At 40.8% G+C, this 144,179-nt stretch overlaps 1 protein-coding gene across 3 annotated transcripts; it reads right to left on the bottom strand.

The window, feature by feature from the left end:
* Positions 1–57,093: 57,093 nt before the first annotated feature.
* LOC125453038 (fibroblast growth factor 9) lies at positions 57,094–126,128 on the bottom strand. 3 transcript variants are annotated; one of them, XM_048532083.2, is made up of 4 exons: positions 126,069–126,128; positions 124,993–125,287; positions 79,317–79,420; positions 57,094–60,418 (listed from the first exon to the last, which is right to left on the bottom strand). In XM_048532083.2, exons 1-4 carry the CDS (start codon positions 126,075–126,077, stop codon positions 60,173–60,175), a joined length of 654 nt encoding a protein of 217 aa, XP_048388040.1. In that variant the 5' UTR covers positions 126,078–126,128; the 3' UTR covers positions 57,094–60,172. The 3 variants fall into 3 exon arrangements, with proteins under 3 accessions (XP_048388040.1, XP_048388041.1, XP_048388043.1); XM_048532084.2 differs by lacking the exon at positions 126,069–126,128 and adding an exon at positions 125,489–126,009; XM_048532086.2 differs by lacking the exon at positions 126,069–126,128 and adding an exon at positions 125,823–126,009.
* Positions 126,129–144,179: the final 18,051 nt, after the last annotated feature.

Below are 144,179 nucleotides of genomic sequence, written 5' to 3'. Positions count from 1 at the left end.
CTGTAAGTGCTCTAGCAGTGCTAACCCACTCTTAGTGTTCACAAAAGTGCTACCCCTCAGCCACAGAAAAGGTCCATCTCTTTTATTGCCTAGGCATTAGTGGTAACCAGAACGCTTCCACCAGGAATATGCCAATGATTCTATTTCCACCACTGAGGAAGCAGTCACTGAGGAGGAAGGCAGTGAGAACATGGCTGAGGGCCTTTATTTATAGGCCACACTAGCTCAGAGATTTTCATTTTGGTCGGTACACTATTCAGGTTGGATTCAAATGCTCAGTCTAGTGAGCACATGACTGGCATTACTCTGCAGCTGGTCGACACTGCAATCTCTGACACTCAGAAGACTGCTAGTGGCCAGGAACCTGCTCAGCTCCAGGCAGAAGATAACCCCATGCTCTCAGCAAGTAATGACTTTATCAAAATGCACAAGCAGGTAGTTTGTGCACTTCGTGTCTTCCCAATGTGTGCATAGACCTGCACTACATCAGCTCAGCACTGATATCAAGGCAAAATGGAGAAAGAGGGACTCACCTTCACTCCTTCCTTTTAGGGACACAGGGCAGTGCCAGTAAGCACCAATAAGGAGAAGGACCGCACACTGGATCCCTATATCTCTCTTCTCAGGTTACTCCAGAGATACACAGCCCCTCCACCTTCTCCCATCTTTGACCCCAAAGCTTACATAAGTTCATGCAGAAGGGGCGAGCCTGAATCCAGACAAGACTTTCTCAACAGGTCTGTGCTCTCTAGGCTCAAACACCCCGTCAGGGTGACCAGTTTCTCAGGCCAACACGGTCAACTACAAAGAGAGCTCCCTGCTCCCTTTTTGCAGGATTCAGAACTGCACATAGGCATAATGAACAGCAGAGGAAGATAACAACTTACTGATGAGGCACAGGTGATATACCATTGTACACAACCCTTCACTTATGTAAATGCATGTTCACTTGCACTCTTAAAATGTTTGTTGTCATTTTTGCTATTGGACCTGATTAAGTCACATCCATAGAACATAGAACATAGAAAAGTACAGCACAGTACAGGCCCTTCGGCCCACAATGTTGTGCCATGGAATATTCTTAATCCAAAAATAAAATAACCTAACCTACATTCCCCTCAAATCACCGCTGTCCATGTGCATGTCCAGCAGTCGCTTAAATGTCACTAATGACTCCGCTTCCACAACTGCCACTGGCAAAGTATTCCATGCACTCACAACTCTCTGGGTGAAGAACCTCCCTCTGACGTCTAAATCCATGTGAAAGATGTGTAGATATCTCAAGAATAAAAGAAGTTGCAATTGCCAAACATTGCTCATCTCTCACAAGCAACTGACTCCTTAACTACAGAGAGCCTCAGAGATCAGTGATCCTTGAATTATTATGTTCCACACATCGGCCATTGGCAATTTCCAGGTGACCTGTGTAAGCAATATCAGAAAGATAACACAAGTTCATTGAAGAATCTCCTGAGCTCTCACATCTATCACTGTGATGCATTTTGATATGCCCTCATAAAGTGTTGGGAATGAAGTTATTGCCATGCCTCCATGAGGAAGTTTGAGGTACATGGCATTATTAAAATGTTCCTAGTACGGCCAAAATTTTAATGCTTCACTGGGGCTAGTAATCTGCCAGTAAAACAACAATCAACCTTCACCACCACCATCAACACTAAAAAGTTACTTTCTACATCAAAGACCATGTCCTCAGACACTTATCATTCAGTGTAAGATTCTGAGAGCTATGAAGCATTGTGTTCCAGTGCTGGCCATGTGGTATGTCTGACAATAGCAACTTCAGGGTCTGCTTTGAAGTGCCTTTTCTAACAATTATCACTTCGCTGAGATGACAAGGAGGCCATTAGCACACACAATATGATTGTTTAAGGACAAGTTCAGAATGTACATCCTTGGACAATGAATGTCCTTCCAATTGGGTTCAAATTGAAGCAAGGCATTTGAATGATTGAACAAAGGGAGGCATTTATTGCAGTAGTGCCCAATAACAAGGCCAACGTTTCCAAGAGTTTTACTCCCCATCCCGCCAAAGAAACAAACAGTAATTTGCTCCAGCCACTCTACTCGAGGTATCTGCCATTTAGAGCAGTTCTTATGTGTTCTTTCAACCTGGCAAAGTTCCAATTTCATGTTCTGGAGGGTGAGTTCCTGGGAAACAAGATGTTCCCTGCACCTTTCATGTTCGCCTTTGTGTTGCTGTCCCTGTGGGCCCTATGATCCCACAAACCAAACACCTCAGCACCCTCCAACAATCCTGTGGGGCACATCTGTCTGATTATTTAACGTGCCTGTGTAAACTCCAGAGTTACTGGGCAGGGCCACTCCTGCCCCGCAGCACTAGGCCAGGCACATGGCCAGGCTTTAAAAATGGTGGCACCACCAGCAATCCCAGCACATCCACCATTTCTGAGCAGAAGATAGCACCAACAATGGTCCATAGAGGGGTCGTGCATAGAAAGTCTACAGGAAACTCACCAAAATTGACTCTAAGCCAACTTTGAGTGAAATTCAGCCTGTAAATTTTGTTCCTGAATGATTATTGACCATGTACATTGTGTAATTGGGGTCATTTACAACTGCAAATGAGAGTGTTTATAATTATTATGTGAAAAGAAGGCTGTCTGAAAAAGTGATTTTGCACGTTATATCATCTACCTTGCCATTGCCACGTGACCTTTGCTGTAACTTGTTTTATCAACCAGTTTGCTGTAATCTTATTTTGCAAAATCTGTTTTTGAAAATTTGCCATGAAGCATTTTTTTGTACATAAATGCCCAGTCACCCTTTATTGGTAGCACCTGTTTACGTAGTCCGTTGTCAGTAAAGATTAAGGTTTAACATGTTTTTCATTTCAAACAGCATTACTGTAACTGAACTCTGGTAACATTTTCATCTTTTGCACAACATCTGCTTCACAGTACTTTTCCACTGATTTGTTTATGAGATCCTATAAATGCAGACTATCAGCTGCACAATCCTCTTTAAATTGTTATGCAGCAGCAGATTGCGCCCAAAAAGCCCAAAATCTTTTGAAATCTGAAATCTATATTCATAACTCCATTATTTGTTGAATTGGGGTCAGATTTAATCACTCAGGCAGCAGAAGTCCACTCTAGTTAGTTCCTGCATTCCCTTAAACTCCCTCAAACACAGAGGCTTAACTGACCTACTTTTACTTATGCAGCCACACACAGCCACAGAGGATTGCAGGAAAATAGTCTCAGTTCTCATCTTTGACCCTATTGTGTATCCCGCCATCAACTGCTCTGTTGCATTATAGCTGCCATCCTTTTAGAAATGTTTCATGTCATGCCTGGAATGTCAAAGCTGAGGGTTAAATAGCAATGGTTTAGAAGCCTGGAGTTTCTTATCCAATTACTCAGATGGTTAGAAAGGTGGAACGCTTTTTTTTTCTTGTTGGTAGGTCAACTTACATCTGTCCACCTTTTTCAGGAACTAGGGGATGAATTTTCCCAAAAATCAGCTAACTGTCTCCACACTCTGTACAGGCCATGCCTTTAAGGTGCTGCTGTTTCATTGTGTCGTGCTCTCCAGTAGCAGCAGTACTTTCCACAGTCAGGAACTTCCTGGAATTCCACCGCCAACACCATATTTGAAGCCCAGTTGCACACAGGTCAATTGCCACTAACCAGGAATATCCCTTCATAGTACATGTAGGGGGAGGGGAACAAAAGAGAACAGCTTCTGACTAAACACAGGTGACTCTTCATCAGAAATAAAATCTCATATTCATCAATATATAGCCACTTTACATCGTCACCTATCCTATCAACTATCATTGTAACCGTAGCTACAAGAATCAAGCACGCAGTTTGCTTGTTCTAAACACTATACCATGCTGGGACTCTATCTGAAGAAGTGTTATTCTTTCCCTAATGTGCACGGACAATAACATCTTGCCATTGTCCAATGTGGGAGCATCAGATAACCTGCATTTCTTCTGGGAATAAACAGGGAGTGCTTGCCTTTGAGCAACAGCAAATTTAGTTAAAGCTGAGGAGGGCCCAGCAGAGGTTATTAGAGTTTCCAGAACAAGAATTAGGATAGAGGATATGGAAAGGTTCAAGAATGTAACATTAGGCACAGCAGATAAGGGGACAACTGTGAGAAGGAAGGTGGCCAACACAGGACTGCGGGTGTTATACTGAAATGCACAGACAGTATGAAACATAGTGAATGAGCTTGTAGCACAAATTGAAATTGACGGGTATGATGTGGTGGACGTTGCAGTGAGGGAATCAGGGCTGGAAGCTAAATATCCAAGGATATGTGTCATATTGAAAAGACAAGCAGATGGGCAGTTTGCTTTGTTAGTAAGCAATAAATCCAAATTGATAGCAAGAAATGATATATAGTGAGATATAGTAAGAACTGCCGATGCTGAAGTCTGAGATAACAAGGTGTGGAGCTGGCTGAGCACAATAGGCCAGGCAGCATCAGGGGAGCAGGGAAGCTGACGTTTTGGGTCTGGACCCTTCTTCAGAATTGATATAGACTGGGCAGGTGTAGAAACTGTGTTGTCAGAGTTGAGGAGCTACAAAATAAAAGACCCTGAAGAGAGTTATGCATCAGCTCCTAAGGCAGTAGTCAGGATGTAGGGAAGAAAATTAATCAGGATTTAGAAAAGGAAATTAAAAAAGCACTATTATAACAATTATTGGGGGGGGTGTGCTCAATGAAGAAGCAATGGCCTGGTGGTATTATCAATGGATTGTTAATCAAGATACCCAAGTGATTATCTGTATTCAAATCCTGCTGGGGGCAGATGGTGGAATTTCAAGTCTCTAAAATATCTGGGATTAAGATTCTCATGAGGGCTATGAATCCATTGCTGATTATCAGAAATACCCACTTGGTTCATCAATGTCCTTCAGGGAAAGAAACTGTGATCCTCACTTGTCTGGCCTATGTGTGACTCCAGACCCACAGCAATGTGGTCAACTCCATCACAACTTGTTCTACCATTCAATTTGTAACTTCCCTTACCGGTAATTACTGTATCTGTTGCGAGATCATAGGTCAAATTCCATCTTAGCTTTGGTTGGTTTTCTCCATTGTGAGGGGTGACTGTTCAATGGCCAGTCACAATTCATGCTAATTCGTGCTATCTCTAAGACTGATTCCACAGCCTTAAACAGAACCTTTCTGATAATTTTTTAAAAATTAACAATAGAAGTTATACAAGGAACAGTTGGAAAGAATGGATAAGGTAGTAACATCGTTATTATGAGCAATAAGCATTCACAGCACACATGACAACTTCTTAGCCTAGTCCTCGATACAATGGGAGGACTCTGTACATGTACCTGTGACATAAGGAACCTCCTTCCAATGTCAGCAGCATGAGCCATGTCACATAAATACGTTAGATTATAACTGGCGTAGGATTAATGAAACCTTGCTGCATAATGAAATCATATCCCCCCCATTGCCAAAGGTAGGCAGGTTAAATATTACAATCAAAGGTGCCAATGAGCTTCACAATGCAATATTGAAATGAAGATCTGTATTCTAAGTGAGGTGGAGATAGGTTTTGATGATGTGCTGAGATTGGTATGTGTCCAACGCCTAACTTCACAGAGGAGTGTTGCAGATGGTTAATGCCCTTGCAGTGTGCCAGGAGCTTTTGGGAATGGCTGGCCAATGGAGATCTACAGCAGCAAGCAGTTAGTTGGAGTATGACGGCACCCACTCTGATTTTTGTGTCGAGCTTTGTCACTGCCTGGTCTCTCTCTGCCATATGGGAGAATATCTATCTGTATATAAACAAGGCAAGAATCTAATTGTTAAAACCTGGGGTGGAAAATCAGACGTTATTTCTCAATGTTGGGAATCTAATTTCTTACCAACTAACTCATCATTGTCCACGTGGCTGAGGGGCTAAGAAAATTCAATTCTAAGAATGTAATTTTCTCACTCCTGAAAGTGCCAAGGCAGTTGTGAAGAGGATAAATAATTGGGCAAGTTGGTCTTAAAGGTATGTTTGTACCCTCTTCTGCCCCAAAGTGATATAACAATGGTAGACGATGATCTTCATGTATCAATATTTGATACCTACATTCACTCCCACAACATACAAATAAGACATGGGTCACACAGTGCTGAAGAATCTAATGAACATTTATTACAGTTCTGAAATTTACATTTAGACACTATGATAACAGACATGCCTGGGCTCAAGCTAAACAATTCAGATATATGTTTCACTTAGCATGTCATGCTGTGGGAGAGCTCAGTAAGATGGAGACTGAGAATTTTATACCTCGAGGTCATATACTATGATATAGTGATGACATCAGGAGCATATCCCTTAAAGGAATATCACATGTCAGCTGTAAGATATAACACAACAGCCCAGTCAACAATTAAGTACTGGACAAGAAGGTCATTTAGGGGCAATATTGACTTGCCAACAATTAAGAATGTTAATTTATCAATTCAGGTCACTTAGTGGCCTCAACAGCATCAGCCCAATAACCTCCTTCCTGGCAGGCGACAAAAACAGTTGGTTTCCTAGCTGAGAAACCAGAGCAAAATGCCTCTCAAAACCGTGTATCTCAATTTACCCCAATTTTGGGGTTAATGATAGCAATCACCCTGTCTTTGCCTCTGACTCCCTTCCCCTTCGACTTTTCTTTTCCCATGACACCCACCCTATAGGACTCAAAATAAAAGAGCTACCTTCTTACTATTGTATCCTATGCAAACCTGGCCTCTCATGGTGATCCATAGAAACCAGAAGCTGCATGTGAGGCTGGACTTCAGAGTCAAGGCCTGTGATTCACTGAGAGGTTTGCCAGTCAGCTCTTTACCATTTGATTCGAGCCTCATTTGATGGTTTTCTCATTGTTGAGGCCCATAAGTCAATTCCCAATGAACACACCACCCCAACAACTAGGCACTGGAGAATTAAATCTCAACCTAAAACACAGGCCAAGCCCATGATAGTGTTAATTGCATGTGATCCTTTAGAATAAAAAGTCTTGGTGTTCCAAACAGAACTTCATTCTACCTGTGATAGTAAGAAGTGCTGATGCTGGAGACAGAGTGGAGCTAGAGGAACACAATAAGTTAGGCAGCACCAGAGGAGCGGGAAAGTTGCCGCTTTGTATCGGGATCCTTCTTCAGACCCAAAGTATCAACTTTCCTGCTCTTCTGATGCTGCCTGGCCTGCTATGTTCCTGCAGCTCCACACTGTTATCTCTTCATTCTACCTGTATATGATTGATTTTGAATTCACCCTACTTGCTGTTCTCCATGGATTAATATTTATTAACAATAAGCTTCTTGTCATTAAAGTGTACTTGCCACCAGCCTTTTCATTCTATTAAACTATCTGCTCCGTTCCTTTAATACCTGGTCCCAGATTGATGAAAATGTTGCAACCACTCCAATTCAGCATAGAAATTCACCAGTATAAAACTGGCTTACCAGTCAGAAAACCAGTTCATTTTCTGGCCCACCAGGAAGATGAGTATGTGGGCTGGTAGGTGAGTTGAGTTGAGTTAATTAATTATTCACACTTCATTTTGCTATGTGACAAAAGCTCAACATTTCTGACACCAATATCATATTCCATTAATTCCACATTTTAAATTGGGTAGAAAAGTTGCACATGGAACTGATATGAGCAGGAACAGTTTCTTCCCATCCACTCTATCTAGCCCACTCCTGATCTTGAAAACTTTTATCAAATGTCCTCCTCAGCCTTCTGCTCACCAATAACAACAGTCTAAACTTCTTCAATCTATCTTCATAACTGAGGTTTCTCATTCCTGGTACCAGTCTTATAAATCTCATCTGCACTGTCTCCAATGCATCCACATTTTTACTGTAATGTAGTGCCCACAACTGTACACAATACTCCAGTTGAGGCCTAACAAGTGTCTTTTACAAGTTCAACATCACCGCCCTGCTCTTGCATGTTAATAAAGCCAAGGACATTGTATGTCACTGCTCTCTCCACCTGTCCTGTCAGTTTTCTATGTGCATATACACCCAGGTCCCTCTGTTCCTGCAGCCCCTTTAGAATTACACACCCTATTTTTCAATGTTCTTCCAACCAAAATGAATCAAATCACAATTCCCTGCATTGAACCTCATCTGCCAGTGCAGAGTAAATGTACCGACTGTACTATTTGTCACACTATTATTATGAAATGTGTAGTCACCATGGAGATGATTGGGGATGGTGTTACAATAGCACAAAAAAATCGAAATTATCTTTGTTATCACAAAAAGCTGTAAAATGTAAGTGCCAGCAAGCAGCCATTGTGGGTGTGATGCATCATGAAATTAAAGCCCATGTCAGGATGTGACTGAAGAAACACTTACAAGTAAAGTTAGGGAATACCAAAAGTAGTGATTAACATCTTGGGAAATGCTGATGTATAATTCATTCACTTTAGCACAGGATGGACTGGATGTTTCGATACTTGGTTTGAAGTATGGGTAAGGTACATTCTCCCATGGTGTAGCTTAACTGACCATGCCAGGCATGGCCGGTTCATTTTATTTACATGGTACCAGGTTGGATTCCATTTGTATTCACTTCCCAGCCATTTCCTAGAACTGGTGCTACATTAGCATGACTCTGACTCCAACAGCTCATCTTTTCTCTACCTAATGTTGTGTAGAATTCGGTTCGCTGGTCCAAAGACTCTTGTGCATTTCCAAAGAACACAGTCATTAATTAATCACTGTGTTGACTACTGCTTTAAGCCACCAAAGGCTTTAGAGTGCAACAGTGGCCCACAAACTCCTATCCCTAAATGATAAGTTCCAACTCACTGAAGGCTATTGAGATTATAAAATTAGGCTGATTCCAGGAATTCTTGATGCAATCAAATCACTTCACTTCACCTTGGACAGGTGAAAATGTTTAGTAACTTCCCTAAGAGCAGAATGACAATAAATAAACTCAAATGTTTGGTGTTTTATCAAAGAATAATTCCTAATTTTTGGTAAAGATTGTGCAGTTTAAAGTAAGGGATTACAACCTTGATGAGCTATTTCTCTGCACATTATCATCCAATGAATCATCAGATTCCCTCACCCAAAGATATACCTCAGCCCTGAAATGTAGAACTGTATTTTAGTGTAGATCAATTTTTATACAATTTGCAATAACTTCACACCAGGCATTCTGTGATTTCTCAGATAGAGGTTGCAAAATGTGCCAAACTCTCAACAGTGATGTGCTCTAGGAGATGGCCACGGGAAATTGGGATGAGAGGGTCAAATGTTGATGCATCGAGAATTTTTGCAGCTAAGAGAAGAGAATTTCATTCTATTGGCCTAGAAGTATTTTAAACCCAAGTCTGAAAGGTACATTAATATCCCCAAGAGTGCGTATTCTGCCTCTTTAAACTTGAGCATGGAATCAAAGTATTATGCAACACGAAAGAGATCATTCAAGCCATCATCTATGAAAGAGTTATTCAGTAAAGCCCATTCATTTGTTTCTCCTCCTTAAGAATGCAATTGATTTTTCAAGTAGAGTATCCAATTTTTTTTAAAGGGGAGATCTGAGCCTGTTTTCATCTGCCTTCCAGTCAGAGCATTTGATTTATCAACTCTGTGCAAAATAATTGTCCTCACTTTCCTTCTGCCAATTACTGTATCCTAAATTCTGGTCATTCACATTCCTACCCACCTGCAAGTAGAAATGATGTGTTCTATCAGAGCAGTATACTATTTTGTATATATGAATTAATTACCCCTTCATCTTTTGTGCTCTGTGGGGAATAATTCCAGTGTTCTCTCCTGTCTCCACACAACAGTAGTCCTCATACCTAATACCAATCTAGTAAATCTCCTCTGCACATCTCCCAGGCATTGATGTCCTTTTGGATATGTGATGCCCAGAACTGAATGTATCACTCCAACTGAGGCCTAACCAGTGATTTATACAGTGTAAATAGATATATTTCCAACCATAATTCAAGTAATAACAAAAATATTTCCTTCTTTAGACCTGTAATTCTATGGATCTAATATTGGATTCATATGCTGAGTCAATTGATTGCATTGGAGGTAATAGTGACAGCATTGCAATATACTTCCATGTTTTCAGACCAATTCTCCTGCTTCTGATCCTACGCTGGCAGTGCCCCGAGCACTCCATTACCTCTGCCCAGAACCACAGGTATGTCTGTGGTTGTGAAATTCAAGTGAAGCTGTTCACTTTCTACTGAAATTGGAGGAGAGATGGGAAACTATTTCCTTAACTTTGACAGCTATTACTGCAGCTTTATGGAGACTGACAGTCTGTAAACATCTGTCTATTTGATGTCAACAACATGTCTGTCAAGAATGGGTTCTGTAAAGTCAGTGAGGATTAGGCATCCTTTTTGGTTCTCTATGCTGATCCCAAACTGTCAATGAAGTATCTAACCAATCATTCTTTTAAATCACTGATGGCTCTGGATCAGCAGGGCTGAAAAGAAGCCGACTTCCTTTTATTTCATGCAGCTGTTCCTTGACAAGATTCCTATGACTTAGTAACATTAGAACAGCCCATTGAAATTGTTCTACTTCAATTTGATTATGGCCAATCACAAACTTAACTGCTTCTAATATCATTGGTTTCATGACACATAATATAATTGCCAAACTATTGATTTCTACATTGAAACTTCCCATAGACCTAACTCTTTTGTAATATGGTAATTGTTCTGAAAGAGTTAATGTCAATGTTTCATTTTGCTTCACTCTATGTGATGAAATTACACAGCTTTTGGATAAATAGGCAGTCTCACATGAGGCTCTAAAGAAGACAGACTTGTCATTTCTGGTTTCTTCTATTCTTGAGTAATTTTCCCGAATTAATCGATGTGATTTCTATCTGTAACTATCATGCCACTAGCTATCTTTTGCTTTTTAAGACAAGTTCCTCTTCTTGTTAGGACTGACTAATTGTCTATTCTGTACCACTAACTATTAGGAAGGTCCTTATACTCAGCATAGGAAGGAGGATTAATGGCAGCACAATGCCTCAACCTCAATCTACCAGTGGCTGGTAACCCAAAGCCCAAAATAACATGATGATCAGCAGTGGACACTATTTCTGAATTACTTCAAGATAACAAGAGTGGAAACAATCCATTTAACTCTCAAGAAAAAATGTTCTGAAGACAAATTAGTTTACTAATTTAAAATTGCACAACCTGTCAGCAATTGAATTCAAGAGATAACAAACTGTGGGGCGAGATGAACACAGCAGGCCAAGCAGCTTCTTAGGAGCAGGAAAGCTGACATTTTGGGCCTAGTCCCCTCATCAGAAAAGGGGGATGGGGAGAGGATTCTGAAATAAATAGGGACAGAGGGGGGAGGCAGACCAAAGATGGAGAGAGGAGAAGATAGGTGGAGAGGAGAGAATTTGGGTGGGGAGGTGGGGAGGGGATAGGTCAGTCCAGGGAGGACGGACAGGTCAAGGGAGCGGGATGAGTTTAGCAGGTAGGAAATGGAGGTACGGCTTGAGGTGGGGGGGGGATAGGTGAGAGGAAGAACAGGTTAGGCAGGCGAGGACGAGCTGGGCTGGTTTTGGGATGCAGTGGGGAGAGGGGAAATTTGAAGCTGGTGAAATCCACATTGATACCATTGGGCTGCAGGGTTCCCAAGCGGAATATGAGTTGCTGTTCCTGCAACCTACAGGTGGCATCATTGTGGCACTGCAGGAGGCCCAGGATGGCCATGTCGTCAAAGGAATGGAGGGGGAGTTGAAAAGGTTCGTGACTGGGAGGTGCAGTTGTTTACTATGAACCGAGCATGGGTGTTCTGCAAAGCGGTCCCCAAGCCTCCGCTTGGTTTCCCCAATGTAGAGGAAGCCACACCATGTACAGCGGATGCAGTATATCACATTGGCGGATGTGCAGGTGAACATCTGCTCCCAGCTCGTCCCCACCAGACTAACCTGTTCTTCCTTTCACCTATCCTCTCCTCCCACCTCAAGCTGCACCTCCATTTCCTACCTACTAACCTCATCCCGTCCCCTTGACTAGTCCATCCTCCCCGGACTGACCTATCCGCTTCCTACCTCCCCACCCTTTCTCTCCTCTGCACCTATCTTCTCCTCTATCTATCTTCAGTCGTCCTCCCCTCTCTCCCTGTTTATTTCAGAATCCTCTCCCCATCCCCCTTTTCTGATGAAGGGTCTAGGCCTGAAACATCAGGATCAGAACAGCCCTATCTCTGGACAGCAATAGAATCTATTCACTTCATAAGGGAGTAAAGCTCCAAAGAGCCAGGGAGAACTCAATATAGAGATGGGGTACTAATCAACAGATACCAAGAAAGCACCGAGGGGAAAGAGCCTCACAGATACAAACCACAATTAGCTACAAAAATAAAGTATGTCACATCTATAAAACTGAGAGTAGGTTCCAGAAAATGTGCAGAAGTGCAACACAGTGTCATTATAGCAAGATCTCAAATGCTTCAGCATGCAAAGATGTTAATGCAGGAGAACCTTCTACTTTACAAAAGATAAGTGCATTAGATTTCATGAGATATAACTTCATAAGAAAATGCACTCAAGCCATTCCTAATGAAAATTGGCATTCCAAATGATTAATTTCACAGAATTGGTTTATCACCAGATATCCTATTAAGTTTATACTTGATACAGGTATAAGTATCACTGTCCTGTTAGACCAGATACCATGGCCTAAGAAATAAAAGTCAAAACTTATACAGATGAGACAACATGCCACAGGTGAAATAATTCTCAAAAAGATAGATATGCTATATGTAACATTGCAACAGAAGGAACATAACAGAGTTGAAAATGTTTACATAATTCGCAGTCAGCACTTCTCGCTTTTTAACTTGTATATATATCCTGGTCTGAACATCCTTAAACTAGCACAAGGAGTTTGATTTCTTCTCCCAGACTAGACAAGAAACAAACCATCGTCAACCAACCAATCAAAGGGCAACCTACAGAAGATCATATTGTGCTTCCAAGGTTAACAGTAGAGCCCAAACAGAAGGGAGAATCTATTAAGGTTACCTATGCTTGTGTAAGAGAGATATTTAATACTCTCTACAGGGTGGACATCCCAGATATTATCTCCAGAAAGGACATCCAGAAGATATAAGACCCTTCTGTAGAGAAATAGTTCATAGTCCAATCAATGTCAGTACCAGAATCAAGGTTAATAATCATCAAGCATTCCATGTCAGAAGGGAATTCTTTCTGGAAGAATTGTACAAGTTTCAGCATGCCTGTATTTGTTAAATCGAAGACTTGGGAGCAGATCAGACAGTGGTAAGTGTGAGGCTCTTGAGATGTGGTTGTAGCATCCCTACCTCTGAGACAGCAGGCCCAGGTCAAAGTCCCGCTTCTTCCAGAGAGGTATAACATATCAGAATAGGTTGATAAGAACCTATCTAAAAGTAAGTATATACCTGAATGCACTAACTTTACCTGGGGTAAAGAAAAACTTTGTTGCAAAAGCTAACGGTTCTAAATGAGCTAAAGGCAATTTTACTTTCATTTCCACCCAATCTGACGACATTGCAGAGTCTTTGGGTGGAGAAGTGGACCAAATGGCACAAGACTGAGAGAGATATGTCATCTCCACGTTAAGTTATTGGTGTCTGCATTGGCAAGGTCAGGAACGATTCATAGCGGCGAGGGCATCACTGGAGGCAAGATGGTGCCAAAGAGTGGCAACTTTTGATGTGGTGTTGGCATCATGGCCCATTGCCCACAACAGAGCACTTAACAAAATGGAATGTAAAGATGGACATTTTCTTTATTACTTCATTTTTCTGCCTTTATATTCTGTGTTTTTGTTTATCTTTCTGTGTTTTAAGATGGTGTCAGAGAGTGACAACACTATACAACACTTTTCACTCTGTCTTGTATCAAGGTACATGTGACAATAAAAAAATCAAATCAAATAATTAAACCAACTAGCCAATGTTACTTGTACACATTGTTATTATACAATAAACTGCCTTTTGTTTTATAAACTGTCTGTTGTAAAGACTCACCAATCGTCTATCCTCTACCACTAGTTATTAAATCCTTAGACTCACCATGAGAGACAGTAAGAACTGCAAATACACGAGTTGGGCAGTGTCAGAGGAGCGGGCAAGTTGACGTTTCGGGTCAGGAGCTTTCTTCAGAAAAAGGCTCTGAAGAAGGGTACCGACTCAAAACATCAACTTTCCTGCTCCTCTGATGCCATCTGGCCTGGTATGCTCCTCCAGCTTCACAGTGTGTTATTTTAGACTCACTTTACAAGGGAGGATTTGGGCTTATGTGGCAATGTACCTACCTCAGAGCCAGAAGTCCTGGGTTCAAGTATGTCATAACTTCTCTGAGCAGGAGGTTTGGTGGTAGGGCTCTACAACAAGCTCAGCAGCTTTTGGTCGGGGGGAGGGGTGACAGTCAAGATTCCAACTATCCTGTGGGTGAAGGATTGTTTCTTGATGTTACACCTGAATGAACTTGTAATACTTTGAACGTTATGTCTCTTTGTTCTAGGCTCTTCTACCACAGGAAATAATTTGTTGTTATCCAGCTGATCTAAGTCAGATCACCCTAAATCATCTATACTTAAGGGAGCACAAGCCTAGCCTTTGAATGGATTTTAAATGACTTTGGTTTGCTAATGAAAAACAGGATATGAGCTTATAAACTGGGCAGGTAAGCCCAGAAGTTAGAGTCTCCCAAAATAACGATAACATAAATGTAAGTTTTGCTTCATGTTTGGCCTGTATCCAAATCGATTCATGAAACAGAGATCATCACATCAACATTTAAATAATGTTATGCATTCAAATTATGAATTGTTGACTTTTGTTAAATATTATCATAAATTACATCAAGGTGAGGTTTTTTTCCAAATTATGTTTATTTTCTTTAATGTTAAAGTCATTCATTTAATAATAGATTGTTTAACTGGAAGGATTCAGGGATTCTTGCTGATTTTATTTTTGATTATCGATGAAGGACAGGGTTCAATGTTGATAACACGTCTTACAGAAGGCAACAAAAAAGCTATTCTGAGAGCACTAGATTGATTAATAACTTCCTAATGCAATAGCAAATTGTTTGGAGGTTCATTACTTGAGAAAAAGATTGGCTTTGTGTACCAAGTTTATTCAAAAATAATCAGAGTTTTAAAGCTTGTGAGAAAATCTGAACAATGTAACTATCATAAAATGCTGGGTTTGTGGGCTGCAAATGAATAATTATTTAAATGCACATATAAAAAATAATAAGAGCTGAAAATAACTAACAAGAAGTGAAAGAAAAGACACAGACTTAAACTATACCCTAAACTATAACCCAGATTGGAACACACAAAAATGCGCATACATGCATTCATTTATAGAATCGCAGAAACATAATGATTTAGGCAGGGGCCTTTAATCCTATTTTACTCCAGCTGACCCTTTCAAATGAGCTGTTGTACATTGTCCACACCTTCACTTTTTACCCTTAATCTGTACGTTCCTCATTCTCAAGTACGCAATCTGCCTCTTTTTGAAATTATTTATAGAATACATTTCCACCGTTTTGCAGGCAGAACATTCCAGATAACAATGAAAGGAAGGGACAAAAGCTCCTTAAATACCCTCAAGATCTTCACCAATGATTTTAAATCTGTGGCTGATTAGGTCAGTAGGTGAGGGGTTGAAGGCAAGCCCAGACTTTGAAAATGTAACGTCAGGAATTAAATGTGGCATCGACGCAGGGGAGGGTCAATTGGCCATTGTGGAGCAATGAGTCTTTGCTGATGTTACAAGCACTGACTGGTAAGTGACACCTTCTCCTTTTGCGCAGCAACGCATGAGCTAACAGGACTGTGGGCCCTGAGGCTTGGGTGAGGGTTAGCATCAACAATATGCTCATGTATTAGTATAATCTGGTTTCTAATCCTTTCAGCTATCCCTGCATTGGACAACAGCTCAGCCAGGAGATAGTAGGAACTGCAGATGCTGGAGAATCTGAGATAACAAGGTATAGAGCTGGATGAACGCATCAGGCCAAGCAGCATCAGAGGAGCAGCAAGGCTGACGTTTCAGGCCTAGACCTTCTTCAGAAAGGGTCTGGGCCTGGAATGTCAGCCTTCCTGCTCCTCTGATGCTGCTTGGCCTGATGTGTTCATCCAGCTCCAGACCTTCTTAGCTCAGCTGGGAGAGTGTGGCAGTCAGTATGCAATGACCTCACCTGGAATAACTCTTCAGAAGCCAACATTCCATCACCAATTATCCTTTGTTTGCATATGCAGAGCCTTTGACAATGGCACTGCCCCCCACTGAGTGGGCATTCAGGGCACAATATCTCTGACATTCATCCTTTTGTATCAGCCAGGGCTCCCTGATTGGACCAGATTATCAGCCCCAGTTAGGGAGCTCATATTGTATGATGTCTAGCTGGCTGACCTCACTACACCAACCACATTCAGAATCCCATTTACTGGTATCATCTAAACCCCTCAAAAAGAAGTTTAGGCCTTGGAATATCAGGAACTTTGCAGAAGACCTCAGCAACTTATTACCATCAGTGATTCCTAAATGGATAAACATCTCATGACCCTTCAGCTCACCCTGGCCCAAAAACAGTGCACTACAGTTATCGGTGCTCGGGTTCCAACCCTAGAACCAGTGAATGTGAGCAGTGAGAAATTCTGTTCAAATCTCAATCAGTCACTGTCCCATATCTTAAAGGGACACTTAAAGCTGATTCTCCTTAGTGGTTTCCATTCTAGAGATGGGAGGCTCACAAACCTCTGGAAAGGCATGATTGGCTAGCTTTCTTCCTGTAAAACTGACTACACCATGGCTTCATCACAAACCCCATCCCATTTTATCAGAAAGAGCAAAAGAACAAAACCTCATGGCAACACCCATCCTTTTGACATTGGTATTGCTAAACTATGTCTTCATCTGAGTGATGAACCTCTGGAAGTTTGCATCACCACATCAGGACCACCGTTGGACTGGCCATCGGCTAACCCAGCCTTCTATTATTAAATGGCAGCACAAATACTGCTACAGGGAATTCAGCGTTGATGGACCTGAAGACCCATGCAAAGAAAGACCTACTCAATCAGTACTTCACAGACACTGAACAAACAGGAACTGTAGGATGTCCACAATGCTTGTTCTGCCCTTGAATCCATGACAAACAACATTCATTGAGTCACATGGTACGGAAACAGATCATTCAGTTCAACTCATCCTCATTGACCACGGTTCCCAATCTGACCTAGCCCTATTTGCCAGTATTTAGCCCACATCCTCGAAAACCAAATATTCATGTACCTATCCAAATGCCTTTTAAATGTTGTAATTGTACCCACTCCACCACTTAATTTGGCAGCTTATGCTACACATATTCCACTTTTTAGTGAATAAGTTACCCCTCAGCACCTCAGTAAATCTTTTCCCTCTCACCTTGAACCTTTGCCCTCTAGTTTTGGACGCCTCTACCCTCAGGAAAAGACCTTGGCTATTCACTCTACCTATGCTCCTCATGATTTTATAAACCTTTATAAGGCTATCCCTCAGCATCTGATGCTCCAGGGAAAATATCCTCAGCCTAGTCAGCCTATCCCTATAATCCAAACTCTGTAGTCCCAGCAACATCACTGCAAATTTTTCTGCACCCTCTAAGTTTAACAACATCATTCCAATAGAAGAGTTACCAGATCTGTACGCAGTTGCGAGGAGACTCGTGGGATCTCTACCAGGAAACGTTAAAGCCAGTTTGGTGAGAATGACCTGCAGATCCAAAAACATTTTAACTTCTTTATTAACCTGTCCAGAATCTTCACTGGTTTGCTCCAATGAACAGCAAGTCCTCTGTGGTCATTCACAATGTTTGAAAATTGAACAATTTAAAGAACACTGGTCAGAATTTTATTCCCCCGTGCTGTCTGGTGGAATGAAGTGGGCTGTGCAATGCCAGGGAATTATTATTTAAATTCTGGTGGAATGCCTGGGTGCACTATACCTGCCAACGACTGGCACAGTTGACTTTTACCAGTAACAGGGATGGGCCACTTTACATGACAAAGGCACCAGGCCTGCCTGCAGCCTCAGTTGGAGATTGTTTCCATCTGTTAGAATAGATAAGAAACCTAGAATCCCTATAGATGGAAGCAGGCTATTCAGCCCATTGAGTCACACCAACCTGCGAAGTGCATCCCACTCCAAGCAATTCCACCTAACCTATCCCAGTGAACCTGCAAGTTGGATGGTCAATCCACCTAACCTGCACAGCACTGAACTGAGAGAAGAAGCCAGAGCACCTGGAGGAAACCCATACAGACACAAAGAGAATGTATAAACCCCACATAGACAGTCGGCCAAGGGTGGAATTGAACCCGGGTCCCTGTTGCTATGAGACAACAGTGCCAACCACTGAGCCACCATGTCACCCCTGTTTAGGCACCCTGTCCGTCACGGAGGACATGGACAACAGCAAAGGATGCCCATATTTGAAGAAACAGCCTTTGGTATCTTAACTGGCCCTGTATGACTGCTCCTGGCAAGCCTGACCCACTTACTCTCTGCAGCACCACTCCTAGTCTGGAAACTAATACAGCCTCAGCAATAGCCATGAGTCTAACTGACACTACTGAGGCTAAAGATCGGAAGGGTTGAGCAGCCAGCAATTCTTGGAGACAGGACACTCTGATGCAGAAGAGGCACAAGACATGCCCTCAAGCAACGAATGGCCTAAACAACCAAACTTCTCAGCCACCGCTTTCACATTAATTCCTGGCTGATGTCTTTTCATTTTACTCCCCTCTCTTCTCTGCACTGAATAACATCTGCCAGGCTTCTGCCCATTTCACCACCATTTCTGAAATATCTCCATAGAGGCTGCTATGCTATCAGCAAGTCAGCCTTTATTTAGATGTAGAGAGTCCACAACACTGATCCAGCTTCCACAGAGCCACCTCTCAGATTTAACAGGATGTCTGTCACTCCTCTTAATATGTCAGCCTGGGCTCCCTAATCGAACCAGATTATCAGCCCCAATCAGGGAAAACATATTCTATGAGGTCCACTTGGCTGATCTCAATACTATCACTATAACTTCTATATACTGAGGTGTGTAACTATTCTCATTTTCACTTGTTCCTTTGCCAACTTTCACATCGTCAGCTAATTTTATAAAACTGCTCCTCGGGGAACACCACTATAAATACCAACCCCTAGTCTCAAAACATCACAATCCTGTTATTGAGCAAGTGTCACTTTCCCATTAATTTCACAAGCTTCCATTATTAACAAGTAAAGCACAATATACAGACAAAGAATTACGTTCATGCAAGAAATGTATATGTACTGTTATGATTGCCACAGACGCTTACAATGATTTAAAAAAAAATTCCCAGTAATCAATAGCAAGAATCATGTGACAAGATTTCACATTCCAAGGCATTTAGTGTAATAAAAAAATTCAATCAACATTGACTAAACATTACTTGTTAGATTAATAAATACAATAACCTAAAGAAATATTATTCCCCATTAAGTTGTTAACTCATTGACAAAAGAGTTTCTCAGAGCAATGCACCTTAGTTTTTAATTCGCTTCACACCACAATTCTGCAGAGAACCTATCTTCATCAGTCCTCTGTTCAATTGTACAACCAGAGAGAGTCCTTTACTCGTGTGGCCCAGCTGAGTCTTTAGAGGGCTTTCTATATCGATCTCTCTGTCTGACTGACTGTGACAAACTGTACACAACATGACCAGCTGCTTCCTCCTTTGTGTTCAGGTGTTTAAATTTGAATCTTACTTTCAGCAAGTTTTAAGGTTGTGTGTCAACAATGAACATAGCCCATCTCCAGGCAGATTTGAGAGGTCACAATCTCTCTCCAAACTATGTCATTTCTCCTTCAATTAAAGATAATGGCTTTAAATAAACCATCTTATAAAGTCAGGTGTTTGTAACAATTTGCACATATGTATACTGCACACATCAAGTCAGGGTAGAGAGTCTCTTTAATGATTATGTAACTAAAAGCTCCAAACATTTATTACAGAAGACTGTCTGTGAACACAAAAACGTAATAAAAACTTTCTCATTCACTCATAAAACAGGAAATAGGTGAATTTTAGCATAACTATCGGTTGATCAAATCCACCACATTTGCAAACATAAAACTTGGTTTTTCCAACTGATTGTCTATATTCCAGTTATTAATCCTGGTTAAGCATAGCTTGATATGGAGAAAATTCATCACTTTGAACATGAACAACTCAACAATTAATTTTAAGCTGATATATTTTATCAGTACGCTTAGTGGTTTGGGCAGAAAAAATCGATTCTAGTTTGAGAAAAACAAAGCCTATATCTGATCTGGTCTTTTTGGATTTCATTAAAATGCCCATTCATCCATTGCGATTATCAGCAAGCATTTTAATGACCTACCCTACCAACTGCCAACAATGTACTCTAAGTCAACCTGTGGTTAAAATCAAGTGCTGGTTCAAAATGTGGAACTACATTATGTAAAAGTGAAAAAAGCAACTATTCTGATAACTTTATTGTTGGTGTTATTTAAAAACTGCAAATCCTATCCACCCACCCCATGCTATTCCCCCTTCTCCCCACCAGTCCCCAGTTTCTGAAGTGATGAAAAGAAGTCTGATTTTGTGAACAGAAACCCATGCTGACAATGCACCTGAATGAGTGCTTGAACTCAATGAATAATGAGGTGTTACTTTGGCCCATTTAAGTGAACAATTAAAATGAAACTCCAGACTCCAAACAATATACTTAATGCACAAACCATTCCTCCAACACAGTGTTCTTGGCACAACTTCATTTCTTCAGAAATTCATCTGCACAGTGAAAACAAGTTTCAAATTTATGATTCCTTCGAGTTGAGAGAAACCATTTGCTACTTTGGGATGAAATAGTTGCAAGTCTTTTGCCACCAGATGAGGGTTTTTTTTCTGCTTGGTGTTAGAGCTTAAATGCATTGAGAAAGTAGATTGTAATGTGAGAACTTTAAAAATAAACTGTTTATATAAAACAGGTAAAAATTGTGCTCGGTTAGTTCATCTCAGGCATGGTTGCCAAACGTGCCGAACCAGTGGCCTCAGGAACTCCAACTCAGTAACAAAGGAGACAAACAATAAACCATGGGTAAAAACAAAATACTATGGATGCTGGAAATCTTTAAGAAACACAGGGCGTACTGGAGAAACTTAGTAAGTCTGGCAGTATTCTGTGGAGAGAGAAACAGATTTAATGTTTCAAATCTAGTATGACTCTTCTTCAGGACTCGTCTGAAAAACAGTCATACTGAACTCAAAATTTGAACTGTTTCTACTGACACAGAGGCTATCAGACCTGTTGGGTTTCTCCAGCACCTCCTATATTTGTTAATAAACCAGGGATATTCACTCCTGCTTCATTTTCCCCTGTGGAATTCATGCACGTTCAGAATCATTTGAGAAGAACAATGAGGCCAATCTCAACGTCAGGGGCAACCTAATAAACCTAATAACTATGTTCCAGGTATTGAGGTGAGATTCTTGCTTATTAACAGGGATTATTGCTTGTTAACAACTTTATTAACTGCAAATTTGACCACTTTAATATTTAGCTTTCTATCATAACATCCATCGCAGGCAAATTAGACACCACGGATTCTCAACTTCAGAAGTCAGAGAGGGCACCTGGTTGCTGGCTACAAAGGGCTTCCATGTTGGAGATAGCTCAGAGCAAGCAGTGAGCTGAATCTGCCTGCCATGCACTCAGTTTCCTTGTCAAGTTTCTCCAATGTCTAACTTGTTTGGCCAGTTTGCTAAAATGGGAGGCTGAATAACAATGAAACGAGTTGTGGCATTAAGAAGGCATTTAGCAAGTGGTAATCAGTGGTACTCAGAGAGTAGTAAGGGAATGGAACGCTTTGCCTGCAACGGTAATAGATTCGCCAACTTTAGGTACATTTAAGTTATCATTGGACAAGCATATGGACGTACATGGAATACTATAGGTTAGATGGGCTTCAGATTGGTATGGCAGGTCGGCACAACTTCGAGGGCCAAAGGTCCTGTACTGTGCTGTAATGTTCTATGTAATTCCTATCAATTAGCATCTCGCCTGGTGAGAATCTTATCATGCCCCTTGCAAAAATTGTAAAAGATACAGCGAAATGATTTTGGTGTCAAAATGGGCATCAATTGACTTCCCAACCAATTCTGCCACACAGCTCGCCAAAACTCATGTCACTCAGACTCCTATAACTTCCTGCCTGCTAACTCTGCTACTGTCTGTTTACGGGTATTTTCGGACTTACTGAGTATTTCCAGCATTTTCTGTATCCCTGGGACTGGTCTCTAGCAATTAGCAGAATGCATGTTCAATCCCGTTCGAAATTAGCGATCAAGGGATTGCTGCACATTTAAAGACAGAGGAAGATTGCTGCCAGATTGACGAGGACAGGGAGTTCCTTCAAGATTGGAGAGTTCTCATGGGATTGATGCTTGTGGGTGCGCTGCTGTTTCAAGGTTGAGGAGCAAGCATTAGTATTGTGAAAATTCCCTAGAACTTGTGGATCCAGGCTGCCCCATACAGATTGGATACTGAGGAGAGTTCCATTGAGGTTGCGATGCAGCAGAATCTGTACGAGGTTAGGAATAAGCGTAGATGCCTCAAGATTGGGGATGTGGTAAATTTTGTTTTGATCAGAGACCAGTGAGGAGTTTCCTCAAATGTGCAGATTTCCCTCAAGCTCAGAAATTAAGGGACACTTACAAGGCTATGGGCCAAGTATTGGAAAAGGGGATTACAGTAGTTAGTTGTTTTTGACTGGTGCAGTTTCTATGGGCTGAAGGGCCTTTTATGAAGGAAATAGGTTTTCCTCTGTTTCAGAGATATGAGGATGAGAGATTAGGAGACTGGGCAGACTAGAATAGTCCTTCACCAGAGTCAACTTGGAGCTTCTCTTATACTCCTACTGATACAAAATGGGCACAAACTGAAGTAAATTCCTTCAATCTTGATGTCCTGTGGCCACTTAGTTCATCCCTCTATGGCTCCATGCTGCAGATAACTGAAAGCTGATACTGTCTTGAGGTTAGCAAAACATCGGAACAATGCCATAACCTCTGCATCTTAAGTGCTTCCCTGCCTTAGCAAGAGCAGAGTCAATAGCCTGAATCAACACAATCAATGTTAGAAAGGCAGGAAACAAGGCAGGTTAGAGGCACAAGCACAATTTCACAAGATTTTAATTCATATCCAACCATTTCCTCCCCTTCAGGGAGGGTGGTGCGATTAGAAGCAAGACCTTTAAGCTTTTCCCCAATGGAATAATATGTACAACATGAGGAATGCAATCATTGATCTACACATTACTAGTGCAAGTATGGGCCACGGTTGGCATAAAAGAGAGTTATTTTTTTCTAACAGCTGAATCAGAAACTATTTCCACAGTATTAATTAATTTTTTTTTGCTTTTTAGAAACTAGGCACTAGAACAAGTCACACATCAATAAAGTGGACTTCAACCCAAGAGCCCAACCTGCTCAAGTTAGAAAGTGTTAGCTCTCCTTCCCAAAGTCTATCCTTTTACAATGTACTGCACAATATGATGAATCACCTTCTGCTGACAGTTGCACACATTTGCATTTGCTGTCCATCATTTTTCTTTAATTATTTGTCTGTCATGTTCAGCAATAATGGGATTTGTATGATTTACCTCTTACAAAATAGAAACAGCATCAATCAGAGCACATTTGGCATGGATCCAATCAGATCATGAGCTTACAGAAAGGTCGGCTAAACTGTATAAAAGAAAACTTTTAAGATACACCTACATGGGTGGCCAACTCAAACAGACACAGAGGTTATGATAGCTGCAAATATCATTATGATGCAATATTTATTTCTTATACTGTGTGAAACCTCTGTAATAGCTGTTACTTTTACAGTAATTAGAATAATATTAGTCTACAGAAATTTAAATCAGTTTGACATTTTCAATATTATTACAAAGAAGAGCTAAACGGTGAATATTGTGATAAAATGAGGAGAAATGCATACACACATTTGCAAACAAGCAGCCACAGACCTTATTTAGAAAAGTGTCATCATATGTTTTGGTGGAAATTATGGAATGTTTCCAGATGTCTCCTGTAATGATGTCAACCTTGCGGAAATAAGTAACTTGTAGCCTATAATTACCCCAAGCACAAATTGTGCTGGAAGGAATAATTTAGGCTCCCTACCCTAGGCCCCATTTTTCAAAAAAGAGGTTATTAAAGATATGTTTTCAGTGGTACAATACCCATCTGTGTGATTAAACCCTTATTGTTGTATACCTATTTTCCAGATGATATGTAATTTACATTTTGCACAACAAATAATAGTTCTAGAACAAAAATCCACCTACTACAACCTATCAGAAACAAATGATTATAACTGCAGTGCAATTCAAGTTGGTACTATAGTACTATACAAGCCATGAGAAAAATGTAACTTGAAGGGACTATTTGTATAGTCACCTCTGGGACATGAGTTCGATTCCAGAACAGACAGATGGAATAGAAGCCTCTTCAGACTTCAGATGGTTTTTCTAAGATTGCACATGAAAGGGATTATACTGTCTCAACCAGTTCCAAATGGACATGACTCCACAGAAAGTTCACAGTTCACTCAAAATGGTTGCATTCCCAGCTATTAGTGAATTTTATGCTGGCTCACTGCCATTTGAAAGAAATAAAGACCTTGCATTTATTAAAGTAAGTTTTATGTTACCTGAATGCTGTAAAGCAAGCAATGTGTTACATTAAAAAAAAGCTGTGGTAACGTATAAAGATACAAGAGCCACTTTGCTCACAGCACCATCCCGTAATGGTAATAAAATAAATTACCAAATAATCTGTTGTGATTGAGCATTAAATGATAGTCAGGCCACAGGGAGAACTTCCCTGTTCTTCCTTAAATAGAGATATGGGATTTTTTGTGCAATATGAGAATCAAGCAGGACTAATGCTTACCATAACAACTTAGGAACAAGATCTCACCAAAAAAAGGCACCTCTAACAGTGCAGCATTCTCTCAGTGTTTTACCAGATCATTAGAATAGATTTTGTACTAAAATCTCTGGAGTGGATTTTTGAACACGCGATCATTTGTCAAGAAGGGTCAAGCTCCCATGAAAGCTGAAACAAATTTGGGAAAACAGAAACCTAAGCTTGGAAGTATATCTTTTTCAGAATTAATTCAAGTGACCAAATGTTATACTCTGGTAAGCCTTATGCTTCAGTGGACTAAGTACATTAATTTAGCAAACTGCAGATCCAACTACCTTCAGTAACATTTTAAATTAATGAATAGTAAATGAGAAAAGTCCTAAAATGAATGGGTGACACCCTCTGCCATTTTTATAGCCCAAACTATGAAGGTAAAAATGAATACCGAATCATCTGATTTAAGGCAATATGACAGAAGAATTTTATTTTAGTTGCAACAGGAATTGTTAACTGCCAATCTTAACAGATTAAAGTTACACCAGGCAAATAGACTCTGATTGGAAAAAGCACTGCCATAAGGAATGCAGTAGGGCCTGGCAGTCTCCATATCCCTTTCCTCAATGAGAAAGGTGCAGTGTGTTCATAAGTTCATTTTTTGACTCTGAAAGTTCTGTAGTCTATCTCAGATCACCATAGAAGGGAAATTTCTCTTGTGAGTGACAGAGAAGCTAGCTATCGAATGCTTCTATTTTACAGTAAACACATAATGCTGACTGAATGCTGTTGTCAAGCTAAAAGACAGTATGCCTCCCACACAATTAAGCATGTAGTATATGGGTTTCACCTCCAGTTTCACGTCAGTATGTAGGCTGGACATTCCGATGACTGACGGATTGAATCAAACAGCTTGGGTACCTACATGAGACATGGTTATACCTGTCTCTTTGAAGGGTACATGGAACATTCCTTGGTCCAGTCCTACGCAGGACCCCATGCACAACTCTTTCTTCAGGACATCAATGAAATCATCAGTGCTGCTTCCGTTTCTCGTTCGGAACTGGAAAAGTTTATCAATTTTGCTTCTAATTTCTATCCTGCTCTCACTCTCATCTGGTCCGTCTCTGACTCCTCCCTTCCTTTCCTCGACAGCTCTGTTTCCATTTCTGGGGATAGATTGGCCACAAATATCCACTACAAACCCACAGTTACCTTGTCAATACATCGTCTCACGCTGATTCCTGTGAAAGACTCTATTCCATTCTCCCAGTTCATCTACTTCCCATCACATCTGTTCTGATGATGCCAGCATTGACAAGGAAACCTCCGAAATGTCCACCTTTTTCCTCAACTGAGGATTCCCCAGCAACGCAGTGGACAGGACCCTCAGCTGGGTGTAACATGTCTCCCGAACCTCAGCCCTCATCCCCTTTCTGCCCTCTCACAACTGCATTAGGAGTCCCCTTGTCTTCACCTACCATCCCACCAGCATCCACACCCAGAGGATCATTAGCTGGTATTTCTGCACCTCCAATGGGATGCCACCACCTGACACATCCTCCACCTCATCCTTGTCAGCTTTCCTCGGGACTGTTCCCTCTGGGAGAGCCTGGTCCAATTCTCTCACTACCAACAAGTTCCTCATAGCCCAATAGCACGTTGCCCTGCAATCGTAGAAAGTGCAACACTTGCCAGTTTAAGTCCTCCCTCCTCACTATCCAAGACCCCAGACACACCTTCCAAGCGAAGCAGTAATTTACCTGTACTTCACTCAATCTAGTCTCCTATATTTGCTATTCACAATGTGGTGTCTTCTACAATAGGGAGACAAAACACAGACTGGAAGACCACTTTGTCAGATACCTGCATTCTGAGCCCAAACACGACCCAGAGCTTCCAATAATTTTAGGGCCTGAGCACCTTCTCCCATGTCCTTACCCCAACTCCGCACACCGGGTCTTGTCACCACATAGTGTCCTACCACAAACAACCAATTGTCAGGCACAAATGATGCCCAAGAGCATTCATTCTCCCAGCCTCCTTTACTCATTACTTTCTATGCCCAACTGTTTTGCTCTCTCTCTGGGTTTTATTTCCTCCTATTGTTACTCTTACCTTCATCCCCAACCTCAGCATATATACCAATCTCTTCCAAGCTAAAATCAGTTCTGAAGTGGGTCATTGGACCTGAAACATTAATTCTACTCTCTCTCCATAGCTGCTGCAAGATCTGCTGAGTTTTTCTGGCAATTTCTGTTTTTGAATCAAACAGCATGCCACTTGTACAGCCTTGGTTCAAAATTGAACAAAAGAGCTGAACTCTGGGGGTGAGGGGAGAGTGATAGTCCGTAATGTCAAGGTCATATCTGGCCAACTGTGGCATGAAGGAGCCCTAGCAAAACTACAGTCAATGGAAATCAGGAGAAACCTCTCTACTGATTGGAGTCATAATTGGCAACAGAAAGATAGTCGAGGTTGTTGGATGTAAGTCATCTCAGCTCCATGCCATCATTGGAGGAATTCCCCAGACCAGTAACCTGGATGCAACCATCTTCAGATGCTTTATCAGTGACCTATCATAGGGCTGCATTGTGGCTCAGTGGCTGGTCTCAACTCCACTTTCCAACATATTCCTTGCAAAATTTTGATGCCCTTGTTGACCAAAAATCTGTCTAACTCACCTCGAATATATTTAATAAGCCAACCTGTATTGTTTAAATGGATGATCCTGGTTTGGAAATTGACCTCTCTTGTTTTAGCTGTTTCCACTAGGAAAAACATCTTTCTATATCTAACCTGTCAAGACTTCTCACAACCATATATGTTCCAGGGAGGTGATGGCCTAGTGGTATTATTGTGGGACTTTTAATTTGGTAGACCCAGGTAATGTCCTGTGGATCTGGGTTCAAATCCTGCCATGGCACTTAGTGGAATTTTAATTCAACAAAACAAATGTGGACCTAAGAGTCTGATGATGACCATTAAACCACTGTCAATTGTTGGAAAAACCTATCTGGTTCACTAATGCCCTTTAGGGAAGGAAGCCGCCGTCCTTACCTGGTCTGACCTGCATGTGACTCCAGGCCCACAGCAATGTGGTTAACTCACAACTGCCCTCTAGGCAATAAGGGATGGGCAATGTACGCTGACCTAGCCAGCAACACCCACGTCCTATTAACAAACAAAAAAGTAAGATCACCTCCTCTTCTTCTAAATTCTGATGGATATAAGACCAACGTGATCAAATTGCCCTCATAAGTAAGACTCTTCATCCCAGAGTGAACTCAGCAACGTTTCTTTGAACTGATTTTAACACAAACACGTCCCAGTTCTTTCCCTGAAGAAGTCAAATCAGACACAAAATGTTTACATTGTCCTTCTCTCCCCACAGATGTCAGCAGGCCTACTGAATTTTCCAACATTTCATGTTTTTATTTCGGATTTCTAACACATGCAGGATTTTATCTCCACCTCTGACCTTATAGAATCTAGAATTCCTATGGTGCGGAAAGAGGCTGTTATCCCATCAAGGCGGTACCAATGCACTGAAAAGCATCCCACTCAAACCCAGCACCCCCCAATTCCGATAAACCTACATTTACCATGGCTAATCCACCTGACCTGCACATCTTTGACTGTGGGAAGAAACCAGAGTATCCAATGGAAGCCTATGCAGGAATGGTAATAATGTGCAAATTCTACACAGCCAGTCACCCAAGACTGAAATTGAACCTGGTCCCTGGTACTGTGATGCAGCCATTTTTACAACCCCACCTAAGCTCCAAGCACTGAAGCCCTGTCCCCAGCCGGAGCATAACACCCCCACTTTAACTGGAGGACAGGTATCCTGTCCCCTGACCGAAGCAACTATGCTCCCCCGAACCAACTCCCCAATCCTCCCATTACCATTCCCATCCCCCAAACTGAGAAGATCTGCTCCAACGCCCAACAAAAGCATAGTGGCTCCTTCCTCCCAACCTGAGGAGGAGCCACCTTATGATCCCATGTCCCAATTACTGGTCCTGTATGTACCTCTGTCCTATTCCAAACTCTGGCTGAGGTTACAACAGATCAGCCATGGCCTTCTCGACTGGTGGAGTGCTGAACAGCCTACTCCTGCTCCTAATTCTTACATTCTAATCAAATCACAATTAGAATGCCTTTTTCTCAAATTATAGTTGGTGCTCTTGCAAAGTGACAATACTAAATTATTCAAAACAGCTTTGCAACAACTAGAGTCTGTCAGCAAATACTTTAGTTGGTGATCACAATCAAATTATTTTCATTTCCCACTTTATTTCTGGGCATCTGTTTATTCATACTTTCTGACTCACTATGCTTCACTGTGCACCTAACAATATTAAAATCTTTCAAATATTCCTCACTAAAACTCCAAGAGTCGAAGTTAATCTGAAAGCTGCCTAACCCACTTAAATATTAGATCATATTATACAATTATTCTGAATGTCATGAGCAGAAAAAAAATGTTTGCAGCACTGATTATGTCCATCAGAACCTTCAGCACTGACCTGAATAAACAATTCAATATCAGCGGCAATTCTCTAATTTGGCTCAAATAGACAAATGCCTATATTAGTCAACACTCATCTAATTTAGCAAAGAAACTGAAATGTATGGCATGGGCATCACTCAAAGGGTTGATGTTTAGGTATCTCTTTATTTTGGATACAAGCAGTAGCTATCCATGTACTGACAAAGGAGATGCTTTAAACATTGCACAAAACAGTTTAGAGGCCCAAAATCTTTGAGGGTGCATATCACAAAGATAATCTGAACCAAAAGAGAGTTTCTACATGTCTTGTAGAGTCAGCCAATGTGTTTGAGCCCATTGGGCCTGGATGTTGAAACTCCAATGTTTAGATATTGATAGCAATTAAATGAGTAATCAGATAATTGAAAACCATAAGGACATCTCAGGAACTTTAAAACCATATTGATATCCAGAGATGTTCTCTGGAATTGTGCCATTCTGATGACCTCCTGCCAAAGTTATTGTCAAATCTCTCAGAATATCATGCATCTTCAGGCCCAATATGCATATCAATGGTGATTGATTCTGAAACAACTTCCCAGAGACTGGGTCCCACCACCGAGTCACCTTTTATATACTGGGACGCAGTACATTGAGTCTGACCAGCCCACTCAATACTGGTCAGCCAAAGCTTTCCTGATGGGCCCAGGTTAATAACACCAGTCAAGAACTTTGTAGTCAATGAGGCCCACCTGGTCCCAATCACTACAGATTATTTTTAAAAATAATTCACATATTACCCTACGTGCTGTGTAAAAGCTAAGTGAATATAGCCAATGAGTACATTAGTGATTAGCTTGGTTCATTTGTTCTACTGTCTGTATGCAGTTCAAATTCATAATGTAATGAATGTGAACCATTAAGGACTTGGCCTGATGTAGCAGATATTAGCAACATTATCACCATTGGCAGCATAATTTGTGAAAGTCAAAACAAGTTTCACATGGACACCTAAGTGTTGATCAGACTTGTTGCATATTTTGGGTTTTAAATACAGAAATATATTTCCTTAATGGACTCTTATCTCAATATAAAGAGATATGAAAAAGGTATATAATTCTCTGTTCACATTTTGAACAGTGCTCTTGACTATTCTGCCACACCCTTAACCTTGTACTCACATCTATTTTGGATCCTAGTTCACCACCACTTCAGATTTAAAATTCTCATTTCTGTGTTCATATCCCTTCATGCCTTGCACCTCACTATCTCTGTAGCATCTTCAGGACCTGTCATCCTATAAAACCTCTGCATTCCTCCAATCCTGACAAATATGAATCTCAGATTTTATCTGGCCCACTGTTGGTTGCCATGTATTCAGATGGGAAAGTTTTTTAACTTCTGAGTTCCTTCCGTTCACCTTTTCACCTCTCCACCTCTTTCATCCTCTAAGACACTCCTTAGATACTCCTCTTTGACCAATCTTTTAGTCATCTGCCCTCATATTTCCTATGTGGCTTGGTGCTAATTTTTGTAGGATTATACTCTTGTAAAACACCTTGTGATATGTTACAATATCAAAAGTGTTGCATAAAACACTTTGTTTTGTTATTTATATAGTGAATCACTCATAGTAGAAGAAATAGCAGCATTGCAGAGAACAATTGGGGAACTATCTCCAGTTAATGACTTCTAATTGAATGAACAATTCCAAATTCATGTAGCTTTTATCTTCATTTATTTTGCTGAAAAAGTTTCTGAAGTAAAATGCAACTGTTCCATGTGGAAAAATTCATCTTTAATCTGTTCAGTATAGCAAGGTTCTTAAATTAATGACAGCAGCTCAATTGTCTTCTCCTCCCTCTGTAAAATATTTACTTAAGTTTACAATCAATCTCCAGTGCTCTTACTTAGCCAGTTCTATTGTGTGGAACTGGAGAAAATACTTGCAAAATAAAAAGGTAAGAAGTGTAATTTGGAGGTTCACTGCTGTGTTGATCAGTCTTAACTCAGAGCTTACTGTGTGAAAGTATGTTAACAAGAAGAGTTCATACGCCATCTCAAACCATTTTGATTACACAGGTTGCACCAATCATTGGCATTTCCAAATCATTTTCATACATTATTTCAATTTCTTAAGTAGAAGCTATTATAATGGTACAGGTATTCAAATCTAACTAAACTTTGTACATATAGGGGCTTAAATTTTATCATAAGGAGGATAACAATTGGGACGCATTTTTTGGTAGCAAAGGAAATAGCTTTCTTGAGTAGTTATTATAATGAATACAGCAAAAGTGGAAAATCACATGAGAATGCAAATTGCCATTTTTCATCAAATAACTGCCCTTATTCATCTTTTAGACATAACTAAAATACAGGAAAAGGATAGTCCCTTGTGCATCATGCAAGCACTATCTTGAAATGCTAGAATCAGCACAATTCTTAATGACCCAGCGATGAGAGTTGTAACGTAGTTTTGTGATTGATTGCAATAACACTGGTTGTGCGCATTGTCTCATCATTACTCAGCACAAAGCAATGTGAAGCCTGAGTAGATGAAGGATTAGTGAGAATTTGATTATCTTCAGAACTTAAACTTTTGATCCTACTTTTCATATTGATCTTCAAAATCCAAAGACAAACCCAAAATTTATGCCAATGTTATTATGATTTCAGCAACAGATGGCAGTTCGCCACTGACATCCCCAGGGCAAAGAAACCTAAAATGTCTTCTGCAAGTCTGGAGCACGTAGGGTTCAGGAATATCCTCTGTCTTTGCAGGTGTCTCATTTTTTTCTGTTTTAAAGGACAGGGTTCACTAGATATGTAATGGTCTGAATGAACCACTTTTCAGATAAGTATGAAGGAATCTAAAATATTCCATTAAGAGCATTTCAGATTTTCAGTTCATTTTGGGGAAAAAAAGATTATTTAAAATAAATGTAAAATTTTCATAAATGTTTGTAGTCAATAATAGATATAACAAAAGACATGGATCTGAGTAAGATATAAATAATTCTTGATAGCTTATGGCTATTTTTCCAATGAAAGTCATACCATTGTATTAATGTGAAGATTAGCTTTACATTACTGAGAAAACAATCCTACTCCACCACAGCTGAAAAAACTATTAGGTCAAAATGTTTTGCATGGTTTCTTATATGAACACTCTGTGTACTTAGAGTGTATGAGGTTTTCTGCCTCTGACTCATTCATGAATGAAACGGTGGATTCTTAAACTATAGGTTATTTCATCTCCATTATGTCATGGCTTATAAATGTCTGCTGCAAGGGTGTTCTTTGAAGTAAAACTTAATCTGATGAATGAGTTAAACATATTGAAGGATTTCAAAATAGCAAGAAAAAATGGAGACTTTCACGGCACTAGAAAACTGTCCTGACTTCCTGTACTGAGAGAAGCATGACATAAATGTCTTCCTTCGTTAGATCAGAGTAGACCACCATGGTGCAAATGGCACAATTCCAATTTTCAGAGCTTTTCAGGTTAATATGTGTGCACAATGGATAACTCAAACAGTCACTGATGCAATCAACGTAGTGTAGGAGAGGGCCGTTCAGCCCATCACCTCTACACTGATTCTCAATGTACTTAATCCACACTTAATCCAATCTCCTGCCTTTTCATCTTAACCCTGAATATCAATTCTCTATAAACAGCTGTCTAATGCACTCTTGATTGCTTCAATTGAACCTGCCTCCTTCCAAGCAGTGCATTCCATATCCTAGCTATTTGCTCTGTGAAAAAAAGGTTTTTCTTAACTTGCATTTGCCTCTTTTGCAAAATGCTCTAAAACTGCTTCCTGGTTCTCAATCTGTTTATGAGTGAGGAACTTTCTCCCCATTCACACTGTGCAGATCCCTCATGGTTCTGAAAACTTCTATTAAATGTCCTCTTCACGTTTTTATCCCCCAGGAAACCAGTCCCGACTTCTTAAATTGTTTCTCAGAATTGAAGTGTCTCATCCCGGCACCATTTTCATAAAGCTCTTCTGCACTCTCTCCAATGCAATCATATATTTTCTAAAGTGTAGCACCCAGAACTGTACACATGCTCCAGCGGAGGCCGAATCAGCGTCTAATATAACTTCATCGCATCTTCATTGCTTTTGTACTCTATATCCCTATTTATAAAGCCTAGAATATTGTATGCTTTATCAACAGCTCTTGTTACTTATCCTACCATCTTCAATGGCTAATGTAGCTATTCAACCAGATCTGTCTGCTTTTGCACACCCTTTAAAAAGTATCTTTATTTTATACTGACTCTGGAATTTTTGTGCCAAAGTGCATCATCTCATGCACGTTAAACTTAATCTATCTTCCCACTCCAACAATGTGTCAAAATCCTTTCAACGTTCTGCACTGTTCTCCTCACAGTTTACAGTTCTGTGTCATCTGCAAACTTCAAAACTGTCCTCTGCACACGAAGTTGGGAAAAGTAGGTTTCCCAATATGGAGGCATGGGGAACTCCACTATGAACCTTCCTCCAGTCCAAAAAGTACCCACTAATCATCACTCATTGTCACCTATACTTCACCCAGTTTTGTACCTGCATTGCTATTGCCTCTTTTATTCCATGATCTTAACCTTTCTCACAAGTCTATTGTATGACACTGTATTAAATGCCTTTTGGAAGTTCATATACCACCATATCAATTGCCATGCTCTCATCAACCTTCTCAGTTACCCCTTCAAAAATCTCCGCCAAGTTAGTTAGATATGATTTTCATTCAATACCTACATGTTAACTCTTCTGAAACAATCCACATTTTATAAATTCTAACCCATGACCAAAGTTAAACTTGGTCAGAGACAAACCTGAAGAAGGCTAATACCTGAAACGTTGAGTGCTCCTTTCCTCCAGATGCTGCCTGGCTTGCTGTGTTCATACCACCTCCTGTTTGTCTATCAAAGTTAAACTGACTGGTCAGTAATTGCTGACTGATATTTACAAACATTTTTAAATCAGAGGTACAGAGTACAGCAGCACGGATGTCTTTCTGCAATTGTATAGGACGTCGGTGAGCCCACACCTGGAATATTGTACATAGTTTTGGTCTCCTTATCTGCAGAAGGTTATTCTGGCTTCGGAGGAAGTGCAACACAGGTTTATTAGATTGATTTCTGGGATGGCAGGACTGACAGATCAAGAGAGATTTGGATCATTTAGTACTAATCATTCGAGATAAGAATGAGAGGGGATCTCATAGAACTCTACACAATTCTAACAGAACTAGACAGGATACTTGCAGTAAGGATGCACTCAAGGCTGAGCAGTCCTGAGCCAGGGGTCATGGTCAAAGGATACAGGGTTGCATTTGGACCAAAAAGACAGCCGATTATGTTTATTGGAACAAAGCTTCCCACTACATTGTAAGAGTGCCGACCTGCAAAGTAGCCTGGGAATTATCATGCAGGTCTTGTTTATTCAGAAACTACACATAAAAGGGATCATACATAGTAAAACCTAGGCATATAAGGAAGCAAAATTTTAAAGGCAACATTGATTGGAAGTCAATCTTGAATCTGCCATTAATTTTCAGGATAGATTTGCGACATGGAAGTGCACAAAAGATTGTGGAGAGGCACCAGACTAATTGCATTTCAATAGATGCATAATCAAACATCTTATCTAAATCAAGGATAATAGATCTATTCATTAAACCTAAGTATAGTAATGATAATGAAAACACCAACTGTTTTGATTTTCATCATTCCTTTCTATATTTCCAAACAATACTCTCAGAAATGGTAAAGTTAAGGAATGTGGTAAGTTACTATTCCAGTAAACAAATGTACCCCATGCCAGTTCTAGCAAATAAAGTTTTCATTATGAATGCCATTTGGTCTTGTAGCTATGGTACTGGAAATGACGTCAGGCCCTTTCTTGAAGTGAACTTTTCTCTTTTTCCAGATTTTTATTTAATGGGTGCTATTATAATTAATACCGACTGCAACTAAAAATAGGATTGTTTACAAATCTTAAAATGACAAATATTAATGGATTGAATAGTCACCATGGGTGCTGTAACAGAAGCAATAAACAAAAACAGAATCTTATAGACTGGAAACTTATCAAATAGAAATATCAGTTACCAGGGTGACGATGTACCCCAGTCCCTGCGATGCCCATGAGTCTCAAAGGCCTCTATTGTACCAGTCTTCACTGCATGCTCTCTCTCAATGGAAACCCAGGTACAGAAATGACTGTAAAAAAGAGCCAATCAAGCACAAAGAGCCTCTCAATGGCTCCTGCCTGGGCCTGTTAATGACCAAGCCCAGGAATAAACCCATGAGGTGGACCTCTGAAATGCCCACCCTCCCTGCATAAGAGGCCTAGAGATTAGGAGCTGGGGCTGAAAGAGTGGTTTAAGAGCAGCTCCTTCAAAAAACTGAAAATGGGCCTACAAATAAAAAACAGTCATCATAACTGAGTAAAATAATTTCCTCAGAGCACAAAACTACCTGTGGCCAGGCACCTAGTCAACTTTCTGAATGTAATATTATATGGGACTGCAATGTGCAGCACTCTCCACACTAGATCCCAATGGAAAGATTAATATTTTTAATCAACCTGATCAGATATGTCATAAAACACTTCAGGAACTGGTGGAACTAAAATCCAGGTCTCCTGGCACTGAGGTTGAACACTAGGGCTGCATCATAAGAGCACCCTGGAGTGTTTACATATGTACTTTGACAGCCCTTTTCGCCTGTTTATTAATATTTTAGATTAAAACATTTCATAGTTTAACTCAGCCATGCTTCTCGTCAGGGTAGGAGTTTTTGATTGAAATTCAGATTTAGGATGGAGTTTACACATGAGGTATAGGATGACCCTTGCCTCAACAAACATCCAAGGCCATTCATCCAGAAGATCAATGCTGTGAGATGGCCAGGGAGTAGACAGGCTGTATGCTGTTTACCGAATATTACACAGGCCTATGATCCAGGTTCTTTTCAAAGCCTCATGTTTAGTGATTGCTGCTGCCACCTTCCTCATGGGTTGAGAAACTTACCCTGGTCACTCCGAATACATTGGTCACTCCCATTTTGTTCCAATACACACTTTTGATTTCCAATGTAATAGATGCAACTGTGACCATTCCTCTGCCAAGGCCTTCCAGCACCATTCTAAACACCGGGTGAGCCCAAAACATCTGCATCTCCTTCCTAAAACCCATCCCATAAACTCCAAACTCCACAGGCTTCACACTTCTTCAAGACCCCACCTAATCAGTGTACATGCACTTACATCTTTCCTGTTCAGCCTACTCTACTACTGCAACAGAGCCACCATATTACTCATGACCTACTTCCTGAATTACAGTGACACAGAACACCTGATGGAGTGCATTCTGAATGCACACCTGACCATAGGCTTTGCGTGATATGGGGGGCTCCCCTTGACTTACTGTACCAGGTCCCCCTGACTGATAGACTTCAGCAAGAGCTACTCCAATAAGGCTTTGAGATTTGTCTGCTTATTTGATGCATATGCAGTGTGTTAGCCACATGTGCAGTAAAGTGTGCTGTCTCTAGACTGAGGATTGTTTAACAGCAAGACAAGCTGCTTGTTTTGAGTGCTGATGAAGGGTCCCGACCTGAAACGTTGATTCACCTGCTCCTCTGATGCTGCCTGAACTGCTGTGTTCCTCCAGCTCCACACTGTATTGACTCTGACTCCAGCATCTGTCTATTTCTGTGACTGCCCTAATTGACAGCCCAGGACAAAGCAGGAAAGCTATAAGCATGCAGATAGACACTAAGTAAGTGAGCACCAAGGCAGCAAATGATCAGCCCTGAGATGTAGAGTGTGGAGCTGGATGAACACAGCAGGCCAAGCAGCATCTCAGGAGCACTACTCTGTTATCTTGGATTCTCCAGCATCTGCACTTCCCATTTTATCTGTGCTCCTAAGATGCTGCTTGGCCGACTGTGTTCATCCAGCTCCACACTTTGTTATCTCAGATTCTCCAGCATCTGCAGTTCTCATTAGCCCGGAGATGTAGTCTGGTTCAGCTTGTGAGCTGGTTCCCTGTCCCTGAGCACAAAGTCCTTCTGATGCAGCCTTTGAACACACATTGCTGGTGTACACTGCAATGTTCATTGGTGCACCAAGACTACACTGCAATGCTATGGTGGGTTGGCAGACAACAGATGCCAATGTCCATGGAGAAGTGATGTGTACAGCTAGTGCCTGTTGAATATGCCCTGGACTACAATTTGGTTATAAGCAACACTGAGGACCATTCAGATCAAGCTGAGAACTGATTTCTTTGTCAGGTCTTCCCTATCAAGCTTGGTAAGACAGCAGGCTGAATAATAATGAGCTAAGCTGTGATGTTAATAAAGAGTTCAGAGATAGAAGGAAGCAGGTTACCTTTGCTTGGAAAAAGCAGTTAAAGCAAGGTTAAGTTTAGCTTGTGTTTAGGTCTCCAGTCTCTTTTTCTGTCTTTTTCTCACAAGTAGCTTGTTTAATATAAAATCGATACTTATCCATATTAGAAGAAAAAGAATACAATTAAGGGTTCAGCTTGAGGATCCTTCAACTGTCAAGAGCATGAGTATTAAAGTGACATAACATAAATAAACATGATAGAGATGACAGATCTGGTGTTGTGTTGTGACTGCAATTTATAGGAGCCGCTGGATGCCAAGGTGATGCAGAGCAAACACATTTGTAATGAATGGTTGCAGTTTGAGCAACTTTGGATCCAAGGTGAGGAGCTGGAGTCTGGGCTGTAGACGTTGCATCGCATCAGGCATGGAGTACGTTCCTTGCACACTTTGCTCCAGGAGGCGGACACACCCCTTAGCTGACGCAATTCAAACTTAGTCTGTGATTAAGAATAGGAAGGTGTGACTGGATGTGAGGCAGATATAGCAACTCAAGGGACAGCCCTTGAGGAGCCTCAGTTCCTGCAGTTGCCAGGTTCTTGCAAGGTTTCTGCACAAGACTGAAGAACTGACCATGGTGACTATTTACCTGGACCCAGCAATAGTACAAGTGAAGTCGGTTGAAATGGAATAGTTCCCTTCTACCCAGTACTGGGGCCAGGGCTGATGAACTGAAACCCCAATCTCACAGAACTAGAGGGGTGCTGGCATCAAGAGGCTGCTATCGCATGCCCACTTGTAACTAATTCTCATATGGCACATTTTATTGGAGATTACATTCTTTCAGCCTCCTGCCTGGTCCCTCCATGGCTGGGAGCTGTTGCTTGCTGCTCATGTGAGGGCCACGTCATTTGAAACATTTTGTTCTGCTCCCATCCTGGCAGCTTGAAGCAGGTTGTAGCAACCACAGGAACCAGGCACCTCTGGTTCCCATGGCTGCTAGCCTTTGCCACCATCTCCAAATAGGCTTGCTTGGTGAATGGTTTGGTCCTCCTTTTTTCCTGATGGGAACCACAAGGAACAGCATCTCCCACTCTATCAGTGGGAAATCTGGAGGGGAACCTGCATGAATGGCAGAAACATGGGACCACTCTTCGTCCATTCTGAACCTTCCATCTGTCAGTCATCCCCTCCTTCACAGCATTAGCAGGATGAAGAGAAGCACAAATGGGGTTGGAGATCTGAATATGGCTGAGAACTGGAGGACTCATGCGAAAAGAGGCTGTGGGTCTGGTCACGATCATGATTCTTTAAACCCTCTGAGATAACAATCTACCACTGGCTTCCAGGCACTGTAGAAAGTTCCTAAGTGCCAATTGAAAATAGTGTTTGGATCTCTGCTTCATCAACTGATGCCTACCTTCCTGCTTTTGCTCCAGATTTGGCTGGGCCCAGTGACTGACTAATGCCTGCAGTTTTCAGGTACATTGCTAGAGTCTAAGCCAGGATGATTGAATTCCACCCATTTACTCTGTTGCCTCTCCATAAATACCAAAGTGTGTCCTGAATTCCCTGTTTAACGTAAGGGGTCCATGATTTAAGATGATGAGAAAGAATAATTTTGTTCTCTAAGAGGTTCATGAGTCTTTGGAGCAGTCTTCCTCGAAAGGTGGTGGAAACGGAGTCTTTGTATATTTTTAAGGCTGAGGTAGATAGATTCGGTAAGAAAGCTGGTGGAAGAATATTATAGATGGGTGAGAATATGAAATAGTCATATCAGCCAGGATCTTATTGAATTAGGAGCATGACAAGGGACCAAGTGTCCTACTCCATACAGATTAGTATGTTTATATGCTAACATTGACCGTTCTAGTTCACACTGCCTTTGTAATGTCTGGAGGGTACCTCGTTTCATACAGGGAAGAGGATGTCCATCCTCCTAGTCACCTCCTGCAACAAGGCCCCCTGTGCTGCATTAGAAAGCCTTGGGGTATGCTCTCTCACTTGCTGCACCAATTACTCTCCTCCTGACTGCTCATAAATTCTTCCACAATGATCTCAACCATCTGCTGCAGCCAAAACTCAACTCACATTTAAAAGGTGCAGTCTAGTCTTGAGTACTGCAGACTAAATTTAAATGATACTACCCAAGCATGAACTTCAGGGATGGGGGGTGGGGGGCTATATTTAACCCTGGGCTCCAGGTTGTCATCATTTCAAGGACACGCAGCACAATACAAGCAGGCTATCCGTAATACTTTCAACAGGCCCAGGTTAACTCCTTGTCACAATGCATATGTCTGATTTGGTGGTTATTAAATTTTCAGCCCACTCTACCAACATTACTGCTTGTCAGAATGAGGAGAGAATAAAACAGTATGGGACGGGGTGAGGTAGAGAGCAGAGATGATGTTGTAGTAATGATGTCACTAGACAAGTAATCTCAACAGTCCAAGCAAATGCTCAGAGGACAAGGGTTCAAATTCCATCACAGCATTTGATGGAATTTAAATTCAGTTACTAAGACTTGGAATTGAAAGCTAGTCCCATGGTGACCATGACAACTATCATCAATTGCTGTAAGAATCCATCTGGTTTTCTAGTGCCCTGTAAGGAAGGAAATCCATCCTCATCTGGTCTGGACCGGATGATATTCCAAATCCACAACAAAACAGTTGACTTCACTGCACCTGTGAAATGGCCTAGTAAGCCACACTGTGCAAAGGCAACTCTGGGTGATGACTAAAGCCGGTCCTTGCCAGCAGTGAATAAAAAATACAGGAACGATATATGGAATAGGCACTACTGCTCCTATAGAAGCTAAACTATAACATAGCCTAGATAGGCCATGTATCCTACTTTCAGTTTGTAATTTCTCTGCAATTCAATGTAAAAACAATTTAGACATTGCACAATTAAATGTTATTTGCAGAACTGATATGTATGTTATCTTAAATTCCCTCACAATGATACTTTATCCAGTTGCTAAGCAAATCTCTGCACTTCCATGTTTCGACTTCTCACACAAATGTGTCACCAGCTGCAAACATATATATTCTATTTTTATTACGCCCATTCATGGACAAAATGTAAAGTTCTACAAAGATCACATGACATAGTTAAAATCTAGTTGTCACAGTTAAAGGATTGGACAAGTGCTATGAGCCAGTTAATATTAATCACCCTGATATGTTCAAATGTCCAACTTGTACCAAGTCTATTCAAGATCTAATTACTATGAAATCAAGCAAGTCAGGTTTGTTTTCAACCAGTATTTTATTTTGTCACTCATGTCAGCATTTAAATGCAAAAATAATGGTTTTTTGGAACAAATGCATTTTCAAAAATCATTTGAAGAAAAATCTCATCACATTCAACTATCAAATAAATCAAACGATGTTTAAAAAATGACTACAAATGATTTCCACTGACCCTTTGTGTGAGGCCCGCAGCTTAAGTTCTGTTTCACTCACACAGCTTGAAAATTCACCCAAGACCTGGGGTGCCATGGTGTCTCAGCTCCTGTTGCAAATGCATGTTAGGAAGTACAGCCAAAATGTATATATTATAATGTAAATAGCAGAATCAGAGACTTTATGGCTAGAAGAATAAAGTTACTTGTATCTTAAACAAATATTGTAGAAAAGAAAGTAAAGTGCTTTAGATTCAGGCATATTTTGCTCAGTATCAGTTATGCAGGTAATGTTGCCAAATCATGTTAGTCATGTATGTTGCCTTGTCCAATTTACTTCATTATGATGATGGGTAAACCAGTCTTAAGGCTGCTCTGGAACTAAAGTAAAGTTCAGAAACCTAACTCTTTAAAAGATCTATTTAGTATCATTCATATTGTTGACAGCAACAATCAGCAGAATGTATCTTTCCCATTTATCTATAACTCATATGATGTTACTTTAGAGTTTAATCACAAAAGCAATCAATATCTTTACGAACTGAAGCTTACATTCCCATGAGTTTAGAAGAATGAGGAGTGATGTCATTGAAATGTAAAGAAGTCTAAAAGTGCTTAACAAGTTGATTGCTAAGAGGATGTTTTCCTTGCCTGGGGAGTTGAGAGCTAGGGGGTCATAGTCTTAAAATGTGGGATCAATCATTTAAGACTGAGATGAGGAGAAATGTCTCTGCTCAAGTGACTGTGAAACTTTGGAAATGTCTACTGCAGAAGGCTGTGGATACTTATTGTTAACATACAAGCACATAAATTAGGAACAGAAGGAGGTCATTCAGCCCCTCGAGCCTGGCATTCAATAAAAATCATGGCAGATCTGATTGTGGTCTCAATTCCACATTCCTACACACCCCCAATAACTCCTGACTCTCTCATTCATTAAGAGTCTAGTTACTTCTGCCTGAAACACACATAAATTCCTGCTTTCCACCATTCTCTGGGGAAGAATGCAACAGACTCAAAACTGAGAGGAAAACTATTTTCAAGCCAGAGTTTGATAGATTTTTGGATATCAAAGGAAGCATTAGCTAAGGTAGAACATCATCTATGAGTTTATTATCTGGTGGTGCAGATATGAGGGACCTTAAATATCTTACACTAGACCCTGTCTTTTAGTTGGTCTTCAAATCTGGTCATCTATAGCTTTGCTTGAATGTAGTCTGGGCCTGGGATACAGCTGTACTCTTCAACTACTAAAATGAAGCTGTGCTTTGACTGGCCATTCCTTGTAGACTATTACCTAAGTAGCACTAAATTGAAAATTGTTTAAATGGGCAAATTCACACAATTGTCAACACTTACATATTCCCAAAGTCACTCAGTTGTTTCTTTCTGCTCATCAAAAACTAACACTGGGTCATGAAAGTCCTACCTTAAATAACAGTGATGTGGAGGTGCTGGTGATGGAGTGGGGTAGACTGGTTCATGGTCTGATGACAACCAGGTTATAGTTCAACAGTTTTATTTGAAATTACCTTATCTGACAAAACAACTGCACGCTGAAAGCTTGTTTTTTCAAATAAAGCTGTTGGGCTACAAGCTGGTGTCATGGGGTTTCTGGCCTAAAATAACTGTTCATCATTTTTGCAGTTGTGTTATCTCTGTAACAAAGTGTGACAACTGCATTGTGACATCTCAGAAGTGTCAGACACATAAATGCCCTAAACAAGGCCCTTTTCAGTATGAGAAAGTGAATGAGTATGATTTCCCCCATGATGCCACACCTCCTCATCAAAATAATTTCATTTTTCTAGTTCTATTTATTTAGTTTCTTAATTATTTAGTAAAACTATGTTTCCAAAAAATTGTTCAAACGTGGATTAGACAGAATGAGTTTTAAGAAGGCCCCAATCTAACCAAAACTATTCAGTCCCTTAGCATCACAGAACACCAAATGCTAGAGTTTGGATGCAGTAGGGATCAAGGGCCAAATTATACTTGAAATGTTACTCAGTAGAGACATTTTATTGTACACGGGAGATACTGCAAACTGACAATGATAGAAACCTGAGCAGTTCTATATTCCATCAACTAATCAAATAGTTTTAAACACTTGAAGGCCACATCCCTGGAATGCGTGGAATAAAATGATTTAAAAATTTCACTGTCAGTTGATGAGATGTCTCAGCTCTACACTGTGATGCCCCCGGAGGATTAAAATTCAACTCGCAAGCATTTTTTGTTACACAGCTCTCAGTGCTGAAAATGCATTGCAAAAATCTGTCAATTCTTTGAAATGAGCTAAAACTGCTGGGTTCTAAAAGATTGTAAATGAGGTTAAAAAAAGCTGACCCTTTGGCTGTGTATAAACCTTTGGTTTTAATAAGCTCTTTATTTATTCCAACTCAAGCATGATTAAAATTTTGTTTTCTGGCCCTGGTAAGATAAAATGAATAACAAGTACCCCTTTATAATGGACAGAATACCAAGTCCCACTGCATTATGAAAGGAATGTTGTCCCATTACATTAAACTGCACAACTGTAATTATTTTGCCATTCCCAGAAAATGACAAGTGACATCAAAATTCCCAGGTGCAGTTTAACACAAATTGCAAAATATGCATTTCCCTTTAGCAGCGACCTGTGACAGAGAGCACAAAAAAGTGAAAGAATCTCTCGCTTTCACAGAACAATAACCAATGAGATGCATTTTGTCATTCCCCTCAAATTTGCCATAATGAGATCAGACAGCACTTTCATTACTTCTAAATGATAGACCATCAGTTTAGCTTTTCTTCAGAGCAAGACTTCTACCATTGTCAGTCTAATTCTATTTGACATAATTTGGGCAGAATTCTATAAGTTTTTGCAAGTACATAAGAAAATTCTGGCACAAAACATGGCAGAACCAGTTTTGCTAAAAGTAAAAGTCTATTCAATCTGTTGAGGTAGGCAAAGCTATGAATTAATGCATTGAGATGGCAGAGACAGGGTGAGGATATTTGAACTGTACATTCTAACTAGTCTTGTTGTGGAAATTCTCTCCACAAATGACATTTAGCTTGATGAATGACTAGACCCTCCTGTCTGGTGGTAGGTTTGCTTCATCATTTCCACATTTAACAGCAAATATAAATCCAGAATTATATTCTTTGCACTTGTTTCATTATAAGTATATGTCAATACTGATGTGGAAACATTCATTATCAGATTGTCATCAAGTTGCCCCGACACTTTGGAATTAGGACAAGAAGCAAATAATGCAAATGATATGTGTAATTGAAAATTTACACATTTAATTTGCAACACCCACAACACATTGAAATCATCAAGTGAAATATATTTTTGAAAGCCCTGGATGGTAAATTTCTATTTGCACTAAACATCCATGACTTAATTTGTGATACTCTGTAACAATATTTTACTACATTTTTATCACATTAAATGATGCGTTGGATGAAGACAAGCAACCAATTATATTTCTAACAAACAATTAGACAGATAGATAGCCTCCGAGAGGTAACAAAGAGTTTATCATTTAGACGACAATAATTATCCCAATAGTCATTGTTTCCTTCATTACAAATTCGGAGAATCTTCTGCATACCACCCATCCAAGAATGCTTAATGTGCCAAGGTACACAGTGGATTAAAGCACCCTCAAACAGGAGGCTTGAATTTAAACAAACAATATTTATTAAAGGAAGTCAGACATCCCAAAAGGCCAGCATTTGCTCAGGTGGGAAATAGTTTGCATTTTCATGGATGTAGTTGAAAAGCTGTACATAGGAACACATTTAAATCTATTTTAATGTAACTTGCTTAACAAGCTTGGTTCAGATGAAAGAATATTTAGGCCATTTATCTCATGCTTCCAGAAAACCAATTCTTCCATCTTCCCATTACAGCATGTAATTATTCCCTAAATAAATTCAGTGTCTTGGCCTCAATGACATTTTTAGACAATTTTTTCAGCTGTTGATCACCTTCTAGGAGAGAAATTACCCGTCATGTCTGAACGTGGGCTGTCTTTTCCTGGTGCCTCAGAGTTTCTGCAAGGATTGTTCCAAGTTTTTATTTATATATCCGTTTAACTAACTTATATATCAGGTCCCCTCTAAAGCTATGTATGCCTCTATAAATCCATGGCAGATGACAAGGTAATTTTCACTAACCGTAAAACCTTTATATTAGTTAATAAGTAATTTCTCTCTGCACACAATGGCCCTATTTGTGGATAGCAATTATTTTGCTTGTGCTTCAGTGGTTGCATTTTTCACTAAAGATCTGGTCAAGTAACAAAAGCACATTTCATTATGAAATTGTAATGGTTAATTCATTAATTATTTGTCAAAACTCACCCCCTGAAAAGGCGACCACTCATAAAAATTATGATGGAAACAATTCAAAGCAGAAACTATGTCAAATAAAATAGTACAACATGCACATGCAGTTAATAAACAATTTCCTCCCCTGTCTTGCTTTGTAATTAGAATGATTTTATAATTTCAAAAATTCTCAGGTTCAATTTAAATTAACAAAACGATCTCCCAGTAAAAAGTTCCAAAGTGGAGAGCAGCATGTCAAAATAGAATTTTTAGTGAGATGACGTTAAACATGGATTAATTCACAGGAAGGGATATATTTAACAACTAACACATTCATATAAAGAGGGTCAATTAAATACTGTGAAGGTGGCTAGAATTGATAAATTTGTTGTACTAATTTTAGAGGCAGGATAATCAGACCCAAAGCTGACTCTAATCCTAACCACATAAAATGTTATGGTTCATTCTTCACTCAAGCATTGCACCATTTCTAGTGTCTTCATTAGTTATTCATGGGGTTCAAAATTGCATGGACTTAAATTTATTTCCAAATTAAGTGCCATCAAAGTACTAAGAATCTACTGAGAATGTCACCAAAGAAAATTATATATCTTACTGTTGGCAATATCATCACCAAGATTGGTCACTTTCAGGTGGCTGATACAACACTAAAAATTTAACAAATAGTATCTTCTCAGGGATGATACAAAGTTCAGACATTGAATTCCAAACAGTGAAAGGGTTAATATATATATTACATATATATAATAGACTGATATCAAACTGAATTCTCCATGTAACAAAAGCCTAAAGGTCAAGAAGTACACAATTAGTGAATAGAAATCTTTCCTTTTCAAGAGCTGCATTATTCATTCGCAGTTTGCTAACTCACCTCATTTTATCAGTCACAAACAGAAACGAGCAGTAGCACCTGATCTCATTTTTCATCTTTTTTTTAAGATGCTTGACAGCAGAACCATTGAGTCAGCAGGTGACGTGAATGAAACCAGCTCAATCGGGACTATGGATTGGCACTTCAAGTCTCCCTTGTGGAATCCCTCCTTTTCAAAAGCCTCTCACATCTGATGCTGTTGAGTTGGGGGACTGAGCCCTGGGGAGCTGCTGACTGCTTCACGGTTCTGCCGACCATCTCATCAGATTATGTGTCAATGCAAAGGTCTTTAAAGGTCACCTGAACCCTCAAACTCCAGGCCTTCCAACCCTGGTCAGAAGCCTCACTTTAATTCTTCCCTCTGTGGGGGAGCTGTCTGCCCAGCCCAGCTGAGAAACAACACATGACAAATTCGATACGATGGTTGTAGGCTTGACCTACAATAAAGTGTGGACCATTTGGTGATGATTCATATGTGTGTATTATTGCCTTTATTTTCACTGGGTGACTTATTATAGTTGACGACTGTGAAATTATCCATCTGTCCATAAGATAAGTGCTGCTTCTAAGCTCCAGCCCACTTTTCCATGTTTATAGATGTGTTACTCATAACATTCAAAGGAAAATGTTAAACCATGTCATTTCTGCACAGTTAGATGAATAAATAGATGTTTATTTTTGAGAAACCAAACAGTGTACCCAATCATACAACTCACAAATATATGAAGCAGTATTTGACTCACGTTCCAAAGAGATTTTTACATCTATTTGCTGACTTGTCATGCACATTGATTTTCCAACAAACACCATGTGCTTTTGTTGAAACTGTGTATCCCTCTCTGTGTTAACAAAAATGGCTTTTTTTTAAATCCAGATGTTGGACACTTAAAATGGCATAGAAATAATCAGTCTGCAACTTGACACTTTAAAACACAAATTATCCATGCCTCAAAATGTTGAGAATGAAGTCTGCTGGTCAAACACTCGCATTTTCTATGCCTCTCCAAAATTAACTTTAAATGCACATATATTGGTGAGAATGTTGAAATGATGGTCTTCGAAGGAGTTAACAATAATTAATACATTGCTTTTCTGCCCAAGTTACGTTTTCGGAACGTGAGCTGATCCTTAAACCATCAGCTTGGTCAGGGCACAGTCTCTAAATTGTAAGGAGCCAACTTGATCATGCTATTATTGTGTGACCACAAAGTCCATTGTGTCACCATAAAATGTATGTATCTGTAAACATACAAATACGTCAACAACATTTTAAAATAACCTCCAGTTAAGATTTATAAGGAGCAGTTTGGTGAAAATCCCTTATTTTTCTGTAACTTCTTGAGATGGAAGCTTCATTAGTGTTTGTTTGTGATACTTAAAGTACGAGGCCTCATTAACGTTCATTTACAGAATAAAATGTAAACCTCAGTTCAGCTTTAGTGCCTGCTGCTATGGCAATGCAGCTTATGAGACTAACACATTGACCTCAAAGCTTTCAGGCAGTAAATGTGCTTCATGGTTTTCAAAATACAATTCAGATATTTTGCATCATTTACCATGAATAGCTTTCAAGTAAAAAAATACGAAATGGAGTTTGTGAATTATAACACAAAACATTCTTGTTTTGATTCTGATGCATACATGTTGCACCAAAAATAATAACCTCAAAGTTAATTTAAACATTGTGTATTAAGTGGATGTACCAAGCACCACATGTTAGAAGCAATAGCTGTACAGTTGATCCCAGTAACATTTCACTGAAGTCTGTGTATCAGGTTCGGCCTGAAGATTTTTATTTATAACTGTATTAGGCCAATGTGCTGCAGTATCCAAACAGAACTATGCTATGAATGTTTTTTTCTCTAGAAGACGATTACTTTACTTTCCAGCAGTTGTTCTCTAGCAGTTATTGCAACACTTTTTAAATGTGTTATGTGAATGCAGAAGCATGTTGGTCATGCTCTGAATACAAGCAATTAAGACCAAGGCCTTGAAACTACTGAAAATGCTAGATGTCTGGTTTATGTTTTCATTTCAGTGCCAGTAATCTTGTTGACATGTTTATGCGACTTGTCAATTTCGAAAGAAGCTTTTGAAGATTTTACTAAAACAGTTAAAACAGATTAATTGGTAATTCATCTCATTGATGTTTAAGAGATCATGCTGCATGCAAGCTTGAACGGTGCGCGAGTCGCATTTAACTGCAACTTCTTTGTGCAAAGTTAGAGTCCACTTTAGGCACAAGGTTATAGAGAAGGAAGCCATCTCCAGAGTGGTGCTATTGGTAGAAGACAGGTTAGCTCTAGCGAAAGCAAAGCACAAGAAAAACCACACATGGGAAGAAGGCAGGAGAAACAAAATGGCAGTCAGTCCTTGGTCTGTAGTTGTCAAACTCAATGTTGAGTTTAGAAGACTGTAAAGTCCTTAAGTGAGAAATAAGGTGCCGTTCCTCCAGCTTGCATTGAGTTTCACTGGAGCACTGCAATAGGCCTCGGACAGAACTGTCAGCGTGAGAACAAGATGGTATATTGAAACGGCAAGTGACTGAAAAGTCAGGGTTATGCTCGCAGACTGAGCCAAAGTGTTCCAAAAAGCAGTCTCACAGTCTGTGTTATGCCTCCACAATGTATCAGAGACTGCATTGTGAGCAACAATCTGATAAGGTCACCATATTCCCAAAGAATCATAGCACTGTTCTCTCATTAGAGAGGCAGCTCTTGGTGGGTTTAAGCCGAGGTTAAGGGGTGAGGTTGAGAAGACAGGGCCTTCAGGGCAACCTCAGCCAGTGAGGAAATTGAACCCATGCTTTTGGTGTCACTTTTTATTGCAAACCAGCATTCAACCAACTGAGTGAGGACAAGGGGATCCTATTGTGGCTGTTCAAGCGAGACAAACGGATGAGGGAAGACGTGCTGGAAATGGATCAGACACAGTTGAGGACACTATTCACAACAGTGGGAGGGGCAGGGGAATCTTCAGCAAATCTGGAAGCACGTCAGAAGAACTGTTGTGGAAGTTAACATAATCATAACAGATGCGACAGAGCCAAAGGAACTGGACGAATCGAATGGACAGCTAACTGGAAGCAGGATTTAAGGTTCAGATGGATAGATTCTTGATCAGTAGGATTCAAGGGTTATGGGGTAAGGCAGGAAAGTGGATGTGAGGAATGTTGGATCAGTCATGATCCTACCGAATGGCAGTGCAGGCTTGAGGGACCAAATGGCCCAGACATGTTCCTGTTTACTGTGGTCTTATGGTCAATGGTCAGGGAGTCAAGTTAACTGCGAAAGTTGGTGGATTTGAAATGGAGATTGAGAAGTCAAGGAAAGGAAAGGGTCGGAGATGGACCAACAGAAGGATTGAAGCTGGAAACAAAATTGATTAATTTTTCCAGTTCTTGGCAAGAGCAGGCAGCAGTACCAATACAGTCAAAGTACTGGAAAACTAATTGTGGAAGGGGGCTTGGAATAGAATTGGAACAAGGAATATTCCACTAACCCGTAAAGAGACAGGCATAACTAGGACCCAGGAGGTCATTGATAGCTACACCTTCTTATCTGGAAGAAATGAGACAAGTTAAAGGAGAAATTGTCACATGAGAGAATAAGCTCAGCCAGGTGGAGCAAGATGGTGGTAATTGGAGACATTCCAGTCACTGTTGAAGAAAAGCTGGGAGAGCTTGTTACGTTAGGGGCTGCAAGTTTGGCAGGCTTGGACATTTATAGAGGAGAGGAGGCCATTTGAGTTAGGAAGCTCAAATGCTGCAGCACCTAATCTGAATCTCTCTCTTTCTTCTCCACGACCATTACCATTCCTTTACCTTGTGTTTTGTGACACCCATGATCCCCAAACTCATTTGCCATCTAACCTTCTCCTGATCTTCCCTTTTGTTTCATGAGACATAGCAAAAGGAGTAGGTCATACAGCCCATCAAATCTGCCCTGTCACTCAATAGGATCATGAGTTTCGCTTTACACAGACAGTACTAAGTTTCTTCAGCAATTTTAGTTTTTAATATTTGCTCTGCATCTGGGCTTCAAAGTATGGAGTTCAATAAAAAAAGTTCTGACAATAGGTCACAAACCTGAAATCTTAACTCTCTACAGATGTTGCCTGACCTGCTGTGTATTTCCAGCTGTGTCTTTCAAATGTTAAATATTAACACTCACTCTCTAGGTCTACCCACAGATACAAAGTGCTTGAACAAGGTTAGGGCCGATAAAAACAGTGAAAACATGCCCAAGCTGAATTGCCATCTTCAAAAGAAAGCCCAAGAAACAGGCAACATAAACAAAATCAGTCTACTTTAACATTTGATTTGATTTGGCATAGTTTCCTAACATAGCATATCACCACCCAACTTTCCAATCAAAATCTGCATGTTCGCAAGAGAATATGTAATGGAGAACGGAGAAAGGGAGCAAAAACTGTACATTGTGCATGTGTCTTCATTGAAGAAAATACAGAAGCTATCCCAGAAATGTAAATGTGTGAAAATGAGAAACTAAAAGAAATTATTATTGGTAAAGAGACAGTGCTTGAAAAGTTAACTGAATTAAAGCTTGATAAATTCCTTGGACCAAATGACATTTCAGAGTTTTGAAGTAAGTGGTTATTACAAAAGTACATTGGTGGTTACCTTTCAAAATTGTACTGACTTTGGAAAGGTTACTAAAAACTGGAAATTAGTAAACATAATGAAACTATTTAAGAAGAGAGGGGGAGGGAGGTTGGAAAACTACAAACGTTTTGGTTTGATATCAGTGATAGAGAAAATGTTAGAGCCTATTATAAAGGATGTAGCAAGTGGACACATGATGAAAGAATGGTAAAATTGGGTGGAACAAATATGGATTTATGAAAGGGAAACAGACATTAGGCCGGGAGAGGGAATAACTGGATTTTTCTCAGGATGGTAGACTGTTACTAATGTGGTACCACAAGGATCAGTCACAATCTATATAAATTATTTGGGATTGTAATTTGTTAGCAGGATCCAGGAGAGTTCAAGAGGACTTGGACAGGCTAAATGAACAGATTGGAATATGGCAGATGGAATACCATGCAAATACATGCGAAGTTATTAATTTTGATAAAAAAAAGAAAAAGGTAGATTATTTCTTCAATGGTGAGAGGTTGGGGAGTGCAGCTATCCAAAGGATGTCCTTGTTTATGAGTCATATACAGCTAATATGCAGTCACAGCAAGCTATTAAGAAGACAAACGGTAAAAAATACAGTCAACCTGTTCAGGCATGCTATGACATACCTCCAGGGCAGGTGAGACTTAAACAATGATCTTTCAGCCCAAAGGTAGGGCTGGAACACCAGCCAAACACTACTACTACATCACAACACAACTTAAAATGCTTTTAACCATCCTGTTCAGCTATGTTATGACATGCAAACAGGGCAGGTGAGGTTTTGAACCTGAATGTTCAAGTCCAGAATCACTGTGGCACAATCACAATGCCACAGAAGACAAATGGTAAGACAGAATTCATGAAAAGGTGATTTGCGTACAGAAGTAAAGGTTTCTTACTGCAGTGATACACAGTAATGGTGAAGCGATATTGGAGTATTATGTAAGGCTTTGGTCTCCATATCTATGGAAGGATATACTTATCAAATTGGAAAAAGCAACAGATGTTCACCAGACTTATCCCTGGGATGAGGAGACTACTTTAGGAGTAAAGATTCAGGAAACTGGATCAATACTCTCTACAGCCTCAAAGAGTGAGATGTGACTTCATTGAAACTTGTAAAATTCTGACACGGTGTGACAATGTGAAAGCAGTTATTTCCCCTGGCTGGTGAGACCAGAACTACAACAGACATAACCTCAACATTAATGGGAGACCATTTAAAACTGAACTGAGGAATTTCTTCATTCAGAATTTTTAGAAATCTCTACCCCAGAGGATTGTGGAAGCTCAATTATCAAGTATGTCCTAGTCAGGAATCAAAATCCAGAGCTCTCTGGATGAAAAAGGAGATAAAAATTAAGATAAAAAAGAAAAAGAGTGGTTATGGCAGATGAAAATAAAGTTGAGAACCAAGTTAAATACAAAGTGCGCAGAATGAAGTTTAAAACACAAATAACAGAAGTAAAGGGGGATCAAAAACAAAGTTGCTGAAAAAGCTCAGCAGGTCTGGCAGCATCTGTGGAGGATAAAACAGAGTTAATGTTTCAGGTCCGGTGACCCTTCCTCAGAACAGTTCTCAAAACGTTAACTCTGTTTTCTCCTCCACAGATGCTGCCAGACCTGCTGAGCTGTCCCAGCAACTTTTGTTTTGTTCCTGATTTACAGCATCCACAGTTCTTTTGGTTTTTATTTAGAAGTAAAGAGGGGTTAAGGAAGGAGACTGACAACTAACTAAATGTGAACCTTTAAGTCTTCTATAGGCACATAAACAGCAAAAGGGTGGTGAAAGTACAGCCTATTAAAAGCCAAAAAGAGATTTACACATTAGAACCAGTGGGCGTAGCTGAAGTACGAAATAAATACTATTCATCTGTCTTTACCGAGAAAGCAGATTTAAAACAGGCCACGGTAGCAAAAGAAGAAACTCAGTCATTTGAAGTTTTAAAATTGATAATGAAGAGATATTGGATAAGCTGTTGGTAGTTAAAGTTGACACAGACCCACTTAGATGCTTCCAAAGATACTGAAGGAAGTGAGAGTGGATAATGAAGATGCATTGGTCATAATCTTGAAGTTTTCTCTGAATTCAGGTGTAGTGTCAAAGGATTAGAGAATTGTAAACATTGTGCCCATCCTCAAAAAATGTTGTAAAGATAAACCCAGAAATTACAAACCAGGTAATTTTTAAACTTAGGAGTAGGGAAACTTCTAGAAACAATAATTCTAGAGAGAATTAATAGTCACACAGACACTTGTGTATTAATGAGGACAGCCAGCATGGACTTCTTATGGGAAAACCACATTTAACTAATTTGCTGGAATGCTTTAAAAAGATAAAACAGGGGACTGATAATGGTAATGCCACTGATGTGCTGTACATGGATTTCCGAAAGATGTCCAATACTACGCCACACATCAAACTTGTGAAAAATGTTATAGCATGTGGAATAAAAGGATCAATACCAATGTGGGAAGAAAGATTGTCTGAGAGATAAGAATCAGAGGGTATTGGTTAGTGGATATTTTTCAGGCTGGCAGAGTGTTTGTACAGGAATTCCAGCAGGGTGGGTACAGAGGATTTTGGTTTTCGAGATTTATATTAGTGATTTAGATCTTGGAGTGTAGAGGACAATTTCAAAGTTTGCAGATAATACAAAACTTGAGAGAATTGTAAACTGTGAGAAAGGTGGTGTATAATTTCAAAAGATGGAGTGGCAGATAGGTAATAAATCAAGTTCAATGCAGAGAAGGTGTGAGGTGATCACATTTTGATAGAAAGACTATGGAGAGTCAGTAAAAACTAAAGGATACTTCTTTAAAGGGTGTGCAGGAGCAGATAACCCTGAGTATATATGTGCATTAGTCATTAAAGGTAGCAGGGCAGGTGAATTGTGTGGTTAATGAAGTGGAGCAGGGAGATTTTATTGAACCTGTATTTGACACTAGTTGGACCTCGGATGGAGTATTGTGTACAGTTCTGGGTGCAACACTCAAGACGGTTGTGAATGGCACAGATAGAATACAAGAGAGATTATAAGAATGATTCCCAAGGATGAGAAACTCCTGTTGGGAAGATAGTTTGGAGAAGTTGGGAATGTTCTGCATTGGAAATTGAGTTACAAATTGGGAAAAAAGGAGGCTTAAAGTCTCGAGAGGTCTGGACAGAGTAGACGGGGAAAAGGTGTCTGTAATGCACTAGCTAGAAGTGTGGTAGAGGGTAGTTTAACAAAGACATTCAAGGGGGCTTTGGATGATTACTTAAATAGAAAAAATATACAGGGTTACAGGGAAAGGCAGGAGAATGGCACTAAGTCATGGCGCTCATTCAAAGAGTGACTGCAGTCACAATGGGCTGAATTAACTGTGTAGCAATTCTGTGATTCTTTGATCAAAGCACATGGAGACGGTATGGAAAGGTGACATTGAAGTGAAAGATAGTCATGACTGAATTGAAAAGCAGGGCAGGTTTAATGAGTTGAATAGCCAACTCCTGTTTCTATATTCTAATTACTACAATAATTGAAAACCATCAATCTCATTGTTGTATACACCATGGTTTCAACATCTCCCCATCTATGTTTTAATAACCTTCCTTAAATCTTTGGCTTTTGCACATTTTTCCAGTTTTATAAAATTAGTAGCCATTCTGCTGTCTACCATTACTCCTCCTTTGGCAACTCCCGTTTTTCTCCATTCTCTCATGGCCATTAAGATACTCTATAAAGCTCATGTGTTTGACTTAGGCTTTTCATTTACTGCCTCTATTCCCAACATCTCCTATCTAACGTTAACATTTTTTTAATTATGTCTTTGTGAAGCACCTTGGGTTATTTCTGTAGCTTGAGAATAAATATGTGGTTGTTGCTGGACTGATTCCTACTAATTTCATAGCCTTTGTGGGAAATACTATCAGTTCCATTTTCCTTCTGGTGGAGAGAGGTCATGACAAAAAATATTCATGGTTCATAAATTTAAGAATGCAAGAAAATAAATGGTGAGATTTTAAAACAATGATTATGAAAAGTAAACATTCCAGTGACTTAATATATTTGTGCACCAGTGTGCAGTTGCCACTATATATCAGGAAGTGAATATATGGTTTTCTACATGGCAAGTTCCCAGCCGCAACTTGGATCCGTGTTTGGTAAGTAGATAGCAGACGAAAGACACTAAGCAGTACAGTAAGTTTTTCTAAGTGAAGAAACGGACAATAGGTCAAACACTGACCTTGCTGGTAAACCAATCAAAATTTAAAACCACAGTTTGAATGTCACAATGAGATTCCAAAAAGGAGTTTTCCTGCACTCACCTCAACACTATTTGACCAAACCATTTAAAGCGAGCCTGTAAAATTATGAGGTCCCAGCGCTGAAAAAGAATATTTTATAAATATAGTCCAGTTGTAATTAAGTCTAATCCATTAACAAAAGCAGTAGCAAGCTTTCCTCCTCACCATAGTTATATAGTCATAGAGATGTACAGCAGGGAAATAGACCCTTCAGTCCAACTTGTCCATGCTGACAGAATATCCCAAATCAATCTAGTCCCATTCACCAGCATTCAGCCCATATCCCTGTAAACCCTTTCTATTCATATACCCACGCATGTTGTAATTGTACCAGCCTCCACCACTTCCTCTAGCATCTCATTCCATCCATGCCCCACCCTCTCTGTGATAAAAATGTCCCTTAGGTCACTTTTAAACTTTACCCCTCAGCTTAAACCTATGCCCTCTAGTTTTGGACTCCCCCATTCTTTGATCAAAGCATATGGAGACGGTGCAGAAAGGTCCTTGTCTAGTCATCATATCCATGCCTCTCATGATTTTATAAACCTCTACAAAGTCACCTGTCAGCCTCCGATGCTCCAGGGAAAATACCCCAAGCCTATTCAGTCTTTCCCTATAACTCAAACCCTCCAAACCTGACAACATCTTTGTAAGATAATAAAGTGTGAAGCTGGGTGAACACAGCAGGCCAAGCAGCATCACAGGAGCACAAAAGTTGACGTTCCGGGCCTAGACCCTTCATCAGAGATGGGGCTGGGGAGAGGGTTCTGGAATAAATAGGGAGAGAGGGGGAGGCGGACTGAAGATGGAGAGAAAAGAAGATAGGTAGAGAGGAGAGTATAGGTGGGGAGGTAGGAAGGGGATAGGTCAGTCCAGGGAAGACAGACAGGTCAAGGAGGTGGGGTGAGATTGGTAGGTAGGAAATGGAGGTGCGGCTTGGGGTGGGAGGAAGAGATGGGTGAGAGGAAGAACGGGTTAGGGAGGCAGAGACAGGCTGGGCTGGTTTTGGGATGCAGTGGGGGGAGGGGATGAGCTGGGCTGGTTTTGGGATGCAGTGGGGGAAGGGGAGATTTTGAAGCTGGTGAAGTCCACATTGATACCATTGAGCTGCAGGGTTAAGTATCGTAAGTACAACATCATTGTAAATCTTTTTTGAACCATTTTAAGTTTCAAAACATCCTTCCTATAGCAGGGAGACTAGAATTGCATGCAGTATTCCACTAGTGGCCTAGCCAATTGAAATGTTGCAAAGTCTCTGTGCTCCAATCCATTTACTTTGGGCAATTGAGGGTTCTCGGATGAAGTACTACTTGATGTACAGTGCTAAATGTGAAGGGGAGGGCTTTAGTCTCTCTTTTAATCCTATTTTGTCAGACACACTTGAGCAACATTAAGATTTACCACAAAAGTGTCACATGATGCAAGGCATTAGCTTGTTCTTCCTGTACAATATGTGAAAACAGTTTGTGCATAGGTGGAAACAGGAAAATACAAACTGAACTTAAGCTAAAGTCTAATGCCCTTTGAAACCTCCTTAATACATTCAAGTGTATTCGGAAAGCAGGGTTTATGGCAAGCTAAACACGTCATCTGAAATAGTTCACCCTCTCCTAGATGCTTAAAGATTTTCATTACTCTGATATGATACTTGATCGTCCAATATTAATTTATTAATTAAATTACATACTTAATTAGGTGTGCTCTGTTATGCAATAAGACACACCTAGCAGCCAATCACATTTCAGGAAATCAACCATGGCATTATATAATGAATGCTTAGATATGGCAGATACATTGACAAAGATCAGAATAAAATATATTTGTTATACATCACTATTACCTTTACAACTCTTAGTCCATCAAGCTTGTATCACTACTTTAGCCCCAAAGGTAAAAGAACATTATAATTCCTCAGTTAAACTCTCACTAATCAACAAAGCCTGGTATCTAAGAGTATTCCATATATACTCACTGTACTGCCTTCAAGGGAGTGAATTAAGTTAAAGCCCATTATGATAGTTGTCTTAATTGGTACCATCAAACCTGAATCATACTGTTTGTAAGTGCAGTGCATTAGAGACAGACTGGTCATCAAAGGTTGATGGGCAACTGGATGTGTGATTTGCCTGCTTTCATTCTTTTTAAAGGGAATGGCCAAAAAAATTGGAATCCATGTGACCTTTGGATAATGCCAGCAACTGAGGATGGGCATGTTAAGGAATCTGGCCTTTACTGCCAAATGCAATTACCATATCCCTACAGGCTAGGATGATATTGCTGACACAATCTACAAAAACTGCAGGACCCAAGATAGAAGTTCCCTAAGGTTTTATGGACTATGTATCAACGAAATGGGATGCTTGTAAAAAGGAAGCACGTCATTTTCAACAGTGTATGGACAAATGCAAAGAAAAATAAACATCAAATTTAAAATTCAGTATAATATGTCACAACAGAATCTCACATAATAGTTAACCTCAACTGCCAAAGGCTTAAACTCTGGAACTTCCCCTCCAATCCTCTTCAGCCCTCCAACTCACTATCTTTCTTTAAGATGTTCCTTAAAATGCATTCTTTACCTTAGCGACTGGTCACCTGCCCAAACACCTTCTTCTGTCATCAGAAACAAATTGGTTTGATAATTCTTCTGCTCAGTGACTGGGGAAATCTTACTAAGTTAAAGGCACTGTATAAATGCAAGTTGTTGTTCCAGTGGAATATCAATGAGATAGTGACTGTGACCCAACACATTTGGCAGATCAACATCCCAGGCGTGGGTTTCATCCAGAACAGCGAAGTTCATGAACTGTCCATCATGCTCACTATTATCTGTCCTGGACTGTGCTCCTGTTGAATGGTTTAATACCTGAAGTGCCTGATGATTAAAAAATACAAGCAGTCAAAGCAGTAGGATGTATAACAATTACAACAGGAACCTAGCTGCTTTTTCTCAACTAATTTCCAAAGCAGTTTAAATTTTTCTTTGCCTGGATTGTAAGTCTGGTTGACAATATTTATTTAAAATAAATCAGGGCTGCAGTTTGTGTGCCTATGTTCTGCCCAGGTTTTGGGAACTAAAATTTTCAATGGTACAGTTTTCATTGTAAGGTTCCTGCCATTTGAATGCTGAATTAACATGGATGACATGTTAGCTTTCTATCAACTTTAATCCCTGCAGGTAGAGGACATTACCAATCTCAGTTTGAACACAGGCAAATGGACAGGGGCATCATAAATCTAGAAATTTCTTTCACTTGTCACTGAAAATGTGACTGCCTGTGCCCCTTAAATGTTACTTTTACCAAGTGACTACAGTAGAAATGGTTGCTTGAACAATTCAAACTAATGCACCATAGAGTTGCAGTTGTTCAGAGCCAATATTCAGAAAGGCTGTTAAATACATCGACCTAAAATATCACAAGAATCTTTAGCATTCCCTCTAAGGCTATGGAAAAGTCACACACTTCTCATCCAAAAGAAAACATTTTTCAGTATATCTATGTTAAGAGTAATTATTATGAAATCGGATTTTTAAAAAGTTAATTCCATTACTCAACATTTTTAAGAGTTTCCCAATTTCCTAGTAACTGTAATACCTGAAAGGAACGCTGATCCTGATAACACTTTACCATGAATACAGGCCCAGATATTTTACTACCAAAATCCATTTTAAAATTGCAGTCTTTTAGTAATAAATTATACAACAGCAACAGTTAAGGATGTCTTACTTTTGAGATGCAGAATAAGTCAGGTACCCAGTATTAACATTGAACCGTAAGACTGCATCTGATAGAACTGGATATGAAAGAGACAAGGTAATTTCCGAAGACCCAATTTTATCTTTAATCCACGAGCGGAAAGGGTGGAGAAGAGGAAGAAAGCCATAAAACAAGCAGTCAGAAGAGTGATACTCAATATAATGAGTGGTGTTCATAGTGTTACAATAATTTGGGCACAAAAGAGATTGTCACTTTCAAAACAGAGGGGTTACTGGAATCCTTTTATATCCATGCACCTTTACATTAACTCACATGAACTTACCACAGGTTCATAGCGGCCACTGGCATTTTTACACTTACAAAGCCTAAAGCTTCCGAAATGCCTATCTGGCCTGTACATATTTCATTAAAAATAAACTCTATATAATAAATAAATATATAAAATAAATATAATGTTGCCTTTGGAATTTCTATAAATAAATTTAACTTTTCTTTTTTTTACTAAGAGGTCTTTGCTTAAAGCCCTATGGGGTAGTACCATTGATCTGGTAGATGAATTGTCTTTTTTAAATCATTTTTAAAGTACAATTGCGTCCTCCATGCCATTATAAATGCAGCGTGGGCTTGTGCATGTCACCAGCCAGTATCCTGATGAATCAAAGTATGGCAGCTATGCTGATACACAACGAAACAGAACTGATCAAAAAAATTTAAAGCGTGTCCCATCTTGGAGCATGCATCAGGCCAACTTTCTCCTTGGCATTTCACTATATTCCTCCCTCCTACACAATTATTTTTTTTTCTCAACCAAGCAAGTGGGCACAGGCTCACCTCTGGGAGGACAAACTGTAAGTGCAGAACAAAATCAGCGTGTCCGATCCAAGCCTCCATACACAATGCATGCGACAAAGTTTGGCAACAGTAGAGCTGATGTGATGACACAGCTAATCATTTAGAACCCACCACATGAACCAATATAGTGGTTGCTTTTCAGTGGTCCAAACTTAAGGATTGTCTTCATCAACTTTGGCTTAATACATCCTTGTATAATTCAGGTACTTTGTCAGGGTCCACTGGTCTCGGTAAAAAATGTGTGAATTTTTGGTGCCTTTTAGTCCTAGTCCCTTCCCTTGGGGTTCCATCTTTATTTAACGCGACAAAGTACCGTCTTCCAGTGTCCGCATGCTTATATACATTTGACGAGTAGGTATTGTACCAGTTTTCCTCAAACTGTTCCCGGAAAACACACTCTGCAGTCAATTTCTCCTGCAAAAAATTGGAATCAAAATATTACTTCTGAAGCTGAAGTTTAAAAATATTCGAATCAAACATTGTTTACAATCAATGCTAATTAATTGGGTGGGTTAGGGTAGTTTATTCAAGTACACTCCTAGGATGGTGATTTGGGAAAGTGGACCACTCAGTCATTGGAGAACCCACCAGATTTTCATCTTATTGAAATAATAGGTGATCAAATTTGTTGAGCCCTCTATGCATGGGGAATTCATTCTGTCAGGTTACCACACAAAAGGCAAGTACAAACTAAGTGACTTAATCTGTAAATAAAACAAGGTTATAACATTTTACATTCAAATATACTCTCCAAAACTGCACCTTCAAACTATTTCAGACAACAGGAACAAGCTAAAGAAGCACAATGCATTATCTTACTTTGATTTATTTACAGATTGTATAGTCCAGCTGCTCTTGCCTTTTCCCATAGAGAGTGGAGTGACAGATATCATCATAAGCATGCTAATCTCTCTCTCTCTCTCTCTCTCTCTCTCTCTCTCTCTCCCCCCCCCCCCCCCCCGCCCCCCCCACGTCTCTCTCTGGGCAGCATATGTTATAAGATCATGCTGAAGCTGAATGAGAACATAATACTGCGAATTGTAAAATTGCTTAGCCTGGCCACAATGAAAAATAGAAGTCAAGGCAATACTGGCAGTAGAATAATGCTATAAAAACTTTTTATTTCATATAATGCTAATTAAATAAATACAAATATTTTATCTCGAAGAAAAACTGACACCTGAACAAAATAACTTGTACTTAAAGGTCAATTCTTATGAAAGGAATATATCCATCAATCGTGACTATCACTTTATTCATTTATTGTATTCACTGAACTGTCCTTCTTGGATCTAAGGTGGAAACTGTAACTCAAACACATGCAGAAAGTCAGAATCTATCCTGTAATATTAGCGATCATCACATTTTACAGGGGCAAAAAGTGACTGCACTCACCTGCTGTCCAAGGGCATCTCATAAATATCCAATTCTATATTGGACTCAGATAATTTTCTAAAACAAGCAGTAGGTCCCATGATTATGCTAATAAGAGTCAATGACACTGTTAGCATTCCTCAGGGAAACTGGGCTTCGCTCCGCTGAATCAGCATCAATCATTTTTATTTTGATATGGATGAGGTTTAGAAGTGGTCCCAAACAGAAAAGTAATTAAAATAAGAAATCTGCAAGTTCACAAAATAATGTAACAGACTCTACTTTTTAATACTTTGGATACTTTGAAATGTCGCATCTGAATTGTACTGAATTACATAATGAATTACTTGTATTACATAAGATTATATACATGGGCCTTTTTTTGCAATATTGAGGAGTTGATAACTGAAAAAGTATTACAAGAGTTGGAATTTTACAGGTGGAGACCATTTCATTGGACTAGAAAGTGCTGGGTAGGAATCCCACTTCCTTCCTGCCTCTTCAGCAAATAAGTCTGGGGCAAACAGACTCACGATTGTACTTCTGAGATTAATGCCCACTTAAGGGATTCACTCTGAAGCTACTTATTCAACAGTTGGGACAGCCATCACATGGGGGGGCAACAAAAGCCTAGAAATCTTTGTAGTGTTTGATTGTGGAATTGGGAGAACGAGCTTTTGCATTGTTAGATTGTTAAAATTCTCAATGCCTGATCAAGAGAGCTGGCCCCTTGGGGTTGGGTTTGGCATTGCTGCCATCTACTGCCTTATCTTCTTATACCACTGGCCAGCTGTTCAGTGAGCCCTTCCCCATGACCCTAATCTTATCACACATTCACTCATCTGTCACCTGGGGTCACTGTCTGATTTTGGGTATCTGGTGGGTGTACTGCTGGCAATTGCCACTGCTACCCTCATCATGCTGCCTCCCATGGGAGACATGTTGGCTTCTGATTGGCCAGCAGGTCTCAGGAGGTGGGATTTCAGAAGAATGTGACCATTGGCTACCTTAATACCAAGGGCCTTCACAAAGGGGGCAATGTGGACATTTCACTAGTTCCCCAGCTGATAGGGGAGATCCCATCACGTGGGTTAAATTCTTTCTGGGGTGTGACCATGCTGCTTACAAGATGTGAGTGTTATGAGTAACACTTGCTGATCTAGAGTAACACAGTCATTTGTAGAAGGTGCATTATATAATGCAATATGGTTGAGTCTACAGATCACAAGATGAAATTAGCCACCCCAAAGCTCATCAATTTGAGTGGAAGCTAGTCATCCTCGATCCCGAGCGACTGTAGAAGAGAGATTAATCATGTTACTTCAGAATAATTATCTGTTGCTAAGGTAGATCTATGTGTCTCTATTGCCTGCCTCCAGGCAACCAAATTGCCGCTGTTGAGGCAGGAAGCTGGAGGCTGACTGGAAAAGTTTCTGTGAGTCTCCTGTCAATACCCTTAACAAAGTTGTTAATGGGCCTAATGGACTGGTCACCTTGTAATGAAGGCAGTTCTGCTGGACAACAGCCTACCTCCCCTTAAAATAGCTGGCACCAGAAACAGGATCTTTGGCTTTGTTTGTATTTGTAGGCCTAATCTCAGCAGAGAATTGTGCACTAGCTTTTAAGCTCTAAATTTAAAAAGTGTATTATACAGAAGGCTGCTGCTATTAATTGATTTTTCACAATGAATAGCACGATGAAATGTTCAGAACCTCACCTCTCAGACCTATCAGCACCTCAGACTCATATCCGAAATATAAGTGTTACAGTTGGAATCCCATTTCCCAACTTTTAGCAATTAAATCATGATTCTTCAGCTTTGTAATTTAGGAGCTGACAAGAAGAGATGGAAATATTTGTTTATGGAGCCAATTGATGTTAATTTCACAACTGCTACTTGAGAGCTTGTATTAAATAAAAGTGGGTTCATTGATTATGTTACTGATGGTAAGGAATTATTAGAGGTGAATTAGAATTAGAATTTGATTATAGATTATATTTAGACTGGGGTTTGACAATAGGAAATCCCCAAACAACAGAGGACTTGTAGAAAAGCATCAAAACAACAAGGCCAACACAACTTGTTAAACAGGCATGCTGTAGTTATGAATATATATTTATTTGTTGTAAAGAAATGAATGTGTATCAGAACATATTTGCTATTTTTTGATGAAAAGATATTCCTGAATCAGTTATCTTTAAAATACATAGCTAAATGTGCTTTGTTCAACTAGATTTAGAGGCAGTAAATTTTTTTTGCAAGCCAGTTACATCACACTTGTCCTCTTGTTTGGGAATCTGCCACATTTCTTGTTGAATTTCATTTCTCAAAAGCAAACAATAGCAGGGATGATGGAAGCTAATGCTCGGTGTTGGAATGATATGTTTCAAGCAACAGATAGTGAAAATTAGCATTACTGGTAAATAAGTAATATAAAATTAACTCGAGATATAGCAGCCTATAGATTCACAGATCTGTGCTTCGTATAAAACTGAACTATAAAATATGGCCTGACTCAATAACCAGTGCTGATTTGGTTGGTCTCAGCTGAGTAAACTGTAGAGTGCCTTAATTGATCACAGCAGTCCAATGTTTGGGAGAGGAAAATTCTACTAAGATACACACTCATGCAAGTTACATACATATGAATTTGGAAGACAGACAGGATGGCATATTGGTCCAGAGATTTCCCAATAATTCTATAGCCCTTAATTGAAGGGGATGTGGGAACATGCCCACTAATCTATCAGTGATATCCAGCCAAACAGTGTAAATCACATTTAAGCCAGTTTTCTGAGGATTGCTGGCTCTACTGAAGTCAAAAATGGATATTCGTGAGAATTCAAGCTTGATGATCAGCCTCCCCAGGTTCAATTTCACACATTTGGAATGGACACTTTAGCTGGCTGCACCTAGGCATGAAGATCTAGATGGCATCTGGTGTCGGTGGAACTTCACTCCTAGAAAGAATCATTTTTTTAAGAAAGGGAGAAAAATTGAGCTGAAAATGTTATGCCAAATATGTCACAGTAAAGTGTTCATTTTAGACCTGTGCATTTGGTTACGGATCTAACATTTAGAGATTTGACAACTATTATACTTTTAATGCTGCAAAGCAATGTACATTAAATAGAACAGCGAACTATTTATAGAGCCTCAATTACAATGAATATTTGAAAACCACAAATCTGAACTACTGAGGAAGAGCACAGACCAAGAAAATTCTGGATTTACAAATTTTAGATAAGATATCTTACAGAGGTACAAAAATGCAAAAAAGACACATCTGGAATACTACATTGGACAATGAGAGTAAGACAAAGACTATGTAGGTTCAAATTAGAATAAGACAAATTGATGTCAAGTAGTTATTTAGCACAAAGAATGACTCATAGATGGAATGAACCTCCAGACTGAATAATGGAGATGAAAACTTTACAGTCATTGAGGAAATAGTAGTCTAGATGTGCAGGTGGGCAGGTTCCACACACCATCTAGATCTTCATATATTGGTTCCATGTAAGAATTGTATGGATGAGGAAGATACAATGACCCAAATACACTGTCTCTACATATATGTGACTGAGCAAGACATTCTAAAAGTAACATATTAAATTCTTCTAACTGATGCTATAGTACATTCCTCCAAAATACATGAATCCAAACCAATGCTCATAACTATACCCTGCTTGTTCTGAACAGAAATGTCTTATTAGCCCAGTTAAGTCACATAATGTATAGCTTTTTCTCAGCTTATTCATTCATTGCTATCTCATCATATCCCTGGAGAGGTTTGTTCTTGATTAACTGATTTGTTTTTTTTGCTTCATTGTAAAACAGAGGTCAAGTGCTGTGCGCTTGCTTGTAGCTCTACAGGAAACATGAGACTAATTTAAATCAAGTTTTTGTACTCTCTGCAGGGAACTGAATCACATGACAAGTGGCATGGAAGAAATTCTCACTGGAAATACACATCTCAGTTTTTATGGAAACACAATCTGCTGGATTTCAGTATTGGAAGAAAACGTTCCAAGCAAATATGAACTAATTTATTTTCATAACATACACAAGCATGCTTGTTTGTGGAAACAAAACACACCAAAAAAAACAGATGGAAAAAGAAAATGCATGTTTTAATTGGCTTGTTATATCTGAAAATCCATCACAAAAGTGAGAAACTACAGGATATCAGCCAGTAAAAGGTCACCTAATTAGTTTCTATGGTGTTTTCCTGCAGAGAAGTTAATTCACAACCTGATACCTGGATGAAGTAATGAGATTGATTTTAATGTTTTAGCACTTCAAACTGTCAATTACATCATTGGTCCACAATATTCTTTCTTTCAAATGATAAAGCATAGATTCAATCTATTCTGTGAAATAGAGTCACAAACTCATCCAGCATGGAAACTAACCATTCAGTACAACCAGTCCCTGCCAAACATAATCCCGAAGTAAACGAGTCCCATCTGCCTGCTCCGAGTCCATATCCCCCCGAACCATTCCTATTCAAATATCCATTCAAATGTCTTTTAGATGTGGTAATTGTATCGGCATTCACCTTCATCAGGAGGTTCATTCCTCACACAAACCAAGCCCTATGTAAAGAATGTGCCTCATGCCTTTTTTAAATTTCTCTCCTCTCACCTTAAAAATGTGTCCCCTAGACTTGAAATTCCCCCATGTCAGGGGAAAGACAACTACCATTAACTCTATCTATACCTCTCATTATTTTATAAACTTCTATCAGGTCGCCTCGCAACCTCCCATGCTCCAGTGAAAGAAGTCCCAGCCTATCCAGCCTTTCCCAATAACTCAAACCTTCCACATGCAGCTACTGTGTGGGTGATAGTCATATATGTGAGGAGATAGAAATATGTGAGGAGCAGTACTTCACCCAAATGTCTATTTTTATGTGTGATTTCAATCTCAAAAGGGTTTCTCACTTGGTTATTCAACTCAAAAATATTATAGTCAAATCCAAATATAGTCCCCCCAAACATTCACTCACACATACATTCGGGTGGGACTTGACTAAACAGCAATCAGGTAATTCGAACTGATTTTATTTTGGATCCCAATGGTAATTTCAGCACCAAAATGCAATTACAGTTGAGATCAGTTAACAGTATTGAGTTTGCACATGTGTGTCCATTGTAGCCCACAAAGCCAGACAGTGTGTGTACTTACTATAATATTGGACAGTATCATGTAATAATGTTTATTTTTTAATTCAATATTTATGTATTAAATGTTTTCATTGTTTCAAAATAGTCTTGTGTTTAAAAATGACACGGTGTCAATTTCTGTATACGCCTGTGTACTTATGCTAGAGTTACAGTGATGTTTTGTTACTTCCAAAGTGTAATTTATGGCAATGCTATGTTTTGAATGTTATTATATTACAAAGTAACATTTGAAAATGTAATTCATGTCTGTGCATATGTGCTACTGCAAATATATTACCATAAAAAGTACTGGTGTGCATTCAAACAGTAAAATGTTGCTCTGTATTAAGAGCACTAATCTATTCGGCTTTATATTACTGTTAATGTTGTTGTTCTGTTAATGAAAAACCTGGATTGCAAGCAGCAACAGGAACCTGTTTTCTTTTATTTGTAATTCATGCTTTTGATGTAATGTGTTTAAGATTCCAGAAGGTGGCATTTATTTAGTGGGGTTTCAGGATGTGATCTGCTTCATTTGATCATGCATTATAGTAATGCACACAGACTAGATACAGTATTACACAGCAGAAGGCTCTAAATAGCAATGCCCCTGGGGCAAACAAACCACTGTCTTCAACCAATCATTCCCATAATGTAAACCCCACTTAAAAGCATGCATACTCATCCAGAGAGAAAATAACCCATATTGTGTAAGTGAACATGAACAAAATTAATTACCCAATTTCAACAAAAAAAAGTTATCTTAAAAGATCATGTGATAATGTACAGACCCACCATGTTTCCCAGATTCCCTCACCCATTGGGATACCTCCAACAACAGGTCAATATTTTGGGTAAAATTGATTATATTTTGTCTGCTAATAAAAAGAATACTAAGTTTTCTATAGCTAAATCCAAAACTAGATGTATGTTTTGCAAACAAAAGACTCAACAATAGCAGATCCTCTCATAAATCACGGAGTGTTTGCACGCATTAAAAAGAACTTAGATTACCCACTGAATAGAGAAGATTGACTTTTCAGTCTGCTGTTTCATTTTTCTACCATCATTCATCATCCCACTCACACTTTGCACAACCTAGATGCCTCCCTTTCTAATACTCACTCATGCTGCTGCGGGGGTTTGAAATAATTTATTATCTTGTAATGTATAGAGTCACAGCAAATAAAAGCGTAACTAACTCTCCACAACTAGTTATAAACTAGACTACAAATGAAAATTTGCCAAGTGAAGAAATTGGGTAATTCCAATCTCAATGGGTAAATAAGTACATGATACAAATAAGAAACAGTTGCAATTCAAAGATGTATTCAACAGTCTGGAACCCATCTGCATCTGCAGACATTACAAACTTCTGCCAATTCTTATAAAATTAGAAGGAGCATAAATAGGCTGAAAAGCCAAGGTCTTTTCCCCAGGGTAGAGGAGTCCAAAACTAGAGGGCAGAGCTTTCAGGTGAGAGGGGAAAGATTTAAAAAAAGGTCCTAAAAGACAACATCTCCACACAGAGGGTGGTGCATGTATGGAATGAGCTGCCAGAGGAAGTGGTGGAGGCTGATACAAATATAGCATTTAAAAGGCATCTAAATGGGTATATGAATGGGAAGGGTTTAGAATGATATAGGCCAAATGCTGGCAAATGGGATCAGATTTATTTAGGATATCTGGTCAGCATGAATGAGTTGGACCGAAGGGTCTGTTTCCATGCGGTATATCTCTATGATTCTGCAACTGCAACAACCTTCCTTATACTTTACTCCACCATAGCTTTTAATTTTCTCTTCAATTCAAATGGACAGGTTAAATTTGAAAGCATTTATACCTCATCGGGAAACAATTACACTTTCAGTTAGGAATTGGGAAATACTACTTCAAGTAAGAGAAGTTTTAATGCACTGGATTTTCATGGAATTGAGCAGGCTCCATGGGAGAGTAAAAATGGCCGCCCAGGCCTGATTCCAAGAATTTCCTACATTATCCCCAGCACCCCCAGTTTCATCACTTTAGGATAAAGTTATGGGCCGCTGGTGGTTAGCTCTACTGCAGGGATAAGCAGTCATGTCCTAGCTCCCCACAGTTTCCATGAAGATGGCCCAGTATTTAATGGACTCATGGTTCATGGTCCACTATTCTGGGGCAGCAACTCCCATTATGACCAGCACCCACACCGCCCTCCACCCAGCATTCGCTCACACTTTGTCCATGCAGGCATACTGAACTAGGAATTCTCCAGACTCCCTCTATAACATTGAAGATGAAAATCCAGCCCACCAAATATTTTTTCATACTTCTGAATATCCACTTGAAATACACATTGTCAAGACAATGTTGATCAGCCACAAAGGCTGAATTCTACAGTTTATTTTGCTAATTGCAATTAATTGATTATTATTGAACATTAATTGATATTTCAGCCCTCATGGTGAGTACCATGCCCAACTTCTGCTCCATCTGGCCAAGGGAGCAACTTGCTGCCCACCGGAGATCCCTGAGTTGGCCTGCAAAAAGGCACTGACAGTCCAACAGCGCCCCACAGTTACTGTCATTTGCCCCAGACATAGCAGAAAGCAGTAATCCTCATTCTGCTTGCAAGCAGGGTCCTGGAGGTCCTGCTGGATGGGACAGTGCAGAAGCAGGACGTTTTCTTCCCCCAGGATTGGCAGGGGAAGCCACAACATCGGAGCATACCAGCTAGGTGCAAGGTTGTCACTCAAGTTTAAGCATCTGGAGGATTGCCCAGATAAGAAAATTCTTAGGATGGTGAATAGTGAGAAGGGTAGCCTTATATTGCAGGATGATGTATCAAATGGACTGATCAGTGCACCTATCTGGATTAAGTTGGCAAAGCAATGCATTTAGGCAGGACAAATGAGGCAAGGAAATATGTGAGGAGCAGCAGGACCCTGGGAAGCACCAATAATCAGAGGGACCTTGGTGTGCTTGTCCACTGGTCCTTTAAGGTAACAGAACAGGTAGATAAAGTGGTTTAGAAGGCATATAATACACCTGGAGCTTAAGAAAAAGGAGATTATGTTGGAACTGTATTAAAAAAATGTTGGTTAGGCCATAGGTAGCATACTGTATACAGTTCTGGAATCCACATTATTGGAGGGATGTGATAGCACTGGAGAGAATGCAGAGGAGATTTTACTAGGATAACGGGAACTGCAGATACTGGAGAATCCAACATAACAAAGTGTGGCGCTGGATGAACACAGCAGGCCAAGCAGCATCTTAGGAGCACAAAAGCTGATGTTTCAAGCTTAGACCCTTCATGGTCTAGGCCTGAAATGTCAGCTTTTGTGCTCCTAAGATGCTGCTTAGCCTGCTGTGTTCATCCAGCTCCACACTTTGTGATCTGAGATTTACCAGGATGTTGCCTGGCCCGGAGAGTTTAAGTTATAACGAGAAATCTTTGACTGTGGTTGGCTTTCCTTGGATCAGAGGAAAGTGATGAGGGGCATGATTGACATGCAAAAATTACAGGGGGCTGAGATAGGTTCGATAAAAGGGGGAACTCTTCCCCTTGGTGAATGGATCAATAATCAGGGGCGCAGATTTAAGGCAAGGAGCATGAGGTTTAGAGAGGATGGGAGGAAGAGAATTTTCACCCAAAGAGTGGTGGGGATCTGGAACTCACAGCCTGAGGGTATTAGGTACAGGAACCCTTGTAACATTTAAGAAATATTTAATTGTGCACCAGCAATGCCAAGGCAGACAAGACTACAGGCCAAAAGCTAAAAAATGGGATTAGAATAGTTAGGTACTTGTTTTGAATGACACAGACTCACTGGGCCAAAGGGCCTTTTTCTATGCTGTAGCCCTCTATGGCTCTATCCACTCTCTTTAGACCACTTTTACTTTTATGCTTTTCAATTAGGTATGCCCTCAACCTCCTCTGTTCCAAAGAAAAGAACCGTCACCTAACCACTCTTACATTGAAACTAACATTCCCCCAGCTTCCTCCTAAATCTTCTTTGTGCCCTCTCACATCTTTCCAGGAGTGAAGTGGCTACAGCTGGTTTATGAGGATTGGCAGGTGTCACTATTTTGCCAATGGGGGTATTGCTCAGTGGTAGAGCATTTAACTGCTGATCAAGAGGTCCCTTGGTCAAATCCAGGTGCCCCCTATTTTTGGGCAGCTCAGTACCAGGGACCTGGGTTCGATTCCAACCTCAGATGACTGTTTGTGTGGAGTTTGCACACACTCCCGTGTCTGTGGGTTTCCTCTGGGTGCTCCGCTTTCCTCTCAAGTCCAAAGATGTGCAGGCTAGGTGGATTGGAAATTCTGGGCAATTTAGCATGGCCAGAGTTATGTAAATTAGATGGATTAGACAAGGGAAATGCAGAGTTGCAGGGAGAGGGTATGGGGATAGGTCTGGGTGACATGCTCTTCCGAAGGACAATGTGGACTTGTTGGGCTGAATGGCCTGTTTCCACACTGGAGGGATTCTATGGCTCCATGAATACTTCAGCTAGTGTTTTATATAGTTCCACCATGACCTCACAGCTCTTACGTTCAGTGTCTCAGCCAAATGAAGACAACGTGACCAGTTTACCTTTATACTTACATAAAATATGGGTATTACCAGTCTATGATTGCACATCTAGTCCATAGCAAAGTGTATTTTTTAAATTACTGATGGTAATTGCTGGCTGAATAGTTGTTATTGTCCTCTCCTCGTTGCCCTTGAGAAGGTGGTGTTTAGCTGCCTTCTTGAACCACTTCAATCCAGGTGCTGTAGGTAGATCCACAACGCTATTAGAGAGAGTTCCAGGATTTTGACCCAGCGACATTGAAGGAATGATGATATATTTCCAAGACAGGATAGTACATGGTATATAAGGGAACTTTCATGTGGTAATGTTCCCATGAATATGCTGTACTTTCAGGATGGAAGTGGTCGTGGGTTTGGAAGATGCAGTCTTTGCTGAACTTCTGCAGTAGATCTTGTAGATAGTACACATGGCTGCTACTGAGTGCTGCTGGTGGAGGAAATGGACGTGGTGCCAATCAAGCAGACTGTTTTGTCCTGGATGGCGTCAAGCTTTGAGTGTTGTTGGACCTGTACTTATCCAGACAAGTGGGGAGCACTCCATGACACTACTGACTTGAACTTTGTGGATGTTTGAAAGGCTTTGAGGAGTTAGGAGGTAAGTTACTCACTTCAGTATTCCTAACTTCTCACCTGCTAAAGATTTCCTTCCCTGAGGAACATTAGTGAACTAAATGAGTTTTATAACAATCAAAGATTGATTGATCATGAGGGGTCACTATTACTGAGGCTAGTTTTATATTCTAGAAGTATTTGTTGAATTTTAAATTCCACCAGCTGTCATGATAGGATTTGAAAATCTTGTCACCTGAGCATTAGTTTAGGTTGCTTGTTTCATAGGCCAGTGGCATCATCACTATGCAATCCCTTCCCCAAATTACACATTCCGCTGCCTCGTCAGCCTTTCCCAAAGGCAGACTAATTTGAACACATTAGCCACTATCCTGTCCACCTGACCCATCCATTTATCTCTTCCTGGACTATGCAGCTTTCTTGTTCACTATCAGCCATACAGTCAAGGACATCAAGGTGTAGAGCTAGATGAACACAGCAGGCCGAGCAGCATCAGAGGAGCAGGAAGGCTGATGTTTTGGCATCTAGGCCCAAAACTTGAGCCTTCCTGCTCCTCTGACGCTGCTTGGCCTGCTGTGTTCATCCAGCTCTACACCTTATTGTCTCGGATTCTCCAGCATCTGCAGTTCCTACTATCTCCGAAGCCATACGGTCAAGTTTCACTTTGTCTACAAACTTCTAAATCACAACCCCTACATTAAAATCCGAGTTATTGATATACACCATTATATCAAAGGTCCTAGCACTGAGCTACTGGAAAAAAGCCTTCCAACCACAAAACACTTCTCAATCCTTCCTACCTGTAACTCAGTTTTGGATCCAACTTGCCACTTTGTTTTGAATTCCTTGAATTTTTGGTTTTGTGACCAATCTGTTAGGTGGGACCTATCAAAGCCTTGCTAAAAGCTATACAAACCATACCAAACAAACTACCCTCAGAGATCCTGCTACACTTGTCCCCACACCTCCTCCCTCACCCCCATCCCAGGCCCCAAGATGACATTCCACATCAAGCAGAGGTTCACCTGCACATCTGCCAATGTGGTATACTGCATCCACTGTACCCGGTGCGGCTTCCTCTACATTGGGGAAACCAAGCGGAGGCTTGGGGACCGCTTTGCAGAACACCTCCGCTCAGTTCGCAACAAACAACTGCACCTCCCAGTCGCAAACCATTTCCACTCCCCCTCCCATTCTCTTGATGACATGTCCATCATGGGCCTCCTGCACTGCCACAATGATGCCACCCGAAGGTTGCAGGAACAGCAACTCATATTCCGCCTGGGAACCCTGCAGCCATATGGTATCAATGTGGACTTCACCAGTTTCAAAATCTCCCCTTCCCCTACTGCATCCCTAAACCAGCCCAGTTCATCCCCTCCCCCCACTGCACCACACAACCAGCCCAGCTCTTCCCCCCCACCCACTGCATCCCAAAACCAGTCCAACCTGTCTCTGCCTCCCTAACCGGTTCTTCCTCTCACCCATCCCTTCCTCCCACCCCAAGCCGCACCCCCCGCTACCTACTAACCTCATCCCACCTCCTTGACCTGTCCGTCTTCCCTGGACTGACCTATCCCCTCCCTACCTCCCCACCTACACTCTCTCCACCTATCTTCTTTACTCTCCATCTTCGGTCCGCCTCCCCCTCTCTCCCTATTTATTCCAGTTCCCTCCCCCCATCCCCCTCTCTGATGAAGGGTCTAGGCCCGAAACGTCAGCTTTTGTGCTCCTGAGATGCTGCTTGGCCTGCTGTGTTCATCCAGCCTCACATTTTATTATCTTGGAATCTCCAGCATCTGCAGTTCCCATTATCTCTAACCCTCAGAGATCCACCTTGTTACCACCTTAAAAAAATTCAACAATGTTAGTCAGATACAACATTCCATTAACAAATTGACACTGACTGTTTTTGTTTATTCTAAATGAATATTTATCCCAACTCTCAGAATGTTTTCCAATAACTTTTTCACCACTGGGTTTAGGCTTATTCATCCATTATTGTCTCTCTCTTTCTCCCTTTTTAAAAAACATCAGCCAGTCCTCCAAACCTGGAACCGTGAAAGGACTGGAAAATGATAGTCAGATCCTCCATTATCTCATCTGATTTCCCTTAACAACTCAAGAATCCTTGAAAATAGGTTAATACCCAGGCCAGATTTTTAAAAGACGTTAAACTTCTTATTAGATTATCGTCTAATATTTCGTCCTTCTTCCTGATTGAAATATCTGTGTGGTCCTTTTTTCTCTCTTTGTATTTCTTCACAGATGATAATTTTAAGAAGGTTGTACCCATCAATGACAGGCTCACTGTTAGCGAGCCCAGCCCATCGGTGACCAGCAGATTCTACTACACTAGGCAGGGAGATGTAGGCATTACTAGGGACAATTGGCTCTTCCCTTCTCTGCCGATTTTTCCTTTGTGTTGGTCCTTTGCTTGATTTCAAAGTTGTTTGTAGCCCTCTTGATATAGCAGCTCCAAGCATCCTGATCTGCAGTCTGTGCTTCTCCCTGCCACACAGGGAGGGGCTCCTTCAGAGAATACATAAACCCCCCCTAGTTCTGTTTACCAGCAACCAGTTCTCTGTCCAACACAACTTGGGTTCATAGCTGTCATCCATCTGGAAAATTGTGACTAGCCCAACATAGTTGTTTTTGTTCAAAGGGGAGCTTAATGGTGGTGATATTAACTGTGTCCAGTACTTCAAAGTTGGTGATGTGGCTACACCAGTGGGTCTTGAGGATACAATGAGGTAGCAGTTGATAGAAACATGTTGGAAGGTGTGTACACAGTACTGGACCATGGCTCAGTGTTATACAGAGGGTGATGAGGACTAGACTTTGTGCACTTTGATCTAATTGTGTTCCCAAGTTTGGTTGCTACACACTTAATTGTGGAATTAGTTGAATGCACTGCTTGTTTTAGAAAGTGTATTGTCCACTTCTTACTCTATAGTGGTGGCATCAAACAAAACGATGCTCCACAAAGAGAGATGCATGACATCTTTACATAATTCATTACTGTTCCTTTGTGAATGCTTATTGGTCTATACTCTTGTTAGGTGCACCCTGATGCCTGGAGAAAACGTGTTTGCACATATTGCAATTCTAACTGATTGAGGGCCAGGAGAGCACAGTCATCAGTGAAAGGAAGCACATTGATGAGCTTTTCTTGCACTGTTAGGAAAGCCTGAAGATGCCACAGTCATTGAGTCATACAGGTGAACAGCACAGAAACAGACTGTTTGGTCCAACTCATCCATGCCAACCAGATATCCTAGATAATTCTAGTCCCATTTGCTAAGTTTGAAGAGGCCTCCATCATTTCTGAAGCGCATTGCTGAACACCTCCTTTAAGCCTTTGTTTGCCAGCTGTAGTGAAAAAGATGCTAAATAAGATCAGAGCCAACACATTTCCCTGCTTCACATCATTGAAGATTTCGGAAGGAGCCTGAGAATTCACTGTTTTGCTTGACTTGTCCGCACTGGCTACAGCCTGGCCAGGTGTCTGATTGAGTATCCAAGTTTTTCAAGGATTTTCCAAAGATGAATCTCTGTTCAATGTCAGATATACAAAAGTGACTTAAAAGCCCTTGCTATGCTCACACCACTTTTCTTGCATTTTTCTGAGTACAAATACCCTGCCTAGTGCACCTCTATTTGACCTAAAACTGCACTAGCTTTCTGGCAAGCTTTTTTCCTTCATGAGGATAGGTGCGAGCCTGTTCAGGGGTATTCCTGCCAGGATCTTCCCAACAACAGAAAAGAGACTGGTCCCATGACAGTTGGAGCTTTATGAATCTCCCTTTGATTTTGTAAAATGTGATGGAGTCAGCATCATGAAGGTCCTGTGGAATCCTGTTCTGTTCCTGAAAACTAATAAAAAAAAACTCAAACAGCTCAATAGATAGGGCAGGGCTAACATACTTCAAAACCAGGTGTGGAATTCCATCAAGTTTGGGGACTTTGTTGTTCTTTTCCTGGTCGCAGTTTCCTCCTGAGTTGAGCTCTCATCCAGTTCTCTCATGACTGGCTGTCATTTAATCTGTTTAATGGCATTATCATGCCCTGTATACTTGGCAGAAAAGATTGCTTTAAAGTTCTGATTATCAAACCAGGACTGACGTCATGGGATCTTGCCATCATTGGTCCTCGGAGGTTTCTAGTTTGATGTGTTGGTCCAAAGACAGATTTTACTACTGTATTGAAGCTTCTTAGGTTGCCATTATCAGTGTACAATTGGGTTTTTCTGCAAGTGCGATCCATTTGAAGCTTCCTATGTTTATGTTGAAGAGTACTGCAAGCTATCTCAGGAGAGACACATGAGCTAACATCATTATTGCCAGAGGATTTAAAATTTCCCTGTCATTTTCATTAAACCTATCCCTGTTCTCCTTGGTGCTGAAATTGATGACCTCGCTGGAATTTGTCCAGTACTGCAGCTTGGATGCGCTCCCAGTGTCCTTCTGACATTAATGCTCCTTCTTTACTTAATTATTATCCGTTATTTTGCTCTAATACCTGAGCACACTACAGGTATGGTGGGTAATCATTCAATCAAGAAAAGAGACGTCTGGAACCTATACTGCGCACGTGAGTAAGAGAAAAAAAAATTGAGCTGTAGTTAAGATTCAGCCTACAAGAAAATAAGTAGGGGAGCCAAAAACAAAATAAGTGATGTCCTCCTAGATCATCATGCAGGAATCAGTTGGTAGGTGTTGCCTGAATTGGAACAGGTATCTCTAGACCCTGAGATTACTCATAGTCTGAGGGACATGAAACTAAGATTTTTTAGAACTGGGTCCTGAGAACTTTTCAGGGGAAAAAGGTATATGGGACTGAGGCTAGTCAGAGTGGGGTTGTTGGGTGGAGAACGAGGCTGGGATCCAGATATTTGGCATTGAGCCTTAGAAGACTCACGACACAAGACACAGCAACCTAAGTTTTTAAAATTGCAAGGACGTTCTAAAAGCATTTGTGGTGCTAAGAGAATTTGAAGGAGATGAGGACCTAGAATACGTGGACTAGATGATGAGGCAAGAAAAGAACCATTACTTTTGGGAATCTAGGAATACTTTTGGAATGCAAACATACTGAACATTGTCACGTTCGCAAGTATGGACAAATACTGTCTACGTTGACTTGCCTGAATTGTTCTTACAGTAAAAATGTTAGACAAAAATCTGTTCATCTCCCTCCCTCTTTCACATATACAGATGAATGAAGAGCATTCATTGGGAGGCTATGGTTGTAGAGCAAAAAGAAGAATAAAAATGCTAAGGAGGCACAATATTCAATATTCCCATTGATACTGAAGTACCATTGTGCAACAGTCTAAAAACCAGCAGTTTACACCTAATGTCGAGACAAAGACCCTAAAACAGAAACAAAACTACTAAAATACACTGGAGTGTTTTTTTGCAAAAGGAGCAAAATAAAGTTCGTAAAATATGCTGAAGCAGATCAAAAAGAAGCAAATAAAAGGCTGGGATAAGCGTAGAACAAAAAAAAAGGAAAATACTTTACACATCAGTTAACCTCACAAAGTAATTAATGAGAGATACAGAAGTTGTGAACCACAGACAAATCGATTGGAGAAATCAAGGGCTTCCGAACAAAGAACGTCTTGAAACACTAGCTTAAAGCACTTGAACTCTAGAATCAAGGATTTCTGACTTTAAGATCCTCAAGCAAGAAGACAACTACTGATGGTACACAAAGAACCAGCATCAACCATCTGATAAGAAGGAGGGCAGGAGAAATTGTGATGACAAGGATTTTAGTTGGACATGACAGAACTACCTACAAGAATGCACAGAGGATAAGCCAAGGGAATGTGTCATGGCAGCTGACTGGAAGTTAGGAAATTATTTTGAGGGATTTGTTCAGTTTCTTTTGTAGCTGTTCACTGTTTCTTTTAAAGACCATAAAATTATTTTCAGAAATTGAGTCAATTTTGATCTTCACATGGATATAAACTGAACCTCTCATAAAGTTGCTGAGTGATGTATTCTGCCAGGTTACCTCCCAGTGGCGATGAAGAAAATTATCCTTACTGTGCTTTTCTTTCAGTGCACCTCGTATCCTTCAGATCCACGTCAGATGCAAAACTATTAACTGTGGAAGTTATGTCTGCATAATCTTTACATTTATTGATTGATAAAGCTTCCACTTGAACAAAACATGTTTTACAACCATGACGCTCCTTTCTTCTGGGATTAGTAATTACGATGCAGTTATCATTAAGTTCTAAAACCAGAGGGGCCATAAGGAGCAGTCATTGTGGTTTTGGAAGCAATATGTCATGCATCACAAATTCAGTGGAATTCTTTGGGGAGGTAACTAAATTAGTGGACAAGAGCTATTCCAAAGACATAATTACTTATATTTTCAAAAGATAAAGTTCTGTCTCTTAGATTTGAAAAGACAACAAAAAGTACATAGAATTAATGGGAAGTTAGTTAGCTGGTTTGAAAATTAGCTTAGCAATAGAAAGTAAAAAGGTAATGATAAATAAACCTGGGTCTATTTGGCATCCAGTAATAACTGGAGTTAAGAATTATCTTACAAGATTCAGAAAAGATTTGGATAAAATAAGCTAAATAAGCTAAGGAAGGACATAATTGGTGTTGACAAATAAACAGCAAAATTAGAAATATGACAACTTCATAAATAACCATTAACAAAAGCAGAAGAAAGAGAAATATCTGATTATTGATATCAACTAAAAGAAACCAAACAACTGAAAGCTGTTATGAGGGACCTGGATACACTTTGTTTAATGCAGCACACACGTGTTTGTTTAATCCCGTCTGATTTCTTGACAAAGTGGAATTTTGAATATTGTATGCAATCAGTGAAGACTGAATAATGCATGATTGCCTTTAGGGTCACACAGTTATTTCATTTCTCATCATCATGAAGGTTTCACCTGTAGTTGGTCTTTTGGCTCCTTCAGTCGATTAAGAAAATTAGGACGATCCCGTGAGAAGTCAAATTATTAATTGGGAAGGGACAGATTTCACTGGTCAAATGATATTTTCTTATTGCATTCCATTCTAGCAGATCACGCTTTAATGAAAACTTGTTAACAATGTAAGAAATGCTGAGCTATTTGGAAGTTGTGGAAACACAATGTAACAACAAAAAGTAAGTGTAGCAGAATTATGTATTAGCAACAAAAGAAAGTAAAGAACAGCAATGAGAAAGTAATGTACTTTTGATTTAAAATCGCAGTCTGTAGGTCAACAAAATAAGACACTGAAGCTTTTGTTGGTCCTCAAAGGTTTGCGTATATTCCAACTACTCCATGGATCATTTTGAACTACAGCCTAGATAGGCTCACAAAAAGGATACAGTGTCTTTAATGTGACAATGTAGCCTTCAAACTGTTTGCTTTGCATGTGGTTTCAGTAAAAAAAATCTTTAACTTATGTTCACTTTATGCTCCCATGTCAGTTGTTTGTAATTAAATACTTATTAATTTCTTTACAATGGACAAGTAACTAAAGTGAATAAACACAATTAAATAAAATTCACTACTGATTGGGCAAAGGTGCCCCACCTGTTGCCATAGAGAAATGCATTTAAAACGACCAAAAACACAAATTTGGACTTACCGAACCATACAGCTCTCCCTTCTCATTCATTCCGAGGTAGAGTCCACTGTCTACACCACGAATGCTGACCAGGCCAACTGCTATACTAATGAATTCCAGTATACCTAGTGATGATGACAGCAATAATCATAAACAAGCTTTTACATTGTGACTTATAGCACAGTATGCATGTGTGAAAGTTAAACTTATTGTAAAAAGTGTAGAATGCAAGAACTCCTCAGATTAAATCAGTATCGTTCCTTTGTTTAAAATGCTTAATAGTCTTCCAGTAATCAACTGGGATAAACATAGGGCAAAAATAATTAGAGAATCAATAATATGTTGTTTGCAAGCCTTAGATGGTCATCAGCTCTTTAATAGTTTATGCAGAGAATATTCTGGCATAATATGCAAAGAAACAGATGCTTCAAAATATTTTAAGGACAGGTATCTAGAGGAAAGCAAGCAAGACAGGAGGCAATGGCCTATGGGTACTATTGCTACTTCACAATTCTAGAAACTTAGCTAATTTCCTGGAGGGACCAGTTCAAATTCCACCAAGGCAGATGCAGAATTTGCACTCAATAAATCATCTGGAATTAAGATGCTAATGATTGAAACCATTACCAATTGTCAGGGGAGAAAAAACACATCTAGAAGAAGGCTCTCTGATGAAGGGTCTGGAACTGAAACGTCAGCTTTTGTGCTCCTGAGATGCTGCTTGGCCTGCTGTGTTCATTCAGCTTCACACTTTGTTATCTAAAATACAGAGTCCTGAATTAGAGTGGACATGGAGATGTTTCCACTAGTAGGAGCGAAGGACTACCCTTTAGGACTGAGATGAACAGGAATTTCGTCAGCCAGAGAGTGGTGAATCTGTGGAACTCATTGTCACTGAAGGCAATGGGGGCCAAGCATTTGAGTGTATTTAAAACAGAGAAACAAAAGCTCCCAATTAGTAGGGGGAAATTACAGGTTACAGGGAGAAGGCAGGAGAATGGGGTTGAGAAATATATCAGCCATGATCACATGGACAAGCAAAATTGATGGGCCAAATAGCCTAATTCTGCTGCTACATCTTATGATCTCAGAACATAGGCTGAAACATGTTTCATCACTGAAACATGCACATCCTAAGAACTGAAGATTCAGTTACTTTATTTCACTACACTTAGTAGGGACAATGATCTGACAGGGGAAGTACTCTAAAATTAAAACAGGGGAGGAAAAGCTTCCCTGAAACCTCCCAAAATTGATCATTAATGGGAGATTTGCTAATAGCTTCATAATTAAGAAAAAGCTTGGTGCAAGTGCATGCCATATAAAAGGGCTAGGATGAATTCTTCATCTTTGAACTTTCAGAAGTCATTTAATATGGTGTCTTGCAAGAGGGCTTTTACAAGGACTGAAGAACATCATATGCTTCAAAAGGAAACAGAGATTTAAAATTATGTCGGTTGGTAAGAAAGTAGGGATAAATAGACGGTCTTCAGCTTAGCGATGATGTGCTCTAGAAATCTAAACCAGAAATTCTTCATGATTTCAATTTATGCATATTACATGGAGTTTATGGGCACGAAGGTATCAACTAAAATATAATGGGGTGAATGGTGGAAATGAATTACAATGAACAAATATAAAGGACCAAGTCGTCAAAGACAGAGGTAAATGAATTATTGTGCAGGACTGGATCAACAGGAGTGCTGAGGTGGGAGAATGATCAAAGGAAATCAAATTTGATCATTGATTCAATGCAGGAGAAAGAGGTTTGTGTAGTGGTAATTTTCTCTAGGGCAACAGTGATTGTGGAGGATTTGGACACAGTCAAGATTATTTTGTTTGAGAGAACCATACAACTGATTAGACATAAGTGATCTCGTCATTCAAGGATGCACCTGGAATTTGTAAATGGTAAATGTGGGGAAGGGTATCAAAAATTAGAAGGTAGGACGTTGCCTAATCATTTTGAAATCTTTCACTATATTTAAGGTTCCAAGCTAAGCTGGGACACATTGGAGATAAAGAAGCATTCAGTGTAACGGCTAAGTCAAAGGAAGACTTTTTGGATGTTTGGACAGGCAATGCTTTCGGACAATTTATGTGCAGCATCTGTTCAATTATCAAATTTTCCTTTCATTGTGCCATTCATCCACCTCAACACTGCTGCTGACGTTATACCAAACATAAGTCAGTTGATCATCTTGCAAAAAATCTCACTTAAGCTCATGAACGTGAGCCCAAGCTTCTGGTCACCTGTTATTTTAATATTTACTACATTCCCAAACTGAACTTTCTGTTCTCCTCCTCAGACACTGTGCCAATGATGCTCAAGGCACCACATACTTCAGTTAGACATCTCACAGCATTCCAGACTCAATATTATGTTCAACAATTTCAGATCATAGCCTCTGTCCTTTTCCTTGGACATCAGTGTTTAGGGGATCATTCTGCCTTTCCCGTTACGTCTTCTCCAGACACATCTTATGTTCTTTTTCATAGAATCCCTACAGGTGGAAAGAGGCCATCTGACCCACCGAGTCACCAAAAATCCTCCGAAGAACAGCCCACCCAGATCCACTTCCTCTCTTCTCCCCCCATCCCATCCCCAGTCCACTGTGTTTATCATGGCCTGCAAACTGGAGCACCAGCAGAAACCCATGCAGTGGGAAGAATGTGCCAACTCCACATACACAGTCAGTCATCCAAGGCTGAAATCAAACCCAGGCCCCTGGCACTATGAGGGAATTCATTAATCTCTCATGCCTTCTACCCAATCACAGATTTACCATTTAGTCTTTTCTCCAGGCCCCGTTTACCTGCTTTGATTAAAAGCTCTCTCATCACTCAGTGATTAAGGCATCGATTCTATCTCCCTTTCCACTGATGCTTGTAGATCTGCTAATAATCCAATGCAGCATCTTCTGCTTTTTCACATTGAAAATATGCTACATTGAATTATATCTCTCACACATAATCTCCAGGGTCAGGAATGGATGTTGCAGGTTCCAGGGTTTAGATCTTTCATTAAGGTCAGGGAAGGTGGTAAAAGAGGGGGACGTGTGGCTTTCTTGGTCAAGAACAGTATAATAGCGGCTGAAAGAACCTTTGATGAGGACTCGTCTACTGAGGTGGTATGGGCTGAGGTTGCCGAGGAAGGTTTGTCGACTGAGTTAGTATGGGTGGAAGTTAGGAACAGCAAGGGTGCAGTCAGCTCACTGGGGGTTTTCTACAGACCCCCAAATAGCAGTAGGGAGATCGAAGAACTCATTGGCCGGCAGATTGTGGAAAAGTGCAAACGTAGCAGGGTTGTTGTTATGGGTGACTTCAACTTTCCCAAAATAGATTGGAACCTCCTTACTGCAGATGGTTTGGATGGAGCCGTTTTTGTCAGGTGTGTTCAGGAGGGTTTCCTTACTCAGTATGTGGACAGGCCGACGAGGGGGGAGGCCATTTTGGATTTGGTGCTCGGCAATGAGCCAGGACAGGTGTCAGATCTCGTGGTGGGAGAACACTTTGGTGACAGTGACCACAACAGCCTCACATTTACCATAGCCATGGAAAGGGAAAGGAGCAGTTACCAGGGGAAGATATTTAACTGGGGAAAAGGAAACTATGACGCTATCAGACAGGAGTTGGGAAGTACAGATTGGGAGCAACTGTTCCACAGAAAGGGCACAGCAGACATGTGGAGGCTGTTTAAGAAGCAGTTGTTGCGAGTGATGTATAAATTTGTTCCTCTGAGACAGGTAAGAAGGGGTAAGATTAAGGAGCCTTGGATGACGGGCACAGAGGTGCTTCTTCTCAAAAAGAAAAAGGCAGCGTACGTAAGGTGGAGGAAGCAAGGGTCTAGCACAGCTTTAGAGGATTACAGGCTTGCTTGGAAGCTCAAAAGTGGACTAAGGAGGTCCAGGAGGGAGCACGATAAAGGCTTGGCAGGAAGGATTAGGGAGAATCCGAAGGCATTTTACTCATACGTGAAGAATAAGAGAATGATCAGGGAGAAGGTAGGGCCGATCAGGGATAGCATAGGGAACTTGTGCGTGGAGTCTGAGCTGACAGGGGAAGCCCTAAATGGGTTTTTTGCTTCGGTTTTCACCAAGGAAGAGGACCTTGTTGTGAATGAGAACTTTGAGGAGCAGGAAAACAGACTTGAACAGATCAAGATTGAGGAAGTTGATGTGCTGGAAATTTTGGCAAACATTAAGATTGATAAGTCCCCAGGGCCAGACCAGATTTATCCTAGGTTGCTCCGGGAAGCGAGAAAGGAGGTTGCTAAGCCGCCGGCGAAGATCTTTGCTTCCTCACTCTCCACGAGAGTCGTACCGGAAGATTAGAGGGAGGCAAATGTTGTTCCTCTTTTCAAGAAAGGGAATAGGGAAATCCCTGGAAATTACAGACCAGTCAGTCTTATGTCTGTAGTCAGCAAAGTTTTGGAAAGAATTCTGAGGGATAGGACTTATGATATTTGGAAAAGCATAGCGTGATTAAAGGGAGTCAGCATGGCTTTGTGAGGGGCAGGTCATGCCTTACAAATCTTATTGAGTTCTTTGAGGAAGTCACGTGACAGGTTGACGAGGGTCGAGCAGTGGATGTGGTGTACATGGATTTCAGCAAGGCATTTGATAAGGTTCCCCACGGCAGGCTCATTCATAAAGTCAGGAGGTATGGGATACAGGGTGATTTGGCTGTCTGGATTCAGAATTGATTGCCTGACAGGAGGCAGAGAGTGGTTGTAGATGATAAGTATGCTGCCTGGAAGTCAGTGCTGAGTGGTGTTCCGCAGGGCCCTGTTCTTGGGCCTCTTCTCTTTGTAGTTTTTATAAATGACTTGGATGAGGAGGTTGAGGGGTGGGTTAGTATGTTTGCTGATGACACAAAGGTTGGAGATGCCGTTGATAGTATCGAGGGCTATTGCAGGCTTCAGGGAGACATTGACAGAATGCAGAGCTGGGCTGAGAAATGGCAGATGGAGTTCAACCTGGATAAATGCGAAGTGATGCATTTTGGAAGGTCGAACTTAAATACTGAATATAGGATTAAAGGCAGGATTCTCGGCAGTGTGGAGGAACAGCGGGATCTTGGTGTTCAAGTGCATAGCTCCCTCAAAGTTGCCACCCAAGTGGATAAGGTTGTTAAGAAAGCATATGGTGTTTTGGCTTTCATTAACAGGGGGATCGAGTTTAAGAGCCACGAGGTTATGCTGCAGCTCTACAAAACCCTGGAGAGACCACACTTGGAATATTGTGTCCAGTTCTGGTCGCCCTATTATAGAAAAGATGTGGAGGATTTGGAGAGGGTGCAAAGGAGGTTTACCAGGAAGCTGCCTGGACTGGGGGCTTGTCTTACAAGGAGAGGTTGACTGAGCTCGGACTTTTCTCTCTGGAGAGAAGGAGGAAGAGAGGTGACCTGATCGAGGTGTACAAGGTAATGAGAGGCATGGATAGAGTCGATAGCCAGAGACTTTTCCCAGGGCAGGGTTGACTGCCACAAGGGGTCATAGTTTTACGGTGTTAGGAGGAAGGTATAGAGGAGACGTCAGAGGGAGGTTCTTCACCCAGAGAGTTGTGAGCGCATGGAATACTTTGCCAGTGGTAGTCGTGGAAGCGGAGTCATTAGTGACGTTTAAGCGACTGCTGGACATGCACATGGACAGCAGTGAATTGAGGGGAATGTAGGTTAGGTTATTTTATTTTTGGATTAGGATTATTCCACGGCACAACATCATGGGCTGAAGGGCCTGTACTGTGCTGTACTTTTCTATGTTCTATGTCCATTCGAGATCTGGCTAACATTAAACACCTGATCCCTGTACAGGTACTATGCAGCAAGGAGGAAGAACATTTTTCAGTATTAAAGGCATTATATTAATAGAAGTTGTTATTGAAATATAGATGTTGTTAAATTATGCAGTGTATTTACAATAATGAAGCATCCCAAGACACTTGGCTGCAGTATTATTAAATAAAATTTGACACTGACCCACATAAGGCAATGTTAGAGCAAACAGCAAAAGGCTTGGTCAAAAAGGTAAGTTTTAAAGAGAGCTTTAAAGGAGGAAATAGAGAGAAGAAGAAATGCTTAACAAGGGAATTACAGAGCACAGAGCATAGCCAACTGAAGATATGTAAACATTGATGAATAAGTAAGTTCAGCGATGTTCAAGGGGCCGGATGAGTATAAATATCTTTAGGAATTGTGCAGCTTTGGAGAAGATTACAAAAATAGAGAAGAGTGAAGCAATGAAGTAATATGAAAATGAGGTTGAGAATGTTAAAATCAAGACTTTGCCTAATGAAGGCATGTAGATTGCTGAGCAAAGATTCAGTGAATGAATGAGACTTGGCATTTGAAGGATATGAATGGAACAGTTTTGGATAACCTCGACTTTACAGAGGGTAAAAGGTGGGAGATTGGAGAGGAGAGCATTGGAGTAGTCAAGCATAGAAGTAAAGGTATGGGTGAAAGTTTCAGCAGCAGATTAATTACGGCGGCAGGAGAGTAAGATGATGTCATGCAACTGGAAATAGGTGGTCTTAGTGATGACATGGATGTGTTGTCTGAAGCTCCTCTTGCTTTAAATATGACATACAGCTTGCAAACATCTGGCCAAATCTCTGACAGTTGCCAGGAAGAGGAATGGAGTTGCAAGGAAAGGAATAGATTTGATAATAAAGACGAAAGGCAACACTTAATATTTTATTAAGATTTCTGCACATCAAGGTCTGGATGTTAATCAAGATTCTGATACTTTAACAATGCTGGAAGCGTCTGGAGGGGTGACAGTGAAGTAAAGTTGGATGTCATTAGTGTCTATATGAAAACTAGTACTTTGCCTCAAATGATGCTGTCAAGGGGCAGTATGTGGATGCGAGTGAGGAGGGTACTGAAGCTAAGTATTTGGGATTCACCTGAGGTACCACGTTGAAACAAGAAGACAAGTCATTCCAAATGATTCCCTGGGCACAATAAAACAGTAAAGAGTGAAACTAGGTAAGTGTACTCCTATGCAGCTGGACAATGCTGGAAATGTGTTGGACATGAATGAATTAATACCAGCTGTGCCTATAAAGGAACAAGTAAAATGTAAGCCCCCCAGGAGATTCAGAAGAATTTTATAGGCAAGACAAGCAGAGATTTTATCTTAACAACTTTCAATAAAGTGTTTGAAATTCATTCATACTTTTATTAAGCAACAACTTGCACGTCAAAGACTGAAATAACATATAGACCTCAAAGTGAGAGACAGTGTGGGTAATCACGAGTCTGCATAAAGGGCAAACCTCTCGTGCCTGGGCTGCTCCTGACACACTAACAAATGTTTCCCCAGTACACAGCAGAAGGTAGATGAACAGAGAAGGCAAGGGTGCATACGAAGGAGTGGGGAATGGGACAATGGAGCTTATTTCACTACAAGGTTCTCTTTCACTTTTTGAAAAGGTTGAATCATTATGTGGTCAGAGAGAGGTGCCACTTCTACTGTGCTATAGGAAAACAGATGTTGATCTGTCAGGAGAGAGCTAGGCAAATGACTTCAGCAGCTGTAGGGGAGGACAGTGGGACAGTCGGACAGTGGTATTAGTTTCTTTCTTTTTATCTGTGTATAAGTAAGCCTTATTGGATAAAATGCCAGACTATTGAAACACAATTGTCATCACGAAGGATAAAATGGAACAAGATTGTGTACAAAATTACTTTTTACATTCAAAAATACCAAAATCAGAACTTTTTAAGACAATATAGCAACTTGTTTCTTAAGACAGACAACCATGGAACTGCGGCTCTGGAAATAATCAGCGCTACTGCAGCAAACATGTACATAAAGTAATCTAATGTTCATTTGTTCTTTTCCCTCTGCAACTGCAGTCTAGTGCTTGTAACAGTGAAGCCAGGAAAAGAATTCAGACATGATGCTAAACAAAGGCAAAGAGTTGGCCACCAATTAACTTGAAATATTAACTCTGTTTTTCTCTCCCTTCAAATGCTGCCTGACCTGCTGAGTTTCATCAGAAATTTCTGTTTTGATTTTAGAATTCTAGCACTCTGCATTTGAGTCTTTAACTTTCTCTGTGTGGCATCTATTTTCTCAGGTGCTATCTGGTCAGGAAATGTAAGTAAATTTATTCTTATTAACCATGGAAGTAAAACTTGAGGCCAAAATGAAACTATTTTCTTTAAAACATAATATTTTGCATTTATACATGTTGATCTCTGGTGTGGTGGCAATGCTCACAGGCAAGCCAAGATCTGCTCAATAGAGTGAAAATACAGTGTGACAGCAGTAGACAGGAAGGGATAGTTGAATGTAGAATGAAATGGGATAAAGTTATGATTTTTCACAACAAAACTACTGTACCTTCAGAATAATAGGAAAACTGTCAATAATAAAATATTCCAATGCTGTTTCTGGCATTACCATCAGCAACATCTCACGCACACAATAGCCAAAGTCTCTAGATATTGTACAATAAACAGCAATTGCTCCTTGAATACAAATGATTACATCTCCAGATTTTAGAATAAGTTCAGAGATGGAAGGAATTGATGGTTGAAGTCCTGCATGCTGGCCGTAGAGTGGGATTCTGGGAATTTTGAGCCATTTATTTCAGTTCTCCAGCAAGTGATAGCCAACAGAATTTTCAACATACATTTTGAGTAATTCATTGGTTTTCCTTCTTCCTGTTGCCATCAGTTAATTTTAAATGGTAGTCAAGCAGATTAATGACCAAATTTGATCATTTGCTTTGTGATAGTGATTGAGGAATAAATTTTGACCAGGATACCAAATAAAATTGCCATGCCTTTAAGTTAGCGCAATGGGATCTCTTATGTCCACCTGAGAGAGCTGAAGGGCCCCCAGTGTGACATTTCATGTATTTAAATTAATACAGGATGAAACTCCTCTAACAGTGTAGCACTCCCAGAATATAAGGTGGTATGGATCCACAGCCATCTGACTCACAGGTATATGTGCTACAGTTGTTCTATTTCGATAGTTTGCAAGTAAACAGAAAAGTTTCTAAAACCCTATGAAAAGTGTTGCAAGTATTTAAAAGTTTATAGCAAATTTTAAAAGTGGCATAGATTACAAGGGGTACGGTAGCATTGTGATTATTTTGTTGAATTAGTAAGCTAAAGGCCTCAGTCTGGACTTCAATACCAAGGCACATATCTCATGTCAGAAAATCACCAGGTCATGCACATTTTTAAACCCAGAGAAGCAGCACGAGATGGAATTGTTCCCATCAATTCGAGAAGCAGATCTTAGGTGGCAGCGAGACAGGCAGATGCCAAGGTTAAAAGTGAACAACGATAATAAAATGTGAGGCTGGATGAACACAGCAGGCCAAGCAGGGTCTAGGCAGGCCCGAAATGTCAGCTTTTGTGCTCCTGAGATGCTGCTTGGCCTGCTGTGTTCATCCAGCCTCACATTTTATTATCTTAAAAGTGAACGACATTTGTTGAGTGTTAGAATTTAAATAAGCTTGTCGAATCATGTTAATTTTGTCTGATCTTACTATAATGTTGTAACGGCACTGTCAAGTCATGCTGAATTGTATATTTTAGTATAGTCCCAATGACTGGTGTAAGGCTGACTGCCCCGTGGCAACTGCTTTGCCCCCGACCACTTTTCTTGATTAGTAGCATTATATTTATTAACATAGAATTTGCCGGAAACATGCCAGGATGTAGGAAATTTTAGAAAATTGTAGACAGCGGATCTATTTTCTCCACAACTAACCTTACTGGAACCTAGAATGTAGGCCATCAGGTGCTGGGGGTTTGTGAGAATTTTTCCCTTAAGTTTCTCCAGTTCATTTTCTCTGCTCATATTCATTACCTTAATTTCCTTTCTTTTGTTAGCTGTAAGTTATTTGCTATTTCTGGAGGCAATTTATGTCTTTTACTATGAATATGGACACAAAGTATCATTCAATGTCTCTGCCATTTGTTCACTCCCCTCTCCCTCTTTCTCATTGACCTTACTTTTTAAGTACATTTACTTTAATCTTGTTCTTTCTATATTCTAATAAAAGCTCCTGCAATCTGTATTTTTGTAGCCCTGACTAATTTCTTTCTTTCATTTCCTTTTTATTACACATGTGGTGGCTTTTTGCTAGCTCCTAAAACATTCCCAAAAGTCAGGATTACTCTTATTCCTTCCAACATTGGAAACCTCTTCTTTTAAGCCAATACTATCTTTAACTTCAGTGATAATGGGAACTGCAGATGCTGGAGAATCCAAGACAGTAAAATGTGAGGCTGGATGAACACAGCAGGCCCAGCAGCATCTCAGGAGCACAAGAGCTGACGTTTCGGGCCTAGACCCTTCATCAGAGAGGGGGATGGGGTGAGGGTTCTGGAATAAATAGGGAGAGAGGGGGAGGCGGACCGAAGATGGAGAGAAAAGAAGATAGGTGGAGAGGAGAGTATAGGTGGGGAGGTGGAATAAGTCAGTCCAGGCAAGACGGACAGGTCAAGGAGGTGGGATGAGGTTAGTAGGTAGGAGATGGAGGTGCGGCTTGGAGTGGGAGGAAGGGATGGGTGAGAGGAAGAACAGGTTAGGGAGGCAGAGACAGGTTAGGTTGGTTTTGGGATGCAGTGGGTGGAGGGAAAGAGCTGGGCTGGTTTTTTGATGCAGTGGGGGGAGGGGACGAACTGAGCTGGTTTAGGGATGCGGTTGGGGAAGGGGAGATTTTGAAGCTGGTGAAGTCCACATTGATGCCATTGGGCTGCAGAGTTCCCAAGCGTCAGCTCTTGTGCTCCTGAGATGCTGCTGAGCCTGCTGTGTTCATCCAGCCTCACATTTTACTATCTTTAACCTACTTCGTAAGCCATGGGTGAAGCTTTCTTGTTCTTTTTAAATGGAATGAAGACCATAAGACCATAAGACATAGGAGTGGAAGTAAGGCCATTCAGCCCATCAAGTCCACTCCGCCATTTAAATCATGGCTGATGGGCATTTCAACTCCACTTGCCTGCACTCTCCTTAATTCTTTGTGAGATCAAGAATTTATCAATCTCCACCTTGAAGACATTTAACGTCCCGGCCTCCGCTGCGCCACGTGGCAATGAATTTGACAGGCACACCACTCTCTGGATGAAGAAATGTCTCTTCATTTCTGTTTTAAATTTACTGCCTCTAATTCTAAGGCTAATGCATTTTTGTTTCCCACTGTTTATATACCACTATACCCGTTAGCCTATTTACCAAATCAACTTTAGTTAATTCTCCCCTCATACCTATTAAAATCTGCTTTGTTTCCTTAAAAATTTTGCATGTGACTATAAAATGTCAGTTTAAAACTTAGCGTGGAATTTGACTATATTATGATCACTATTAACCCGTGGACATTTTAATATTAACCCAGGCTCATGGCACAATGGATATGAGATAGCTTTATCCCTAATTGATTCCACAACATATCGCTGCAAGCAACTGTCATAAAGGTATTCTTCAAATTTATCTTTCAGACCACTTTTGCCAATTTTTTTGGTCCACTCTATATAAATATGAAATAAACCACAATTATTACTTTGCTTTTGTTACAAGTTGCAATAATGTTTTGAGAAATGTTCTGTCCAATGGTATTGCTTCTATTAGGGGTCTATTAACTACTTCCAACAGCTTAGCTGACATTTCCTATTCCTAACCTCCACCCATGCCAACTTTACTTCTTAAAATTTTCAGCCAAAGATCCTTTCTTACTAGTGTTCTTATATCAATGTTCTCTGTTAGTGCTATCCCTCCTGCTTTTCCTTTCTGCCTGACTTGTTGAAATATTGCATATGCTGGAACATTTATTTCCAAAACCTGTTCACTTTGTATTGTACCTCTGTAATAGTGGTTAGATTTAAACCATTCCCTTGTGCCACTGGTTCCTCTATCTTATTGTGGATGCAATTCAAATTTAATTCAGACTTTAATTTCATTTTGGTACTACTACTCCCTGCAAAGACGTCACAAATTAATGCAGTTTACCTTTAAACTCTTTGTCCTTTCATATCCCACTGTTTCGCTTTACCCACATTGCTACAATGCGTTACTGTCTTGACTTTTATGTTTGAATTTCTAATTCTCACTTCCCCTAAACTCATCTCAGTTAGTTTAAAAACCTATCTGCACCCTTGGTTATATTGTCTGACAGGACATTTGCCCCAGTCCCATTTAAATGGAAAGCATTCCATCAGAACATCAAGTTAAGTGGAGTCAATCCATCCCTGAGAACAGATGCTAGTACCCCATGAAACAAAACCCCTTCTTCTCACACCATTCTTTTAACCATTTAATGATCATTTAATTTGATAATCCATCAGAATCTTACTCTTCTAATCTCCAGCAGTTACAACCTTAACCTGTCCAACAGTGCCTTGCATTACTGAAGCATAACCTCCCTACTTGAGCATTCAATTCCTTTGCAAAAAAAATTATAATATTTTATTAGCTTTCCTAATTACTTGCTGTATCTGCATGCTAGCACTCGTGATTCTCACACCAGGACACTCAGATCCCTCTGGATCTCAGATCTGCAATCTCTCAGCATTTTGATAATATGTTTCCTTTCCATTCTTCTGGTCAAAATGGCCAATTTCATATTTACCATATTATATTCCATTTGTCAGATCTTTGCCCAGAGAGGTGTAGATTAGGTGGGTTATAGGGGAATGGGTCTGGGTGGGATGCTCTGAGGGTCAGTGTGTACCTGTTAGGCTGAAGGGCCTGTTTCCACACTGTCGGGATTCTATGCCCACTTACTTAACATATGAACACTTCGCAAAACAGATCTACTTTCAACTATGCTGTTGATTTCTACATGGGCCATGTTAACTAGATCCTCTTCCTCTAGAACAAACAGTCCATTTCTAGCCACAGAGACATGAACCTATCTCTGGCACTGGGCAGCGATACAACCTTCAGTATCCACAAGGGGGTTTACAGAGAACAGTATCTATTTCTCTGAATATATTGTCCCTTATTGGTACCGCATTCATTTTTGCTCCCCCCCACCCCCCCACTTGAATGGCTTCTTGCACTATGGTGCCATGATCAGTTTGTTACTCTTTAGTGCTTGTTCTCATCCACACCAGCACCTCACACCTGTCAGACAAAACTGAAGGGTTGAGATTCCTCCACGACTACGTCACATCCCAAAACCTCTTTCATGCATAATCACTACCTCCCGTCCCTAACCACCCGATCAACAGAAACTAAGGGGTGTGATTGCCTGCCAGGACAAAAAAAAAATGTCCAGGTAACTCTCCCTTTCCCTGGTTCTCTGCAAGGTCTGCAAGTCAGACACTAGCTTAACAACACTGAGTTGAAGTTGCTCAAGCAGCAGACACTAACTACAGATGTGATTGCCCTGCATAATGCAATGCATTCCACAGATTCCTGCATGTTGTCGTCACACCACACCATCATCCCGCCTTTCTGTCTACACTTACTTAATTAGGCAATTATTTAATTTAGTGAGCTTTAGAGATAATAAGTTAGAGTTTGCTAGCTTGCAAATAGAAGAAAACCAGCAGCTACTAACACTGAATTGTCATCCTCTCCACATTCTTGACTTAGCACTTGATTCACAAAGCACCCTGTCCTCCTCTAGTCACCCTTTCTTCCTAAAGCACACAATGGGTGTTAATCAAAGTATCAGTCAACCTAAATTTTAGTGATGAGCGAATCCCTCACATTAATGTAATTACTAAAAAGACAAGCATATAAGTATGTTCTATCATGGGCAGCACTGTGGCTCAGTGGTTAGAACTGCAGCCTTACAGCGTCAGGGACCCAGGTTCGATTCCAGCCTTGGTTAATTGTCTGTGCAGAGTTTGCACATTCTCCTCGTGTCTGCGTGGGTTTCCTCCGGGTGCTCCAGTTTCCTCCCACAGTCCAAAGATGTGCAGGCTCGGTGGATCAACCATGCTAAATTGCCTGATAATAAAATGTGAGGCTGGATGAACACAGCAGGCCAAGCAGCATCTCAGGAGCACAAAAGCTGACGTTTCTGGCCTAGACCCTTCATCAGAGAGGGGGATGGGGTGAGGGCTCTGGAATAAATAGGGAGAGAGGGGGAGGCAATGGGAGAGAGATTCCCTGAGGTTGGTCCGGAGGGAGGAGGGTAACTTCTTCAGGTTAGGCATCCCTGGAAGAGGCTTGCTGCTTGGCCTGCTGTGTTCATCCAGCCTCACATTTTATTATCTTGGAATTCTCCAGCATCTGTAGTTCCCATTATCTCTGATACTATTTTAACCTCACTGCGAAGCCTCTTCCAGGGATGCCTAACCTGAAGAAGTTACCCTCCTCCCTCCGGACCAACCTCAGGGAATCTCTCTCCCATTGCCTCCCCCTCTCTCCCTATTTATTCCAGAGCCCTCACCCCATCCCCCTCTCTGATGAAGGGTCTAGGTCCGAAACGTCAGCTTTTGTGCTCCTGAGATGCTGCTTGGCCTGCTGTGTTCATCCAGCCTCACATTTTATTATCTTGGAATTCTCCAGCATCTGCAGTTCCCATTATATCTGATGCTAAATTGCCTGTAGTGTTCAGGGGTGTGTGGGTTGTAGGGGGATGGGTGTGGGTGGGATGCTTCAAGGGGCGGTGTGGACTTGTTGGGCTGAAGTGCCTGTTTCCACACTGTAGGGAATCTAATCTAATTTTTATTTTGGTTGTGATTGGAGTCTTAACTTTAAACTTTACTAATCAAACCAGAGTCAAAAAGAAGGTAATATGAATTCAATTTATGTTTAAGGTAATTTAGTCAATTATTCAAATTCAATAGAAATTGCTGGGAAAATCATACAGGTCTGGCAGCATCTGTAGAGAGAAACTCGAACTAACATTTCAGCGACCCTTCTTCAGAACTGATTGTCGTTACCTTAACTCTGCTAATTCTATGTTAGCTCCCAAAATGTTAACTCTGTTTTCCCTCTACTGAGGCTGCCAGATCTGCTGCGCTTTCCCTGCAATTCCTGTTTTAGTTTCAGATTTTCAACATCTGCAGTTCTTTGATTATTCAAAACGTTTGTTGTAGGGTCTTGGTGCTGCCGTTGTTCACCTCATATTTCACCTGTGCTTTCCTTAACATTTCAGGTCTAATTTGCACCAATCTATGAAAATGGACATGTAAGCGAAGCATATGGTAACCTCCAGAAGTGGCTGAAGGAACATGAAAAACAGGAAATACATAGTCCTTTGAGTTTGTTTGAAAATCCAACCAATCATGACTGATCCTCTGCCTGAATTCCATTTTGCCTCCCATTCATCAATTCTCTTACAGATCACCTATCCGTCAACTGTCTCTTGCAGTGCTCTCAGTTTGTAACAGCCTACGGTATTTGTCATTTACATACCGTAACAGATACAATTGATCATTTTGATTTTTATAATTCAAATTAAATCTTTCTTCAAAGAAGAATTTCCTGGATTTGATTTTCCAAAGCTCTGTTTATGACATGGAGCCTTGTTGATGGCAAATGTAGATTAGAAAATCCGGCATTTGCTTGTGTAAGTGATTCACATCACAACTGATTTGTCAATTGCTGGTGAGGCTGCACTATGGAAGCATTCATTAGTTAAACAGATTCTTTACAGCAGGTCTCAAACAAATTGTTCTAATTTGAGTATTGACTCACCCATAATATCCTAAAAAATGAACATATGGGAGTTTGGGCATTTGGGCATAGTTCAAGCACAGTTCAATTCCTGTCAGCAGCTTTCTTTATTACATCATTAATTATAGCTTTCTCCAGCATTTATTCACTCGCTTCTTGTTGGCATTCTACTTGTCAATTTTATTCTTGACTAATGCTGACACTTGAATTGCATCATTATGAAGTCATGATGATGAATATTCATTTGCCAGCATCCACTGAGGCAGACAGCTGCCATCCTGATGCCAGATGCTTTTTCATATCCGAAGCCACTCAACTCATTGAGGTGCAACTCCTCATTGTGGTTTATACCTATGTTTTTATGAATGGATTACCTAACACAGAAAGATCTCTCACTATTCAACATCAAGCTTTTCCATACCATGGTGGACAACCAATAAACCTTCTATCACTACCACAAATGTCTCTTTAATAGAAGCCTGCAGTTCTTTATGAGTTGCTTGTCAAGATTTCCAGCCAAGTATGTTTCTGTCCAAGCTCTCTGTGAAGTTATTTATGAGCCTATAGCTTATGCAAATTGGCAAGGCAGACTCTGATTAAAAGATTTAGTGTGTCTCACTCTCTGAACTGCCAGCATGTAAGTCTGCATATTAGCTGTCTCAACACCATAATTGAAATAATTGAAAAATTGGTGTATCTTCTTTTCCTTCTCATCTTATATGCATTCTGTTGCCTGTCTGACTGAGATTGCCAATTTAAAATGATTTTAGGTGTTAACTTACATACAAGACAACCTCACTAGAAATTGATTCAGACTTTGATCTTACTTCATTCGGGATCCTTACAATCATATAGGAGAACACCTCTGATGCGTCACTTTAATTCTACTGATACGGCATACTTTTAAGCCTAAATCTCAAGTTGAATGGGTTGGGTGACAGCTGTACGTTATTCTATCATTTATACAGAAACTATAAGAGTTTACATCAACAAAAGAAAGCCCACTCAATCCATCATATATGTGAACAATTCATGACTACAATTCTTTATATTCTTACCTTCTTCTGTGTCAGATAGTAATCTAGTTTTCCCTTAAAAGGTTACATGGTTTCTGCCTCAATTATTTACCGTGGCAAAGCATTCAATGCTTTACCCTCTCCCACTGTTCTCTGGGGACAATTTTAAAATGATTGGCCCTTTTCAATGATTACCATCCAAAGGAACTAAGCTTTCTCAATAATCCAATTAAATTGCTTTATAATTTGTCAGTCTCAATTACATTCTATCTTGGTTGTTCCCACAACAATAGAAATAATATCTCAAGTTCTTCCTCAACAATTAGTTTTGTGTTTTGGTATCATCTCTTGTGAATCTGGTTTAAACACTGTCAAGGGCTTAAAATCTTCTCTCCTTATTAACTGACTAAAATTGGACACAGGCAATTCATCAGCATCGGCAATCGCTCACTAATAAGTATGATTGTCTACCTCGGAATTTCCATGTCAATGACCATGGATCCTGTGGGCTCTTGTGCAGCTGACGAGCCTGATTCTAGGACTGCATTTCCAAATAACACATATGGCAGGTGTCGCCAGGAGGTGGAAGTGATCCAAGGCCTTGAGATTATTGGCATTCCTTATTCAAATTCCTTGTCCATACCTCTTTTTACTGATGGGTATTCTCAAAGAATTGCGTCCGTTCATACAACAGTTTCCTCCGAGTTGGTTTCTTCTGAATGGTGGCCTCTCATGTACTGGCATCTATGTCGCATTTCTTGAGGGAGGCTTTCAAGAAGTCTCTGAAACACTTCCTTCATTCCCTTCTCGCTCGGGTGCCTGCCTTGAGCTGGCTGAAGATGATTCACTTTTGTAGTTAGAACTCTGGCTTCCTCAGCACTTAGCCAGACCAGCAGAGTTAGTTTGAATGATCATGGCTTTAGTGATGCTGCTATTGACACCTTCAAGGGTGTTACTGTTAGTCCACTGCCCTCCCAGCTGATGTGAAGAATCTTAAGTACAATGTTTATGGAGCTTCTCAAAGGTCTTGAGGTGGAGTCTATATGAAGTCTAAGATTCAGATCCATGTAGAAGGATCAGAAAGTTGAACACCTTGTACATAAGGATCTTGGTATCAGCACAGATGTCACTGACAATGAAGGCTCTCATCCTCAGGTCTCTGAAGATGACAGTCATAGATTGGACATGATGCTGAATCTCCACATCGATGTCAGCCTTAGATGAGAGGTAGCTTCCCATGTAAGGGAAATGCTCCACATTTGGGAGAATCTCTCCGATGATCTTACTGAGGGGTGGACTCGAACTTCACCTGGGACAGGATTGGTAAAGGGTTGGGATCTTCCTGCAGTTGAAACTAAGGCCAATTCTTCCATATGCTTCTCTGAGGCATTAAGTGAGACACGGAGATTCCGTTCTGAGAGAGCAGGGATGACTTGTCATCCACACACTGAAGCTCCACAAACAAAGCTGGTGCTAGTTTTTTCATGTACTTCAACTAGTTAAGGTTGCATATGAGACTGACCCCCAACAACCACTGCCATCTTCCTTTCAGTGAGGTATGGCTCTAACCAGCAGAGAGATCACAGGCAAGAGACTGGGTTAATGCAAATGTAAAAAGATCTTTGTATGTATTGCCCTCATCCTGTGAATGAATATATATAAAAAAAGAAAAAAACATTATCTGGTTAAGCCTGAATAGCATTCAGGTCTCAATGCATATGGACAGAGACTGTTTCGGTATCTGAATACTTGTGAATGTGCAATGTTCAGTAGCAATGAACGCTCCCAAATATTATGGAGAGAAGGTCATTGATAAAGTGGTCGAAGATAGTTGAGCCTTGGATGTTATCCTGAGGAACACCTGCAGAAAATCCTGGAGCTGAGACCTCCGACAACCATGGCTATCTGCCTATGTGCTAGGTATGACTCCAACCTTGTTCCCATCTTACTGATCCCATTACAGACAAAGGGTCCTCATCAGTGGTTTCCTTCGTAGCCTTGCACTTCATGTTCCATTAGTTTCCAGTCTCACTTTCTTCACCTTCATTATGTCCTGAGTCAATATCATCCAAATGGGGTTAGCCTTTAGTATATCATGGTATTTTTCAGTTCGATCTCTCTACCATCTCTAATGACCTTGCCACAAACTCCAGCAGTCAAACCGCTGACTTGATATCGAGCCTTGAGTGAATCATAGCAAAAACTAAGTTGCTGGAAAAGCAATGAGTGAATCATAGCTTCCTAAATCTAAAATAACAAGGTGTAGAGCTGGATGAACACAGCAGGCCGAGCAGTATCAGAGGGGAGAACTGACGTTTCGGGTCTGGACCCTTCTTCAGAAATCGTTCCTTCAGATTTCTGATTTCTGAATCTTTCAGATTTCTGAAGAAGGGTCCAGACCCGAAACGTCAGCTTTCCTGCTCCTCTGATGCTGCTTGGCCTGCTGTGTTCATCCAGCTCTACACCTTGTTATCTCAGATTCTCCAGCATCGGCAGTTCCTACTATTCCTAAATCTAAACTTTGGATAAAGTAGAACTGTGGCCATTAGGGGCTACCACAACTTTCATACCATCAGCACTGGTTTCAGCTCCCTTCATGGTCAATGTCTCATGCTAAATCAACATGTCTATAATGTTAGCAATGCTTCCACAACCATCAATTCAGAAAAGCCTGCTGCTTCCACCTCTACGTCATCCCTTCACTCCATCCTCAGGTTAGCCCACTGTCACTTAAATGTTTCACTGTGTCATTATGAGACAGCGGTGAATTTTTGGATTTCTCTACTTCAGAGGCTGTAGAAGTTCAAACATTGAGCACATTCAAGACAAACAAAGATGGACTTCTGGACGCTAATAACATTAAGGACTAAGAAGAGGTGGATACAGAATCACACATTATCTGTTTTAATGGCAGAGCAGACTCATAAGCTGAATGGCCTAACCTGCTCCTACTTCATACATGTCCATTCTCCTATAAGGAGATTTTTTTCTCTCAGAGCGTTCACAGATTCCTGAATTTTCATCACAAACTGCAGTGGACGTCAGGTCACTAAGAATTTTTAAGGTTGTGTTAGATATATTCTTGCTTGACAAGGGAGTGAAAGTGTATTGAGGGAAGGCAAGAAAGTGAGCTGAAGCTACAATTAGGTGACCCCATGATCTCATCAAATAGTGGAACAATCTCAGTGGCATATGCCTGCTCCAAATTCACATGTTCTAACATTCATAACAACTAAACATGATCACTTTTCTTAGCCAAATTTACATTTACCATCCTTAAACATAAAGAAATTTGAATCTTAGTTTCCTGTAATCCATCCAACACCAATTTACATTCATTACCTTGATTTATCTCATACCCCAAAAATTTCATAGTTAAAATTTTCAAAGTTGTGTTTACATCATTCGATAGCCTTGCTCCAATCTGCTGAAGTAACTACCCTAATCCCATAAGTTCACGATACTTGCTGTCCTTCTGTCTCTGACTTTTATAGTTCCCCTCCCTTTCGATAATACGTTCAGCCAGCTAGATCTCAATCTCGAGATTCCCCTTGTTAAAACATTTCCCTCTCCACCACCTTCTGTTTTACAAACCTCCATAAAAGCCAGCGCTTTGGAAAAGCTAACATCTATTTCTTTGAGAGATAGTAGGAACTGCAGATGCTGGAGAATTTGAGATAACAAGTGTACAGCTGGATGAACACAGCACGCCAAGCAGCATCAGAGGAGCAGGAAAGCTGATAGCTTGGGTCTAGACCCTTCTTCAGGAAAAGGGTCTGAAGAAGGGTCTAGGCCCGAGGCATCAGCTTTCTAACTCCTCTGATGCTGCTTGGCCTGCTGTGTTCATCCATCTCTACACCTTGTTATCTATTTCTTTGAGTTAGCATTGGTTTACCAGCTTGTCTTCGTGAAGCACTTTGGGAATTTTTTTTGACATTTAAAATCACAATATGAAATTGACTTTTAGTTGTTACTATGTTACAAGGACTGTACCACAGATATCCAATAGTATTTCCAAATTAAGAAGGATTAAAAAATTGTGGATAATGTCCCTGCTGTCTCTTCTGCTTTGACAGATGGTAGTGAGCATAATCAGAGCCTAGTTTTTATCTATTTTCAGGCCTACCACTGCTTTTGGAAGCCAATCCCTTTCTACAGGAATCTCTAGCAGTTGTTCTATATCCTCAAGAAAACACCTCCAACAGAATTTATGAAAACAGATACCTATTTATTTAATATAATCTCCAACACATTTCCAACTAGATTTTCTCCTTTATCCATAATTAGGCAAACCTTTTCCCTATTATTTTAATAAGCAGATAAAATCCTTGGTATTTCATTTATATTACACACTACACATTTTCTGTCCTCCTTTCTCAGCGTACTTATCCCAATTTCCACCTCTCTTTTTTTCCTTATTTCTCATTATTTGTGATGTAATTCTTTTATGATCTACCTCAATTTTAGCCTTCAGTTTAACTTACATTTTGCAAACATTTAAAGAAATTATTCTCTGATGCACCTTATTATCTCATTGGATGATATTCAATATCATACTTCGTACATTTGTATTTGAAGATTTGCCACTTATCTATTGTCCTATTCACTTAATTTTCATTTCTATTAATTTGGTTCAAATCAATTATCTCACTGAAAACTGTAACTGCACATAAGTTGCTTTATACTTACTACACTTCTTTGCTTTAAAGTGAAATGCTTCTTTGATCATTTGCTAATTATCAGGTTGTGATGCATCAATCAGTTTTGATCAAACCTCTATGCCACTTATGTTTGTCTTCATCCATCAAGACTCAATCTATTAATTACAGTGACCTCTAATGTTTGAGACTTTACAAGCAATTAGTTGCATGTCATTGATTAGGCATGTCTGGGGTGAAGAAACTCATTGGCACCTTGGACAAAATTTAGTGTGGGTGACGGAGATTCCATAATTGGCAGCAAAGCCTAGTGACACATCCACTGACTCAAACTCCAAGAACCCCAGTGCAAGTTGCTAATTGGCAGCAAGGAACACTGGCTCACTTGGGCTTATTGGATCATGGAGCCTTCTATTGTGGAGCAAATAGCTTGTTCCCTAGAGCTGTCATCTAAACAGAAGTCAGCAGGTAATGGTATAGTGGTAATGTTACTAGGTTTGTAATCAAGAAACCCGGGCTAATTCTAGGGGGCGTGGGTTCATATCTCACTGTGGCAGATTACAAAGCTTTAGTTCAATTAAAAATTTGGAATTAAAGAAAGCTGGCCTAAAGGTGAGCATTTCCAACTGTAAAAACCCATGTGGTTCACTCATGCCTTTCAGGAAAGGAAAACAGTTGTCCCTGTCTGGTCTGGGCTATATGTGATTTTAGATCCAAAGCAATTCACTGCCCTCTGAAATAGCCTTAGCAAGCCATTCAGGTCAATGGGCAATAAATGCTGGCCCAGCCAATGACACCAAGGTCCAAAGTTTGCAGCCCAGAGAGCAGGGGTAATCAGTTTTTTTTAAAGACAGAATTAGTTGGATCATTGACTAACAAATCAGTCAAAGGTTATTGGGGGTTAGGCAGGAAGATGGAGTTGGGGCCACAGTGGGAACAGCCCCAAACTTACTGAATGGCAGAGTAGTCTCGAATATTCAAACGGCCTACTCCTGCTTTGAATGTGTATGTTTGTAGCACCAGCAGTGGCAGTGAAAGCAGAGCTCACTGACAGTATTGAGGACAGCTGAAGCCAAACCAGAGTACAGGGATTCATCATCTAGACGGAGGTAGGTGAGATAGACCAGGGGGCAGTGGGGACTGTGGGGCGTGGGGGTATTAACTGGAGTTACAGGAAGAGGGGGAGGAAGTGTGACAGCATTGAGGGTATGAGTGGTGCCTTCCTGTGGGCCCTCCATCCAGTGTTGGGCACCCTCAAACAGGCAGAGGTGGATCCAGGGCCCTTCCAAGAAGTCAGCTGATAAATCCAAGAGGTTTGCTTTGCAATCTCCCTAGATGGACAGTCTCCTGTCTGTAAGGGCTTAACTGGCCTTTAGGTGAGTAGGCTGCCCATTCATGGTCATTAGAAATAATCTTTGAGATAATAAGCAAATTAGACAAAGAGCAGCCAGTGGACATGATCTATTTGGATTTCCAGAAGTGTTTGGACAAGGTGCCACTCTGGAGATTGCTAAATAAGATAAGAGCCCATGGGCAATGTACTGGCATCAATAGAGCACTGGCTAACTGGCAGATTGCAGAAAGTGGGCTTAATGGAATTTTTACCAACATGGCAGATAGCGAATAATGGAATTCCATAGACATCCGTGTTGGGTCCACAACTATTCAGTTCCTACAATTAAACTGTCCATCAACATATAATGGATGAATGGTTTCAATTTTTTTCTCTCTACATCTGTTGTGTGTGATCTCTAATTAGACTGAAAGACATTACACATTAACGATCTGGAAAAAGGAACTGAAGTAACTGTTGCTATGTTTGCAGATGACAAACATAGGTAGAGGGATGAGTAGAGTTGAGGAAGCAGGGATGTTGTAGAAAGTGAGATAACACGGTGTGAAGTTGGATGAACACAGCAGGCCAGCAGCAGAGGAGCAGGAAAGCTTGACGTTTCGGGTCGGGACCCTTCTTCTATGTATCTATGTTGTAGAAAGTGTTGGGCAATCCAGGAAAGTGGGCAAGTAAGTGGCAAATGGGACATTGTCTGGAAAACTGTGTGGTTATGCACTTTGGTAGGAAGAATAGAGGTGTAGACTATTTTCTAAATGGGTGAAGGATTCAGAAATTTGAAGCATAAAGGGACTTTGGAGTCCTAGTTCAAGATTCTATTAAGGTTAACAAATAGGTTTGACTGGCAGTTAGAATCACAAATGCAATGTAAGTATTTCTGTTAAGACAGCTAGCATACATATTGTAAGTAGCTTTGGGCCTGTATCTAAGAAGGGGGGTGCTAGCCTTGTAGAGGGTCCAGAGAAGGATTACAAGAATGCTCCTGGGGATGAAGGGCTTGTCATATGAAGAGCAGTTGAGGACTGTAGGCCTGAACTACATGGGGTTTAGAAGGATTTAGGGAGGCCGGGGGGGGGGGGGGGGGAGAAGATGGGGGAAAGGGAACTGATCAAAACTTACAGAATACTGAAAGGACTGGATAGAGTGGATGTGGAGAAGATGTTTCCAGTAGTCGGAAAGACTAGACTCAGGGGCACAGCCTCAGAGTGGAGGGATGGCCCTTCAGAACTGAGGTTAGGAAGAATTTCTTCAGGCAGAACACATCTTCACAGAAGACTGTGGAGGCCAAATCATTCAGTACATTTTTTAAAGATGGAGATAGTAAATTCTTGATTAGTAAGGAATAAAGGATTACAGGGAGAAGGCAGAAGAACACATTTGAAAAACGCATCAATAATGATCGAATGGTAGAGCAGACTTGATGGGCTGAATGGCCTAATTCTGCTCCTAAATGTTATGGTTTTATGGTCGAACTGTGGAGAGATGGGAACACAGCAGGATCTCCACTCTGAATCTTCCCACAGAGTCCCACAGACCAACAGGAGTCTACCCAACACCTGGAAAGTGGTCTCCAGGACAGGCATTAAATTCTGATCCTTATGAGAAGAAAATTACACTCAAAAGATACACTAGCTGAACGAGTAATAGGGTGTTTATATATTTTCAATATCTCTTTCACTCTAATTGGCGATCACACATATCAGATGAAGGATTTGAAAACTGAAGTCATTCATCCTTCATATGCTAACAGGCTGTTTAGTTGTGGGAGCTGGAAGCTATTATATTTCAGCGTAATTTTATCTTCACTAAAGTTTTGTTGGGATATTAATCTGAAGTATGGACTCTGGTTGATTTTCCTCTTCTCAGCCCAAGGTTGTTGACTTCTTAACAAAATCCAATCAGGATTCATCCAAATCAACCCAAACCAAAAATCACAGAGTTCATTAGTAAACTATGCAATGGATCTCATTTCAAAAATATTTTTAAGACAGCTCTAAACTGTAATGCTACTTTGGTCAAGAGTTCAGCATTAATTGAGCAGCAAGCTCACCACAATCCATGAACACATTTTATGAGCCATGTTAATCTACAGGACCAACTCCTGTCTGAGAGCGAGAAACAATAAGGACGGCAGGTGCTGGAAGCCAGAGTCTACAGGCATGAGGCTGGACCCAATTTTATTTTAACCCTTGCACTATAATGACTCTGTCTTTCTGGATTAAAATAAAATTGGGTCCAAATTCTTCATCAGGCATGGACATTCATTTATCAATGCAGCTTTATCTACATGGACTGACGACCTCTGAAATGTCCAGAATATAATTGTTAAAATGACACAGGGCCCTTGTGCAGATTGAAAGAGATCATTTCTGTGCTGCTGGTATTTTAAATTTGCCTTGTTCTAGTAGAATGCACAGAGTTGAAATCAGTCCTTCATTTTGTTTTTCTCTGACATTGATTTGCAAATGAATATCAAATTCTGCTGATCCGAATCAGAATGTCAGCATCATTCGGAATATGACATAACACTCATTCTATTAAGACTGGGCTCACTACTTTATGTATGGCTCAGATATCCTGTATTTCTTATTATTACATTGTTGGTGTCTTGCAGGAGCAGTACTTTGGCATTCTACCCTACTCCATATACCATTCTGCTACTGATTCACAGCCCAGAAATCAAAATATCATATTAAATACTTGTGAAAAAGACTAGCATATCGACATTTCATAATGCAATGGAGAAAGCCTTCCTGGAAAGTATGGGCCCAGATATCTCAAGGGAGGGAGCAGGGAGCCAGTTTTTTGGTTGAATAACCTGAAGGATTTCCCTCAATATCATGACAACCAGACAGCGGCATGGGATTGGGATTGGGATCACAATCAAATTCACCATAATCTTCCTGAACGATGGAACAATCTTAAAGAGCCAAATAACCTACCCTGTGCCCAGATCATATGTGCATATTCCTGAAGAACCTGGTCATCAGACTTCATTACTAGCTTTGGACTCCTGGCCACAGCCATTCAGATTAAGAACTGTTTGTCCATCAAGCAGAAAATAATGTAACTCCAGGTCACATCAAGGGAGCAGAAAGGAAGAAGTGAGAGATCAGGTTGAGGGAAACATCAAACCAGCAGAGATTGGGTGAGGAGGTATAGCACTGAGCATCGATAGAGATCAGGATAGGAGTGGAGGTGACTGCAGAAGCTCAGAGAGATCAGGATAAGTGAGAAGACAATTGCAATTTTTTTATTCCTTCATGGGATATGGACATCTCTGACTGAGCCAATATTTATTACACATCTCTCATTGCCTAGAAGGTACGGTGAGCATAGGATCCACAAAGATCAGGGAGCAGTGGACAGGAATCGCACCAAATTGTAGGTGTTGCATTGTTGACATCAGGATGGCAATGAGCTACTGCGTGAGGGGATTTCAATTGCTGGGAAGTTGGCAGGTTTCCATGGTGGATTGGGAAGTCACATTCCTGGTACCTTCAGGCCTATAAGCAATGCTACCAAATTGCCTGCTCCATACAGCAGTCCATTCCTCTCTTTAGTTGTCGGCCTGGGAAGCCTGGTCAGCCAGCATGAAGCCAGAACAGCGAATAAATATAAAGCACACAGTCTCATTAAAATATTTAAATATAGAATCCACCTCCTGGGAGCAGGTTTACTGGATGCCTGTGAAAAGCAGAAGTGGATAGGTCTAAGGCAGGATGAGTTAAGATATAGGGTATTTTACTTTTCCATCATTTCCATCCCACATTCACTCATTTGGAGCTTAAAATTTCCTATATTAGTTGACTTTTATGACCTGTGAGATACCAATTATATAGTTTCACCATTTCTGCATATCTGTTGCAAGCTAAGTATTTCAATTTTCGTTGTGTATTTGAGTAGTTGATTCCTGTCAAACTGTACTCTTTCATGTCATTAATAATGCAAACCATTGCAATGATTCATTCAGCCCCAAGTTCCATGCATTAGTTAATATACTTCCTAATACTAGCATCAGATCTAGCTTAAGAACATTCATTTAAGTTCAGTTATTAAAATTAGTACAATCCAAAAGACCAATTCAGATTAGTCCTTATGTCTAAATTATTGTTTATTAAAATAACAGTTCTGATCTGGAAAAGGTAGGAATGCATCAAATGAAGACTAATGTTTTTACACAAAGAATAAACAGGGGAAATCCAGAGTGGAGAGTTGCAGCTAGCACTGACAGCTACAAAACACCAAAGGGCCACCAATGGCAAAGCACAAACCAATTTAAAGGACAAAATGTATTAAAATGTTCCCATAAAAATAAGAAAAACAGGCTAGTTTTAACCTGCCACCTAATCCAAATTGGAAAGAAGTGAAAAAGCTACTAGGGAGATGAGAAGACAGGAGACACAAAGCCAAGCATTGAGTATGTTTCAGAGGGGAATGGTGTTAAAAAGACAAAGTTAAGAGTAACGTATTTGGATGTACACAGCAAACTTAATGTCTGAAGGTATAAATAAAGATACATAATTATCATCTAACTACCATGACAGAAACACGGCTGCATGATGACCAGGACTGGAATTGAATATTCTGCAAATTGTGAACAGTGTATCTTTTCAGTCACATGCATTTTTTCAGGGAATTTTGTCAACATTATTCTAAGGATTCTAACATTACAATTAGAAAGTTACAAAAGTGATATTCCAACAGAGGAACTTGATGCACTTGTTAAAAGTAATATCCCAATATGCCACAATGCAAAAACAGGTTAAATCTAATCCAGCTGATTTCTGCCTCTGTCAACCTCCCGACAATCAACAGTACAGTAATGAAGATCGACAATGTGGATGTGTCAGAGAGGCTGCAATCGTTCAAGAAGGGCAGCTCACCATCACTTTCTCAAGGTCAATCACGATAGACAATAAATAAAGTCTTGCCAATAATGCTAATATCCCAATAACGAATACAAAGAACACTGATCAAATGGCACCTACTCCCTAATACACAATTATCTAAAGTTCCGTTCAGGTACGGTGAGCATAGGATCCACAAAGATCAGGGAGCAGTGGACAGGAATCGCACCAAATTGTAGGTGTTGCATTGTTGACATCAGGATGGCAATGAGCTACTGCGTGAGGGGATTGCCAAAACCCCTTGGCTTCAGAAAACAGCAAGACCTTGATCTCCAGCTCAATGCTAGAGATTAAAGCAGTCCTCAAAATAAAAGCAGCAATTAACTGAATTAATGGTTCATTTTAACTTACTTGCTTTTTTACTATACACCTTTATTTATAAAGACTCCCCATTTAGAATTTTTCCCTTTAGTTTGCTTCTCTTCAGTCATTCAACAAAAATACATAACCAAATACCTTGAGGGTAGTTGAATTTAATGGGAAACACTCTGATAGCTGGTTAAGGCTCAGAACATCACTATTAGAATTCTTCAGAAAAGTATCATTGGCTTATCCATCTTTATGTGCTTCACCAGTGACATACTTTCATGCAAGCAGAGAATAGGACTTTTTGCAGATGATTCTGCTGTATTCAGCTCCATCCATACCTTCATAGGTAATGAAGAAGCCCATTGCAGTGTAGAGAAGAACCTGGGTTCAGGTGACAAATTGCAGTGTATAGTCATATCTCCTAAATGTCATGTAAAACCTTATGGAATTGAGACCATCCACACCTTCTGTAGGTACAGTCTCACCTTTACCACTGTTTCACACTTTTCCTGTTATCTTGCAATAGTTTTTTTTTCCCTTCAGGTACTGATGCCTTGATGAATCTTCCTCTTAGACTGCACTGCCTGAGAGTACAAGTCGAAACTTGGGATGACAGGTTTTTTTCTCATGTTCCTTTTGTTTCATTTGCTCACAACCTTAAATCTGGATCCTTTGATTCTCAATCCATCTATCAACGAGAACTGTATCTCTCAAATTACTCTTCTGAGATCCTGCATGATTTCAAATACGTCTATCACATCTCCCTTCAACTCTCTCCTCTCTAAGGAAAAATTCCCACTTCTCTAATCTATCCATACAGCTAACATCCCTTATTCCTGGAACCATTCTCACAAATCTTTTCTGCACCCCTTCTAAAGTCATAACATGTTTCATAAGGCACAGCGCTCAAAATTATAGACAATTCTCCATTTCAATCCAAACTTTATAATGGTTCACTATAACGTCCATGCTTTTGTACCCCATGCTTCAATTTATAATGACCCTCTTTAGTTTATATTGCATTTCTTCAGTCCTTTGATGAAAATATATAACTTTTCACTTTTCTGCACAAAATTTCAACTGCCATTTATCAGCCCATTTGACCACACAGAAGCCTATCACGTCAATATTGAGCTGCACAACGGTGATGGCATACAAATGTGTGTGCATTCAGGAACTGAGCTCTAAGATATTGTCAACACTTTCACCAAAGCATTATATGAAAACATGCCTTGTAGTAAAAAAACATATAAGGTCCTCTCCCAAATGGCCCGCTCAGCATGTGGACCATTGTCCATATTTTGGGAGCCTCCTCCTGAAGAAGGCAGACACAGGTGATGAAATTCATCAAAGCTTCCAATGTGACAGCTCAGCCTTTGATCAACAAATTGCATATTTGAGAATCTAGAGCTCAAACTGATGACTGAGGTCATTCTTTACTAGGTAGCAATGATCCCAGGGCTCCTATATGCTTCAAAAATCTACTGAAGGCTCTTCACAACACTGATAAACCCTACTATGTAGCTTTTCCTGGTCCCAAAGGCAGAGGCATTCACCATGACTTTTTTTTCTGGTCCCTCAGCCTACTTCAAATCTACGCTGCCATTTTCCCTTGTATTCTACAGGCTTCAAATTTGCTGGCAAGTTTGTTATGTGGCATTTAATCAGATACGTTTTGGAACAGGGCAGACAGAAACAAAGTAGAGAATGAGGTAGGACTGATGAATTGAAATAAATACAGTTTAATTTAACAAGCCTAACAGGTAAGACAGATGAACTCAGGGCACGCTCAGGAACATTGGACTGGGATATCATAGCAATTAGAGAGATGTGACTCACGGATGGACAGAACTGCCAGCTTAATGTTCCAGGGTATATATGCAATAGGAAGGATCGAAAGAGGGCAAGATAACAGGGGGAATGGTGTTTTTGATTAGGAATAACATTATGGCTGTACTTAGGGAGGATATTCCTGGGAATACATACAGGGGAGTTATTTGGGAGGAACTTAGAAAAAAAGAAAGAGATGATCACTGTACTGGGATTGTATCATAAACCCCCCAATAGTCAGCGGGAAATTGAGAAACAAATTTATAAGGAGATCTCAGTTATCTGTAAGAATAAGAAAGTGGTTATAGTATGGGATTTTAATTTTCCAGACATCAACTGGGACTACCATAGTGTTAAGGGCTGGGATGGAAAGGAATTTTTTAAGTGTGTACAAGGAAATTTTCTGACTCAGTATGTGAATGTACCTACTAGAGAAGGTGCAAAATTTGACCTGTTCTTGGGAAGTGAGGCTGGGCAGGTGACAGAGGTATCAGAGGGTGTGCACTTTGGGGCCAATGACCATAATCCTAATAGATTTAAAATAGTCTGGGAAAAGGATAGACCGGATTGAAAAGTTAAAGTTCTAAATTGGAGGAAGGCCAATTTTGATGGTATTAGGCAAAAACTTTCAAAAGTTGATTGGGGGCAGACGTTTGCAGGTAAAGGGACGGCTGAAAAATGGGAAGCCTTCAAAAATGAGATAACAAGAGTCCAGAGACAATATGTTCCTGTCAGGGTGAAGGCAAGGCTGGTAGATGCAGGGAATTCTGGATGGCTGGAGAAATTGAAGTTTTGGTCAAGAGAAAGAAGGAACCATATGTCAGGTATGGACAGCAGAGATTGAGTGAATCCCTAAAAGTGTATAAAGGCAGAAGGAGAATACTGAAGAAGCAAATCAGGAGGGCAAAAAGGGGACATGAGATAGCTTTGGCAAATAGGGTTAAGGAGAATCCTCAGGGATTCTACAAATTCATTAAGGACAAAAGAGTAACCATGGAGAGAATAGGACCCCTTAAAGAACAACAAGACCACCTGTGTGTGGAAGCTCAGGAGATGTGGGAGAAACTAAACAGGTATTTTACGTCAGTGTTTACTGTGAAGAAGAATGTGGAAGATACAGAACATGGGGAAATAAATAGCGACATCTTGAAATATGTCGATACTACAGAGGACTTGGTGCTGGATGCCTTAAAACACATAAAGGTGGATAAATACCCAGGACCTAATCAGGTATCAGATTTGTATCATCGATAGCCACGGGTGAGGTGCTGGAAGACTGGAGGTTAGCTAACATGATGCCACTATTTAAGATAGGTGGCAAGGAAAAGACAGGGAAATATAGAGTGGTAAGCCGGACATCAATGGTGGACAATTTGTTGAAGAGATTCCTGTTGGACAGGATTTACATGTATTTGGAAAGGCAATGGCTCTTTAGGAAGAGTCAACACGGCTTTGTGCATGGAAACAATGTCCGACTGACTTACTTGAGTTTTTTGAAGAAGTAATAAAGAGGATTGATGAGGGCAGAGCGGTGGACATGATCTATCAGGACTTCAGCAGGGCACTTGACAAGGTTCCTGGTTTGCAAAGTTAGGTCACATGGAATAGATGGAGAACTACAGATGCTCGTGGTGGAGGTTTGCTTTTCAGACTGGAGGCCTGTGACCAGTCATGTGTCACTAGAATTGTTGCTGGGTCCAGTGCTTTTTGTCATATATATAAATGATTTGGATCTGAATATAGGAGGTATGGTTGGCAAGTTTGCAGATGGCACCAAAATTGGAGGCATGGTGGACAGCAAAGAGGGTTACCTCAGAGTACAATGGGATCTTGATCAGATGGGCCAATGGGCTGAGAAGTGGCACATTGAGTTTTATTTAGATAAATGTGAGGTGCTGCATTTTGGAAAGGCAAATCAAGGCTGGACTTATACACTGAATTCATTTGGTTGACTAATGTCATTTAGGGAAGGAAACTGCTATCCTTACCTGGTCTGGCCGACATGTGACTCCAGGCTCTCAGCAATGTGGTTGACTCATAACTGCCTTCTGGACAATTAGGGATGGGCTATAAGTGCTGGCCTCGCCAGCAATGCTCTCATCCCATGAATGAATAAAGGAAACTTAATGTAAGGTCCTGGGGAGTGTTGCTGAACAAAGAGACCCTGGAGTGCAGGTTCATAGTTCCTTGAAAATGGAGTCACAGGTAGATAGGATAGTGAAGAAGTCCAGGCTTTGAGTGAAGATTTGTAGCTCGGGTGCTGGTTGTAGGCGTTGGTGTGTTTGCTGAGCTGGGAGGTTTGGTAGCAGACGTTTCATTCCCTCACCAGGTATCATCCTCAGCACTGTGGGCCCTCCTGTGAAGTGCTGTTTTCTTGTGCCAGTTCAAATTTATATGGTCTGGTTTTGCTGCATCCCGTAGATGCTGGTTCCGGCTGTGCATTCATCAACATCCCACGATACACTCCATGGGCAGTGACCACACACATATCACAGCTCCTCCAGGGAGACGTCCAGGTCACTGTCAACAGAGCAGACTGCCAATTTCCCTCCATCCAGCATGCCTGGGCAATTGATGGGAACTGTGCAAGGCAGCTGTGGACAACAAGTGCATATCTGGGCTTTAAAAATGGCACCAATGCTAACAAACCCAGGGCTAGCCAGTACTTGTGCCTGTACCAAGTGAGAGAATATGATGAGTGGTGTACAATAGGAGCTTGGTATATAGGTGTTTTGAGGCGAGTTTGGCAAGACAACACAAGAAAACTCACTTGAAGAAAGAAACCCTCCATGATACTCACCAAAACTGACACTTAGCTTATATCTGGTACGATTCAGCCCTCTGCAGCCACTGTTATAAAGAACTATGTGCTTCATCTGCATCATTTAGGGAAGGAAGTCTGTAATCCTTATCTGGTCTGACCTACATGTGTCTCCAGATGCATAGGAATGTGCTGACTCTTCACTGTCTTCTGAATTCACCTAGAGACTCAAGCAGTTTAAGGGTAATTAGGGATGGGCAACAAATGCTGGGTTTATCAGCAATGCCAATATACTGATAAAAGAAAATTAAAATTCTTGAGTTCTCTTGCACGAGAAAAAGTACATTTGTCTTGCCTTGATAATCAATAACATCACCATCACCACTCCTCCTGCTATCAACATCTTGGTAATTCCACTGACCAGAAACTTACCTTCACTGGGCCATTTATATCAACATTACGGCTAGTCGAGTAAGGCTGAAGTTATTTCTCTATGACAGCAGCAGAAAATTAAGAGGAAAACATTAAGGAGGATAAGAGCGTAACACTGTGACTAAAGAGAACACGCAGGTGAAATGGATGACAGTGGGTAATTAAAATAAGCCGAGTTAATTAAGTTACAGGGAAGTAAAAGATTAAGCAAAACAGAAAAAAGCCACCACTAAAATTAGCACAAGGTAAAAGGAAATTCAAAATATGGACCGTATAACTGGAAAGTGAGCAGCCACAAAAAGTTAAAACCAAAGTTGAGACTTTAAATTGTATGTGTTCATGAATGACAAAGGGAATAAAGGATATGGCTTCAAAACTGTCATAAAAAAAACTTAAAAGAATAAGTTGTTGTCATATAACACAAATTTGAAAAGCTGACAAGTGAAGGAAGAAGCAAAGGGATATTTATCAGTGAGGGAGTAACATTAGATTCTCAGATCATTGGCATGGCCTGGATAACATCTGACCTTGAAAGTGGATGTGCAACAATTGAAACTGAAGACCATCATGAGCGCAGTAGTCATGACAAAGGGACCAGCATTTATTGCCCATCCCTAACCAACCTATTAGCAGTGAGTCGCATGGTTGAACTGCTACAGTCATGTGGTGTCTGTACACAGTGCTAAGAGAAGGGAGTTTCAGGTTTTTGGCCATGGGTCGATACAGGAACAGCGATATAGTTACAATCAAGATGGCATGCACCTTGAGAGTAACATGCACTTAATGGGGTTCTCATCTTCTGCCCTTTTCCTTCTAATTTGTGGGGGCCACAGGTCTGAAATAACCCGTCCAAGCAGCTTGTGGAATTGCTACAGTACGTTTTGTAAATGGTACAGTGCACTGTTATTGGAATAAATTGATATTTAAGGTGACGAATGGTGAGTCAAACAAGTAGGATGTTTTGGGTTGGATGATATCAAACTTCTTAAGTGATGCTGGAACTGCACTCAATCAAACAAATTCACAGTACTCCTGATGTGTTCCATGTAGATTAGTGTACATTAGTCAGGAGATGAGTTATTGTCTATAGAATTCCCAGCCTCTGATCTACATTTATAACCAGAGCATATGGTTAATCCAGTTAAATTTCTGCTCCTGTGTTGAACCTTCTAAAAGTTATCTCCTCACTTGTGCTTAGTGCTGCTCCTGGCACGCTCTCTTCCACTTCTTATGAACCCTAGCTTGGTAGCAATTGTAAAGACAATTATGCCTGAGCCTTGAGGTTAGACATTGTTGTTGAACACAATTCTGCTGCTGACGGCAGTCCACATAGGCTAACAGCTTTGAGTTGCTACAGCCAATTGCAATCTATCCCACATTGCAGGGTAATAGTGTAATTTAGCACAATGTACTGAATCCTCATTGTTGACGACAAGCCTTTGTCTCCATAAGGACTGTCACAGTAAATTCCTGTCCAAGGGAAAGATACGACAAACAGAAGGCATTGAGATTATGCATGCTTATGGCGGATGTGAAGTAGAAAATAAAATTGAGTACCAAACCAAATATAGAAGGCTCAGAAGAGAATTGAGAAAACTAAAAGAAGAAGCAATGACAAAATATGAGAAGAAACTGGCAGCTAAACAAAAAAAAAGTCCAAAAGTCTTCTATAGGCATGTAATAGTAAAAGGATGGTAAAAGGAGGAGTATGGTTAGTGACAGATCAGCAGGAAATTTATGAATGGAAGCCAACTACATGGCTAAGGTATTAAGTGAATTCTTTACATGTGTCTTTCCAAAGGACGAACCTGGGGCACAGACCATGGCGAAACAGGAAATAATTTAGAAGCCTGAAGAGTTTAAAGGAGAAATTGGATAGGCTGTGTGTACATAAACTTGAGGAGACATCAGGCTGGATGAGATGAATCCTCAGTAACTAAGGAAAGTGAGAGTGGAAAATATAGAGGCCTAGCCATAATTTTCAGTCATGCTTAGGCTTGGGGGATGGTTTCTGCAGACGAGACAATTAAACTGTAACACCCCTACTGAAAAAGATAAGGGTCAGTAGTGAAATGCATAAGAATTTGGCTCAGCGATAGGAAAGAGATAGTAGTGGTTATTGACTAAATTTTTGAAATGAATGAAGGTTCATACTGGAGTGCTTCAGAGGTTTTGTTAAGACTCCTGTTCTTCCTGGTATATATTAATGACTTAGACCTTGGTGTACAGAGGATAATAGCGACATTTCTTGATGACACAAAACTTGGAAGTTTTATGAATGCTGAGGACAACAATGTAGAACTTCAAATGGATGAAGACAGATGGGTGGAATGAGAGAAACAACTAGCAAATGGAATTTAATGCAGAGGAGTTTTATTTTAATTGTCTGAGAGGCTGAATTCCAATGCTGCCCATGAGCAGTTAAAGGAAGGTGGTGGGTTAACATCAGCAGGAGGTTTCCTGGTTTGATCTGATGCCAAGGCAGTTCATAGCTCCAGGGTAAATGCTGAGGACTGCCAGGACAACTTTTTTTCAACTGTACGCTTATGATTACGAGTGCGACACTGCCAGCTGTTGTTTGACTGGAGTACGGGATAGCTCTCCTAATTTTGGCCCAACCCCAGATGTTAATGAGCAGGGTCATCTGGGCAGATGTGCCTTTGTCATTTTTGATGCCCAGGTCGATGCTACATTATACGTCCAATTTTATTCCTTTTAACTTGTCTTTGGCAGTTTGGTATAACTGAGTGACTTGCAGGCCAAGTCAGAGATGATGAGTTTGGAGGGTGACAGATTTCCTTCCCTAGAGGGCATTAGTGAAACACATGTTTTTTTACAACAATTCAATCATTTATAGTCACCTTTATTAAGACTAGCTCTTAATTCCAGGTTTATTAATTAATTGAAGTTAAATTCCACCAGCTGCTAGGGTGAGATTTAAGCTCACATCCCAAGGGCTTTATCCTAGGCCTCTGGATTACTAATCCAGTAAAATTATCACTAGGGTACCAAACCCAAAACAAGAAATGTATGCATGAACACTAGAAGCATTAGAAATAAGATCCTGGAACTGCAGACTGTTATGAAAGTTGGCAACAATAATGAGTTGAAAATATCAAAGATTATTTATTCGAGGATGGAAATTAACGAAGCATTCTGGGGTGTACAGCATTTAGAAAACACAATGTTAGTACTGTAACCCTATTCACTATGGAAACATGGTGACAAAAGAAGGCAGAAAATAACATTGCTTAAAACCTGTCAATGCTAACACTGGATAATAAAATGTGAGGCTGGATGAACACAGCAGGCCAAGCAGCATCTCAGGAGCACAAAAGCTGACGTTTCGGGCCTAGACCCTTCATCAGAGAGAGCTAGGCCCGAAACGTCAGCTTTTGTGCTCCTGAGATGCTGCTTGGCCTGCTGTGTTCATCCAGCCTCACATTTTATTATCTTGGATTCTCCAGCATCTGCAGTTCCCATTATCTCTAATGCTAACACTGGATATATGCAATAGACTGTGTGGTGGTCATACAAAAGTGGATGATTTACACAGCGAAGGTATAAGAACAAGTATGTTATTTTAATTGGTAATTTCAAGCAAACCAAGTAGAAATGAGGAAAAAAACAATTTGGTAGGTGACTTGGCAGTCGAGGATTGCTTATTGGCCCAAGTACGTCGAGAAAATGAAAAAGAAAGCAGATATTTTGTGGGAAATGGAAAACCCCGCACTCTTAGGACACGGAGACCATAAAGAGACAAAGTTTAACATAACCTGAGAGTCACCAATATCAAAAGCCATATCCATACACATAATTTTCAATAGGCTAAAATAACGAAATGAATGAGCAATTAGAATTAGAAAATTAAAATTAGAATTAAATTAAATTAAATTAAATTAAATACAATTAAAATTAGAACAAATATGTAGGAGTTTATTCAATTACACATCAGTGGACAATAACTGCAGGTTCTGAGAAGTATAATGCATATGCAAGGTAGATATTTCCCCAAAACAATTATATCCATAGTGTAAGGGATAGCAAAATGGATGAAGACGTAGAGTAATCATGATGACAAGATGGTGAAAAACGTTTTTAGAAATTATATAATCTATAAATTTCCTACATGACAACATTTAATACACTTCAGAAAGTCTTGAATTCGCTACAAAGCATTTTGGAACTCTCCGAGCTCACAAAACTTGCTCTATAAATGCAAGACTTTCTTTCAAATATGCTACACAGAATTCTTACAAAAATATTGAGATACATTGTTTTTTGCTGCATATGTTTTGGTAGCTTATAGCATCATCTCTGCAGAAGCGCAGAGATAGACTGAGATGTGAAATGGTAGTGTACAAAATTAGTATCCAAACAAACATGTATATCGAGGCTAAATGCTAAGATCAGCATTTTCACTATATCAGCATCTTACTGTTTGCTTACAAAAGGGAATCCTTCCTGTATTGCCTGGACTGTCTAAGGTTGTTAAAAATGCCTTGCATTTTTCTAAATTTGGCCTACAGAACATGAAGAATCTAGTCTCAGAAATTTGACACAATCTGACGAAGGGCCAAAAATCCTCTCCATATTGTTTGACACTGACGATGCAGACTTGGGAGTGGAGGATTTAGTGATCAGAATGTGAGGAATGGCACAGACTAGCCTGCAATACAGGCACTGACACAAGTTAACATTTAATTTGGAGTCCAGCACAGGTGATGGCATTTAACCTTGAATGAGGAATAATGGATTGAATTAAATATTTTGTTATTCTGGGAAGCATAAGTGCTCCATTTACCATACAATTGTAAGCTCTTAGTGAAGTAGCCTTGTAGCTAAAATTTTATTTTTATCTGGTGATTTCCATGTCTTTATCAAATACTGAAGAGCCTGTGTTCATATACAGCAAAACATGAACAACATCCAAGTTGGGCAGACAAGTGGCAAGTAACATTCGCATCACACAACTGACAGGCAATGACCATCTCCAATAATTGCTCCTGATATTCAATGGTACTACCTTAATTGAATCCCCCACTACCAACATCCCAAAGGCTGCCATTGATCAGAAACTGAGCTAGACTAGCTATATAAATAATTTAGCTACAAGAACAGGTCAGTGGCCAGGGATTCTGCAGTGAGTAACTTATTGCCTATCTCCCCCTTGCATGACCACTATCTACAAGGAACAAGTCTGTAATGTGTTAGAAAACTCTGTTTATCTGGATAAATGCAACTCCAATAACACTTAGACTTAGAAAGCCTGACACCATCCAGGTCAACACAACACACTCGATTGGCACCACATCAACCACTTTCATCGCCAATGTACAGTAGCAGCAGTGTACACTATTTACAAGGTGCACTCAAGTAACTCATCCAGGCTCCTCTGACAATATCTTCCAAACCAACAACCTCTAACACCTAGAAAGACAAAGGCAGCAGATACATGGAAGGTCCCACTTGCAAGGTCCCCTCCAAGCTGTACACCATCCTGACTTGGAACTTTATTACCATTTCTTCACTAAGAAAAACCTGAAACTTCCTTCCCCGTAGTAGTTCAAGAAGGGAGCTCACCACCACTTTTTCAAGAGCAATAAATGATAGCCTAGCCAATCACACCCATACCTTATGAATGAACAGGAATAAAACAACAAATGGGCACTTATTTTTAGGGGGAAAATATCCAGTAAAGAATGTTGATTGGGCGAATCAATAATTGGAAAAGAATAGATATAGCAATCAGAAGGCAATGGTAATGGAGTGGAATATGGCAACAAATCTGCTGGCTGATTCCAGTATACTGTCAGTGAATTGGTCTTTTTACTTGACCTCCAACTGAGGTTGTTTATTTTTTACTGACACTATTGCACGATTGAAAATTAATTCAGCTTATATTGGCAAGTCAATATGAAATTTAAGCAGTCCACTATGTCTTACAATTTCAAGAGTACATGGGGTTACAAAGTGAAAAGCATTTATTTTCTGTAATTTATACCACTAGTCACTAGTTAATATCCCATAGCACTAAAACAAAACTTCCCAATGCGTTAATAGCCTGCTCATAAGCCAGTTTATTTGATGAGCACATGCCATCGTAGTTATGAGCAGAAGAATTACCCCATGTCATTCTTTTCAGCTGCTCAAACAAAGATTGCGATTGATTTATACTGTATTACTGTACTAGGAGTTAGAAGTTACTCTACTTTAATTCATGCATCTAATAAATAGTTTAGCAAAGTAGTGGAGCAAGTAGCAGCAAATGTCAATGAGGTGAAATCCTGATAATGGCAACTTTAATACAACGCAAGCATTTTGTGAGACTTTAAAGCTAGGAAAATGAAATTAAAGTTATTGTAAGCATGGGGACATGAGTGTGTGAGACTAAAATAGTACTGACTTGAACACTATATTTTAAAGTGATTGTAATATTAAAGACAGTTACTCTGATAAAATTCCATGTGGAGCTTTCTGAGCAACATTCTTCTCTAAATCAACTGCACTTTGTTTTCTACCAAAAGGCTGTGATTGCCTGGGCCACTTAGTCTCAACCACACATGCTTGAATATTTTGCAAACTGCACACAACTGTCCTGTTTTCTTTATTAAGGGATAGTGACTCTGACCACACACTTGCAGTGTATGAACACTATGAATGCCAACAATGCAAAAAAGGTGAATTTGCTAAGTTTAGTTCAATGAACCCATTTTAGGATCCCTGAATTAATTTAAATTGTGATTCAAACAGAAGCTGTGTATTTTGGAAGATATTATGATTTTGTCTAAGAACTATTAGCATACTTAGCCCTTTTACACTTAAACGAGGAAGAGAAATAAATAATGGAACATAAAATGAAAGAGCTATGCATTATATTATTATAGACACTGTCTCTTGCAGCTTCACGTGCACTGTCAGCTGAAAATAGCTGTTCTGAATTCTGCAAAAGGTGACAAATCTTTGGAGAATTTCAGTCCTCAAGGTCAAGGAAGATCAATAAGATGGCAATGTATGAAAAACAAGTTGAGAGGCTGCAGCATAGTAACGTACAGGGAAGTAATTATGATCTTGTTTTCTTGTAAACTAAGCTTTTAAAAAACCTGCCCAGAATTGCACAATGTGGTGTAGCACTCAGTTAAACAGCCGAGAAAATTTCCCAAGTTTTTTAGCTGGTCTGTGCTGAATGAACAGACCTCAGCAAAGGGACTACTTAAAGTATCCCAGGCAGGAAAAAAAAATCTACTATGATTCAAGTTTTCAGTAGAAATTCAGCAATGCCATTTGGAGGGTATGTATTTATTATACAGTGGGTAAGAATGGAATCAAGTCATCTGATTTGGAACCAAAAGACAATCCTTTACCCCTCCATCCTCAATAACTAACTGTTAAAGAACTCCCTGTCTAGGTATACCCTTCAGAAGGGCTAGTGGGCATGTTATTGGAGGACTGTCCTCAATGTGAAGCTACATGGATTTGTTCAGAGAGAGAATGTTAGGAAATTAGAATAGAGGAGGTGGTGTATGCTGTTTGTTTGATACCCCCAGTTTTATTTTCTGTCCATTCTTCTTGCTGTGCTCATATGTCAGCTGGGAGTCAATCTACTGCCAAAGCTTGGACCAATGCAGTAAAGTAACAAAGTCTTGGCACCAAAGAAGATTTGACTGCAGTCACGGGCAATAGAAATGCTGAATTTACTAGCTGGAGTAGAGACAGATGTTTTTGTAATGACAAATGGGATTTCCAAATGATATGTTGCCTTCCTGATGCCTGTAAAGGACATCGCAGAATAAGGTCAGCATCTTCTCTAGGAATATTGAGAAGTCACTGTCTATAGATAGGAAAAGTGTCTATATTTTTCAGTCAGATTTTCAGAAGCAAGGTAAAACATTAAAAATAAATGGACCTCAAAGATAGTAATCTTGAAATTCCTCCCAGTCCTGTAGGTTAATGAGTGTAGTCCAGGGTGACTGTGTTTCTTGTTTGCTGTCTCCATTTCTGCCAATATCTTTCATGAGCAAGTACCTGGCATCCACTTGTTGCCTTCTGCAAAAGGACAGCTGAGATCACGATATACAGTCTAAGTATCTAATTACCTCACTCATGACATTGTAACATATGTATATGACAAATTGTGGAGCTCTCCTAAGGAATGAATCAGAAATTATAAAAATGTGGTACAGATTCAGCCACAAAGCCTGCGAGGCCCCAGGTTTGTTCCTTGATTGGTACAAACCCTAAGCTGCGCTGTAGTATGAGAAAAATCTTGGCCTCATTCCAATCTGAAAGAAATGAATGCTCAATAATTCAAAGTGTCTACTAAAAACAAATGTAAAAATGCTTGAAGCCAACCACTTGGAGGAAAACATTCGTCCCAAGAGCAAACTGCAAAAGCTTACTAAAATTAATGCAAATGGAATCAGTCCAGTTGCACAGTATGACATAGCATCCAGCACAAGGCAGGGAATGGGGGGAACTCAAAGTTCCCTGTTGAAACAATCCTGCTAAGCCAGCCATCGAATTCAGGCCAACTCACTCCTAAGAGGAGAAAACAAAAGGAAATGTGTGTGGGTTCACGGTAGGTCTTGGCAGCCAGCAATGTGCAGCATTACTTATGGACAGGGAGTCAGGAAGCTACTCCCTTCCACCAGGTGAGAGGAATTGCTCAAGTGCTAAGGAAGGACATGGAAGGGTGGGTAAAGGTGGGGGGGTTGATAAAGCAAGGTGATAATTTGGCCTCATGAGTGGAGTTCTAGCACTCAAAGAAAAAAGAACCAAAAGGTATGCAGAATATGCCAGAAAATAAACGCTGACCTTTTTGGTTCGATGTTTGACTTTGAGGATGAGATTGCGTCATTGGGACAATTCTATCTGTTTGTTCAATACCTGTCTGTATGCCAGGTTTTAACATGATAACTAAAGCGTAAACAAAGTGTGAAAACTTGAAAACACAATGGAAGCAAAATGGGTGGCCCTCAGCTTCAGTAAAGATAACTGCAAGTGTTGGGGTGGGGGTGGGGGAACAGGGACTGCCCCACGAGAATAACTGCCCTCCTTTCTTAAAATATTGCTTGTGGTACTCGGGAAATGATTGGCATGCCAACTGCAGCGCCCAGCTTGCAGCGTTCCTGGGTAATATTTTTTCAGCTGACACCTTGAGGTATTGGGTTTTCAGAAGTTCGAAATGAAACCAGCCTCTCCCCCATTAATTGCTCTAGCATACCACTGATTTCAGCCCTGTGACCGTGAATTCCGAACAAATAAGATAGACTTTGTGTGCAAATATCAATGCCACACCAATATATTAACAGTAAGCACAGAATACGTAACTTCAAAAAATGGAGTGAGATCACAGAACGCCTGCGTCTTTTACCTTCAGTTAGTGCATAAAAGATGAATGACTTGGGGCGTGTCTAGTCTTATTGTTCCCATTGTATATCAATGCTAGACTAAATGAGATGCTAAAATGTAATTAAATGCGTCTATAGGCGGATAAATCTGGTTAATTGAAAACATATGGTCGAACGAATAACGGGTATGGAGGAAAACAATATGAAATACACACATTAGTACAAAGGTATTAAACCAGGAACGCCCCCATAATAAACTCAGGTCTCCTGCGTGGTCCTAGCGCCGGCAAAGTTATCCTGTTAGAGTCTTTATAGTCCTTGATCGTAGCCCTAAACCTCCAGCAGCAACTACACATAGAAACTAAAATGCAATGGGTTATCCAATTTCAATCAGCTCAATATTCGCAGTCTGCAATGTTCAACTCAATAACGAAACTAAACAAAAGTTGACGATGAAACTTCAAGATCAGTCTATGAAACTAAATTGGTTTTAATTAAGACGGTGGTATTTATTCAGAACACGTCCATCTGCTGTGTATTTCGTCAGTTTTTTAGGCTTTAGTTTTGCAGACACAAAAGACACGCCTACACTTTCCAGTTACTGAATTTCCCAGCGGAGTTCAATCTGGAAAGTGTCCTCAATCGAAGAATGTTACATTAAACGTTAGACATATGTGCAGCTTGCAGTCAAAGCACACTGTAGAAATTCCAACAAATGAGACAAGCCAGCAAGGAATACGCCGCATCTACTGATGCATATCGAGCGATTGAGACCTTGAAGGAGAAAAATGCTGCACACTGGCGTAGTAGCCAGCATCTCCCTCCCTCCCCCACTCCGGTGTATTTTAGGCAATGCACTCTGCAAACCGCAGCAGAGTACGCTTAAGAGCAGTTCACTTCAGAGTTTGCAACTAAGCTGATTGCATTCTTTTACGGAATACGATTGTGCTATGAGTTAAACATTAAACTAGCACCGAATGAAATAAGCACTGAACATGATTTGTACGAACAAATTTGTTAACTTGAAGTGAAAAGTTATCCAAAGTGCATGGAATTGCACCAAGTATACTAGCCTCAGTGAACGTTAACATTTAAAGTGATAACGTCCATCGTGTAAAAGGTTTGTCAATATGGTTAGTGTTTCCACTTTGGTGACCGTTTGTTTCAAAGCTTTTCTGTCAATCCTTTTTGTAGTGAAAGGCCACATCACATAATTGTGAAGTGCTGGTCTGAATTCCTGGATAGATCATTAAAGGGTAATTAAACAACAGCAAAATATTTCTCCACTCGCCCACCTCATTCATCAAGAATTCCATGAATTGAGACCCTTCCTTACTGTCCTTGTTTAGTATTAATTTTTATTTTTCACCTTTACTAACAGCAGCTTTCACAGCAATCCCTAGTCGATTCAAATGAAATCGATTCAAATCCAGTTACTTGATCGACTTGTCACTCACTGCGGTACCCAGTCCATCAGCTACCAGAAAACTATGACCTTCAGAATTAGACTCAGAAAGTAAAAGTCGCTGATGATATCTAATGTCTTTACTTGAAAGGAGAGTCATTTTTAAAGGAAATATTTTAATTAAAATTTCTCTGGGTTAAAACCAAACAAAACGTCTTATGAAATGTAGCAAAGTGCGTGCAATCCAGCCCCAAGGTAGTGAAGGGCAGGGGTCACTGCAGTAAAAGAGCCGGCAGCTGCTTTAAGCAGCTCCAGGTAAGCGCACATACAGAAGGGACGACCGCAGAAAGACAGATAGGACGAGAAGCAGAAAAAAAAGAAATAGACTTTCACTAACGACGAAACAAAAAGAATGAATCATCTTATAAAACAACTGGCAGAAGCAACAAAATGCAATGGTGCCTGTAGATTAGTCTGGAAAAGCATAAAGTCTGTGCAAAAAAACCTCATATTCCTGCACCAATATGGCCAATATCCAGAATCTGGAGAGTGCCCTGTCTGTGTGTGTGTAGCGGGGCGTAGAGGGTCTGCTGCTATATTCTTGCGCCACCACAGCGATCAAACTTCACACGTTCAGATTCTGCATGAATCTGTGTTCTCACTCCCCGCCTCCCACTCCGGCCCACCCGCGAAACAGGGTGAAAGTGGTTTCTGTGCGAAATGACTCTTTACCGCCGAACAACAAAAAATCTTTTCCAAACGGGTTTTTTTTAAAGTTTCCCTTTACTAAATTCTTTTCAAATGTCGCATTGAAAATATTTTACAAAGCGTTGGAGTATAGATGATAATGATTGCGGGAATTCCAAACATTCATCTTCGTTTGCGTTTTAGGAATCTGTCTGATAATGCACACATTGGTGTCTGAGAAGGAAAGTGATATCTTCCCGTTACACTGACTTTCTGCCACAAATGCATTCAGGGTGTGCATTAGGACCCGGGGGAATCTCTGGTGCTCTGGAAATGTAGCAGTGCGGCCGCCGTACAGACACCTGCTGGAGGCGTGAACCCAGAGGAGAAGCTTGGATAAGAGCCCTTTGCTGGGGAAGGAAACTCTCGATGAACACCCTGGTCAGCAGCATCGGTGCTTTTTGACATTAAAACCTCTTTCAGTCAACCAGGACAAACAATGCATGACAAGGTCATGGCGCACACGTGGCCGAATTGCCTCTTGTGCATTTTCAAAGACAGATTGAGGAAACTCAGACTGGTTAATAGTGTACGGCGATATGTTAAATTAGTCTTTGCTGTGATCGCCCCAACAATCACCTCCATCAGTGAGTCATATGATTGCAGCAGTCCACTGCGTTTGCAATCCATGTCCAACTTCGACAATACAACCCCACTGCTTTTATTTTGCAGTTTACCTGTCTAATTGCATAAATGGGGCAGTTCAGCAGGACGTAAACATACAGATTCTCAGTTAGTTTCTAGTCAAGTGTCCCAGTAAAATGACATTTTTATAAGATTATTGAATTATGTAGTAGCGCCAGGTAGATGGGCGGCCGCAGACATATTTTCAAAGCGTCTTCGTCAGCATCCAATAGCTATGCACCTAAATTAATGGTCCCATATGATCGTATCATTGCACCATTAGCCTGAATCTGTTTTTCTGTACACACACGGAGCCAGGACCGCTGTCAGCAAGCCTATCCATTTTCCGCAACCTATCATTTTGAAAGTTAATTATCTAAAACGAATTTACGTAAAATCCTCACGCAAATAGGTAGACATAGACAGAGAGGATATGCCGATATATTTATAAAGAACTGCCGTTACCATACACCTAAATTAATACGATGATTCTATCATTTAGTCATGTCTGATATTCTTAGATCACGTTATAGGAATCAAAATACGTTCCAACTGCTGTCTGCTTACATTGTGGAGCTGCGTTGTATTAAACTCTTCCATCTGGCATTGTCGTGAAAAGGAGGGGAAAAGAATCATAAGACGCTTCTTTTATGACCTACTTAAGGGCAATTAGATGCTTTGTCTCTCTGCTACTTACCAAAGCGGCTGTGATCCTGTCTGGTTCCCTGGATAGTTCCATTAGGAAAAATCTCTAAGTGAAAGCCAGTCCTGCAGTACAGCTGTCTCCGCCTGAGGATCCCCTTTAAGTGAGCCAGGTCCGTGACTGAGCCCCTGCTCAAACCCCCCTCGGACTGACCGAGGTGATCACTCAGGAGAACCGGGTTATCCACCGGCAAAACGGGCACATTCCCAAAAGGTATTGCATCCTGGACACCAAGATAGTTCCCAACTTCACCTAACGGAGCCATCAGTCGCCGCCGGCGATTCTGCTTCTGATAATAACAAAAAAAACAAGAATATAGGTGTCAGCCCAAATTGATCTCTCGTGTGTTTTCCTCTTTTTGTTGCTCTTTAGAATGTATTGTTTTGACTGCAATCCATTAAAACATACATAAAAAGTGATATGCTGTTTTGGTTTGGGGCAGGTTCAAGGTCAATCGCTGTAGTCTATGAAACCACCACTTTATACTCACACATAAACATATTGTTTTTTTTAAATAATCCCAGGTCTAGCAGGCTGTTTGATCTTCAGGCGATCCAGCTGCATTGAGAATAAAAATTCGTAGTTTCTCCATTGGAAGAAGATAACGATGATCATAGCAACTTAAAACCCGGCGTTATTGGATTTTTTTTTAGATGAACAAGGCTACGTCAGAATTTATGGATTCTGACTCCAGAAAGGCATGCGCTGTTTTTACTCTATAAAAGACTGCATACATCAGCATGAATCCTTGAGAAATATAGATCGCACGGTGCTCGCTGGGGCAATCCAAAAACTTTGATCTTATTTTTTTCCCCAAACGTCACCTTTTTTTATTATCCAAAAGACTTGAGGAAGATCTGAAGGAGTGTCTGAGGCTTCACACGCTCGCCTTCAGCAGCAGAAAGATCTGCAAGTCCAATGCTGGGTTGCTGGCTGCTTTGAAACAGGTGTTCCTTACGCAGACCCCACTGTGAAATGTGTGTACTATCTGCGTCTGAACTATACTCTCCATAAAGCACGCAGAGTGGCGCAGAAAAGCAGGCATGGGGTTGGGTTTAAGGTAGACTTACCAACGACATATAGGCTCCTTCTCGGTCCTAGTGCCCAATGGTTACTGAGGGAGGAATTTCATCGCTTGAAGTGATGTATGTATTCAGCCCTTTACAAGTATAGCGCTGCATTTCTCCTCCCATGAAACTTTTTAGATGACTTCAGCATTCGACTCTGGTGAAAGTACTGTCTAAATGAAGGTTGTGTTTCACTGATTGTGTCAGGGAACTTTAGTTAAACGGGGTTATTTTCATATCACGGAAGGTAAGATTTCTGGATTCAACCCCAAAAATATGAAATAAATCAGAATGAAGCGATCGCTATTACAATGAACAGCCTTAACCGTAGGAACGTCGGTCCACCGGCGACCAGTAAAATCGATAAGCAATTGGAAGCTTTTTCGAATTCCTGAAGACAGTTTCAGCTGCACACTTTCTGCTCTGAAAGAAATAGCACACAGGGCTGTAGCAAACACCTCCCTCGTCTCAGCTATTTCGGGAAAGCTGTAGTTTGGCAGAAAGGGACCTGATGACGGACAGCCATCTTCAGAAAGTGATCTTAGCTAGCAAAAGCTTCAAAGATGACGTTTTTCAGGTTTCTGGTAAAAGTTTGCATATACTGGAAGTGATATCACATAGATTGAGTTTGTTCAGGTTGAGAAATCCTGCACAGTAGAATTGGACCCCATCTTGGACCGACCACTTTCAACTCTAACTGGCTTCCTGCCGCAGTACGAATAGGCTCTGCTCAATAGAATGCAATTCAGGAATATGTTACTTACAGTTAATGTTTATATTACCCATGAGAACCCCGGGCCTGGGCTAGAAGTGGTTTAGTTAGCGGAACGGTGAGGAAAGTATGATGCTCAATGTGGTTAGTGGGATGCCACATTTCTGAATGAGGTAAAATATATTATTTTATTTCACTGCCTCAACAATATCATTCACAGAGACATTCCCCTCACTTAACAAACAGTAACTCAAGCAGGATAGACTTTTTAAAAATAATGACAATGGTCTTTGATTAACGTTATAAAACGTTAAAGAATTCCGTACAGCGATAGTTCAGCTGCCTTAACAAATAAAATATGCAAATCGCAAACAAACCGATCTACGAATTGAGGGGAAGTCTGATGTAACTTCGGCGGCTCAGTGAGGTGAAGAAATACGGCGCTAGGACCCAGGAAGGTCTTGGCGTTAATTCTCCGTCCTGAGTTTTTTTGTTTAAGAATAATTTGCTGTTTCAGGAATAAATGTTGTCCGGGAAAAAGGAGGGAGTGGTAAAAATTAAAATCGGGAGTTTAGAAACCGCTGTCCTTCTGTCAATCACGCCCTCCCTAGATCTGGGAATAGGGTTGGATGACAGCAGCAATGCGAACTGGCAGGAGATTTAAGGGGTTGCGGTACTTTCGCTAGAAGTCGCTGTAGAGTCCGCACTCACTCGGTATTGGCAGTATCCTGCAATATTCTTTGTGTGTGTTTGTATAATTATTTATTTCCTTATTCGCTTTCTATCCAAGCCTGGATTTTTTTAGGCTTAGTCATCTCCTTAATATAATTTATATGCGGAACATTGTTCTACTTGATAGTACGAAATTCGTTGAGCTTGAAGGTTTTTTTTGAAGAAAAACTAACGTAAAGCATTGATTTGCAGCGCTGGCTTCTTTCTCCTGTGTACTCTCGCTGTACCTGCACAATGTCCTCCATACGGTTCCATTCAATACTAATTTAGTAGGTTTTAGTATTTTCTGTCCGTTATTTTACTTAGCTGAAAAGCATATTTACGAAATTGTGGAATGACCGAGTTCATGAGAGCCAGTTTTGGGGATGTGTTGTTAATTTGATGCTGCTTTAGTGGTTTAATTGTGAAGCAAAGTGTTCTATTTAAATTGAAATTACTAATGACATATACACTCATATGTGCACCGATTTAATTGCTGGAGAAACATGAACTGAAAATAGGAATTGAAACATTTCCTAGAAAGACCTATTTACTACAATGTAGCGGCAATTGGAACGGAAGCCTATAGAGCAACTTGGGTTTTTGAGATGGTCACAGTGTAACCTAAAGGGACAGAACCACGATGACCTCATCAAGACCCCAAGACTTGTCCTGGTGATTTGGCTTTCTCCTTGAAAGAAACATGGGGGAGGAAAGATTATGTTAAAATATTTGAAGAAACTAAACAGGACAAATACTGAGTACATTATTCAAGAAACCATTCATGAGACTGCTAAGGCTGATGCACATTCTAAACAGCATTGAGAATCAACACAAATGATTTACAGTGAGTATTGGCTATTGCATGTGCATATTAAAATAAGTGTTTCCAATCATAGAATCATTCAGAGCAGAAGAAGCCCTTCAGCCCATCAAGTTTATACCAACACATGACAAACACCTGGCCTTCAACTAAATCCCATTGATGGATTGTTATGCCGTGCCAAGTGCTCATCCAGGTACTTTGTAAAGGACATGAGGCAATTCACCTCTACCACCCTCCCAGGCTGTGCATTCCACCCCCTGGGTAAAATCATTTTTCCTTACATCCTTCCTATATCTCCTGTTATTCATCTTGAACCTGTGTACTCTTGTGGCTGACTATTTACTATGACCATATCTCTCATAATCTTTTACACCTCAATCAGATCGTCCCTCAGTTTTCTCTGCTCCATTGATAACAACTCAAGCCGAATCTAACTTGTCTCATAACTTAAATGCTCCATCCTAGGCAACATCCTGATGAATCTCCTCCTGATCCCCTCCAGTGCCGTCACATCCTTCCTGTAATGTGGTGACCAGAATTGCACGCATTATTCTAGCAAGGGTCTGGGCAAAGACCTACACAACTCCAACAAGATTTTGGTAGACGAACAGGTGGCTGGAAGAACACAGCAAGCCAGATAGCATCTGGAGGAAAGAAGTTGAAACAAAAAGGTCAAGAAAGGGGAGGAATGTGAGTGAGGTAAACCGAGTGAATTTGAGAGTGGGGTGGAAGTTGTTAGCGAAGTCGATGAATTGCATCAGTTCAGCCTGGGTGCAGGATGTAACACTGATGCTGTCACCGACACAATTGCGCAAGATTTGGGAACAGAACCAGTGTACATCCTGAAGATGGACTATTCAACATATCTGACAAACAGGCTGGTGTAGCTGGAGCCTAGTGAGTGCCCACGGCAACCCCCTGGATTTGGAGAAAGTGGGAAGAATTGAAGGAAAAGTTATTGAGGTGAGGACTAGTTTGGTGAGGCCGAGGAGGGTATTGGACTGGATGGGTCTGCTGGAGAGGAGAAAATTGAAGGCCTGTAGGCCATCCTGTGGGGTTTAGATGTGTATAGGGATTGCATGTCCATAGTAAAGATGAAGCACTGAATGCCAGGGCACTGAAAGTTTCCAAAGAGGTGGAGGGCATGGTTTGTGACCCTGAAGTAGGTGGGGAGTGCCTGGACCAAGGGAGACAGAATGGAGTTGGGGCTGAGGTAGGAGCATGAGGAGACGATAGGTTGGTTAGGGTAGCTGGATCTTGGGGATCAGGTAGAACCGGGCAGTGCGGGGCTGGTGGTCTGTAAGGCTGGAAGCAGTGGAGGAGAGATCACTGGAAGCGATTAGGTCATGGACAGTGTGGGAGATGGTGGCTTGATGGGCCATGGTCGGGTCATGGTCAAGAGAGAGGTAGGACAGGGTGTTGGAGGGTTGGTGTTCAGCCTCTACGATGTAGAGGTTCATCCTCCAGACTATCACTGCCCTGCCTTTGTCAGTGGGTTTGATAGTGAAATAGGGATCGGTGTGGAGAGAGTAGAGCACTGCATGTTCAGTGGGGGAGAGGCTGGAGTGGGTGAGGGTTGTAGAGAAATCGAAGTAGTCAATGTCACACTGGCAGTTAGCAATGAAGAGGTCCAGGGCGGGTAAGAGGCCAGCAGAGGGTGTCTAACTCCCCAGAGGGTGGTTGGGAGTCTTTATCAAACAAGATGGCATAAGGCAAAACCAGCAGGAGAAGAGTTCCATGTCATGGCAAGCACAGAAATTGTTGAGGTGAGGGCAGAGGGGCACGAACATGAGCCCTTTACTGAGGACAGACCTTTCAGAGAGTTCGAGGTAAGGGGTGATGGTGAATATGTAGCAAGGTTCAGAGGTGGGATTTTGGGGTGTTTCAAGGAGGCTGAGGAACCTTCCCAATCATAGCCCATCTTCCTTTCCAGCCCCACCTCCTCCCTCCCATTCCACTTTCTGATCCTCCCTTCCAGCCACCCACTGGGTTCATCCCTCCTATTAACCAACCAGGTCTCACCTACCACCAGTATCCACCTATCACCACCACACTCCCTTCTCCTCTCTTCATCTGCAGCCCCCCCTACCCCCACATTCAGTCCTGAAGAAGGGTTATCTCCAAAACATTGACTGCTCCTTTCCTCCAGATGCTGCCTGGCTTGCTGTGTTCTTCCTGCCTCCTGTTTGTCTATCTTGGATTCCAGCATCTGCAGTTTTTTTGTATCTATCCAAAAAGATATCCCTGTTTTTGTAATCTATGCCTCAACTGATAAAGAAAGTATTCCCTATGACTTTTCCACCACCCTGCTAATATGCCCTTCTGCCTTCAGAGATTTATGAACAAACACTGCAAGGTCCGTTAGTGCCCAGATCTTCCTAGCGTCATGCCATTTGTTGAAGTTTTCCTTGTTAAATTACTCCTTCCAAAATATATCACCCCATATTTTTCAGGGTTAAATTCCACCAGCTACTTGTTTGTCCATTTCACCATCCCATTCATATCTTTTTGTAGCCCAAGATACTCAAACAAACTGTTAATCACTCAACAATCTTTGTGCAATCTACAAATTTACTAATCCAACACCCCACACCGTCACCCATGTCCTTCATAAAAATGATGAATAGTAGGGGACCCACACAGATCCCTGTGGTATGCTGCTGGATACTGGCTTCTGGTCACCAAAGCAGCCTTCTGCCATCACCCCGTCTCCTACAATTGAACCAATTTTGAATCCACTTAATCAAATTACCCTGTACCCCATGTGCATTTGCCTCCTTGATAAGTGTCTATTGTGGGACTTGTCAAAGGCTTTGCTGAAATCCATATGAAATTACATCAACTGCACATCCCTTAGGTACACCCACCCCGGTTACCTCCTCAAAAAATTCATTCAAATTTGTTACGCATGATCTCCCACTGATGAAGCCATGCTGACTACCCTGATAAAACCTTGCCTCTCCAAGTGGAGGTAGGTGCTATCTTTCAGAATTTGCTCCAACAGTTTCCCCACTAATGACATGATTTTACTTGCCTGTAGTTCTCTGGCTTATCTCTACAACCTTTTTTAAATATTGGAACCACATTAGTTGTTGTCCAGTCCTCTGTCATCTCCCCTATGGCTGGAAAGTAATTAAAAGTTTGGATCAGTACCCCTGCAGTCTCCTCCTTTGCCTCCCATAGCAGCCTGTGGTACAGACAGACCTGTCATTCAGACCTGGAGATCTGTCCACTTTTAAATTTGCCATCACCTCCAATACCTTGTCCTTCCTCATGTCCAGTTGATCAAGTACATCATAGTCTCTCCCCTGGAATTCCATACCTTCATCCTCATTCTCTTGGGTGAAGACAGATGTGAAGCATTGGTTTAACATTCTACCAATATCCTCTGGCACCACACACAGATTGCCCCCTTGGTCCCTAACGGGCCTTCCTCTTTCCCTGGTTAACCTTTTCCCATTGATATACATACAGAATATCTTGGGATTTTCCCTAATTTCACCAGCCAGAGCTTTCTCATATCCTCTCTTTGTTTTCCTAATTGCTTTCATGAGTTACATACTACACTTTCTGTTCTCCATTAATGCCTCCGCTGATTTGCTCCCCTTGTATCTGCAAAAAGCCTCTCTTTTTCTTCTTACCGCATCCTGAATATCTCTGGTCATCCATGGTTCTGTGGGCTTGTTACCCCTTCCTATCACTATAGAGGGAATATGTTTGTCTTGTACCTTCCCCATTTCCTTTTTGAATGCCCCCACTGCTTTTCTGTAGGTTTCCCCTCTAGTAGCTGTTCTCAAGTTTATCTTGGCCAGATCCTGCCTTATTTTACTAAAATCCATTCTCCCCTCCAAATTTCAAAATTTTTTTTTTACAAATTGGCTATTTCTTTGTAGCTTAAATTAGTAAGCTTAACTTGTACCATGCTCTGATCACTATCACTAAAATGCTTCCCCACTATCGACTCAACTTCCTGTCCAGCTTCATTTACCAGAATTAGGTCCAAAACAGTTCTGCCCAGTGTTAGACTCTCTATATATTGGCCTAAAAACTTCTCCTGCACACATTCTCATAAATTCACTCCAACCAATCCCTTAATATTATGTCTATCCTAGTTAATATTGGGAAAGTTGAAATCACTGATTACAATTACCTTATTAGTATTATTTTTACACACCTCCAAAATTGTGTACTAATTTGGTCCTCAATTTCTTGCTGACTGTCTGGAGGTCTATAATAAACACATTGCAATGTAGCTGTGCCTTTTTATTCTGAAGCTCTACCCACAAAGCTTCATTTGATGACCCTTCAAAGATATCATCTCTCCCTATTGCAGTAACTGAGTCCTTAACTATTAGTAATGCCATGCCTCCTTCTCTTTTACCCGCTCCTCTGTCTCGCCTAAAGATTTTCTGTCCCAAAATGATGCGCTGCCAATCCTGCCCTTCCCTCAGCTACATCTCTGCAATGTCTACTATATCATACTTCCATGCGTCAATCATCGCCCTTAACTCATCCGTTTTACCTGTGGTACTCCTGGTATTACAGACCATTCAGACTTGCCTTACTGCCTTGAAATTGATATTGTTGCATTCCCTCTGACTTGATTGTTTTACTGTATGATTCCGTGCCCTTATTCTGCTAATGTTCTGTACACCCCCACTGCTCAAATTAATTTAAACTCCTCCCAACAGTATGGCTTGGTTGGTTGATTGTTAGAGTTTAAAGGAAGTTCTAAGGGTTTGTTTTATGAGAAAGAAGGTGCAAGTATTTGTGGCTGGGATTAATGGAAGCTATTTCTGAAAGTAAAATGAATAGATGATGAGTTACTCACATTCCTAAAACATGTTGTTGGCACTGAACTCTGAGCAGTTTTATTGTCCATTTACCTCTAAGATCATAGAAGATTGGATTTAAGGACAGCTAATTGGTTTGATGGGTTTCATGTTGCCATGGAAAAGTGAACAGAGGATGTTGTCTTTGAAATCAGGTTGCAAACTCTCCTATATATTGCAGTGATTGTAATAACATCAGCCAGGTGGACCTCATAGGATATGAATTCCATGATTGGACCTGTTAATCCGGTCCGGTTGAGGAGCCCTAGCTGACAGATAGAAACAGAAGTGTTTGACATTCAGTTCACTCTGAAAGCTGGTTCTGAGGAAGCTAGATCAGTGCCAAGGACTCTCCACGTGTAAATAAAAGGTGACTTGGTGCCAGGATACCATCTTCTGTGGAGGTATTTCACAGAGAGCTAAACAAGCTTTTGAAGAAATTTGCTTGCAACAGTTGTCTTTGAGCTGGGTAAGCATTTCTGGCATCATGCTGTCATTTGGGAAGCTTGACTCATTTGATGCCGCCATCAAAGATTGAGCCCAGTATGTGGAAAGAATGCATTATTCTTCCAAGCAAATGACACTGGGTCAAATGAAAAAGAATGAGTAATTCTCCTGACAGCTTGTGGACCTGCAGCTTTTTAGTTTATTAGGAGCCTATGTTTCCCTGAGGCACCAGGTACTAATGCCTTTCAAGAGTTGACAGATTTAGTTAAGAAATATTATGACCCCAAGCCTCCTCCAATTCTGAGATGTTATTGATTTTACTTGGCAATTCAAGAACCAGAGAAATCCATGTTGGGATTTTTGTTGAGGCTAAGGTGACTGGCAGAGGCATGTGACTTTGGTTTAACGCTTCATGTGATGCTGTGAGATGATTTGATATGTGGGATTAATGATGTAACTATGCAAAAGCACCTACTAGCTGAAGCCCAAATGAACTTCAAATGGTCACCACAACTGCAAAATGTAGCAAGTGGAGCATATGAGTTGCAGCATATTCCAAGGGAAGTGGACAACTTTGCTACCCCTACTGAGCTTGGGGACATCGCTTGAGTGAAGGCAATTGCTTAGCTTCAATCAGGATATACCCGGAACAGAGTGACTCTAGGTCAGCCCAGAGCAAAACGCCAAAGCCAAACCTCAGCCAGTTAAAATTTTCTTCAGGATCCAGGCTGGCAGACAATTATAGTTTCTGCCACTATGTGGACCCAAGACAACAAAAGTCCCACAAGACTCAAATTAAGTAAGAGACCATTTAGGCTGGTATCCAAGAGAGTGCACACCCTGGGAAATCCATCCACATCTGGTTTGGAACAGTCAAATTGCTTAGCATCATCCAAATCAGAACCAATTAAAATAAACATCTGGTTAAATGGTCACCTGGTTCTAATGGGGGTCGATGCCAACACAGTTGCGCAAGTGATTGCAAAACATAGTCTTTCACAAAATTCACCCTGGGCTCCAACTCTTAGGTTTGCACAAGACCTCGGCCAGACTGAGAATATATACTGGGGAACCTTTACAGATTACAGGTACAACTTCAATTCTGGTCTCTGATGAGAAGCAACTGTTTCAGTTGCTGCTGATTGTAGTAAAGGGCTTGGGCCCAAGCTTGATGGGGCAAAATTTGGTTGCAAAAGATTTTCCTAGATAGGCTCAATATTTTTCGATTAGAAAATAGTTGCTTCAGTGAAATCCTAATTAAATACCCAGAAGGTTTTGAGGAATGTCTAGGGACTATCAAAGGAGCCAAGGCCACTTTGCATGTTGAAGCAATTCTGCGATTTTTGTATGGCCTGTCCACTACCATTTGCCTTACGAGAGGCAAAATTCAGAAGGCTAGAAAGTGAAGAAATCATCAAATTAGTCTACTTTGCTGAATGAGCAGCGCCAGTTGTAATGATTATGAAGCTTGACAGGTCAGTTTGCCTTTGTAGAGATCTTAAGCAAATGGTTAACCACTTTTTGCAGCTGGGTAAGTATCCAATCCCTCACATAGAGGAAATATATGCAAATCTAGCTTGGGAGTGTCCTGCACAAAGCTGGACATGCACCATGCATATTGCAATTGTAATTAGATGAGGATTCCGAGAAGTATGCCACAGTTCATACCCACAAGGATTTGTATCAATATACGAGACTGCTATCGTTAGCCTGTGCAATTTTTCAGTGGATGATGGAGAACATTTTACAAGATCAACCCTAGGTCACCATTTATCTAGATGACCTGCTAATAACAGGGAAGACCAATAAAGGGCACTAAGAGAACTTGTAAGATGTTTCTCCCAGGAGGGTGTACACCTTAGAAGGGAAAAATGTGTGTTCCTGTCATCCCAAGTGACCGATTTGGGCTACAGAGTTGACAAGATTGGGTTACACCTGTTGGAAGATAAAGTGAGGCTGATCAAAGGTGTCCTGCTTGCACATCTGTACCAAAGCTTAGGCCTTTCCTTACACTGTTGAATTATTGAGAAAGTTCACATGGCCTCCATCCTGGCACCTATATATCAACTCTTAAAAAAGGATCAGCCTTGGAAATTGCCGGGTCGCCAAGCAATAGCCTTCAGGGAAAGAAGCAACAGCTACCATCCTCTAAGGTGTTGGCACACGATGATCCCAAGTGAGATCTGGTTTTGACGGGTGATGCCTCCCCATACAGCATCAGGGTAATATTAGCTCATAGGTGGCCCAATTGAGAGGAAAGTCCAACAGTGTATGCACCTAGAACTTTGGCTAATGCAGCGCATGAATATGCGCAGATAGAGACAAAAGGTTTGGCGATCATATTCAGAGTCAGGAAGTTCCACAATATTTTCACATAATAATAACGGACCACAAACTCCTGTCTCTGTGTCTACCATGTCTAGACACAAACTATGTATACTTAAAGAGGACAAGGCAGTGCTGCCCATAACTTCAAGCCAAACTCCCCAGTGGCCTCCGATACTATTGGCAGAATGGAGATGTAGGATGCCATTAGAAACCTAGACTAACTGTGCACTATTTGCTAAAAGACCTGCAAAATGCACTTATAGATGTGATGCAAATTAGCATTCAAGTTATCATCACTCTGTAGTTTAAAATATATGTTGCTTACATGAATAAAAAAGTGCTTGGTCAGTGCTTTTTTTTGTAATTTGTTAAAGTAAATGTTTGAAATCATGTTATCTTGATGTTCTTTAAGTTGACAGCCAGAAATTTGAATGTGTTTTAAAGTTGTCAGTCTCCAGGGAGATGGCAAAATAGTTGGGGAATTTTTTCAGGATTTTGAATCTATATGCTTAGAGTGGTATTGTAGCTTTGGCTAGGGTTTATATGTATAAAGTTTAACAGACACCTTTGCTGTACCTATTGAGAAGACTACCATTGAATACATTGCAATAGTTAACAAAACGTTAGCTTAAAACTAGTGATAGAAAATGTAAAAATAAAATTAAAGATTGCTATGGAAGCAGAAATAGCTGAAGTATTAGCATAATGTCTGAATATTGAAGAAAACAGAGTTAAAGCAGATAAAACACAGGTTAAGTTGGCTGGAATTCAGTTGCAAATGAAACAATTGGAACTGTGGTTGGAAATGAAAATAAATTTGAATTATGTTTCAAAGAGGAAGGGAAGTCAGAAAATTTGAACTGGGAAAGGCTTCTATGATATGACTAACGAGTAGCAGATAGATTTAAAATGGTTTTCGATTTGTCTTCTGTTTTTGATTTGACAAGGAATATTTGCCTGACACCATTATTTAAGTGAGGAAGATTTGAAATGCATTTTTGTATTATTTGAAATAAAATTCTACAAGGTTATTGTTGTTACAATAAATTTGGACAGTACAATTATGAAATGCTTTGATAGGAACACCATAGGAGGTTTATTCAATCATTTTGGATGAGAAGTACACAGATTATGACATAGAAGGTTGTGCTTAAAGCATATGTACCAGATCCAGAATCTTGCAGACAAAAATTTAGAAACTTGAGTTCCCCAAGATAGAATCAGACATTTGTGGAATTTACTGGAGAAAAAGAGATAGTCTTTGATCAAGGTCAAAGGTCAATAAAGATTGAGCAGGATTTGAAAGCCTCAGAGAGATCCTGTTAATACTGGAATTTAAAAATAGTGTTCCATTAGGAATCAAGTCTCACCTAGAAGGCTGTAATGTTTCTAATACAAGGGAGGCAGTTGTTTTAGCTACTAGCTAAGACTTAGCTCATAAACCCATAGGTGAAAGCAAACGTCTTTTTCCACACAGAAGTGGGAGAGATAAATCAGTTGATAATGAACAGAATAAGAATGACCTTGAGGAGGAAAGCAAAAATAAAGAGAAAGATGCTCTTCAAAGTAGTAAAAAACATGGTAGGAGGATAGGAATAATAGATTGGAGTGATTGGGGTAGATCGCTGACAGTTGAAACAACTGTTAGTAGCTTTGTGAGTGTCTAGTGTTTCTCCAGAGAATGCTACATCATGTGTTGTAGCTGGTGGAGAAAAACAATTCCACCTAATGTATTTACCATAGGTATAAATTAGGATATAAGAGATAATGTGAGTTTTACATTCAAGGATAAATTAGCCTTATTTTTGTCTGATAAAGGATTTAAAAAAGGTCAGTATTCTAAAGGATGCATGTGTGGCTCAAAAATTAGTGTTAGCAAAATAAGTGACATTCTCTCCAGAGATTGTTCGAAATAAAGGTGTATTAATGCAGGGTATTGATGAAAATTGTTTGCTCATTCCTTTGTGTAGATTGAATTTGAACTACACTTTAGGTTACATGTTTCTTGTTGTTGTTTTGAATCACCTGTTAAAAATGTTAACTTCATATCAGGAAATTAGCTTGCAGAAGATACAGTGAACAGAATCTTATAAGGGTCTGAATATTGTGGGCAATGGCAATACATGTGGCACAATTGTGCAAGAATTCTATGAGGTCCATCAGGAACAATTCAATGCATCTTTAAAAAAAATTCATGAGTCGAGGCAACATTATCACTTGGAAGCAATGCCTCGCCTATTAAGCAAGATTATTGCTTGTTAATGGCCTTGTCAATGGGACATTTCACCTCATCTCTTTATCTTGTATGTTACGGGCAAAATAGACACAAAGACTTCTCAGCATGTAAGACAGAGTGGGTGCCTGGCGACTTCAGCCGGTCACTTATTCCAAATGACCTCCATGTTGGACACCAGGTACTTCTCAGGGAATGCTCCACGATCACCAACCACACACACCCTGCAACTGCAGATAACAGTAAATGACATATGCTGACCTGTAAGATCCCTTGTGCATATAACGTTGCTCTGCGCTTCTGGGCTTCAAAGCTGCACCTCAGGGTGTGATGCAATTGTCATTGTAAGGCTGCAGCAAGGACACTTTGCACTCAGGGGCACTCACCTAGTTCCTGCACAGGCTGTATCTCTAGGCTAACAAAGTGTGGAGCTGGATGAACACAGCAGGCCAAGCAGCATCTCAGGAGCACAAAAGCTGACGTTTCGGGCCGAGACCCTTCATCAGAGAGGGGGAGGGGGAGAGGGCTCTGGAATAAATAGGGAGAGAGGGGGAGGCGGACCGAAGATGGAGAGAAAAGAAGATAGGTGGAGAGGAGAGTATAGGTGGGGAGGTAGGGAGGGGATAGGTCAGTCCAGGGAAGACGGACAGGTCAAGGAGGCGGGATGAGGTTAGTAGGTAGGAGATGGAGGGGCGGCTTGAGGTGGGAGGAAGGGATGGGTGAGAGACAGAACAGGCTAGGGAGGCAGAGACAGGCTGGGCTGGTTTTGGGATGCAGTGGGGGGAGAGGATGAGCTGGGCTGGTTGTGTGATTCTGGCCTGCCCTGGCCGACCCATTGTCTCAGCCTGCTCCTGCCCCACCGAACTCATCTCCACCTACCTGGACTCCATTTTCTCCCCTTTGGTCCAGGAACTCCCTACCTACATCCATGACACCACCCACACCCTCCACCTCCTCCAGGACTTCCAATTCCCTGGCCCCCAACACCTCATTTTCACCATGGACGTCCAGTCCCTACACACCTGTATTCCTCATGCAGATGGCCTCAAGACCCTCCACTTCTTCCTGTCCCACAGGCCCGACCAGTCCCCCTCCACCGACACCCTCATCCACCTAGCCAAACTCGTCCTCACCCTCAACAAAATCTCTTTCGATTCCTCCCACTTCCTACAGACCAAGGGGGTGGCCATGGGCACCTGCATGGGCCCCAGCTATGCCTGCCTCTTTGTAGGTTACATGGAACAGTCCCTCTTCCGCACCTACACGGGCCCCAAACCCCACCTCTTCCTCCGGTACATTGATGACTGTATCGGCGCCGCCTCTTGCTCCCCAGAGGAACTCGAACAGTTCATCCACTTCACCAACACCTTCCACCCCAACCTCAAGTTTACCTGGGCCATCTCCAACACGTCTCTTACCTTGCTGGACCTCTCAGTCTCCATCTCAGGCAATCATCTAGTAACTGATGTCCATTTCAAGCCCACCGACTCACACAGCTACCTAGAATACACCTCCTCCCACCCACCCTCCTGCAAAAATTCCATCCCCTATTCCCAATTCCTCCGGCTCCACCGCATCTGCTCCCACGATAAGGCATTCCACTCCCGCACATCCCAGATGTCCAAGTTCTTCAAGGACCACAACTTTTCCCCCGCAGTGGTCGAGAACACCCTTGACTGCGTCTCCCGCACTTCCCGTAACACATCCTTCACACCCCGCCCCCGCCACAACCACCCTAAGAGGATCCCCCTCATTCTCACACACCACCCCACCAACCTCCGGATACAATGCATCATCCTCCGACACTTCTGCCATCTACAATCCGAACCCACCACCCAAGACATTTTTCCATCCCCACCCTTGTCTGCCTTCTGGAGAGACCACTCTCTCCGTGACTCCCTTGTTCGCTCCACACTGCCCTCCAACCCCACCACAGCTGGCGCCTTCCCTTGCAACCGCAGGAAGTGCTACACTTGCCCCCACACCTCCTCCCTCACCCCATCCCAGGCCCCAAGATGACTTTCTACAATAAGCAGAGGTTCACCTGCATATCTGCCAATGTGGTATACTGTATCCATTGTACCCGGTGTGGCTTCCTCTACATTGGGAAAACCAAGCGGAGGCTTGGGGACCGCTTTGCAGAACACCTCTGCTCGGTTCGCAATAAACAACTGCACCTCCCAGTCGCAAACCATTTCCACTCCCCCTCCCATTCTTCAGACGACATGTCCATCATGGGCCTCCTGCAGTGCCACAATGATGCCACCCGAAGGTTGCAGGAACGGCGACTCATATTATGCTTGGGAACCCTGCAGCCCAATGGTGTCAATGTGGACTTCGCCAGCTTCAAAATCTCCCCTTCCCCCACCGCATCCCAAAATCAGCCCAGTTCGTCCCCTCCCCCCACTGCATCACACAACCAGCCCAGCTCATCCCGTCCCCCCACTGCATCCCAAAACCAGCCCAGCCTGTCTCTGCGTCCCTAACCTGTTCTTCCTCTCACCCATTCCTTCCTCCCACCTCAAGCCGCACCTCCATTTCCTACCTACTAACCTCATCCCACCTCCTTGACATGTCCGTCTTCCCTGGACTGACCTATCCTCTCCCTACCTCCCCATCTATACTCTCCTCTCCACCTATGTTCTTTTCTCTCCATCTTCGGTCTGCCTCCCTCTCTCTCCCCTTTTATTCCTGAACCCACACTCCATCCCCCTCTCTGATGAAGGGTCTCGGCCCGAAACGTCAGCTTTTGTGCTCCTGAGATTCTGCTTGGCCTGCTATGTTCATCTAGTAGGGCACCGGTCATGGTGAGATTTGCAGTAGAATCAGATGAGAAATCTAGTGAGGTCTACCTTAATGTAGGGAGCATCTCATTCCATGTCCTATGTTTTTTGACAAGTAGTGAGGTGAGTTTTTTGCTAGACAATTGTGAGTTGTAATTAAGCGGGAGGTTATCGCTTAAAAGTGCCTCAAAACGTCAGCTCACCACTTGATCTGAAGGACCACCATGTTGTTGGGACGAAGCAGCACCCATGATCCACTGGCACCAGCCACACACTCCCCTTGTCCATGAACATTGGCGTCTAGCATTTGTCTACCCTCATGACCAACATGACAACTATTTGATACATTTGCTTGACACTCAGGATGCACAGACTTGCATTGTGGGATGCTCTGACAACCAGCATTCACAGGTTGCTGTGAGGACATTTGCACGGCTGGACATGCGCCCAGCTCAAGGATTAGACCCAGCTGCACCTCAGGGCTGCACATTTGTTTTCTTAGTGCTCACCCACATAGTGCCTACCTGCATGATCACACCATCCCTGCCTTGATGTTGTCTTGGCATGCCAGTTGGCACATGCACATGATGAGGCAGCTTGCCTTGCTGGTCAATGGTCCCAGTCAAGGGGGCAGATATCTTACTATACAGTCTTACATCTGCAACACATGCCAGCAGCTTATGAAGCAAGCACACTGCATGTGCAGCAAGAAGGCAATCATGTCTCAAAGTCTTAGGGGAGTTTCCCTCACCAAAGCCAATGGAGGCATCTGGAATGCCGCCTGCCTGGGGCATTTGTTCTTGGCCAGCTGCAGTGAGGTGCTCACCAGATTGTGGTACCATACTTGTTGAAGTTAACGTTCCAACTGAGGCGTCAGTATCTCAACTGGTTAGCTGTTCAGGAAGTAGCTTTACTGATGATTCCTCCAAGGGTTCAGTATAATTGTCCACAGAGATCAAGGAGGAGGCTTCTGGGAAAGCTGGGTGTTTTGCCATGATGGTAGTGGAGGTACCAGCAAGATAAAAGAGAGAGAAAGTATTGTGTTCAGTAGTGAGAAGCGTTATGCACTGATAACAGAGTTGATGTTAGTTTTGCATTAGAAGGAAAAGTGTGACTTTTTTTCATTATAGAATCCCTACAGTTGGAAACAGGCCATTCGGCCCAACAAGCCCAGACCACCCCTCTGAAGAGCATCCCACCCAGACCCATTCCCCTATCCCTGCATTTTCCACCTAACCTAAACATCCCTGGACACTATGGACAATTTGGCATGGCCAGTCCACCTACCCTGCACATCTTTGGACTGTGGGAGGAAACCAGAGCACCCAGAGGAAACCCACGCAGACACGGGGAGAATGTGCAAACTCCACACGGTCAGTCACCTGAGGGTGGAATTGAACCTGGGTCCCTGGCTGTGTGAGGCGGCAGTGCCAATCCCTGAGCCACCGTGCCACCCATTCATTTTGTTGGAGGACATGGATGTTTCAGCATCCCCACACAGCAATCCAGTTCAGGACTTTCTCCTCATAGGGTATGAGGAGTTCAATGTTTGGCACAATTCGAGTTAGTCTTGAGCAAGTAGATAAAGTACAGACAGTGAGAATTCTGGGGAATGAAGAACAGGAAAAGTCGGTGTAGAGAGAATGAGAATAGCAGTGCCCCCAGAGGAGCTAGAAACAGTATTGAGAGCATGAGATATTCGGTGAGTCCAGAGAAGGCTAACACAGAGGGGACAGTGGGAGTATTAAAACAAGCAAATGTAAATCCAAGAGCACGGCAATCCAGCAAGTCCGGAGCAGATTGACATAGTACAGCAAATTCTAGTGAAAACAAAGTGCATAGAAACAGGTGAAAAACGAGAATTTTGTTAAGTCAAGAGCAGATGGAAACAATGGGGAGAGAGTGAGAATGCTGGTCAATCTAACTGTAGAATAAAGCTAACAAACTTGATAAAGAAGAGCCAATGGTCATAATATACGTAAATATTCAGAAGGCTTCTGGTAAATTCCCCCACAGGAGGCTGATTACAAAGATTAAAGTACATGGGATAGGAGGTAATGTACTGGCATGGATTGATGATATAACTAATAGACAGAAAACAGAGTAAGAACAAAGAAATTCTTGGACTGGAAAGCTGTGGGGTACCAAAGGATCAGAACCAGCATTCCTTCTAATTTTCTTACTGGCTGCACAGGCATCTGAGCCCTCCACATGGAGTGACTTTGGGAGCAGAAAGTCAGCACCCCAATCAGCAAGACGATGCCAGTTACCACGTGCAGACCATTGGAGCAGCTGTGCATGCACACAACCAGTGGACTCCCACTGCTCACTATACATAAGATTATATATTTTGGAAGTAGGGACCAAATGTAATATTGTCAAATCTGCAGATGACACAAAACTAAATGGGAAAGTGTGTTGTGAAGAAGGCATAAAACTTCTGAGGAAAATTTGAATAAACTTAATAAATAGGCATGAAGTTGGTAGATGAGGTTATCCACTTTATTAGGAGAAACAGATGTATAGGTTATCTTTTAAATGGTAAGAGGTTGGAATGTGCAGATGTGCAAAAGGACCTGGGTGCCCTTTTCAATAAGTTACCAAGGGTTAACGTGCAGAAGCAGCAAGCTATTAAGAAGGCTGATAGAAGCTAATTGAATGTTTCTGAAGAAGGGTCCCAACATGAAACATCAACTTTCCTGCTCCTCTGATGCTGCCTGGCCTGCTGTTTTCCTCCAGCTCCACACTGTGTTATCTCTGACTCCAGCATCAGCAGTTGTTACTGTCTCTAATAGAATGATAGCTTTTATTGCAAGAGGATTTGAGTACAGGAATAGTGAACTGGTGCCTTAAATGTATTGGAGCTTAGTTAGGCCCAACCTGGAGTACTGTGTGCCGTTTCAATCTCCTTATCCAGCCAAGATATTATTACTGTAGAGAGAATGTAATAAAGGTTTCAACCCGAAACGTTGACTTCCCCGCTCCTTGGATGTTGTCTGACCTGCTGAGCTTTTCTAGCTCCACATTTATTGACTCTGCCTCCAGCATTTGCAGTCCCTACTATCTCAAAGGTTCACCAGACTTGTTCCTGGGATGGCAGAACTGTGCTGTGAAAAGAGAATGGTCAAACTGGGCTTGTATTCTCTAGGGTTTCAAAGAATGACAGACAATCTCATTGAAACTTAAAGTATAGACAAAGTAGATGCAGATATAATGCTTTTCCTGGGTAGGGAGTCTAGAAC

The sequence above is a fragment of the Stegostoma tigrinum genome, chromosome 6, assembly GCF_030684315.1.
Source record: "Stegostoma tigrinum isolate sSteTig4 chromosome 6, sSteTig4.hap1, whole genome shotgun sequence".
Classification (NCBI taxonomy): Eukaryota; Metazoa; Chordata; class Chondrichthyes; order Orectolobiformes; family Stegostomatidae; genus Stegostoma; species Stegostoma tigrinum.
The sequence above is the reverse complement of the archived record's forward strand: the minus strand, read 5'-3'. Positions and strand labels throughout refer to the sequence as shown.

Bases quoted from the DNA above. Each gene is read 5' to 3' on its own strand.
- LOC125453038 (XM_048532083.2), bottom strand. The intron at 79,421-124,992 runs GTAAGTAGCAGA...CATCATCACTAG, and splicing joins ACAGGATCACAGCCGCTTTG to GTATACTGGAATTCATTAGT. The intron at 60,419-79,316 runs GTAAGTCCAAAT...AATTTTTTGCAG, and splicing joins AGGGAGAGCTGTATGGTTCG to GAGAAATTGACTGCAGAGTG.